This window comes from Acromyrmex echinatior, chromosome 6 (assembly GCF_024713525.1).
Source record: "Acromyrmex echinatior isolate Ae372 chromosome 6, ASM2471352v2, whole genome shotgun sequence".
Taxonomy (NCBI): Eukaryota; Metazoa; Arthropoda; class Insecta; order Hymenoptera; family Formicidae; genus Acromyrmex; species Acromyrmex echinatior.
In genome coordinates, this window is record NC_141857.1 from 15,953,076 (window position 1) to 16,093,577 (window position 140,502).

At 35.5% G+C, this 140,502-nt stretch overlaps 4 protein-coding genes, 4 long non-coding RNA genes and 3 pseudogenes across 9 annotated transcripts; 7 read left to right on the top strand and 4 right to left on the bottom strand.

Moving 5' to 3' along the window:
* Positions 1-242: 242 nt before the first annotated feature.
* Positions 243-9,086, top strand: LOC147909581 (uncharacterized). The gene is made up of 2 exons (XM_087407100.1): positions 243-577; positions 1,403-9,086. The coding sequence occupies exons 1-2, from the start codon at positions 243-245 to the stop codon at positions 1,440-1,442; spliced, it is 375 nt and encodes a 124-aa protein (XP_087263226.1). The 3' UTR covers positions 1,443-9,086.
* Positions 9,087-9,698: 612 nt separating this feature from the next.
* LOC147909582 (uncharacterized) lies at positions 9,699-19,265 on the bottom strand. 2 transcript variants are annotated; one of them, XR_015545394.1, is made up of 3 exons: positions 19,125-19,265; positions 18,068-18,161; positions 9,699-14,304 (listed from the first exon to the last, which is right to left on the bottom strand). It is a non-coding gene; the product is annotated as an uncharacterized LOC147909582 (long non-coding RNA). The 2 variants fall into 2 exon arrangements; XR_015545393.1 differs by having other exon boundaries at positions 19,094-19,230.
* Positions 19,266-19,405: 140 nt separating this feature from the next.
* On the top strand, positions 19,406-65,434 carry LOC105144017 (BTB/POZ domain-containing protein KCTD9). Its single transcript, XM_011052648.2, has 7 exons — positions 19,406-19,563; positions 38,093-38,214; positions 38,306-38,482; positions 63,769-63,929; positions 64,003-64,229; positions 64,517-64,846; positions 64,962-65,434. Exons 1-7 carry the CDS (start codon positions 19,516-19,518, stop codon positions 65,076-65,078), a joined length of 1,182 nt encoding a protein of 393 aa, XP_011050950.1. The 5' UTR covers positions 19,406-19,515; the 3' UTR covers positions 65,079-65,434.
* LOC147909583 (general transcription factor II-I repeat domain-containing protein 2B-like) lies at positions 34,987-37,475 on the top strand (annotated as a pseudogene).
* LOC147909584 (uncharacterized) lies at positions 41,700-43,183 on the top strand. The gene is made up of 4 exons (XM_087407216.1): positions 41,700-41,703; positions 41,804-41,878; positions 42,147-42,309; positions 42,384-43,183. Exons 1-4 carry the CDS (start codon positions 41,700-41,702, stop codon positions 42,574-42,576), a joined length of 435 nt encoding a protein of 144 aa, XP_087263342.1. The 3' UTR covers positions 42,577-43,183.
* On the top strand, positions 57,872-63,730 carry LOC147909585 (uncharacterized). The gene is made up of 2 exons (XR_015545397.1): positions 57,872-62,896; positions 62,979-63,730. It is a non-coding gene; the product is annotated as an uncharacterized LOC147909585 (long non-coding RNA).
* LOC147909586 (uncharacterized) lies at positions 65,171-70,433 on the top strand. The gene is made up of 5 exons (XM_087407102.1): positions 65,171-65,274; positions 65,620-65,709; positions 65,827-66,195; positions 66,436-66,538; positions 67,600-70,433. Exons 1-3 carry the CDS (start codon positions 65,241-65,243, stop codon positions 66,006-66,008), a joined length of 306 nt encoding a protein of 101 aa, XP_087263228.1. The 5' UTR covers positions 65,171-65,240; the 3' UTR covers positions 66,009-66,195; positions 66,436-66,538; positions 67,600-70,433.
* Positions 70,434-73,773: 3,340 nt separating this feature from the next.
* Positions 73,774-80,776, bottom strand: LOC147909587 (uncharacterized; annotated as a pseudogene).
* Positions 80,777-84,945: 4,169 nt separating this feature from the next.
* On the bottom strand, positions 84,946-87,389 carry LOC147909588 (uncharacterized; annotated as a pseudogene).
* A 1,246-nt stretch (positions 87,390-88,635) lies between these two features.
* LOC105144018 (uncharacterized) lies at positions 88,636-90,566 on the top strand. Its single transcript, XR_015545395.1, has 2 exons — positions 88,636-89,180; positions 89,818-90,566. It is a non-coding gene; the product is annotated as an uncharacterized LOC105144018 (long non-coding RNA).
* Positions 90,567-90,715: 149 nt separating this feature from the next.
* LOC147909589 (uncharacterized) lies at positions 90,716-91,777 on the bottom strand. Its single transcript, XR_015545396.1, has 3 exons — positions 91,442-91,777; positions 91,216-91,344; positions 90,716-91,145 (listed from the first exon to the last, which is right to left on the bottom strand). It is a non-coding gene; the product is annotated as an uncharacterized LOC147909589 (long non-coding RNA).
* Positions 91,778-140,502: the final 48,725 nt, after the last annotated feature.

Below are 140,502 nucleotides of genomic sequence, written 5' to 3' on the forward strand. Positions count from 1 at the left end.
CGACTTTACCGCTGCTTCCCAAAGGCCTCCGAAATGAAGTGCTGAAGGTGGGTTGAAGTGCCATCGGATTCCTTCTGTGATAGCAACATGCACGATGCCGCTGCCGTTGATGATGAATATGCACGAAGAAGCTCTCGTATCTGTCGGTCGGCGTCAATGAAGTTTGTAATCGGAATACAAGTACTTGTAGATGTTCGAGCATAGTCCTTTACGTGATGTAAACCGACGAAGTGCGGCCAGGAATGCGTCCATCGGAAACGACCTCAAGATGCGTCGCTTTAGAGCAGAGACACACAAAAATAAAGGCTGATAAAGGTGAAAAAGGCTTTGTGGGATCGATGCCCACGTCCTCGATTCGTGCGAATGAGTATCAGTCCGGCATAGTCGATGCCGGTTCTAAGGAATGGACGTGCAGGGGATCCTTTCAAGGAAGGTTATCCATTGGCGGCTGTGGCGTGACTCCTTTCCTACACGTGATGCACCGATGCAACCAGTATTTTATCATGGCTCGCCCACGAGGAATCCACCGTAGTCGCAACAGGCCCAGAGTAAACTGCACTCCATGGAGTGTTCAACGGTAAGTTGTAATTTAAATATGATGTCCTGGGAAAATGTAACAGTTGCTAAATTTTCTTCAATGTTCGAATATATGTCCTCTTCGTCCGTAAGTGCACTTCTTTCTCATGGGTGAATGAATGTGTTAACTCCCAAAATTTTGGTAACGAGTTTAGCATTACGTCTGTCTCGGTGGACAGTCGCTATAGTCTGATTTTAATGGCGCAGACTCTAACCTAATGATCCGCCGATTATCCGAGCCCATTTAAGTCCACGCCAGACGAATTAGTTGGTTTCGAAATAATGGCACACCGTCGTACTTATGGGATGGAGACAGCCTCGAATTTGTCATGACTGGACACTGAGCGCTCGCGCACGAACGATAATTTCGGAGAATAATTAGACACCGTTGCTGACACACGTGCCAAGAATATTAATAACACGCTCGCAATTAGACAGAGTCTCGGATTAAATGGTAGAGAAGCTGTCACTTGATAGAAATTAACGGTTGAATCTGGATACAAGGGACACCAATAATAACTGATTGAACGATTTTTCCAAGATGAAAATCGTATTCTCGGACTGCACTTTTGACTCACCGTGATTATTTTTAACTATGAGCTATTGAGCTTATATATCACGCTGCAATTCCTTTGTTTTCATATTCATAATATAGATGGCTGATTTGATTTTTGGCAAGAACAAATGTCAAAAATAATCTTTCCGATATCAAAAGGGAATAATTCTGTAGACTTTTGTATATCTTGATGTAAATGACGATGATTAACATTCACTTCAGAAAGAAATTGAAACATATTATATATACATATAAATGATTTCTTTACAGGGACTTTTCCCAGTCCAGCCTTTGCAACCACGTTGACTGAAGCAAGACATTGGTGCGGATCACCACCGATGTCAGCCATCCGAACGGATCAAACAAACGTGCGGTCTCCAAGAGAATCTTCCTTTTGATGAATTTTGTAACGGTGTGGCTTCGAATTAAGAATGTGAAGGTGTTATCGACCGGGTGCCAATGCAAGCCTAGTATTGCGTGACTCTCGTGTTTCCACGACCGCGAATCCGCAAGACAGTGATCCGCAAGAATACTGAAGAGAATTTCAAGATGATTAGGGGTCCATTTTTTGAGTGGGAACCCGTCCGCCTGCACAACTGACAGAGCTCGGTTTGGATTGATCCTTTCAAATCTTTTGGTGGATCAATGGTTTTGGTGGATCTCCGAAGACCTTGGTGGCCTTTGGTTTTGCGGCTTTGAGAGTCAGAGTTCACTTGATGATGAAGTCATCAGAGTATCGTGATCTGGCAAGTGGAATCGCTCGTGTGAGATTCCCACTCGAGGCGAGTCTTCGGGTTGAAGAGCTCGATGATGAAATGATTGAAGAAGTCGAAGCCATGCAAATTAATTGGTCTTTCTTGGCCGTTCACGGCACTGATGGCGGCATTGTAAATGCGGCTAAGCTCCTCGACGATATCGCTTTTCGTCTTTTGCACTGCGGTAAACGTGCAAAAATTGGAGCGCGACAACTCCTTTTTATTCTCGTAGTGCTTGCACAACAGTGCCCGCGCACAATAATTATCTTTGATTACGGCTAACGGATCAATACTTCAGCGGATCCTTCTAAGCAATGCTTCAAGTGATGAACTTCTCTACGTTTGAGATGGACGGATTATTATCGACGATGGACAAGAATATGTCTCAAAATAATGACCAAACGCCATCTTCAAACGCGCCCGAAAATGATCGGATTTTCAGACGCAACAGCACCGATTTGATGGAGAAATCGTTTTCAGATTCATTCGGAGGAGCGGGATTTGAGTGCTCAGCCTTGAACTTTGTCATGTAGTCATTCAACAGACTACGCTGCTGCACGTAGATGATTTTAGCGGAATCAACAAATTGAGACGTACTGTACTCACTTTTGTCGAAGGCTTTCTTATAATGTGTTCTCATGCTGTCTTTCGAACTTCGTCCACAGTTCATCGAGAAGCGCCAGGCGAATTATGACGGCGTGGAGAGTGATGTTGGCCAAACCCATTTTCTTCAAATTTGCCACTGATCTGGCCATGCGCCCGTGGATGTTACTTTGAGCGGTCAGCAAGGTATTTATTCCACTCATGATTCACTCACTTATGTTCTCTCTTTGTTCTTTTAGGTATTACGCGCGATGGCGGCACTCCCGAACAAGCAATAATCGACAAAGGCGTATCCGGTCCGAAGGACCAATAATGTCGAGAATAAGATAAAGAGAGAGAGAGAGAGAGAGAGAGAGAGAGAGAGAGAGAGAGAGAGAGAGAGAGAGCGGGAAAGACGTTTCGAAAATTCAACGCGAATGTTCACGTAATAGATTACAAGTATTTATTTAAACAATTCACAGAGTTGATGATTTCACAAACATATGTGTAACAAATTTTGATGATGAATTTAATATAGTACAGCACAAATAAATGCGAATGGAAATCAACGTTTTTCCAGGCGAATACTCTTTCGAATCTCTGTAACGAGTTGAACGCGGCGGTTTTCTTTTGGCGGAAAAGAAGCAGTTGTACTTAAATGCGGTTTGTTCCTTTTCTTCTTTTCAAATTCTCCATAATTTCTTAAATTCTTTTCAATGTTATAAAATATTGTTGCATATAGGTGATCTCTCTGTGGATACCTTGTGGCATACAGAATTGCAGCTTCACATGCATTCCTTTTACGTTCAACGAATATTAACAGCATATCAATTTTCTCATTATAGGAAACATACATTTTCGACACATTGAGACTGAACTATGATTTGCTCTAACAACAAACTAAGATTGAACACAAGAACTGTTGAAGCGTTCGAGTTATGCTACACTACATGTTGATATTTTTTCTACGTACATACTACATACACGTGTGAATTACATTCGGGAATTTCACGAATTTCGAAATGGCTACGTTTGTTCTTTACGTTCCGAAATGGCTACGTTTGTTCTTTACGTTTGTTCTAACTGTAAGATTATTTCAAGGTCATAGTATAGCAAGTCATTGAACTCGTCTTGACGTCAGTTACAATATTATGAAATAAAAAATATAGAGTGCCATTAAAAAAAATTAGGATGATTTTTTTCTTAAAAAAGAGTATTTTGCAAAATTTTAATATTGCAATTTGTAGCCGATTGAAAACTGATTAACTTTTATCCAAATTAATTTTTGTCAGATCATCGGAAGTGCCGGAAAAATCGTGATAACAGTTACGTGGGACCTGTATATATTCATTTAAATGAATTAATTTTAGAAATGATAATTGCGTGCCGATATGATAGTTGAATTTTCAATGCAATCAATCTGAAATATTAATAATTCCCTCAAATTTTCCCAAATTTGGCTTAAAAAACTGTAATAAACTTATTGCGAAAAATAATGCCTCGGCCGGGAGTTGAACTTGGATCTCTTCCATGCAAGCGTCCTAAGCCTTTAGACTACCGAGACCTTAGCAATATTCCTCACTGCACGCTTGCTATGGCGGCACAGTTCCTCGCAACGATCTCAGACTTAATGATGAAATAATCTATTCGCGGATTCGTGCGATCCCTTCAATCGGGAAATCAGTGGCTTTACAATATCATATGCTGCACTCGTCTCATTACAGGATCTTCAACCTCTCTCTATTCAATGTCGTTCTCGGCTTTTCGAATTGTCCTATGTCCTCGCTTCGCACGTCTCTCCCTATCGCTTGCCACAAATGCCTTGCACAAGTGCCAGGCCCGGGATCCTTTCAGAAACGCGCAGGCATCGCAGGCTCACGTGACAAGCCTTATCACGCGTTGGTTGCGAGCCCTTTCGCGGATTTCCTCGCGAATCGCTGTCGCGTCGCGCGCTCTGGATTCGGCGTGCAGGATATGACTGATGGTGAGCATCTTTTGCGGCTGTTCGTAGAACTTTCCTCTGCGTCATCTGGGCTCAAAGGCCTTTCGGATGTAATGGCAATAATCCTCCGCCGTACAATTCCCTCTTCCGCAGCGAGAAGTTTTTGTCCTGCAGAGTCCTCTCCCCGACAGCGAGGTCCCCCTGCTCAGTTGATGGCAAGGAGTGACCATCCTCTTATGCCGCAACCTCTCGTTCCCTTTTTGAACAATTTCCTAGAAAGAATCCGGCAAGAGGATGACACGCTCGCAACAGAATTTTTTGGTAAAGAATAAAGCGTCACATTTCCTTTCCCATGACTTTCCAGTGACTTTATGCCTCCGCAGGTGCATCTCCGATCCTCTTCTTCGATGTCCGCTGACGGTGGTGAGACGCTTCATCGTAACACTGTTTTTCGTAGCCGCCAATTATAAAATTCTAAAGAAATACTCAAAAGAAAATAATATCTGGCGAAACGCAATAGTAAAAATCGCTTAAAAATCGCGATAAGCGCTGGCACGCCCGCCCTCCGCGACACAGGACGAAAATGCCGCGCTATTTTCGGTCAAGTCGAACGACTCTTGTGACGGACGATGTAAACGTCACGTTAAAATACATAAAAAAAAACATTCACGTTATAATTTAGTGCTAATTGTGTGCTCGCAACATAAATTAGTTTAAATTTCGGAGCGTTACTATTTACGCAAAAAAAATCACATTTGAAAAAAATGATATGATATTTCACAAAGCTTCATGAAATTCTGCTGATTGGTTTTACAGCAAAAGAGACATGTATGATGTAAAAGTTTTCCGCAAATTTGATTTTTTTTTTGAGTAAAGGGTAGCGTTCCGAAATTTAAATTAGTTTATATTAGAAACATATAATTAGCACTAAATTATAACGTGATTTTTTTTATTTTTATTACTATTTTTAATATTTTTCTTTTGTGCAATACATATTTTGAGGTTATTTCAGGCGTGAAGGATAGCGCACCGAAATTGAAACTATGATATATTAAAAACACATAATTAGTACTAAATTATAGCGAAAATGTTTTTTTATGTACCTTTGTTATGATTCTGAGTGACCTCCAACAAGTTTTAGCTGTCGCTCGTCCTTCGTTACAAACTTATTAACAAAAAAAGTTTGAAAAAATAGTCTTATTTCGGTTACCTATAACATCAGAAACTATTCTAAAATATATCCACCCACTGCATTCCACTTCTCCTGTTGCCTAGTGGCGCACGACTTTCCATGCGAACACAAATTCACTGCTTTAGCAGAAAATTTGGGTATATGTAGTGTAGGGGAGGGATAGGGATAGGTTATTATACACCCGTGGGTATATAATACAACCCTAACCAAATCATGTTTCGGGTTGGTTAAGGTTAGGTTATTATGTATTCATGGATATCGTAAACAATGTATGCAGAATAAAGCAGGAAAAAATTTTCTGTCCTAAGAACAAAAATTGTATAAGAAAATATAAAAACCCTGAGCCTCCTAAGCAGGGAGGGGGGGGGGGGAGTAAGATGGGAGTCGCTTCATGTGGAAAATTGTAAAATATACTTTAAAGCAGAAAATTTCTGTTTTATAGGAAAAGGGATATCATATATGTTTTTTCTAAAACTTTTTTTGTTAATAACTTTTTAATAAAGGACAAACGATGGTTAAAACTTGTTGGAGGTTACTCAGGATCATGACCTTGATAACATATGTCAAGGACAAGGTCATTGGGGGAAAAGGTCCCCTGATCTGGAGATTTATTTATTGTTTTTTTAAATTCTAATTTTATTATAAGCTAGCAGAAAAATGATTTCTTGCTCAACGATTAGAGCAACAAAATCGGGATTAGAGCAACAAATTAGCACAAAAGGAGCGTTAAATCCTCCATGTCTCATATGATTATGTTCATGTTACGATTCTAGCTTGATAGACATGCTCTGACAACAATTACTTACGCATATGAGCATGGATAGCGTATATACGAAAGCGTTAATCATTAATTCTAGAAAATGATATGTCGTAATGTAACTTTATTACACATGGTTGAATTCGTAAAAAAATGATCTTCAATTCGGTAAAAAAAAATTAAAAATTTAAGAAAATTATGGGTGGTGAAGGTATTTTGTTACAAACAATAAAATATTAGGTGTTGGAATTAATTCGTAGCGTTTTACAAGTGATGGGAAGTACTTTCATTAATGTATTTTTTAATGCTCATGTGAAATAAATAATTTCTTTCATTAAAACATTCTTTCATTAAAAAACGCTACGAATTAATTCCAACACCTAATATAATAAAAAAATTTTTTTTATATTTAAAGTACCCTTGAAATCGTACAACTTTTGTTTAAAAAATTTTTTCTATCTTTTATACTTCCAAGGATATTCGCCTCGAAAGAAAAATACGTTTTTTTTTTTCAAAGGAATGTTTCATCTTTTAAATATGAGTTAGCACACGTATAAAAAAATACGTCTCTTAGAGTGTTTTACAACATAGAGAAGACCAGAACTATAACTAATTTTTTAGTTTCGAATTTTTACAGACAAAATTAAGAGACTTATCGAAAAAATGAATTCTACAGCAGTTACTACATTTGACTACCGAAACTGATAATATGAAAAAAAAAATGCATTTTTCTATGCATTCCATCTGATTCAATTAGTGCCGGGACCGGGGTAATTCGACTAACATTATTAAAATAAAGATTAATGTATTTTAAGCTATATCTTTGGCTACATATTAATAAAACTTTTATAAAAATATATTTTAAATACAAACATTCGCTTCGCAGGGCAAAACAATACTTCTTTTTGCAAAATTTGTTCATTTCGTGCAAAAATACATCGAATAAGCCTAGTTTTCGAGATTGGACATAAGGGAACTAAACTTATAACACTTACCATTGAGGAAAATCTCTTTAAAGGAATAAAATTTTGAGTAAGTACTATAAGAGTTGTCACTAAATGAGTCATATAGCTCCATGTTGTGATTAATCTACTATCCCCATCTGTTCAATTTTTAAAAACATTAACAATATACGACACATTAACAGAGACACATAAACAAAAAAAATCTGTTGGACTTTATTAAGTAAGAACTACACTTACTATTTAAGTAGAAATCAAATATCTCAGACAATCATACGATTGTAAAACAAAAACTTTAAGAATAAAAAAATTTACTTAGGTGTATGATTTTTTAAAATTGTGACAAAACTTCTATCATAGATGTGTTCGCAATAAGCGAGACTTTAGTAGCAGTCGCTGCTGCGTGCTCAGACACGTTTACGCGTTTCGCGTGTTTTGTTTTTAATGTAGCCTCGATTATTCTACTTACCCATATATTCGATTGACCCCGATCTCTCCTATTTTATGGAGAATCAAAACGATTCCGAACAGTTGTGAAACTTCCCTTGTTAGTAATAAAAAATCGTAGGAACATTAAAAAAAAATGATTTTGTAAAGAAAACTTTAAGTTTTCACGATAGATAGTCGAAAATTTTCACAAATATTTTTTGGCTACGTGATGGGTCCACGAAGTGAGAAAATTCTTCATTTCTTTCAGCTCATAGCTTTCTATATGTATTAGGTGTTGGAATTAATTCGTAGCGTTTTTTAATGAAAGAATGTTATTTATTTCACATGAGCATTAAAAAATACATTAATAAAAGTACTTCCCATCACTTGTAAAACGCTACGAATTAATTCCAACACCTAATAAAAATTACCAAACTCACAGAAACTCAATAAATATAATAATATTTTGAAAGTAGATTTTTCAAGCTTTAAATTTCGTTCATTTTTAATCAAGATATTCTATATACAATACAATTTTGAGTTTAAAAAGAAATGAGGTTACTTTCGGACTCAATATTATGTTACTAAAATATTATATATGCCACGATGATAAAGTGGCATTACAAGGAATAAAAAATTTATGTAGATGCTAAATTAATCTATTTTTCTAGATAAATGAAGTTAATAGCCAATATGTTCTGAAAATAAAGAAAATTTACAAAATACTTTGCATTATTGTTCATCTATTCTTGGAAAAAATTATAATTATAATAAAAAAGATTAACATATACAAACAATAGTACACATTTGAAAATATTAATTTCATTTCTGCAGAAACAGTAGCATGTTCTTCATTCAAAAATACAAACAATAACTATCATGTACAAAACAAAGCATAAAATGTAAACAATTTTTACAACCATATCCTGATATTACAATTATACATCAGAAACCAACAGGAAGTCGTACAGAGAAATAATTCAGAATGGTATAATAAATTAGCATCTGTAAAAATATTCAATAAAAAAGTTGCACTCAGAAATACTTGTGTTTTTGATAGCATCATAGAAATTTTAGCTTCATCCTACTATAACTTCATAAAATTTAAAGCGTTTGTAGACATGGCTACAAAATATAATGAAAATGATTTTATTTCGAAAACTGCGTTAAACTAAAAAATGAAATTTCAAAATTGTTCTATCGACAGTGAACAAACCTTCTCTATGCAAATATACTTAGAAAGCGTCGAGATGACAATGATGAAATATCTTGCTTTACAAATGTATGCAGACTATTTGAAGAAATGATAGAAAACTATCCAAGTCCAACAGAAAAGATTTATTGCAATAAATGTGGATAAAGAAAAAACTCAACAAACAATTTCAGTACTCAACCCATTTTAAACTCAACCCATTTTGAAGCAAGGTATACAATGTCCTCAAAAATGTAACAGAAAGTTGTTGAAGATAAGACTGTATACTGCATTGTCAAGAAAACATTGTCAAGAAAAATGTGCAATAACTATTTAACTCATATATGTGCATTGACATTGGTTATACATATATACAAAGTATGTTGCAATATGCCTATGAATTTAATGGCAACATAACAAGTAATGTAAAAAATATATCAATCTATTGTTACGTCCAAATCCTTGATAATTTGGTCAAGGAGATAATGAGAGAGGGTATGGAAGGACGGTCAGACTCAATCTCACAGGTATACGCACGGAGGCGAACACCTGTGAGTCGTACGCACCTTTTAAGTCCCGGAATGTGGGCCAACGTCCAAAGGGACGCTATGACACTTGTTCCACTGGACAGAACTGTCGGTCCTATCTTTTCGGTCAAGGAACTTAATCCCTTTGACCCGGGAGTGGACCTCGTGCGATCTCAAGTATTCGAGGGAAGTGAATACGAGGGGTGATTTTTAATAATAACAGAAAAATACCTTACGTTACATTTATTAACAAAATAAAAGGATGTTGTACATTAGCTTGTTTCTTACGGAGAAAAATACGTACTATACATTGTGAATGAGTATATGTGTATGTGTATGTGTGGAAGAGTTAGAGGATACGGGGGGCGAGGAGCATATTACAGGAGCACATCGGGGTGAGGTGTTTGAACAATACGGTGTAAGGTGCGGGATTTCCGGGCATATACACCGTTATCAGTCTATCCCCTTCGTGGGAGGGGGGCGGGTAGAACTGGAACATTCGATCCCTGTTGATCGGCTCTGAACTTAGCCGAAATGGGAGGGGCGGGAGTTGATCTGAAAGAGGGAGAGGGAGTGGGAATCGTTGTTCGTAAAGGGGAGAGGGGAGGGAGCGTTCCTCGAGAGGAGGAAGAGGAGGGAATTGTTGTTCGAGAGGAGGAGGGGGAGGAAATCGTTCCTCGAGAGCAGGAGGAGGAAGGAATCGTTGTTCGTAAGGAGGAGGAGGAGGGAATCGTTGTTCGTAAGGAGGAGGAGGGAATCGTTCCTCGAGAGGAGGAGGGGAATAACCAAGGATTGCTTGGATATCGAGGTCTATTACGAGGGAGAAGAGGTGAGGTCCAACGGTTCCGTTGGTGAGTACGAGATTTCTGTCGATTGTGCCGGCGCGATTGTGGGTGGCCCTGGGGAGCGGTTCCGCCTGCTCCTTCGTTTATAGGGGGATCGTCCGCGTTTCTTGCTGATTCGCACTATGAACCGACGAATTAAAATTTGAATACGCGTATGTATATTAATGCTCAATAATTGAGGCTTTCCATGCGGGGAAACGCGGGGTGAACTATAAATAATTATAACTTACTAGTTAGCTGCCCCAAGATATCGAGTAGAGAGTCTGTGTGCGAGCCCAATGAGATCCGGCGTCCGCGAAGAGCGTTCGATGGGCAGTTGCCGTGGCGTATGGTTAACTTCGGTTGCGATTAATTTACACTCAACTTCGGACGGAATCTCAACTGGCGATTCCTGGTTGGCGCGGGTTATACTGATTACTAACTGAACCGGATGCTTTACAATTTGATACTGACGTGAACCGAGTGCTTCAAAATTTGGTACTGACGTGAACCGAGTGCTTCAAAATTTGGTACTGACGTGAACCGAGTGCTTCAAAATTTGGTACTGACTCTGTGCTTCCGCGGGACCTCTATTTAACCCGAAAAAAGAGTGTTGAGCCTTTGTCCAAGATGCTAAAGTTAGTTGTAAATGTCATGCGAGATTTACGATTTTTTATAACATTTTATCGTAGTTGATCTAAAGTACATAGAGTGGTTTTGAGAAAAAGAGAAAGTGATTTATAGTTTTTTCTATTTTAAAAAGCCAAGATTGCTCCGAGATGGATGACGAATTCTGTTATTCTCGCGGAAAATATGACTAGATAAGCAGATGGTTACCATGCTATCATTGTTAGTTCCGAGTCTGGTTTCAGATAACGTTCTTGTTGGAAAATATTCTGCTTTTATGTTCTTTTTTTCTTTTTAAGTGCGATATAGCGCCTGTGTTTTTGTTCTTAGAAAGATAAAATTGTTAATCAGTCTCGGATGATAAAGCCTAGATTTTTACTATTGCGTGACTTCGGTACATTTATAATGTCTTAGCAATCTTGTCTCTTTTCGAGTCTACATTAAGGTTATTATTCTTTCTAGGTTGATTGACGTTTACGAGTTTTTGCGGTGCCTGTCCGGTCCTTTTTCAATTTTATCAGTCCGTTATCAGAAGGCCCCGCTCGGGTCTCGCATACGTCAACCATAGTCGCGGCGAAGAGAAAAATAAATCGTGGCGTCTGTAGGACGTAACATTATTTATTAATAAATAGTATTCGTATATATTGTCCAAAGTAGTGGAATTTATAGAGCCTAAAATTGAACAAGGATTAGGACACTATATCCGGAGGCGTTACGACCTTTAGCGTCCTACGCTAAAATTTGCTCTTGCACCCCATCATAAAGATTGCTAAGTCTCTGAAGCATCCCCCACCAATGGCAATGAATTAACTACTAAAGAAATTTCCACCATAACACAGGAATACGAATACAATGAATTTTATATTTTTTTTTGTAATAATATATTTGATGCTTAATGCAACATACTATAATATATTATATTTTCTAGCTTTAGTTTTTGAAAATATTCTGATTATTAGTCTTCAATTGTTATGTAATCAAAGCTATGTAATCAAAACTGTTCGTCAATTCTTTTTCAATTGATATCATAGCTAAATTACACGACCGCGTCTGCGTCATTGGATTTCTCAAATAATTCTTTATTATTTTTGATTTTGAAAAAAATGCTTCTAGTAGTTACCACAGACATTAGCATAATTAATAAGATCTGTAACGCTATTGCTAAATTTGAAAATATTTCCAGAAAAACACTTTTAGCTAATTTATTTGAAATATCAAATAAGGTAGAACTTTATATTTATAAGAATAGCGATGCCTATTAAAATTTTGCGCCCCATCAAATTTTGCGCCCTACGCTGAAGCGTATCTACTCAGTGCCTCATAACGCCTCTGACTATATCGCATATTGTCGATCAATTAATACTAGTTGGGAGAAACGAGATATATGCAAAAAAGCAGAATACATAGGACATAATATACCGAATATGAAAATTGCATTTATTTTATATGTGCAATATTCTACTCAATAAATATTCATATTTTTTATGGAAAATTTTGTGCAAAACAATTTCAAAAGAATCTTTTTAATTTTGTATGCGCATTAAAAACTGTCATTTTTAGAACATCAGGTTACAAATTATTGTTTCCCATAAAAAATGACAATAGTTAACAATAATCGCTGCTGAAGTGAATTAATTAATAATTTACATCACGTTATTTTCATTTCAGTGCATTTTACTAAATATTGAATTTCAAGTGGATCAAACTTTTTTAAATTGTTTCATGTTTACCATAATATTCCACTTCAATTGTAATATTCCACTTTTACTCCAGAGTAGAAGCAAACTAAAACCATGGTGTAATTGTAAACTAACTCTAATAAATAAAAAAATATTTTTGTTAATCTGCAAAACATAAGTTGTGATATTGGCTAATTCCGATAAAACTGAAAGTTCTACTGAATAGGCCAATATGGTTCCTTATACATTGTTTACCACCATCATGACTGGGCCTTTATTCCAAATGTAACACTTATTGGATTTGTCAGTCTACATAATCATCAATACTCACTCCTTCTCAATAATATTGTATATCACCGGCTACTCAGTAAATGAGAATGGATTAAAATGGATTGAAATTTTTTTCTATCCGAATGCGTATTTTATATAAATAGCGAATACTTTTTTTGGATTTAATTGGATTCAATTGGATGTAATTGGATCGAAAAATTACATTTTCTATTCAAAAATTTGAATTTAACAGTATTCACAATTGCACAGAAAAAGCTAATTTTGAGATTGAAAGGCATAGAGATATGCTCCATGCAATTCCTATAAATGAATAAAAATCCATTCAGGATTGAAAAGCATTTATTTTAACATTCATGAATCAATATTTCTGAAAATCTGAATCCATTTCAATTCATTTCAATCTATTCTTATTTGCTGGGTATCAGCTCTATTTATAAATAATTATACTCGATTTGGTAATCAAATACTAAATCTTGGAGGTAGTTTCAGCAGAATTTATTTTCCCAAAAAACGAGAATGGATTAAAATGAATTGAAATGGATTCAGATTTTCAGAAATATTGATTCACGAATGTTAAAATGAATGCTTTTCAATCCTGAATGCATTTTTTTTATTCATTTATAGGAATTGCATATCTCTATGCCTTTCAAAAATAATGTTTCTAAAAATAATATTAGCTTTTTCCGTACATTGTGAATGCTGTTTAATTCAAAAATTTTGAATAGGAAGTTTTTTAATCCAATTGCATCCAATTGAATCTAATTGAATTCAATTAAATCCAAAAAAAGTATTCGCTATTTATAAAATACGCATTTGATTAGAAAAAAATTTCAATCCATTTTAATCCATTCTCATTTTTTTTTATAAATACAAAACAGTTCACAAAGCATCACGTCTTCAAAATTATTTTATAAAACAAAAATTAAGCCTGCCATGTACAATTCATAGCACAGAAGATTGTATAATAGCAATATTTCTACAATGTTGCAGTATTGCAGATTGCAATGTAACATTGCAGAGACATTACAGAAATGTAAATTAACAATATGCCTGCAAAATGTCAGTAATATGCCTGTAATATTCTAGAAACATTGCAAACTGTTCTTTCTTCTTTCAATTCTTTAATTGTTACAATAATAATAATATAAAAATATAATTTTTTACAATATTTATGTAGTACAGTCTTTTAGTTTAACAGCCATTTTTATAATAATTAATATGATAAATTTTTATATTTAAATAAAAAATTTATTAATCTATTATTTGACGGCCATTTCGTTAGTTAATGGCACATTCGGTACATATGCACTGACACGGTGCTGCTCTGACACGATGCTGCCCTGACACGAGCTGCCCTGACACGGTGCTGCGCTGACATGATGCAAGTGCAGAACTACACTAGATTGATGTGACCTGGTGCAGAATTACATTTGAAACTAATAATATATATTACAACTAATGATAGTAAACATAAATATTTTCATTATCAAAAGTATTTGTTTTTTATCATATATAATTATATTTTTTTTTATCCGAGTTCATTCAAGATGTCCACATAATTTTTATCTTTTGGCATTCCTTCTTTTATTACACATAACATATCTTCTATTTCATCATCACTACTACCTGTTTTTAATAATTCATTTATAATAAATAATTTTAGTCTTTTTTTTTGTAATTTTTTTGTTGCCTAACTAGTTTTGTTTGTTCGTACACTAAAACTGCATTCAGAAAAATGTCAGTGCAACATTTCTTGAACTTGTTCGGTTCTTTCGGTTAGTCCGAATACAAATTCAGCACTACACTGAGTCAGTTTTCATTTGTCGAATACGGTAACTTGAACGCACTGATACAGTACGTACAACTTGAATGCGTGGCACCGAAGTTCGCATTTAGTGCGCACTAGTGCAGTCTAGCGAATGTGCGTGAATAAGTTTTATATTTATTTCAAATATGAAATCAAAAAATTATATAATATCGAGTTTGGATGCAATCAATGCATCATTATCGAATAAGATATATACAATAAGCAATTAAGTTATTGAAAACGATTTATCGAAATATTAATTATGTGATCGATGATGTATTTATCTGATATGAACGCAAGAATAAACCAGCGCCTGAATTTTATTGATAAATTTCATACCGTCATTTTTTAATTGATTTCAGTTGATTCGGAGTGGCTTCGAATTAAAAAGAATCACTGCGATTAATTTAATCCATGCGACTGTATTATTATGTTAATGTGGATAATATTTGTAGTTTGTTCGGGGCACACACATACATGCTTCATTCTTACAAATAAATTTATCCTTCAGAATTAATAATACACTTATTGGAATATTTTTATGGTTTTATCATAAAAAATTGCTTTTGGAAGGCACATATCACTAGAAATGTGATTTGTAGAAAAATTAAAGTTAGTGAAATATATGTACAGAAAAAGTTTTCATTTTAGAAAAATCTTCGTAAAAAATTTATCCAAATGCATTACATTGCAATATTGCTGGAATGTTTCGTTACAATATAACAAAAAGTGGACATCTTAATATTATTGGAATCTTGCAGCAATGATTCAGCAACATTTCACAACCACCATGCAATATTGCAATGTTTCAGTAAAATCATTTTGCAATATTTCTGCAATCTTTCTATGCTGTATGGGGATACTTGTTTTCCTACTGAATTAGAATTTTACCATCGTATTGGCTGCTATCAGTGTTATTAAAATAAGCTAGAAATAGCGGAAAATAAGTCAAGTTGGCAATTTGACCTCCTAAGAATAAAAATTAGGCGTTGATATACAAATTTAAAAGTTATATATAATAGGGCCGTAGCATAGATTTTTGCATAACGCATAATACCTAAGAGAATCAACTAATCAAATTTCTTCTTTTCCTTGAAATGGGAGGAAAGGAAAGATTCTGATTCGTTGATTCGCTTATGCATAACTATGCGTTATGCGTTATGCAAAAGTCTGTGCTGCATCCTTTTCGCCGGATTTTCATGCAATTATGCAGGTTCACCATCTATTTGAAAAAAATATACTGTAAGCAAGAATAGTGCATATGCATCAAATCGCTTGGAAGTAACTAGAATTAAAGTTATTAGATAAATCACATGTTATTAATAAATAAATTATAGAACAATTTATTGATATAATAAAAATAATACACGCATACATGAAACTAGCAAACGACATGGAACTAATAAACGTTTTAATATCGAAATATTTATGAAATCATGAGGTAAAAGTTCAAAATGGCGGTCATAACCAGTTGTACTTGTCCAAATTTTATTTACGATTGTCTGCCCAAAATAATTAATTTGCAAACAAAATAAAAAAACATGCAAAAATTAGCAAATTAGCAATCGAATGGCGTTTTTAAAATTATCGAAAGTGTTAGTCCGACTGTCCTAATAGCACACTTTATTCAAGGGACGTTCTAGTGAATATTTTTAAGACATAGGGATATTCTCTGAATGTTCTTTGGAATGTTCCTAAAGATCTGTGCCTAAAGATCAGGGTGCCTTCACACTGGTGTCCGCTGAATGCAGCCCATGAATTCGAGAAACGAACACATCTTGGCTGTGTTCGTATTTTACTGTCAGTTGTCAGTATACGTAACGGAAACTATACTGGCAGTCAACTGGCAGTAATATTTTGTATGTACGTGACCGAACAAAACCTCCGGTTGTAAAAGTTTGTATTTCGTATGAAAAGTTTTAAAGTGCAAATAAAAAGATTTGTGAGTCTTTCTATTAATTACAATTATCATTCTTTTTTGGACCATGTATTTGATCGAAATAATTAACCGGATCTAAATTTAACAAAGTTTATATATAGAATCGTTTGTATTTCATATGAAAAGTTATGAAGTACCATTAAAAACATTTGTGAAGCATCCAGACATTTTTAATTAAATATTAAAATATCATGTATTTGACCGAAATATAGATATAGGCGCTACGGTCACAGAAATTCTATTAAACACGATAGGTAGTCTCTCTAGTAGTAGTTTGATATTTCAGGACGTATTATGGAATTGCTTGGAATGAGTTCGCATCGATCATACGGTGACAGTTATGCATTGTGATTATGATGCAGAGACTTCTATCGATTCTATGTAGACAATCATCACTAGTAAAATTAAACAAAATTCTTCTTTGTTCATTATCTAATTTTGTAGAAAACCTTCCTGTTTATATAAAAAAATTAATCAGACTTACGATAATATACTTTAATATATAAAAACATAATTGAAACTGTATAGCATTACTTGTTCCTATTTCTATTATTTTTTTATTAGACATATTGCATAATCATCGTGGTTATTGCATTTTTTAATTAATGGAGAACATAGTTGCATATGTATCATCTCATAATGATGCTTGATGATATCTTCTTTATCTGATGTCAGTTTTGTTAAATTATATATAAAATTAAACTTAACTTACGTTCAGACACAATATTTTGAAAGAGTGACGATTAAAATCTACAATAAAAAAAATTTTTAATTTTTGTATTATGTTTCAAAACCTGATACAATTAAATTTTATGACAATAACATTTGAGATCTATTACAGAGAATGATGCAAAGAATTTTTTCTTACAGTGTTAGTTACTCATCCATCTTGTTGATCGAATAACAATCGTAATAAATGTATAATGGAATTATTTGGAATGGATTTCGATCAAAATAATTAAATTATTTCTTTCATTTCTATTATGTTTAAAGAAACTGTAGGAAAACTAAATAATTCCGATCGAAATTCATTCCAAGCAATTCCATATAATATGTTTTGAAATATCAAAATACTAGAGAGACTACCTATCGTGTTTAATGGAATTTCTGTGACTATATCTATATTTCGGTCAAATACATGATATTTTAATATTTAATTAAAAATGTCTGGATGCTTCACAAATGTTTTTAATGGTACTTCATAACTCTTCAAACGATTATATAAACTTTATTAAATTTAGATCCGGTTAATTATTTCGGTCAAGTACATGGTCCAAAAAAGAATGATTAATTGTAATTAATAGAAAGACTCACAAACCTTTTTATTTGCACTTTAAAACTCCTCATACGAAATACAAACTATTTAAAATGATAATTTATACAACCGAAGATTTTGTCCGGTCACGTACATACGAATGTAATATACGCACCTGGCCCTTGTTAAACCTGCGATACACGGTGGCTGCATTCTGTAGAATGCACTCAACTTATTGGTGTATTCTTTTAGATCGTCCAATCAACATTCTAGAAGAATACATTAATAGTAGTGAACGCTTAGGGTGCGATTACATAGAGCGCGGTACGTGGTACAGTAACTAACTAGGAAACCGTGTACCACGTACCACCTATTTCTTTCTGATATTATTGGGTCATCTAAATAGTATCCACGGTACTTTGTCACTAGATATATGACCATCAACACACATCTAATGACAAAAAATCGCGGATACTTTTTAGATGACCCAATACATGGAGCGCGGTTTGCGGCATGGGCTAGTGACAAAGTCACATTAGTATGAATTTTTTAAAATATATTAATTTAATTTTATGCGCACTTTATCGATACTCTTAAATTTTTTAAACAGATTTACTTAATAATTGCGTTTAAATCAATTAATTCCATTAAAAAGTGCATAGCAGTGTATAATAATGTGAGTTTGTTACTAGCCCGTACCGCAAACCGCGCTCCATGTAAAGCAGATTCTATTGGGTCATCTAAAAAGTATCCGCGATACTTTGTCACTATATATATGACCATCAACACACATCTAGTGACAAAAAACCGCGGATACTTTTTAGATGATCCAATATTAGTTGCAAACTGATCGCAAAAGTTTGTTGCGACAGCCGATCTGAAGCTTGCATTTTGAAAACGCTTCATATTGGTTGTCGCATCAAACTTGCGATCAATTCGCAACTAATGTAGAACCGACTTAATATCAGCGAAAGAAATAGGCTGTACGCAGTTTCCTAGGCCGGTATTCATAGTCGATACTTATTTCAAGACCATCTTAAGTAAAGACGATAATGCCTTAAGACGCTAATGCAGATCTCTGATTGGTTCAGACTTTTTAAGACCGTACTTAAGAAGGTCTTGAATATATTGTAAGATCTGCTTATGAATACCGGCCCTAGTTGCCTAGTAGTTAGTTACTATTAGTTACTGTATCGCGTACCGCGCTCCATGTAATCGCACTTTCACTCAACTGTTGAATCCGCTGAACGCAGCCGATGTTTGTTTTCTTGCTGGATTTCTAGCTGAATTACAATCTAGCCATCGTATTGGCTGCAGTACGATCGTGTGCCGCTGGTTTTACTTCCATCTGATAAGTTCCAGGATCCCTATTCTTGAAAAGTATCGCATATGAAAAACTAGAAAAATACTAGTGTGTGTAACGCATACTATAGCATTTCTCTAATTTTTCGTATCGATACTTTTCAAGAATAGAGCCTCTGGTCTCTATTGGTCTCTATTCTTCATGGTCTGTAGTGTTAACCTGAAAAAAGTTGGAATCTGATCTTAAACCGGCAGTTTAATAAATTCTATTAGAAATATTTGCAGCTTATTTATTGGAAATTAAAGATTTATCGTTGTACAATGAAGAGAGTTATTATTTTTGTTAACGGAACTGATGTTAATGGCAAAGTAAGTATGTTTTGCTCATATTAAATTATATTTAAATTATATTTCAATGATTGTTTTATTATTTGTAAGTTGATTATTTTATATATTCACACATATATATGTGCGTATGTTAGAAACTAAAAATTAAATTATTATTTGGCGAAAATAAAATTATAGTATTAACTATACATTTAGAAAAGTTTTTTGCATCTATACCTAGATTAATAAGTTTTATAATTTTTTATGTCTTGCAATCGAAGGAGAAAATTGAAAGTCGTAACTTGCTGTGTATAGTTAAACAGCATTCTGTAAAACCTATTCTACAATGTGCTCTTTGTTTCTTGTTTCTTGCTTTTGTTTCTTATTTTTTTTCCCTTTGCAACCATTTTATCAACAATTGTATTTCTTGCTACATGTTTCTTGTTTCTTCCGAAATTCGTTAATTTTTATCTCGGGAGATATAAAACAAAAAATCGTGTAAGAAGCCAAAAAACAAGATGTAAAAAATAACAAAAAGTAAGAAACAGAAAACAAAAAGCACATTGTATTAGGTGTTGGAATTAATTCGTAGCGTTTTTAAATGAAAGAATGTTATTTATTTCACATGAGCATTAAAAAATACATTAATGAAAGTACTTCCCATCACTTGTAAAACGCTACGAATTAATTCCAACACCTAATATTATGTTGGTGCATATGAAATGTCGGATTTTTAAGTGAATATATAAAATTGCATATCTTGTTTCAAAAGCTGTTTATTTAATCAAAATATGCTCCATTTGTTTCAATACATTTTTCCCAACGAGATTTTAATGCATAGATGCCTGTCTTAAAGAAATTCTAATCTTTAGAATCAATAAACTCTGATATGGAATTTTTCAGTCTTCATTTTCTGTCTTCATTTTCATACTGTTTAGCCCATAAAAACTGTTCTAAATGTTTAAAAAAATGAAAGTCGATTGGCGAAAAATCCAGTGAATAAGCTGGGTGCTGCAAAATTTCATATTTTAATTCATTTAATTTCGCAATTGTTTTGTATGCGGCCGAGCGTTGTTGAAGAAATATTGGGCCATGCCGATTAACAAGTGATGGGCGTATAATTTTCAATTTTTCATGCATTTCATCAATGTACTGGCAGTACTTTTCGGCTGTAATTGTCTCCCCAGTTCGAAGGAATGAGTAATGAATTACTCCAGTCACATTCCACCAAACTGTTATTAAAATTTTCCGTGGATGAAGTGATGACCTTGGAGTATGAGCACAAGCCTCATTCCTATCAAGCCATTCCTATCGAGCACACCTTTTCCTATTGTCGTAAAGAATCCATTTTTCATCACAAGTAATAATCCGATCGAAAAATGGCTCTCGATGAAATTGGGTTAGTAATGATGAGCATACGTTCAATCGATCCAGCTTATTTCGCTCGGTTAGTTCGTGCGGTACCCATTTATCCATTTTTTTCTTGCCAATTTTAGAAAGGTGTTGTAATATCGTTGTCAACTTTCATTCTGGTAGCAAGTTCCCTTGTAGATACAGTTGGATTCATTTCCACCAATGCTTTCAGAGCATCATTTTTCACAGACGTTTTGGGTCTTCCACGCGGTTCATTTTGTAAGGAAAAATCACCAAACCGAAATTTTTCAAACCAACGCTGCACTTTTCGATCGTTAACAGTATTCTTCCCAAATGCCTGGTTTATATTGCGTGCAGCTTTTGCAGCATTATTACCAAATTTATACTCATATAAAAAAATTACATGAATATCGATTGAATTCATATCCTTACGAAATTCAAAACAAATAACAAAATGGAACACTTTTGAGAAAATCTTCTTTGTTGAAATGTGACTTTGGCAATGGACAATACGATTGGATGGACGATACGATGGATAAATGAGGTTATGCCAAAAACAAAAGCATAACGAAAACAGGGAGACAAACGTTCATATGTAAAGAAAATCCGACATTTCATATGCACCAACCTAATAGAATAATCATGAAGCCTATTCTACAATGGGACCTTTATTTTCTGTTTCTTGTTTTTTACCTTTTGCTTTTTTCTCCTTTGCGATCGTTTTATCGATAATTATATTTCTTACTACATATTTCTTGTTTCTTTTAAAATTCGTTAATTTTTATCTCTGGCAACATAAAACCAGATAAAAAGCAAGAAGATAAGATGTAAGAAATAGTAAAAAGCAAGAAACAGGAAACAAAGAGCACATTGTAGAATTAGCCTTAAAATTTCAGAGAGCAAAAAACAATAAATTAGTCTAAATGTACAGAAGTATGATATTAGTATAATAGGAGTAAAACTGCATGGTAAAAAATATTTCGTATTTGTGTTGGAAACAGTTCACTCAAGTCCTTGTTAAACATTTGTGTTGATGAATTTTTTAACATATATTCAAGTGTTAATTTAACATAAGTGATTATGTTACTTTATGTTAAATTGATATTTAATACTTCTTAGTAACAAAATAATAATTTATGAGTAAATAAATAATATAGAAATAATGTTGTGTTTTAATATGTAAATCCTAGATCAAAATGAATGAATATAATGTTTTAATTTAATCATAGATGTTAATTTTACTTAAAAAATGCTTCCATGTTTACAAACCAGTAATACTTTTTTGTGTTTATTTTTTAAAATAATGGTAATTATACAGCACAATCATCTCAAAAATCAATAAAATTAAACTTATTCAATGCGGTTTTACATGAAATGAAAGAATCTGGCAGAAAGAAGCGTCACTCTACGCGAACCGAGATATAAGCGTTAAAGTTGATTACTATTGGCTACTACTATTATAGTACTGATTGACTATTATTGATTCGCTAAATCGAAACTCACGTGCAACAGTACAATTATAGAAGTTGTGCGCCCCTTTGTAGGAGGAGGAGAGGGAGGTGAGATAAGTCGCTTTGCGCGGGAAGTCGCTTCGCGTGGAAAGTCGAAACTCATGTGGAACAGTGCAATTATATACTTCATTTTGCCTCTGTGACAGATTTCCTTCAATAATAGTCAACGCTTAATGTCTTGATTCACGGCAGAGCGACGCTTATTTTTGCCAAATTCTTTCATTTCATGCAAAAATGCATAAGCCTAATTTTATTAATTTTTGATTTGTTAAACTGTATAAATATCAAAATAATATTTGTTTATATGTCTTGTGTGCGTGCGTGCGTGCGTGATAATTTTTGAGAAAAATGTTTTATATAAAAGTTGTAGAGTTGAAAATGATCTATTGACTGATCTTATCAATTTGACTTCGGATGGCACCACCAAGATTAAGATCAAATCGATTTTTTTAATGAAACACCCTATTTTTGTTATATTGATTTTAGAATCTAGCTGAGGTCGGGAGCTTTCCAAAACATTATAATAAAGCCTCTTTTTAATCATTACTTTTCAAATTATGAGAGTTGAGAATTACGGAACCGCCGGCATTAGCATTATCTAAGGCATTACGCAGAGATTGCCCGATTGGATTTATGACGTGTGCCCGCGAATATCTGTATCTCTATCCTCCTCTTTACTCTTTCCTTCTTTCTCTCTTTTCCTTCTCCTTTCCATCCTTTCTCCTTTCTTCCCACCTTTTCAACAAAGACTACATCGGCTAGAGATCTCTCTTATCTCTCTTATCAAGTTCATTCTTTCTATGATCTGCGATTGAGAAGGTATACTTTTCCGTGATATTCCGTTTTGAGATTGCTTATCGCCACATAGTTATCTTTGTATTTATAAAGCATTTATATAAAATATTTTATAATGCTTACTGAACAGGAACGTATATCCCTTTTAATGATGCGAGGATGGGGTGATCGTACGAAGTCTTACGCATATGTGACAGAACTTTTCAATCAAACTTTTAGGAATGAAGACAATGGTATATCTAAATCGATTGTTATTCGTACTGTACAACAAGAAATGGGTTTTGAAGAAATGGGTTTTGTAAGAGATCATAATAGACAAGATAGACTAACAATAGCGACAAATCCTGATAAAAGATTGAATCTTCTACAGTTTTTTATTGAAGATCCGCATAATTCTATTCGCAAAGTTGAACAACAATACGATATTGATTCTATGTCAATTCATAAAATTCTGAAAAAGGAGAAATTTCATCGATATAAGATCCATCTAGCGCAGGAATTATGTGAAGTGAACTATGTGAAGATGATTTTGATCGTCGCATTGAATTTTGCGAAAATACGATGTTAAATATCAATAGAAATCTTTTATTTGTAGTTAACATTATTTTTTCAGATGAAGCTACTTTTGAGCTAATCGGAAATGTAAATCGACATAATTGCAGATATTAGAGCGATACAAATCCTCATTGGATGTATGAGGCACATACTCAGAATCGGCAAAAAGTCAACGTATGGGCTGGAATTTTAAATGAAGCCATTATTGGGCCTTTCTTTATTGAAGGTAATTTAAACGCTGACAATTACTTAACCATGCTTCAAAATGAAATAGTTTCGGCAATCCGAAACATCGCTCGTCAAAACTTCAATGAAATTTGGTTCCAGCAAGATGGGGTGCCATCTCACTATGGTTTACGAGTATGCTAATATCTGAATGAAAATTTTTTCGAATAGATGGATAGAAAGAAGGGGTTACATTGAATGACAAGCATGATCGCCTGATATAAATCCACTCGACTATTTGTTGTGGGGATATTTAAAGCGAAAAATTTATAATACTAAACCTCGAAATCTTAATGATTTACGAATTATTCTTCGCGAATTTTGTAGAAATGCAATCTTAAGTTTTCATAATCGTCTAACACATTGTCAGATTGCGGAGGGACGCCAATTTGAGTATTTGCTATAATATATAATATTCTTTTAACCCTAGCTCGCCACTGGAATATGTATCTAATGCGATTTTTTCACATTGCAATTCAGATTTTAACTTTTTATGATGTAGTTTAAGAATAAAATATTTTTTGTTTCATCTTTGTTCTTTTCTTACTCTAGAGATAGCAATTTTGCATGTGATAAGTTAAAAATATGTTTTCTATTCAGAAATATAACTTGACGAAGTTTCAGATTCCGATAGGATCTAGCCGAGAACTAAAACCTGGTAGGTAAGGCGAGCTTAAAGGAATGACAAATTCTCAAATGAATGACAGTTGATTTAGATATACCATCATCTTTATTTCTAAAAGATTGATTGAAAAGTCTTGTCGCTTGCGTAAGACCTCCTATGACCACTCCATCTACGCATCATTAAAAGGGATACGAGCATCTTAGTTTAGGTAATGCGAATGCCGGCTGTTGCGTAACCTTCAACTCTCATAACTTGAAAAGTACTGATTAAAAAGAGGCTTTATTATAGTATGTTTTGGAAAGCTTCGACCTCAGCTATTAGATTCTAAAATCAAAAATAGGATGTTTCGCTTAAAAAAAATCGATTTTAAAAAAGTCCATATAAACATGTATTTTAAACGGCTTAATTTCCGAAATAAAAAAATTTAAACGTGTAGTAATAATCTGTTTATTTGAAAGAAATACAGCTTGAACTAGTCAAAAATAGAAAAACAAAAATAGGCTTCAGTTCTTCTGATGAAATAAAACAATTAGATAAATTATTGAAAATGTCCACCTTGCATCATGATACATCCATCGAGTCTTCTTCTCAAAAATTGACATTCAAAGATACCAGGTGTGTTACGTATTGTCTCGCATGAAGCAACTATTCGATTCCTCAAATCATTCTCATTCTCAATTGGGGTGATATAAACCAATTTTAAGTGCCCCCAAAAGAAATATTCCAAAAGATTTAAGTCTGGTAATCTAGGAGGAGTCTATTTTTGATTTTGTGACTTTGACATTTTCACTTTGTTTACGGTTGTGCGAATGGTAACTCACGTGAAGCAAGGCATATTTATGCAGGAAGATATCTCCAAAGCAATTTACCGTTTCGTCAAACATTTGCAAACATTCACTTGTATTTCGGAAACTAAGCTGTTTAGAACACATTTATATGAATTTTTTTACTTGAAATAAACCAAAGAATTGCTCTGTTGAGTATGGAAACGTACTTAATTAATAACCTGTGTGTGTGTGTGTGTGTGTGTGTGTGTGTGTGTGTGTGTGTGTGTGTGTGTGTGTGTGTGTGCGTGCGTGTGCGTGCGTGTGCGTGTGCGTGCGCGTGCGCGTGCGCGTGCGTGTGCGTGTGTGTGTGTGTGTGTGTGTGTGTGTGTGTGTGTGTGTGTGTGTGTGTGTGTGTGTGTGAGGATGTCATTAAATTACGGCACCATTCATCCTGAACAAGGTAGAACGGACTAAACTGAGTTGAAAAGTCTTGTATTTTGCGATTTTTGCAATGATTAACGAGATATTAATTACTAAAAATATTAATTATCAATAATTGTTTATTTAAATGCTATCAACTTTATAGAAAAATTGCAAAAGACAAAAATCATTTATTTTCTTCTCATAAAACTTTAGGAATTTTTTCAGAATTTTTTATCAACTTTTAGTACTGCATTTTCTTATTTTTACCACCATGAGACAATATGGTATTAAAAAATACTGAAAAAATTCTGAGAACTTTATTAGAAAAAAATAAAATATTTTTATCTCTTGCTGTTTTTCTGTAAAGTTGATAATATTATATTTGAGTAAAAATGATTGAAAATCAATATTTAGTAATTTTGATTTTTAGTATTAGGTGTTGGAATTAATTCGTAGCGTTTTTTAATGAAAGAATGTTATTTATTTCACATGAGCATTAAAAAATACATTAATGAAAGTACTTCCCATCACTTGTAAAACGCTACGAATTAATTCCAACACCTAATATTAAAAAATTAAGATTTAGAAGTCGCTAGTGAACAATTTTTAAATCAAATCTTCGATCCTTAATACATATTTAATTTGATGCAAAAATGGTTTAATCCGGATTTCAAATGTGGTATGTTGTTTTAAATCGCTGAACACGATGCAATAGTTCGTTTAATTCTATGATATATGTAATTAAAAAAATTTGTTTTCATAAGAAAATCAAAGTTATAATTTAGTCTTAAATTTTTTAAAATAGCATCATACAATTTTTTTCCATAATATTGTAGAAGTCGTCAAGACGAATTCAAATTATATTGTAGGGATCTTCAAATCACATTGGCGTCTTCAAGACAAAAAAAAATCAAATTGCTACTTATGTCAGTGATATATCATTTATTGATTTTATTGCATATTTTTATGATCGACTGCTGCCAATCGAAGGTTGGCGAAAAACGGAGGGAATATGTGTTTCACCGAGGCGGATCGGTTGTAAGCGCATATCTCCATAACTACAATGTATATACTTTGTTCAATGAGAAAATGACCTCAGTTTGCGCATAGCAGGCAATGTAATGCTGTACAATGCTATGAAGACCTGCGCAAAACGGACGAATTTTTGTTCGATTCGAGGTCATTCTCTTGTTGAACGAAGTCTTATCAACTTTTGGCTATAGATTTCTTATTGACCAAGTTTGGTTTATAGCACATAATTATCAATATTTGTATTGTCAATAAATAAAAGTATTTTCGTTCACATAAGTTTTTGATTGGTTAGAAATGAGTTCTCATTGTATGCACATTCTTTGGTTGGATGTCGGCTGAACTGTCTAGGAACTAAACCGATTAACCAATGAGATGTATTGTCAGTAAGGAACTTTAAGGTACAATTTTATGTCGCTTGTCGCAGAGATAAATGATCACGTGATTGAATTCTCCCTCAATTTGCCCACTTTCTTATCGCCAACGACATTGTTGAAAAGTTGGATTAATCTAACTTTTAGCATCATCGCTTTTACGCAAAGATTTAAACATGGAATAGCAGGATGTAAATATAATAAATGTATTTACTTAAGCTATATTCCAAAACATCCTTTCCAAGTAAAATTTTATTCAAAATATATAGGACATATAACATATACTACAGTATTTTTTTAAGTAAAATTTTTGTCGGAGAGAACGTTTTGAAATGTAGCTTTAGAATGTGGATGTCATCGCAAAACTTGATAAAAATATACTCATTCGATACGTTTCCATTCGAAATGAGAATGTAGTTGAAAAAGACAGTCTGCCTTAAGCGTCTATTCAGGTTAGGAAAACAAGTTTTCTTTACTCGAATAGTTATTAGAGCTGCTTAATGTAAACGTCACCCGAGTGACCCTGTATATTATTTTATTATCCAATTAAACACAAAGATAAAATGATGGGAGCACTCGGGTTATGTTTTCGTAGCCCAACTTTACATTTAATAATTTGTATTTAATAATTCATGAAGCATACCACCACGTTTTTCTGCCAGATTCTTTCATTTTGTGAAAACGTATCGAATGAGTATATTTTTATCAAATTTCGTGATGATGCCGCTTACTTACTAATAATTATTACAATAAATAAATAAATACAAATTTCTTATCAATAAAAAATTTGTTGCGTGCGATTTTATACCTCATTTAACTCTGATTATTTTCATTTTTATTTCCCATTTTATTTATACTGACTTTTCTTAATGATCGTTCAATACATTATACCAATTATTATATTATTAAATTATTATTATTATTTATTATTATTTAATTATTGTATTATTTGTTATTATTTGCGATAATTTCATAATTTTCAAATAGCTATTGTGGACATACTTGTGGTATATTTGAAATGATCATAAATGAAAAAAGCATTTTGACTTACAGGTATATGAAAGTATATATTTTTGACTCATAGGTATATGAAAGTATATATTTTTTAAAAATATTTCAATTTTATTGCAAACTGTCAGTAACAAAAGATATTCAGCAATATTTTTTAATGAGTTATAAGTGGCTAGCAAAATATGTGACCTCTGTGCACATTCTTATACATTAAAATGCTCGAAATTAATCCAAGGCGAATGAAATCCGTAGATCTCTTCTTTTTTAGTCATTCTACTATTTCTCTGTTCTTTATGAAGCCCGTAGCAACGCTGTTAGGATGGGTAGACAATTTGTCGCGGTAACTAATACAGAAATTCTAGATTGTGTCCTTTACCATGGTATTTTTAGGTCTCGGTATAATATTTCGTGATATTAAGGGGAGTTGATAATTATTCTGAGCCTTTGATCGGAACTTTTGATTAGAATCTTTGTATTATGTCTAAGTTTGAATTTGATTCTGTAAGTTGGACACCATATCAGTTTCCAGATCAGTTTCAAAATTGTTTTATAACTTAGTAACTTATTATCGAGGTTCAGTTGAGAATTTCTTCCCAACATTCCCAATATTTATACAATTTGAATCCCAGCTGTGCGTTTCGTGAAGATGCGGGTTCGTCAGGCGTTTAATCGCCTATCTAGATACATACCAAGATATTTAATCTTAGAGACTTGCGGGATTTTAATTTGATTTAAATAAACAGGGAGGCAAGTAGTCGCTCGAGTAGTGAATGTAACATGAGCAAACTTTGTTTCATTTACTTTGATTCTCCATCTTTTCAACTAATTTTGTATTTGTAATAAGTTTTCTTAAAGGAGTTGTGAAGCCGTGTTAGGATCATTATGTATTGCGAGAAGCCGTATCATTCGCATATGTTGCTGTGAAAATATTAGAACTGATTGGTAGGTTCTGCTGTGAATAACAAATATAAAATCGGATCCAGAACGCTGCCCTGCCAGAACAGCTGAGGAGATTTTATGGATTTCATATATGCGTCATTTTGTTTTACGAGAAAGTACCGATCACGGAGATAGCTTTTAAGAATATTATGATAACTTTCTGGTAGATGATGTTGGATTTTATTAGGTGTTGGAATTAATTCGTAGCGTTTTACAAGTGATGGGAAGTACTTTCATTAATGTATTTTTTAATGCTCATGTGAAATAAATAACATTCTTTCATTAAAAACGCTACGAATTAATTCCAACACCTAATATATGGAAGGCCATAGTGCTAGATCTTGTCGAAAGCTTACGATATGTCAAGAAATGTCAACTGAACAACATTTTTTGTCTTCTAAAGTTTGTAGTATTTTATTTATTTTGTAGTATTTTATTCTATGAATTTGTTCAACGGTGGCGTGCTTGCTGCGAAAACCAAATTGGTGGTTAGGAATAAGTTTTTTTTCTCTATAATTGGGATAAGTCTTTGAAGAAGAAGTTTTTCGAAAACTTTAGACAAAACTGACAGAAAGCTTATAGGCCTATAGAATTTAACAAGAGAAGCGTCTTTATTAGGTTTTGGATCACTTATATATAAGATTTGCACCACTTTCTATCGTGGCGAAAAGAATCCTAACCGCGAAGAATTGCATTAAAGAGATATAAAGAATAACTGAGTCTGGTAGTTCTTTAAGCACACGACCAGTAATTAGATCATAACCTGGTATCCTTTTGCATTCCAAGTGTTTAGAAATGACTATAGTTGTACTTCGTTCTTACTGAATATTCCTGGGTGAGCAGACTTTTCTTGACAAACTTGAGGCACGAGGAAGTAAACCTCCCAGGTTCGAGAGGACCCTCTTCGCTCTGTTAGGGGAAAAAACTTTCATAAGATGGGTCGCAAAATTATCAGCTTTTTCTTGATTGGTTTAGCTCAAAGTTCGTCACTTTTACGAACTGTGAAGAGATCGTTTCAATTTCTTAGTAGCCTTCCAATGAATAGTCAGAGGCTTCGGACTTAGGTTTTGCAAGTGTGTCTGGATGCCTGCATTTTTCTCTTCGTCTAGTAATCTTTTCTTTAATGGTTTTATTTAATTTTGTTTTTTGAGGAGATCTATAGATCTGCCATTGCTTTCTAAGCTTTCTCTTGATCGAGAGTTTGTCTCTTAATGCAATGGATGTTGACTGGTGTAGATTCATTATATTCGTTGTACTAACGTACGATGTAGAGTTCCAAGCTACGCGTTGAACATGATTGTTGAAATCTTCAACTGAATTAAATCATGTTTGCTTTTAAGTGAAACCTCAATAGGAAGTGAGAATTCTAACTGTTCTCAGAATAGATCCCAATTAGTTCTTTTATTGATCAAAAAACAAGGAGGAAGAGAGAAGGCTTTCAGAGCTACTCTGTTGCTTAGATTGATTATCAACGGAGAATGGTCTGAAGAGAGATCAAAGTTTGTTGATATCTGGCAGTATTCCTTCGAGATTCCTTTTTATTTTTTGTTATAAAATTTTCTGTATTTAATACATATATTTGATTGTGTAGTTTTACACTTAGCTATACTAAATACAGAAATTTTATAACCAAAGTAACTTAGGCATTATGGACATGTGAGCTAACTAGACTTGTATCATTCTTGCTGAGGAGGACTCCAAAGATAGTCGGAACGTTCAAAATAAAGAAGACATCAATTCAATATCTAAGTATTGATTGCTCACTAAATAATTGCACCGTTTATCATTGCTGATTTTTATTAGCCTATTATATTTATCTTTTTGTATTGTTTAAAATTCGAGAGTCCTAATATAATTATTGTTTTTGTTTATTTACGTTGGTTGTAATATGCATCAATTTACGTTACCTCTTTCTTTTTTCAAATTTATTTATTTATCTAACTTTTGGGATTATTCCTTTAAAAGCAATGAAGCTTTGGATTAAATATCACAAGAATATCATTAGAAACAAAATTCGGATAAAATTTGTTAAAACTTGTATAAGGAACAATATATCATTCCACATCTAAAATTTCTAATGGATGATAAACTAAAATTCTCACATTTCCGTTCCATACACAGAATTAATTATTTTAGGAATCAATATATATTAAAAATTTTTTAAATAAAATTTAATGATGCTTATAGATCTAATAATATCTTGTTTTAAACAAATTTTAAATCTCAAGAGAAACATTCAACAACATGTTCCTATATTAATTTGTAATTTTTTGCAAAACAAGAAAAGACTTTTCAATCTCAGATGAGGAAAGAGGAAATCATTCTTTCAATAAAAATAAAATGGATGTTGCAAAAAAATAAAAGAAGAATTTATAATGATATATTTTCGATCCATTATCATGTGTTGAATAATCAGCCTTATCAAATATTGGTATTAGTGCCTCGGATTTCCAAGATTTCCAAGACTCAATATCAGTTGTCTATCCACAGGTAATTCTTATCATTCCAACAATCATTTTAACATAAAAATAGATCCTATTGAATTTATTGAAACAACATCAAAGTCTTTATTATTTAATAGCAAAGAAGGTTGATTCACAAATTTATCTGGCTTTATAATTCCTGAGAAAGTTCAATATTTATTACAATTAGGTGAAAACTTCGCATTACCTTCATTTGATAAAAAAAGAATTATTAGAAAATTTAGAAAATAATTTTAGGAAAATTAAACCTAGTAATATTTTAAGTATCAGGAATTGTATCACGCCTATATTGAAAAATTATTTATCATCTTTTGTTCAAAATAACGTAATCGGTAAACGATTAACTCATTTAGTACGAGACACAAAACAATTTTGCACTAATAATCTAGATATCATTTTCACTAAGGCAGATGAGGGAAATATCACTCTAAATAAAAATATTTACATTTCGAAAGTCAAAGAAATATTTGATGATCCTAACACCTACACTGAAGTCATAAAAAACCCTATCAATATTCTTATAAAAAAAGTTCTATTATCACTTTGGAAAAATAAAAATTACATTCCAAATAGTACGTACAAAAAATATTATGTAGTGAAGGTAACTTATCTTGTGCATATACTTTCAAAAGTGCATAACCTAATTATCTCTTTAGGATCATACAATAATTTCTTCAATTGACAGTCCTTTATATTCGCTGGCTTCATTTTTACACGATATTATTACTGAAAAATCTCTTAAACCTTTCAGTAAAATTAAAAACAGTTTTCATCTTGCAAAGAAGTTAAGAGGTATACGGTTGAAAACTAATTATTCTTTAATTTCTCTTGATGTCATTTCGTTATTTACTAATATTCCATTAGATTTGGTGATTGAGAGTGTGATTAATAAATGGAATTACATTAAAAAATCAACGGCTATTCCGGAAAAAAAATTTTGATAGTACTAGAATTAGTACTTAACTTGATGTATTTCACTTTTAATGGGGAAATATACAAACAGAACTTTGGCATACCAATTGCCTTTATCTCTTATTATAGCAGATTTGGTCATGCAAGACATAGAGAGCAGACTAAAGCAATTAAACTTAGACTAAAGCAATAGCAATGTTAGGCTTTCAATTGCCCTTTTACTTCAGATATGTGGATGATATCGTGATGGCAGTCTCATCTGATATGATTGATCTTATTATGACAACTTTTAATTCGTTTCATCTGAGATTGCAATTAATCTTAGAAATGGGATACAATAGTATCAACTTCTTCGATGTAACCATTATTAATAACATTAACTGTTTAGAGTTAGATTGGTACCACAAACCAACATTCTCAGGACGGTACTTGAACTATTTATCGTCACATCCTATTTCTCATAAAAAAGATGTCAATAGGTATGTTGAACAGAGCATGTTACTCTCAGATCCAAAATTTCATTGTAACAATATTAAGTTCATTATTTGTACATTATTAAATAATGACTATCCGGCAAAATTTGTTTTTGACACGATCAATAGTCGTCTAAAATATTGGTTTAACAAAAAATTTTTTATTAATAATGTCTCAAATGACGATACGGTTATCGTATGATCACGTATTTTGGTTTTTGTTACCATATTGATTCTACGTCAGAGAAATTTTCGTCGATTTGTAAAGACACCAACATAAAATTAGCGTTTTTTAGCGATAACAAATTAAAGATTCATAAAAGTACAAAAGGACGCTCTTCCAAAATTTGATAATAAAAATGTGGTCTAGAGATAAGATAAGATTTGTTGTAAAGATTGCGATGTATCGTATGTGCGACAAATATGTAGGAAACTTTCCAGCAGAATATCTGAACATCGTAGACATATAAATTGGAACACTGACACTCTGTAATTACTGAACATCGTATTGAATTTACACATGACTTCGATTGGAAGAACTCCAAATTTAGACAAGGAGAAATTTTTGAACAAAAGATTAATTTCGGAAATGGCATTCATACTCATGTAAAGGAATGGCCTTAATTTACGTTCAGATACAGAAGGTTTATATCAGCTCTATACCTATGCAGCGATGCTTGAAAATTTTTCCTGATAAATGTTAGAAACTTTTTTAGATTTATAGTTTATTGATTTATTTTGACAAAGTTTTATTGGTTGACGAAAATGTAACAATTTTAACGAGATATGAATTTTCATATCTCGTTCATATTGAATTTTTTCATTTTTTCTTTTTATTATGTAATTCTTTATTGTAGAATTTTAATAATTTTGACAGTTTTTAATTCTTATAAAATAATTTATTGCGGTTTTTATCGGTTTGACTTAACAACTATATACATGTGTTTTGTTCGTCATATTTGCAAATTTGTCTTAATGTTTACTGTGTGACCTCTTACTTCGAGAATATCTGAATGACACGTCGTCGTACACGGACGTGTGTTTTAAAAAATGTAAGATTTATATTTGATTTTAACAATTTTACTTTTTAAGTTTTAATATGTTCAACAAAGCTTCAGTGCAATGCTTCATTCTCATAAATCTTGAGAATTTAATTACTTTTTTAGTTACATTTCAGGTCGAACGATTTGTTTATTTTCTTTGCGGCTTTCAACCTTCGGTAATTAAAGAATATGTGTTAGAGAAGCATTTCAAAACTCATCATTCAGTAAATTATTTAAATTACTCAAATTCAGAAAAATTGAATATTATAGAAGAGTTAAAATTAGTTTATCAAGAAGAAACTCCAATACCTTCTTTTCCTTGTTCTTCCCAAAAATCCCTACAAACCTCTTGCAGTTGTTTCTCTGCTTATAGTACAGCAGAAAATTCTAAGCTATTCACCGAAGGCGTTTTTGTAAAAAACTGTATTATTGAAGCAGTAAAAGCTTTTGGTAATTCCTTAACTCTGGAGGAAGCAATGAACATTCGTCTTAGTGCAAGAATTATAACATCAAGAATTGATGATATCAGTGATTATCCCATAAGGGATAAATTACCTTTTGAAATCATGTAAATATTTTTCTTCGCGCCTTGGCGAAAGCACATTCGACACATGAGTCAATTTAATATTTTTACTCGCATTGTACAAGACGATTATTCATGTATCAAGGAACTTTTAGATTTCGTCGTATTACGTAACACAACGACAGAACTCAATATTTTTTTGACAGTTGAAGAAACTCTTAAAAAATTTGACATAGATTTTAGTAAATGTTCTTCAATTACGACTGATAGCGCGAAAGCTATGATAGATTTAAAGAAAGGATTCGCCGGTCAATTAAAGCAATGAAATTTAAATATTCCCATTATTCACTGCATACTACATCAGGAAGCATTAGCCGGTAAAGTTGTAAAACTTTCAACAGCTATGGAGATCACTAAAATAATTAATGAAATTAAAGGTGGACATAAGTTCCTTACTAACCGATAATTTAAATTATTTCTTGAGGAACATAAAGCTGTTACACAGATGTCTTACTTTATTGTCCAATTCGTTGACTTAGTGCTGCGAATGTTTAGAAATATTTTTTACGATAAGAAAAGACGTTCTCCTTTTCCTGAAAGAAATGAACAATTCAAAATTTCACGAATATATCTCTTCTGAAAGCTATGACATTTCTTGGAAGATGTGAACTCGCTTTTATTACTGATATAAGTAATCAAGTTAGGCTTCTTAATTTAAAACTGCAAAGGACGAATCAAAATATTTCCCAATTAGTGCGTCACATTGATTCTTTCCGAAGAAAATTGCAGATATTAAAATCTCATTTAAATGATATTTTTCACTTTTTTCCTTCTTGTCAAATTCTTCTCGAAGAACATGACAATAATTGCAATTTCAAAGAATACATTCATTTTCTAGATTCTCTTATAGACGAATTTGATACACGGTTTACTTGCTTCAAAAAACTCAGAACTGAATTAATTCTTTTCGAGAATCCCCTTACAATTGAAGGACAGCATCTTGACTTGCAAAATAAATTATGTGATTTGCAGAACGATATTGCACTTAAAGAAATTGATGCCGATTTTTACAAAATGTTGGAAGAATTATCATAGATTTCGGACTTCAAATTCATTCCATATTCGGATCTACATATTTATGTGAGACATCCTTTTCAAAACTTATAAAAAATGAAAGATGTTCTATTTTGAGCGATGATTCTTTGCTTCGTCTTATGCGGCTCGCTACGTGTAATATGCAAATCGATGTTTCTGATCTCTCCAATAAAAGATTCCGAAAATCAGAATAAGTATTTTTCATTTCAGTTCGTTTTTATTTAATTACTTGGTCGTTCATCATTTTTATCAGTGGACTATCCCTTTTTATTGGGGATATCACTTAAAAAAAACCCGTCAAAAATAGTACCCTCAAAGGTGACGTGGAAAATTATTGAAAATTCATTGGATGCATTCATTTTGAGCGCTTACCCGTTGCTTCATTCTGTGTTAATTATATAATGAGTGAAAAAAAGATAGAATGAAGTTTACAGCGTGAGCGTCCAAAGCGTGCGCCCCGTGCACCTCATGTCTTTGAACGTTAGACGCTCCTAAACGTCGAGCGGCATTTGGACTGCGCGCGGGGCGAATGGTGAGAGTAGTGGTAGGCGGAGCCTCGAAAATCGACCGAGAAGTGCAAATTTTGCCAAGCCCTTCTAGTCAGATGTTGTAAACACTGCTGTTATAATACAAATAATGTTACAAATTTGAAATTAACTAAAATCAATAAAACATCAATGACATTTCAGTAGTAATTTGAATTTGTTTTGAAGGCCCCTACAATATTATGGAAAAAATTGTATGGTGCTATTTACAAAATTTAAGATGACTTCTATTTTTTATGAAAAAAAATTTTTTTTTATTTTTTTATCGCGTGTTTTAGCCTGTATAAAACAGATGAATATTCACCTTTTAACTTTTTTTTTTAACTGTCGAAAGTATCTGAGAAATTGTAAGGATGGTGAACACCCTATGTTTTATATGTATAAAAAATATGTGTAAAAATATATGATTTTGATGAAATAATAATAATATAAAAAAAACAGTACATTGCTGACTACACTATGAATCAAGAGAATAATTTATTTATCATTAAGTTGTAAGTTATAATTAGGGAATGGAAAGTTTTTTAAAAGTACTTTTTAAAAGGAACTTTTTAAAAGTAACAAATTACCGAATAGAAAAAGTAACAAGTTACTTGTTATCGATTTTTAAAAGTAACTCGTTACAGTTACCATTACTTGAGAAAGTAACTTTTTCGTTACTTTTTTAAAATCAACTACAATCACAGCCAATGGGTACCTAGGGGCTTTCTAATCTCAAGCGCTATAAGTGGCTTGCGTTCAATCGAACCGTATCTAATCATATGTGAGGTAACGGTAAAAGTAACTATAAAATTCATTACCGTTACCAAAAAAATGTAACTACGTTAGTTATCAAAAGAAAGTAACACAATTAAAATTATCACAGTAAAATTATCAAAAAAGTAACTTGTAACTGTAATAAAAATTATCAAAAAAGTAACTTGTGACTATAAATTTCGTAATGAGTTACTTCCATTTCCTGATTATAATATTGTACTATTAACGAGCTGACAAATTGTTAAAAGGAAATGTAATAGAATGCCACTCATGCCAAAAAATACTATTACGGGCTTAACAAACAGAGTTTTAATGTTGTCACATCCTAGCTTTCACGAAAAAAATTTCCATAGAATAATCAACATCTTAGTAAACAACGGATACTCCTTAAAATTAATTTTTAATATCATCAAAAAAAGATTGTTCAAAAACTTTAGAGATCAAAATGACAATGAAACTCACACGAATAAAAAACAGACAGACATAAAAAATATAACTACATTTTTCACGATACCTTATATTCCACCTATCTCAAAAATTTAAAAGATTTTTCAAGGACAATAAAGCAGTTCGATTCACTTACGGGGGATTAAACAAGCTTAATTCTTTCATTAAAATTAAAAAAATTAATTAACGTCACTTTCACAAATCAACGTGATTTGTAAATGTACAGATGGACATAGAACTATTAGACTCATTATATCATGATCTATTTAAAAAAAGTTTGACATTTCCATGTTTTATTTCCTATAGTTATCGTATATAATTTTTACATGTTTGTATCTATTTACTTATTATTATTTAACATTTATCCTTAGATTTATTCGTTCGACCCTTGATTAAGATTGAGAATTATCTGTAACAGTTTTGTTTCAAGTACTTTCTTAAATAAAGAAATAATTGCCCCTGAAGGTTTTTTCATTTAATCTTGTAATATTTTTTATTGTATTAAATTATACTAACATAATTTTTTTACAGTTGTATCTATATTTCTTTTCAAAGTAATATATTTAATTGAAATATTTAATTTCAATAATTTATTATGATATGGTATTTGAAATATTTATTGTAATTTCAGTAATTTATTATGATATAGTATTATATTTATTGTAGGTGTTGGTAGTGACTCACTCGTTAGATGAATTATTAACGGCAGCTAGCGCAAAATTTGAAATAACTGCAAAGAGAATTTTTACGTCGCAAGGTGGTGAAATTGATGATATTAAGCTCATTAGGTAAAAAGCTTGTTTATTTTTATATTTTATTTAGACATAATGTGTTAAAATTTTTTGGATTAATAAAATATTTCTCAATTTTTCTTTGCAGAGATGATGACATTTTATATGTTTCAAATGGGGAAAATTTTATACATATAAGTAAAATTTTGAACCATAATCAACTAAGTAAGAATTCGGAATGGATTACATTAAATGTTGGAGGAAAATATTTTACCACAACTAGGAATACTTTAACCAAAAAAGAACCTATGAGTATGTTAGCAAGGTATATTATCTGTCTCTTTTTCTAATTAGTCAGTTTCTATTGGGATGTATACAGTTAAATGTGTGCGTGCGTGCGTGCACTAATTTCCTTTAAATTGATATTCTCATAGTTACTTTTTTAAGATCAAGTGAAAGAATTAGTCTCACCCAGAACAAATAAATCATGTAACGTGTGATAAAAATATCAACACTAAATCAACATAAAGGATATTCACATAAACATTCGTATAAATATCGTTTTATTGATTTAACATTAAAAGGACCGAGGTAGCCAATTTGGCTTCTCGCGAAATTCAAACTAATATAACTTTTTCAATTTTGTGATATCCTTTTGTGACTTTTCATCATTTTTCATGTTCTTAAGTTTAGTAAAAAAATTTGCAATTATATAAATGGTTGAATTTTTATTTAATTGTCTACCTAAAAAAATCGTTACGCGTTAGACCCAATTTGGCTTCTTTATCCGATCCTTGTAGTGTTAAAAAATATAAGGCGTATGACTTTGCTTATGCGGTTTTTTTCCGAAATTCGAAGCTTTATTGTAAAAAACTGGTTATACATTTATGATTCAAAGTATTGTCCATCACTGGCCACTACTTTTTCCCATCTTTCGGGCAGCATACGAATCCCGCGTCGAAAAAACTGGCTCATCTTTTGAGGCGATCCACGAATCGATCCAATTTTTGACCTTCATAAGACCGGAAGTGCTGGTCAGCCAGATCGTGTGCCATTGATCGAAACAAGTGATAGTCAGAGGGAGCAACGTTTGGAGAATACGGCGGGTGGGGTAGGACTTCCCATTTCAACGTTTCCAAGTATGTCTTGACCACTTTCGCAACATGGAGTCGAGCATTGTCATGCTGCAAAATCACTTTATCGTGTCTCTCGTTGTATTGCGGCCGTTTGTCTTTCAATGCTCGGCTCAAACGCATCAATTCGATACTGATCGCCTGTGATTGTTTCAGTCGGTTTTAACAGCTCATAATATACTACGCCGAGCTGGTCCCACCAAATACAGAGCATGATCTTGGATCAAGAGTCTTGATCAAGTAATGCCTTCAATTCTGCATCTTCGAAAATCTTCTCTCTTCCACCGCTATGTTGGTCTTCGACGTGAAAATCACCGTTCTTGAAGTGTTGAAACTATTTATGACACGTTCTTTCACTAATAGCGGCTTCACTATATAATAAATATTTGAAAGCATTCGATGAGCCTCAGCCGCAAATTTCTTCATATTGAAGCAGAAAATTAAAACCTCCCGCAAATGACAAGAATTTGGCTCGTAAACTGACATTTTCAATCGAGAATAACTTTATGATGCAGACACAAATCGACTAATGTTTCTATGGGATTATGTTGACAGATGCCCAAGTTTATTGTGTGACGTCTATGATCTATTTATTTCGATCACCACTTACCGCTAAAGCTATCTATACGAAAACCGAATGAGCAAAGTCATACACCTAATATAATATGTGTTTCTACCCAAGTGTCAGGTCATAATCAATCACAAAGTTTTATATTCAATACAAAGATTTATATTCAAATTAAGCCTTGTCATTAATACAATGGTTATATTTTAGAATAAACTGTCGTTGCTTGTGGGATGGTCAAACATTAGCAGAGCTTCATGTTTAATAGTTTATCCAATAATACAGTTCAATATAACAGTTCAACGAAAGCATGTTAACTTTCATGTCTCACTTTAAATTCACATTATAGTTAATTGATATTCGTTCTTTATTATGTAAGTCAATTTTATTATATAAACATCGACGTTCATCGACAGTGAAGTACATTCCATAATTTATTGTTGCAATTGTTTTTTTATTTATAAATTTCTATTGTTTTTTTAATCAGAATTTACTATTTTATTGTTTTTATTGTAACAAGCTATTAAATTAAAGTCTTCAAAGTGTGTTTTCTATGGCTAGTATACATTTTTGGAATTTAAAGTGAGGTAGATATACTACGTTTGTTGAAAGCGAGAAATAGAGTTCTAGTGCAGTCTAGTGCAGGAATAAAAAACATATCATTTATTATTTGACTATAAGCACCTCACTTACAAGCTTTACATCTATTAGTTTTACATCTAGAAAACGACATACTAGTGATGGGCATAATTGACCATTCTGCGAAATTGAATTAAATCGATTATGTTGCGAATCCAAATCGATTATAATCAATTATTCTTTTGAGATAATTGATTAATCAATTTATAATCGTTCAATTAAAGCTGTTTTCTTTTTTATTAGCCTATTGAAAAGCAATTAAAGTAAATTATAACTGAATTAAAAATCTTCATTTCTTTATTCGTACATATTTGCGTATAAACTTCTTTAGAATACAATTTTTTTGTAATTAAAATGTGTTAAAATAAAAGTTTTTTTAGAATACAAGTTTAGATTACTTTTTTAGATTACAAGTTTGTAATTTTTATTTAAAAAACTTAAAATTTTTACATTTTTAGGAGACAATTTCTTCATTCAGAAATAATATATCCAGTCGCAGAGAATAATCGTTTTACTGGCACAGAACTGTCAGAAGTACATAAATATTTCTTCAAAGTTATTAGATAAATTTCTAGATAGATTTCTAATTTTCAAATAATGCATCGGTTCTTCAAACAGATTAATATTTGGATATGATAGAAAGTTTCTAACTAAAATGATATTGTTTACACTGCACAAGATGAAAAGAATTTTCTATGAAACTAAAGATATCAGTAGACTTAATGCTCAAATGAGCATGAGGGTTCACAGTCTGTGTGACATTATATAGACAACACATGTGTGTGGCTACTTCGGCCGCGCTAGATCATCGACTGATAGCGTTAGTCGTGATGTTGTAAATTGTTCCTGATTTGGTATTGGATGTAAGAATTTAGTAAGTTTAGATCTAGGTGTTTTAAACCTTAAGGCTCCTGATTACTTAAAGCCATGACATATAAAAAAACTTAAGACGTAAGACTTAGTAAGCGAATCGACCAATCACAGTCAAGCAGTAAAACCATTTTGAACTTAAGACTTAAAATTTAACGTTGAAAAATTTCGTAAGGATGAAATTCCTACGTCTTATGGCTTATGGTCCTTATAGTTAATCAACCACAAGCGCATTTCCTTCAAATTCCGAGAAGCGCACTGGTATATACGTGTTAAAACACGAAAGCACAGTTTGTTTTGTAGATTATATTTCAGTGTCAATAACGAAGAAAAAAATGGGTGAACATGAGTATTCTTCTTAAGAATATTCTTCAGTTAATGATTTAAACGAAGATAATCAGTTTAATGACGGGTTTAATCTAAGAAAATATTCATAAAGATAGTGATGAATTATTAATAGATGCAATAAGAGAATATCCGCATTTATATAATTCATCTCTAAAAGATTACAAATGAAAGAAAACTTGTGAAGAGAAATTGCATTATTAATGGATATGTTAAATAAGATTTAAAATTGTATAATTCTTTATGATGTATTTAATGCAAACACACACTACACACGCACGCATGCACGCGCGCACGCACACGCATACGCACACGCACACACACACACACACACACGCACACGCACACACATACGCGCGCGCGCGCGCACACACACACACACACACACACACACACACACACACACACAAATATAAAAGATAAAATTATTATTATAGTTGCGGATTGTCAAAATCGATGGTTACGTTTATATGAGCAATTTACCAGAGAAAAACGATTTCGAGAATTAGAAACGCGAAGTGGTAGTGGGGCCTCTCGTCGCATCACATTTACTTTATACAAAAATATGTTATTTCTGGAAAGTCATATTAAAAGAAGAAAGTTAGATTAAATTAATTGCAAATACATAATAAGTGAATGCTTACAAAATAATAATAATTAATTTTTATTTTCAGATATTATTCAAATGTGACTAATTCGATTGTAAAAATTCAAAAAATTAATTCATCGAAACTGAATACACTATCTCAAAACATAAATATGGACACCATTGAAAATGTACCATCTGAATTCATTTCTGGTACAAAGTTAAATAATTCTCTTTCAAATTATCTGTTTCGCTACAACGTCCAAAGCTTATCAATTTAAATACTAACTCCGCATTGCATCTTCATTCTAATACTGTGCAACCAAAAATATCTACAATACAATCAGAGATAACCTGTAAGACAAATTTTACCTGTTTCTTCAATTCTTGAAAACGAGGCATTTGGAACTTGTGAACAAGTACAGAAATATAATGATTTATCACAATGTGAACCTCAATGTGAAAATGGTAATTTGTCCAACAAAAGTCAAAATATTTCAAAAGATAGTACATCATCTCTTGCACCCACATTGCAAAAATTATAAGGAAGTAAACCTAACTAGAAAAATAAAAATAACACATATTTGGAACATTCTCTTACAATTTTAAGTGACTCTCTTCAAAAGCGTATGAATAATCAAGAAACTTCTCCACAAAGTATTTGGTATTCTCTTACTTGATCCCTGATAAAAGCTTTGGTCTGTTAGTACCAACAGAATTAGAAAACTCATCCGAACCCGAGAAATCAAAACGGAAACAAGCTATTGTGAAAATTTTGTATAAGCCATGTACATAATTGTACTTCGGTGCAATCATATTATATGTTCATATAAGCTATAATAACAGTAACAATATATCTAATAAAATTTGATGTCTCCAATACCTGAAGATATGCGTTGATTCAATTTGTGTTATAAAAATTTCATATTATTATATACTAATTCTACATTTATCCGTTTTTGTCGACAAATATTTTAAGTGTGTTAATTGGCTGCAGAAGAAAGAGGTATTCAAATCTTTCTATTCTATAACCAATCAACAGACTTTTTTTTTGATATCGGAGGGGAAATGCCTAACGCATACCCCGGGTAAAAGAAGAGAGCTTGGGGTTATGTGGGGCTTGTACCCACTAAAACCCCTCCGGGTGTCCTGAACGGGCCATAGCTGAGGGGCTCCCAGGAACGCGTGCAGCATTCTTCTTCTGGGAGTCCCTCTGGCCAGTCGACTGTTGCCGAGTCAATCCCTCCTGGGGTTTCGTCGGAGAAACCGCCCCGGGCGGCGCGTGGCACGGACTGCCCGAGTCGGACGCTGGAGGAGACACCACCCCCGCGCCCGCTCCCCCCCCCCCTGGTTGTTGTTGGGGGGACGGGAATTGGAGATTCCGGTCCCCAGCGGCGGCGAAGGAGAGCCACGGCCGCCCGCGGCCCGCTCCCTCTCTCTTTCGGCTTCCTCCTTCTGCGACATAACCTGTTCGCAGAAGGAGGAGAATGCCTTCCAGGCGCTCTCCTCACCGACTATCGCTCTAACGATCGCCGGCAGGGAGAGGTCGCCCCCTCACGGACCAGGACACCGCGCTCGTCTGGCCCCATGGCACACTGTTGAAGGAATTGGCGATGTCGAGAGACCGCCAACGCCACCTCTCCGCCCGCGGTCATCTGCTCCGAGAGGGCACGGACCTGCCTAATGGCATCTACCATGGATAACCCCTCTCGGAAGCCGTATTGACCGCGGGACAGGTTAGGACCATCCCGGGACAGGTGCCGGACGATGCGGGCGGTGATGATACGCTCCAACAATTTTCCTGCATCGTCCAGCAGGCATATAGGCCTGTACACGGAGGGACTCTCCGCCGGCCTGCCCTCCTTGCATAGAAGGACAAGCCGAGCCCTCTTCCACGACTTGGGAAAGCTTCCCTCTTTGAAGCAGCTCGTGTAGAGCTGCCTCAAACGTTCACCCATGATTGGGGCCGCGGCGAGCCAGACCCTACCGTGAATGCCGTCGGGCGCCCGCGGCCTTACCCTCAGGCGGGCGAAGGCCTTCTCCATCTCCTCCCCGGTGACGCTCAGCTCCTCCGTCCATCCAGACGAGGGACCAGCCCTCTCCGGGATGTCTTTCTCTGGTGGGAAAGAAGGCGGCGACCACGTTCTTCAGGAAATCGAGCGTTCAGAGTTTCCGCTATCGGGGGAGCCCACGGACGAAACTTCTTCGTTACGATCTTGGGGCCTCCCCCACGGGTCCAGGGAGGAGACGAGCTCCCGCCAGGCGTCGGTCTTCGTCTTCCTTATGGCCGTCCTAAGGGCGCTCCTTGCGTCTCGGAGCATTCCGGCGGCCGCTTCTTTCTCCTGCCGCCTGCGGCGTGTATACATCCTCTTGGTAGCCACGGTGGCCCGACGTAACCCGGCCACTAGTAGGCCATCCTTCTCGCCATTGGACGGCAGCGGGGCATCGACGCATCGCACGCGCGCGACATGGCGCGTCCTCGAGCTATTCGACCTCCTCCACCGTGTTGATCAGGTTTCGTTCCGGCCAGGTGGAGGAGAGGAGGCTCACCTCGAGAGCGCCGGGGTCCAGCTTTCGATCCATCGACGTTCCACCTTTTGTCGGTGTCTCCGCGGAGGTGGATATCAGCATTCGGATCAGCCGGTGATCCGACAACTCCCCCAGAGAGCCGGCGTCCACGTGCCATCCTCTGATCCTGATGGCCACCGCGAGGGTCACCCACGTCAGGTCGACGATGGACTCCCCTCGGGCCCTCACGAAGATGCTGGCACGGCCTCTGTTGAGCAAAACGAGGCCGTGCTTCGCCGCCCACAGCACGAGGGTGCTGTCACTCCTGGAGTCGATGGATGAGGAATCTCACTCCAACGCGTGGGCATTGAAGTCCCCAACCACCAGTATCGGCCTGGAGGAGCGCCGGCGCATGTGCTCCCCTAGAAACTCCAGGGCGTCCTCGAATTCCCTCCTACCTAGGCGAGGAGGGAAATAGCACCCCGCGACATCGATGGGCCGCCACTCTACTAATGTGAATCCCTTCCCCGCCGATATGGGAATCATCCGCGCGTGCAGTCTGATCACCGCTACTCGACTCAGAGAGTCCCCCGCCCAGTTGGGGTGACTCTCCAGAAGTCGATAGGGGTCAGCGGCGATGGCCAGCCCTCCCTCCCACTCGGCGAGGCACTGCATGAGCATGTTTTGTGCCCTGGTTGTGCCGAGTGGTTGAGGTTGGTCTGGGTGAGGGCGCAGGACATTATTTGGTCTCTCACTCCTCGTCTTCCCCAACGTCCATCTTGTCGATCTCATCAGTCACCGTGGTTGTCCCCGGCACGACGGCCATCTCGACGTCAGCCGCGGCTGACGGCACTGCCACCACCGTCGCCGCCGCCGATGCGGTCCCCCGAGAGGCGGCCGAGCCCACGGCACGCGGGGCAATCGACCTTTGCGCGACACTCTCGCGCCGCATGGCCGATGCCCCCGCACCGGTAACAACACCCGGAGCGGTCTACGGTGCTGGTGCATCTCTGCTGCACGTGCCCAGCTTCCAGGCATCTGTAGCACTGTAGACTCCGAGCCGGTAGCAGAGCCACTCTGCAACTCGACCACCCTACTCTGACACGGGAAGCGGCCAACAGTTTATTGACCGCCTCTACAGGGCACCTCGCCCAGCACGATCCCAACCAGTTGGGGGCTCTACTGACGTTCCCCACTTTGAATTCCCCGCGGGAGATGTCCACAGGCCCCCGCGAGTTCTTCGGCCACCTCCGTGGGAGTGGCCGAGTCATCGAGGCCGGAGACCCGAATCTCGGCCGTCTTCGACAGACGGGACACCCTCACGTCGTCCCGATCCGCGAAGACAGCCAACAGCCTCTCAGCCAGAACATCGGCTTTGGCCCTCTCCGGGCCCCTCACCTCCCAAATGAGGGCCCCGGTAATGGCCCTTCTAGGACGCAGATCCTCGATCTCCACATCTTTCAATGAAATCGAGGATCTCGCCTTGCCCACTACCTTCTGGTACTTAGTTGGATCGGCGCACGTCAGGGTGATTGCCGTCGAATTGAGTCTGAGCTTCGGAAGGGGAGGTCTCTTGTCAGAAGCTTTGGGGTCTTCGGCGATGCTCTCCTTCTTCGTTCCTCCGCCCGTTTTCGCTCCGCTCCCCCTCTTGGTGGGAGCGGAGGCCCCACGTTTTGCACTTTTAAGCGGCCGGAGCCATCTCGGCTTTTCTCGCCTTGGCTTTTCCCGCCCTCTTGGCCGTCTTTGAAACGACCTGTGCCCAGATCGCCTCGTTGCCATTTTCCGTCGCGCGCATTTCGTCCCAGGCTGATTGGGGGACCTTAGTCGCGGGGGGCGGCAAGTCCTTCCTTGCAGCGGGAGGGGACACGTTGGACGTGCTCCCCTTCGCCTTGGAGGCGATCTTTGCAGTGACACTCTCCTTCGCCAGTTGAGCGGGAGGCTGGCCGCCCTCCATTTGGTGGGTGGTTGCTCCTCTCTCCTGGACGGGGGATTCATTTTGGGACCGCGTCGTCATCGGGGGCACCCCCATCTCCTACAGGAGGCGAGGCAGGAACCGCTCGAGGACCCGATCGAGGACTCCTCTGGTCCTCGTCGTCCCCCCCCGGCGGTCTTCCCCTTCTTCTTTTTACCGGCGGGTGCGACTTTATTCGTTACGACCGCCAGAGGTTTCAGTTGCTTCGCAACCCCCTGCAGAGGAGGCCTGAAGTACGGTGTCCTCAGGTCCTCCTCTGTGACCACGACGCGGGGTCGCGGCTCCTCCCTCTCCGCGGAAGCGGCCCGTCTCACCGCGTTTTAACGGGGCTGTGGGCACCGGTCGAGCTCTCGAGGCCCGATCATTCCATGGTCGAGTCCCACTCGAGAGCCGGCGCCCCGTCTCGCTCCGACGCCACCGTACAGTGGGAGGTCGATCTCTCTCTCGCGCTCCAAAATCGTGTTCCTGGAGCGAAGGAGCACTAGCTCTCGATTGAGCCTTCGCCTCTCCTTCGCCCAGGCCCCCGATATAGAGCGGTCGGCTCCGCCGTCGACCGTCAGGCCGCCGTCCGCGCCATCGTCCGCCCTCATCACGACCGAGCTGAGGGCCGCGGACAGCTTGGTGTAGGCCGACCATAAGTCCCTCACTATGTCCTCCTTGATATCGCGGGACTTCTCCACCGCCTTGGCGATGATGCCCAACTCGCGCGTTGCCACTGCGGCAACAGCGCACAGGGATTACTCGTCGTATTCAAGAGCGAGCTCGTCGGCCTTCTCCCTGGCCCTTTCGCAGAGGCATAGAGGCGGGTTCCACCTCCGGGTCAATAATGCCCGGTGGTCCCTTCGTAGTTGGCCTTTGCCTTTTCGGTCCTCTTCGCCCTGGCCTCGGCCATAAACTTCCCCACGTGATCGGAGTTCAGGGTCGGCCTCCCTCTCGATCGTTTCGTCGTCTCCTCGGAATCCGAGGAGGAAACCACAAAGTCGGCCGTTTTCTTTCGGCCCTCCCGGTTTTCGCCCCCGAGGGATCCCAGCGAGGCCGTCGATGCGGTCCTCGAGAGGGCACTCTCTGAGGCGACAGCCTCGACGCGGACTCCGATCCTGCTGCAAGCAGGGCTGGACGAGAATTTCCGCCATCCTCTGTTTCGCCCGTAATTGAGCGATCGTCCGCCTCGACGCTCTTCGATAAGCGTTCTTCGTCCACGTTGTTTTTTTTGAGATTAGTGATATTTTGTATTATGCCCACGGCCCGCAGCGGCTCCGCCAGCCAGGGTGTACCCTCACCCTTCCCTGGAACCTGTCCAGGAGAGGGGGCCCCCGGGGAGCTGACATATGGCTCGGGTCCCCGGAATGTATCATCGGGGACTGGCCTTCAGCCCCTTATTTCCCGTGAGCGGATGTGATGCAAGTCCACTCACGAGTTTCGGAGGTTCCTCGCCTCCGATCACGAGGGCACCGCTGCGGATGGCGCCACCCGGGGCGGCCCCACGGATGGTTCAGGTCACGGAAGCGGCGCCCCTTCCGGACCTTAGCCGCCGTGGCGACCAGCAATGATATCCGCCAGCCGATGTTCCGCTTCGAAAGGGACGCCGTCGCGGAGACACTGGGCTACTACTTCTCAGCGTCCCCCCGGTCCCGGTCTCGGAATACGTCCGAGCGGCCCAGAGGAGCGGAGACCGCGCACATTGGAGAGGATACCCGTCCGAGAGGACGAGACCTCCAGGAATCCCTCCCTCGAAGAAAGAGAGACCCCCTTGGGGTGCCGGACCCGGCGTACAGACTCCTGTCGTCACGGAGGAGTCCGTACGGGTTGCTCTTAGACCTCCACGAGCCGCAAAGCGACTCATGGGGGAGCCTCCTCACCACGACAAGGTGGCAATCCACGAGGGAGAACCAATCAACAGACTTGATAAATTTATTGCATGACAAAAACGGAAAAATGTAGAATTATTATATTTTATATTTAATTTATCACTTGTAAGACTGACATTTTTAAGTTTAATTTTTATTTGATTTTATATATTTTATATATATATATATATATATATATATATATATATTGTATTATATATGTTTCGTATAAGTTATAATAGTAATAACATAATATGATTTGATATCTGCAATATAAAAAAAATATGCGTTAATTTTTGATATGAAAGATTCAAAATATGCATTAATTTAAAGCGTTTCCGACCCGAACGGATTTGCGCAGTCTTAGGTTGGATTATGCTGTACTATTGATTGGCATTACAAGCTCAACCAATCTAGTAGAGCATCCAACTCAAGTCGATGTAAATGCGCTCGGGTCGAAAAAGTTGCTAATTAGCGTGTTATGAAAAATCCAAAGTATTTTTCATTTAGTGACACAAGTCGACTCAAACATCATTCTATCTTTCTTGGCATTCAGAGAACAAAGACATAACAAAGACAGATACATTAGTGTTTACTTGTATCATCAAATGAAATATTCAATGATATGCGTTGACTTAATTTGAATGAAAGCTTCATTTCTTAATACTTAAATCGTTACTTGAGATCGACAATTTAATATATAACTTTTGTTTGATTCTATTTTTGTCTTTTAATATTTTATGTTTTATTTTGTCATATCTCAAATTTATGATTCTAATTTCTAAAACAAAAAATTACTTACGTATAAACTTGTATAAAATTGAATATGAAGTTATAAAAATTAATATATGAAAAGTTATTTATAAAAAATCAACACATTTTTATTAATTTTTATTATAATTTCTAAGTAAAAAACATTATTTTTAAGTATATTCGCTGAATATTAATATAATTAATCTAATCTATCTTTAATAAGACTTGGATAACATATTTTGTACCACTTTTGTCCAAAATTAAAACAAAAAAATTTAATTGAAAATGAGAAATATTAAAAATTCAAATATTTAAAATCAAGACATTCTGTGATTTGCACGTTAGTTTTTATGAAGCTTTTCATATAACACTTGTAGCTCAATATTTCTATGATCTCTCGAAATGTATTAGGTGTTGGAATTAATTCGTAGCGTTTTTTAAATGAAAGAATGTTATTTATTTCACATGAGCATTAAAAAATACATTAATGAAAGTACTTCCCATCACTTTCTACTACTTTTGACCATCTTTCGGGCAGTGAATGAATACCGCGTCGGAAGAACTGTTCATCTTTAGATGAAATCCAGGAATCGAACCATTTTGTACAATCTTCGTAAGATGTGAACTTCTGCTCGCACAAGCTATGAGCTAATGATCGAAACAAGTGGTAGTCGCTAGGTGCAATATCAGGAGAATACGGCGGGTGCGGTAGCACTTCCCATTTAAGTGTTTCCAGGTATGTTTTTACCGGTTTTGCAACGTGTGGGCGAGCATTGTCGTGCAGCAAGATGACTTTATCGTGTCTTTCGAAGTATTCCGACCGTTTTTGCTTCAATGCACGGCTCAAGCGCATCAGTTGCCGTCGGTAGAGATCTCCAGTAACGGTTTCATGCGGTTTTAGCAGTTCGTAGTATATGACACTCTTCTGATCCCACCAAATACAGAGCAGGAGCTTTGAGCCATGGATATTGGGCTTTGCCACTGATGTTGATGGTTCGCCGGGCTTAACCCATGACTTTCTGCGCTTTGGATTGTCATAATGGATCCACTTTTCGTCACCGGTAACAATCCGATGCAAAAAACCTTTTCTTTTCTGCCGTTGAAGCAGCAGTTCGCACGTGAGAAAACGTCTCTCAATATCCCTTGGTTTCAATTCATATGGGACCCAATGTCCTTCCTTCTGGATCATGCCCAAACTTTTAAGACGTTTTCCTATTGTTGAGAAGTCAACTTCCAATGACGTAGATAATTCTTTAAGTGTTTGACATGAGTTTTCATTGAGCAGTGCCTGCAAATCGTTATCTTCAAATTTTTTCGGCTGACCAGGTCGCTCCTTGTCATCCAAGTCGAAATCACCAGCTTTAAAACGTGCAAACCACTTCCTACACGTTTGCTCAGCCAGAGCATGTTCACTATACACATCCACTAAAATACGATGAGCTTCAGCTGCACTTTTGTTCATATTAAAGTAATGAAGCAAAACTCCCCGCAAAAACACTTTATCTGGCACAAATTTTGACATATTCAATGAATTATACAATATTGTTATTTATGATTTCAAGAAAGGTTATGTACGGCAAATGACGTCCTATGATAGATGTTTACAATGTATACAGAACTATAGGTAACAACGAAATAGTGTACTGCTTGTGCCATCTCTTGTAAAACGCTACGAATTAATTCCAACACCTAATATATTATCATTTAAATACATAATTGTTAATTGATCACATTTTAGCATTATAATAAACATTATATTATGATAAGAATCCAGATAGTCTATTTACATTATTGCTAATTGTGAAATATCAATAAATATTCGGTCTCGCAATATACTATTGACGAACATGTTAACGTTATAACAGAACTTGCTTATTAAAATTTAATGCTGGTGTATTAATAAAGAATCCATTACAGATAAGTTTTGTCGTTGTACAACAAAGAATGAGAAGTGTTAAACACTAATTTAACATAACGATTTATAATACTAATTATAACATAACGATTATATGGCGATAGTAATTGATTGAATAACGAATTACTCGCGAGATTTGTGTTGTTTTACATTTGTAAATACAGATATACATAAATGTTTTGGATAATATGTCAGTGAATAAAATATTTAAAACTATACTTATTGAACATATTATCTGTAACGAAAAAAAATGAATGAACATGAATATTCTTAAGCCCGGTCGAGTGCGCAATCTCGAAATTATCGAATCGGATTGATAGGACGTAAGGTCTTAAGTTTTCTGTGTCATGGCTTGTTCAGGTTAAGTATTACTGCTAAGTCTTACGTCTTTAAATTTTTTTATATGCCATGACTTTTAGCCAAGAACTCTGCGTTGATGGTGGCAACACAGAATCAGCGGTCTGGCAAAACCAGTAACTACACACTTAAGCACGAGCCCATGTCCGTATGCTCGTCTGCGGCGCGCCGAGAGTGAATAAGACAGCGAGCTCCTTCTCACTTGTTTTAAGCGATCGAAAATGCTTTCTCAGCAATCTCGGCGGCCCTAGGCATCAACAAGGGGGTATTCTAAATAACATATAAGTTTTAATAAATTGTAGTAATAGTACCCCTCTCATTAATCCAGAATAATATAAATCATGTTAAAACAATTTACGAGATTTAATTGTTTACGATTTTTCATGCGCGTTATATAGTATATCTTTTCTTCATAAACTCGAGTAGCAAGAATAGTTCAGTAGAAGTAGAATTTTACTAGAAAAAAAATTATAAACTAACATTTCTCTTCACGAAAGTCTCGAAAGGCCATCAGAAAACAAATGCGTATGTTTGAGATTCGAGATTTGTGAAGAAAATATGCGACCAAAAATCGAATAGTTGCAAAAAACACGTTTTTCGTTTATAAACGAAAGATATTGATTGTATGAAAAAAATTTTTGTATAAAAAATGTATTCGAAATACCTACAAAATGAGACGTGAAACATTAAAATCGATCTATTAGTTCAGTAGAAAAAAAATATAAAAACACTGAAAAAGGCCTTCTTTCACTTGCTCTCTGTTCATTGAGATTTAAACGCAAAGTTTTAAAATTTTTATAAAATGCAGCCTTTGTAATGACGGACCGTCCTGCCCTGAACAAGCCTGAAATGTTCATTAGTTTTTGCAAAAAGCTATTTGTTCATTAAAAACCTGTCTGCGGAAAACTTATTTTCTTTATCTTTGAGCAGTCACACAGCAATTTACAGAGGTTTTTTTTTTTCAAGAGTTGCACTATTACGTATACTTCATAACACAACGATTTTTTGCAGTTAAACTATTAAAAATATTTTTTCGCAATAAGTTTATTACAGTTTTTTAAGATTAACTTGGGGAATTTTGGGGGGATTATTAACATTTCAGATCAATTGCGTTAATGTCGACAACCATATCGACACGTAATTATTATTTCTGAAATTAATTCATTCGTTTGAAAAATATATATATTAGTTCAACATCTTAATACTTAGACCGTAATGGCGCTTCGGATTTAAAGTAATGTTATTTAACATAAACGGTCTTGTTTCCATCTTATTGTTAAACTATTTGATTGTAATCTTATATTCAGCATTTCCGAAATGATCCTCCTACTCAATTGTCCTTTTCTATCTAAGATTCTTACGTTCTCTCATTCAAATTCATGACTACGTTCCAACCTATGTTGTGTGATTACAGTATCAGGACTTTTTTTGATGTCATTTCTGTGTTCTTTTATTCTCGTTTTTAGTTATTTGTTTATTATAATAGTTTGATGTATAGTTATGTTTATTTCTACGGATAAGGCGCTTGATTTGTATATGTATATGTTGTATATGTTGATTGTATATGTGTTGTATTTATATATGACGGTCATTGCGTATTTGACTTCCATCTGGATAACACATGTGACGATTACATATTTTATATTGTTTCATTTTATACTTTTGTTGATAATGAAAATGTGTGTCTTGTAATCGTACCTTTTATAATTGAAATGCGCTTTGAACAACTGAGTTGATCTGTGAAGAAGGAGGATGGATGAAATAAGTATTCATTGAATTCATTATAATGTCTGATAATAATTATGCCTATTGTATTCTTTAGTTAGTCACTAAAGAAGCGAAGAGACAGATATTGGGCTATTCCCAACCAGACAGTAGGGAGATACTTATCCTCGGTCTCACATAGAGCATAATTTTAACCTTTCAACGTTTTCCTGCCTATATATTTATTATAATGTTATACGAATTGAATGAAGATGATTTGAAGTAAACCGAAACGGTTTTAAGAAGTTTGTATTGGAAGTATTTGTTTTTAATATATTATGTGAATTTTTAAGATTGTTATATAAATTGCGCACCAATTCCCGCGCTGTGTAACGCTCTTATTGTCCATAAATTATTGAATAATTTTTGAATTTCGAGAGCCCGATTAACATAATTTTTGGATTTTAATTTTGTTAATATGCATCATATCAAATAGCCGTATGAAGCATTCGATATCTGATTTCATTTTTCTACGAATTAAAAAAAAATTGCCTTCCGATTATTAAGAGCCGAAATAACAATTTTTTTTCCAAAAATCATCGTGGCTCTAGTTTTTAAAATTAAGAGTTCCGTCTGACACCAATTTATCAAGGAAGAATTGAATTTGCTATTAAAAAAATCTTAAATTGTAATATATAATTATAACAAACGTGGTTTATAAATCAAAAATTAACAAAAAGAAGAACATAAAACATCACAAGATATTCTTCGTGATTATATATTAGGTGTTGGAATTAATTCGTAGCGTTTTACAAGTGATGGGAAGTACTTTCATTAATGTATTTTTTAATGCTCATGTGAAATAAATACATTCTTTCATTAAAAAACGCTACGAATTAATTCCAACACCTAATAATTACTTTTATAAATAATTTGGACGTTTTGGTCATAATCTGGCCATCTTCAGTAAAATTACAAATATCTATAAAACACAGAATTTACATAAATTTAATATTAAATTCAGCGATCATAAGTATAAATATACATCAACGCATTCTTTCCTCTTGTAAGAGTACATCATAAAACGTGGTTGCAGAGCCAATTATCATATTGCAAATTATATAGAACAAGAATTGCCAAATTTTAATTTAAAAAATTATAATATCGTTAATATCTTCTAGTCAATTTAATAGGAATTAACAATTCGTTATCTGTTTTACAGACAAAATAATGAATCTTAAGCACTTTTTTCACGCAGATGGAAATTCATCGTGACATTGTATATTATTATTTATCCATACCTTCATGTGTCCGCAATTTATATGTGCATCAAAAGTTTAGATTATTCTAGAATTATTTTTAATTTGTTTTATGGATATTTATAATTTTACTGAAGATAGCCAGATTGTGTGATTTGACGAAACGTCTAAATTATTTATAAACGTAATTATATATTAAATATCATAAAGAATATCTTGCTATAGTTTTATGCTCTTCTTTTTGTTAATTCTTAAATTGTAACCATGAAATTTTTAGTTTAGAAAATTTTTTCTTTTTTGAATTTTTATTTTTTCGGTTTACTAAAAAATCACGTTTTGAGTATGGAACGCATATCTGATTAACAAATTTAAGTCACATTAACTATGTTTCTTTATTTAATATACTGTAAAAAGTGTTGTCAGTTGGACAATTAAATGTACGGAATTATCAATACAAAATTGTTTTTGTGAATTTAATTGCAGATGCAAATATGACATATGTAAAAAAATAATAAATAATTTACCAAATGTTAGTGTAACTGTTGAATATAGTGCAAAATATATTTTTCATGTAACACTAATTTATTTTTATAATTGCGAAAGATAGTGTTATATCTTTAACAGTTATGCTAACATTTGGCAAATTACTATTAATTATCTGTTTACATACGTCATTTGCATCTGCAATTAAATTTAAAAAAATCAATCAAATACTTTTTACAGCATATTAAATAAAGAAACATAGCTAAAGTGATTTAAATTTGTTAATTAGACATGCACTCCATACTCAAACGTAATTTTTTAATAATAAATCGAAAAAATAAAAATTCAAGAAACAAAAAACTAAAAATTTCATGGTTACAGTTACTTTGTGAAACATTTGGTTAAGCTATTTGTTTATATCTCGTCTAGAGCTATCTCAGATTAAAAAAAATCAGGTTTTCACGTCAATTTATTGTTGAGAAAATATAAATTTAGCAAACTTTAACGCATGAAATCAAATATGCGTGAATCGCCAAGCGGACCGATCTTCCCCTCGACCGGCTTCCCTCCAGGATTGTTTTGTTAAAACTTTTTTTTTTAAATGTTTAAAACATGTTTCAAACATTAGATTAAATTAAATATGCTTTTTTTTAAAACAATTTAAAACAAATGTTTAAAACGTTATTTTAAAAAAATGTGTTTTTAACATTATTTAGTAGAGAAGAAAGTGATACTCCAATTACATTTTACACGATAACTTGGTTAATGATGAATATTTAAAACTTGATAATTATATTCATTAAAATGTTGTTGAATCGATTCTTGACTCAAAATTGCGAAACTATTAATAAAAATGTGGCAACATTGCATAATGGCAAATCGAAGAGAAATATGGATGATAATGTGGCCTTCCATAAAAATAGTCTTAAAAAGTTAGTTTTGCTTAGAAAACAGTAGTTTAGTTATAAAATTAACAAAAAAGTAGAGTGTATTGCAAAATATATGTATATAAATGTATATACATGCATATGTATACATATATCTTTATGTATATAGGGTATTTAAAATAATGATAAATCTTTTGCATAGAGGCAGGATGGACTAAACTGAGAAGAAAAGTGTTCTATCATTTTACAATTTTCGCAATGATTAACAAGATATTAATTGATAAAAATTGCTGAAAATTGATTTTTAATAATTTTTTACTCGAATGCTATCAACTTTATAAAAAAACTGCAACAGACAACAATTGTTAATTTTATCCTCATAGAGCTCTAAGAATTTTTTTAGAATTTTTTCAGAATTTTTTAATACTGTATATTCTTATATTGATAAAAATAAGAAAATACTAAAGAGTTAAGAAAGTAAGAAAGTATTAAAAAGTTGATAAAAAATTCTGAAAAAATTCATAGAGTTCTATGAGAAGAAAATAAATAATTTTTGTTTTTACAATTTGATAGTAAAGTTGATAAGTATTTGAGTTAAAATTATTGAAGATCAATTTTCGTCAATTTTTAGCAATTAATATCTTGTTAACTATTACGAAAATTGCAAAATGGTAGAGTACTTTTCTTCTCAGTTTAGTTCATTCTGCCCCTATGCAAAAGATTTATTTTCCATTATTTTCCAAACACTCTGTATATAAGTAGCTCAGCAGCTTAAAATTAAAAATCTACAGTAACGTAAATTATAGATTAATATTAGAACTACAATTAGTTCAAGGAATTATTTTGAAATAAAAATCTCATAAAAGGAGCCGTGAGTAATCAATACGCATAAAGGAAAGCAAAATGTCATGCTATTGTTTAAATTTGCATAAATTAAAATATTGTATATACAATCAAATAAAATGTTAAATAGCAAACAACACATTCAATATACATATGTTTATGTGATAATACGCTCAAATTTAAGAAAAATGAGGAAGTAGGTGTAATTAAAATGTATTTCAGAAACGTTTCAAAATACTCGAAAGTAAAAATGCGTTATAATAAAATATAATATAAATATATGTTTAAAAGATGTTTTTTTTGTTTTAAACATGATTTTTTTCTAAAGCTGTTTAAAACATATATAAAACATTAAAAACATGTTTTAAACAAAAAAAATTGAATGTTTTTTTTAACACGTTTTTTATCAACCCTGCTTCCCTCACTCCGCCCGGCGCACTGCCTCACTCGCGTTCTTCAACTTTCCAATGGTTTTAAACAAACTTTCTCGTCAATCTCGTTAGAGGAATTTGATACTTAATAACATTAATAAGATGTCCAGAGCTTCATCGCCAATTAGATTAGACAATGCTAGAGTGACTTGCTGGGGTATTGCCGTTAATGCTCTCGTTCGTCGCGGGGAAAGAAAGGTAAGAAACTCAATAAAGAACGAGAAAATAATCAATGCACTGTTGCAAATGAAGCTTCGGCGAATAAAACCTTTCTTTCGTCGCAAGATGTTATTCGTAAAAACTTGGAAAGATCTCGTTCCTCCTTTCCCTTAGAAGGAGATGGGGAGCTCTCTACATTCGACATTCAAGACGAGTCTATGAAATCCACGAGAGATCCAGATATAAATAGTAAGATGCCCATTTCTAGCGGAAACGATACGACTTCCTCGGCCACTCGTGGCGAGAAGAACGCTGTAATGACGGCGGTCTCGTGTCGCGTCAACAAGAAGCGCTAACCAGAAGAGGAGAGTTAAGGCAACCCCCCGTAAGTCGCCATCATCGGAAGGCTTAGCCAAGAGCAGATCGCCGAGGAATCCTTTGGATACAATTTGCAAGTATTCTTCTAAAGATATGCCACCTTATGTGGTCCTTCTACAAAAAATCTCAAAAAGTAATGATTCTGCTAGTTTAAATCTAATCATAGTTAGCCATACTGTATTAAAGTTGGTCGGTAATAATTTCTTAGTTGAGGTTAAGTCGGCGGGCCGCCGACAAGGTCTCAGCTTATCCCCACGCAATCCATCTTGACTAAATTCCAAGGCCAAAAGGCTCTTTCTCGTGCACTCACTTTCATGCATGTTTCCTTCCCGATGCTTCCATATATCCCTCGTGTCCTAATGTGCTTATTTGAGGTTCGGCTATGTCGGTTCAGAAGAGCGCAGCTCGCTGTGCGAAATGTAAGCAAAGCAAGCATGGAAGATTGTCCTTGTTATCATCTTCCCACCAAATACTAATTGTAATTGTGGTCAAGAACATTTTCTTTCTTCTAATAAATGCCCCATGTACCTCAGACAGAGGCAAGTATATTAATACGCTTTTAAAAATGTATCTTATATTGAGGTCGCAACAGGCTTAGTATTTTCCATCGCAAATTATTCTTCACTCTCTTCCCCTTCATCCCCCGGTAATTTCCCTTTTCTTTCTTCACATTTCTCTGCCTCCTTTTCCCCCCTCCCTTCCAGACATCACAGTCCAGAACTCTTCCTCTTCCCCTTCCCATTTTTTCTTCTCTTCCCAATTTCTCTGACGTTAACCCTTATGATTTACTCGGATCAATCCCAGAATTTGGCCACCCGCAAACCTTCGAACCCATCCAATCCTATAGCGATAAAGTGCGGGCCCCTCCTCCGCAGGAAATTTTCAATCACGCCACAGAATTCAGCCTCAAAAAGTACGATGTCCCGATACTATTCTGTCAGCTCCCCATCAGGAGGGCCCAATGGTGGTTCCTCAGATCTTCACAATGCCCACAGGTCTTGCCTTATCACTCCTGACGATCGGTGAGGAGCACTCTATTTCTCTCTCCCCCCGCTCCTCGGGTACTCCTATCAATCTTCTCTCTTCTTCCACCCCCTCTCCCTCCTTTTATCTTTCCACCACTCCCTCCAACTTTTCTATCTCAAAGCTTACGAATCGTATTTATCCTCTCTAACATGTTACAAAAAATCAATGGCAATATTCCTTCATCTTCTTCTGATCCACAAATTAGCAACTGCTTACGACAAATCCATAAGATGGATTGATCAATTGATTCATAATATTTAAAATGGACAATAATCTTCATCATCATTCTTCTCTGCTTCAACATAACCCTCAATTCATCAAATTAATTTTCTGGAACTGCCGCGGTGCTGCCTCTAAGAAACCTGAAAAAATTGTTGAAAGTGTGGACATCCTTATTCTTGCGGAGACGTGCCTTAATTCCATTGAGAACTTTTCGATTAGAGGCTTTAATTATTTACGCTTAAATTCCAATAACAAAGACATCAGAAGTATGGCAGTCTTCACGTAGTCCAATAAAATATCAAGTCTTGGGAAACTTACCATCCCTTCTCCCGTCAATCGAAATGCTAGCTATTCATATTTTCTTTAATGATTCTCCTCTTATAACTATATATCGTCCCAATACCCCCTTTCCTAAAAATATCACAAACTCTCTCTTTTTTTTATCACTCTTTTAATTCTGTTCTTCTCCTTGGAGATTTCAACGCTCACTATCCTCTTTGGGGATCTTCTAGAACCAATTCTGCGGGCTCTCTTCTTTCAGATTTGACAGACTCTTACAATCTCTCTTGTTTTAGTCCTGATTCCATTCCAACCTTTTTCAATCATCCCATCAGAGCCCCTTCCACTATTGATCTTGTGTTCTCTTCCTCAAATATTTCACCGCTCTGCGATGTGTCCGTCGGGTGCGATCCATGGGACAGCGACTTCCCTATTTCTATCAATATAATTTGCAAATTAAATCCATTCTTTCTTCTCTAATAAAATTTGCCTTATGCGCGAGCAATGGTTGTGTGTAAATCATTGATTAGCGGAACATGCATGGGAAATTGCTGACTTTGGCAAGTGCTCTTTCAGTTTCTACAGAAGAAGGATATTACACATTTATTCGCCGCATTTTGAAAAGTCTTGGAATCGCTTACCCTCCAAACACTCTCGCAACAACAATAAACAATACATTCCTGGTGCTCGCTCCTCTCCCTGCACCTGGTGGACTCCAGAATGTGGTGAGGCGGTTAAGTCTCGGGTCGCATACTTAAAAGCCTTCAAACAGGCTCCGACTACTGAAAACTACGAAACATATCGAGACTCGGTTAAGAGAGTTCGAAGAACTCTCCAATGTGCTAAGAGTAAAAGCTGGAGAACTTTTTGCGAAAATCTCAGCTCTCGCACCCCCTCTACGGAGGTCTGATGCATGCTCAAACGTTTAAGAACCGTCGCCTCATTCTGTCTTCTCTCCTCATTAATAACCTCTAAAATTCAAAAAGTCATAGATAAATTCTGTCCCCCTGTTCTCTGAGGACTCTCACTATCCCTGATAGGACTTTGGAATCTCTTGCTTGGCTCGACTCATCGTTTTCTCTTAACGAATTCAGATTTAGGAAATTTAAGTTTCAAGACACTCTTATCTTGTCCGCTTATATTCACAAGGTCTATCCTTTTTCAGGACACTGTGGCTGTATTCATAGATATTATCCGCTTTTGACAATGTCTTATCTCACATATTAATCCAAGATCTCATCAATTTGGGTTTTCCTCCTCTCTTTATTAAATTCATTATAATTTAATTATCTCTCGCAAGATCCAATTTGTGATACAGGGATCTCTTTCTCCCATCTATCATTCGCGTAAAGGCACCCCTCAAGGGTCAGTATTCAGTTCCACGCTCTTCAATATTTATCTTAGAGATATCAACGATTCTTTATCACTTGACATACACTTGTTTCGATTTGCGGATGACATTGTCATATTTTCCTTCCACGCTAATACCAGAGTCGCCCAACAATCAATAGAATGTTCCTTAAATAACATTCGATCCTTCCTGAATAACAGAGATCTTGAGATCTCCTCCTCCAATACTCAATTGATGATTTTCTCCAAAAAGTATAAGAATTTTCACATTAACTGTTCGGTTACACTGAGAGAAACTGATATTCTCTCTTCTTCAATAGTTAGATTTCTGGGTATAATATTAGACCCCAAACTTTCAGGCAAGCAACATATGGCATATGTAATTAACAAAGAGAAAAAATTAAACTCTATTATTTCCGTCCTTAGAACTACTTGGTCGGGCGCCCTTCTTTACTTCTCTATATATACAACTCTATGATTCGAACTTCTTTCGAGTATGCTTCTCTTATTTTTGCTTTGAACAATAACCAAGACCTTGGAAAATTACAAAAGATACCAGGCGCTGCGATTGGCTTGTAGTTATCGCGTATCTACCCCAATCAATGTAATGCATAAATGCTTTATAAATGCATTAATGCTAAATCTAAACTATCACTTTTGTACCACAGATTCAAATTCCTGGCCTCCACATATTTCCTTAAAGTTATTTCTATACGGGTATAAGTACTACCCTGTCATAACAAAGCTCTTGGAACTTTGTGATTGTGCCACAACCCTTTCACAATATACATACCTACCAAAAAATTTCCCGTCAGCAACCGTATTTTTTTGTATGTGGCAGTATAAAAATGATATGTATATTATCTCCGCTCTTCCTGTTTTTCAGAATTCCTTTCATTGTATTATACTATTACATGCTATCGATTATATTAAATCCCCGCCTAAAACTCTTAAACTCTTCCTCTCTAATTAGGCCAGCTCGTCTTTAGACCCTTACGTCACCCTTAGAGATCTGATCTCTCAAGCCATATTTTATATAGATGGATCTAAATCTGAGGATACATTCATCAGCTCTGCTACTTACTCTTCCCAGCTTGATTTGCGATACATGTTCAAGCTTTCCTCCTCCGCTTTTGTGTTTTCGGCTGAAGCTTGGGTCATCTACAATGTTTCGTCTATAGCTATCCACAGAAATCTAAATCGCATTGTAATCTTCTTAGATTCAAAGAACGTCCTCGACGCTCTGTGAGGATACAACAACAAAACTAACAACTATATTATTGACTATATACGTTAAATGAAGAGACCAAATTTAGAAATATATTCCTTCATTGGATCTCGTCTTTGTGGCATACAAGGTAATGAGATGGTAGATCAATTAGCCAAAAGGATAATACGCAAGGGTTCAGATACTAACTTTAAAGCTCCGTACTTTGATTTATTCCATATTCCTAAAAAAGTCTGAAAGCAAATTTTGAGAGTTTCATCGGAAAGACATCTCGTGACAGGGGTATTTGTTACTTTGGTAACTTCTATTCTGAAAATGGTAAACCATGATTTCATGACTCTCATCTCTCCCGCATGTCTATTGCCACTATCAATCGTTTGAGAAGCAATCATTGTAATTCCAATTCAAGTCTTTTCAGAAAAAATTTGATAGACGATCCTTCTTGCCCCTGCGACTTCTCTTCTCATCTAGTTCATATAATTTTCTTTTGCCCTATCACAGAACCTCATGCCCTTCCACTTCGTACGACACTTCGAAGCTTAACATCGAACAATCCATTCGATCCTCTTGAAGTCATAAACTCCGTCTTACGCAAGTCTTCGGCAAAAATTTGTCGCCTCTTTGCAAGCTTTAGTCTCGCATGTGACCGCCTATTATAACTCAAACATTCGCGGTGTCAATTCGCGGCACTCCCCAAACACGTATGCGCAAACACTTGCGTCGGCCCCGGACCCTCTATCCCGTCCCAGCGGCACTCTGTGTCGCTTGTCTCTCGCCGCGAGAGACAGAGCCTTTTTAAGCTTCGTTTTCAACGGCGAATTATTTCGTCTCGCAACGCCGAAACCTGCAGGATCTCATTATCAAAGCTTACGTACAATTCAACGTCGTGATCTGGCCGTATTGTTTCCGTTCAATATATATGGGAGATAGGAACCACTAACCAATAAGAAAAAGAAGAAGAAGATGCGCTTGCAGAAGACATTTAAATCAGCTTAATGAGGTTAGTTTTTATAAGTACATGTACATGCATGCGCATACAGGCAAGTATCGGCGGAATCCGCAAAAGAAATAAATTTGCGCAGCAGAAAACAGCGGAATCAGAATGAAGCCACGATCAATCATGATTCCGCTAATTCCGCACTGCACCAATTCCGCACCATGGGACCGCACCATCAGATGTGTTCAAGCCAATTCAAATTGGTTCTAAAGCATAACACGCTGTTACACATGCCATCTCTTGTACGTGACTTTTTAACCAAACATACAACAAATATCGCCCATGCATTGTATTCACCAGATATGCCACTTTTTTTGTTTTCAAAACACAAATTATCACTATAGAGAAAATTCGATTGATTCCATAAAAAAAATTCGACGAAGGGACTAAAGACTATTATATCTTCAGCAGCCTATGAAAAGTGCTGTACGAAGAGTCGGTTACTCGCTAGCACATGTATACATATCTCGAATGGTGATTTTTTTGGAGAGGGATAAAATTAATTTATTTTAAAATTAAAATTATTTTATTTTAAAATTAAAAATTTTGCATTTCATTAAAAAATTCCGGGTACTTTTTGAGCAGAGGATATATCTCGATGCTTTTTAAACAATAAAACGATATACTCACGTGAATATCCTACATTGATTCAGTATCATCATTTTTTATGATACATTTGCAATTATAATTTAGCAACTAACATTGGTTGATTTAAGGTTTAAAGTTGAATACGAATGAAGGCTACAATAATTTACAATAATTTAAGTATAAAAACTAGTTGTTGAATATCAAATCTACATGTTAAATATAGAGTATGAATGATGAAAAAAGAGAAAATTGTTTTATAAAATAATGTAATACAACATTTTATATAGAATGTTTACAGAAACTGGATATAGTGAGCATGCTATACAACCAAGTAGACAGGATCATAGTGGAGCATATCTAATTGATAGAAGTCCTACTTATTTTGAACCATTGTTAAATTACTTGAGACATGATCAAATAATACTTGATTCTAATGTTAATGTAGCTGGTATATATGAATTTTGTTTACGTTTTTATACGATTGACATATTTGTTATAGTAAAACTAATGTTTTGATACAGGAGTTTTGGCAGAAGCTTGTTTTTATGGCATTGAAGGCGCTATTCGAATCCTTACTACAATGTTAGAAAAAGAAGAACTGCAAAAGGAGGGTCTTGTGTCTCTAACTCGCAAAGATGTACTTAAAGCAATTATGTCTACACCAACTAACGCAGAACTTAGATTCCAAGGAGTTGATTTTGTAAGAGCTGATCTTTCGAAATTAGATCTTAGAAATATTAACTTTAAGGTACGTTTACTTTCATAATTTAAAAGATAAGCTAATAACGTATAATGCAATTTTTTGCATTAAATTATATGCAATCCTTCAACGTAATCATCAAATGTAGCGCTCAGCCTATAATTGTATGGTGTGTTTCTAGAATTTTTCTAAAGTACATATATGTAATAATAAAAAATCGTATTATGCGCTACTGACCAAATCAAATGATAGAAATAGTTCTAACAAATTAGATGATAGAAATAGTTCTAACAAAAATCCTTAACTGTGTTTACCCGCTTTTCATTATATTATAGTACGCCATTATGCATCACTGTAGTCTGGCAGGTGCTAATCTATCAGGATGTTGCTTTGAGCGCGCTGATTTATCTCATTCCAATTTGCAAGGCGCACAACTTGTGTGCGTAAAAATGTCATGTGCAAATCTAGCTGCAGCCAATCTGCATTCGTGTAATTTTGAAGATCCTGGTGGTCTGCCAGCAAATATGGAAGGTGTAAATTTGAAAGGTGCAAATCTTGAAGGCAGTAACATGGCAGCCGTCAACCTCCGAGTAGCTACATTAAAGAATGCTATTCTTAGGAATTGCATTTTGAGATCAGCTGTTTTAGCCGGTGCCGATTTAGAGGTATTTTTGTCTCGTCATACTGTATTTGAAACTAAAAATTTTAATACATTCCTTAAAATTTCTTTTGTTTGCTATTATACCTATATGTACTTACATATTCATGCTATTCTTTTAGTGCTGTGATTTATCTGGTTCTGATCTACAAGATGCAAATTTACGCGGTGCAAATTTAAAAGATGCTGCTTTTGAGTTAATGTTGACGCCACTGCACATGTCTCAGACAATACGATAACAATGAATATCATGCTGCATATATTACTGCAGCTTAAATTCAATAATTTTTATATAATTTATATTAACTTATTTGTGAGTATATGTGGATGTGCGTGAATGCAGTAATGTTGTAGGCCGGAGGGTCTCGAGAATCATAAATACATACTTATACCATAAAAAGATGGTATGTTCACTCGAGACACTATCGTCTTCTGGTAATATATATAATGTAACACATATTATTTTTAAGTAATCATTTTTAAAAGTTTGAACAGTGTTTATAAGGCTGTTCATTTATCACTACTATCTCAGATTGCAATGTCAAAAGCAAGGAAACATATAATAAAAATTCTTCCTAATTTTATTTGAAAGAAACATTTTTCAATAAAACATTTTCCATTATAGGTTTATAAAATAGAATAGGTTTATAAAATATTGAAAACTTCTTGTTTCAATAAAAAATTAAATCATATTTATTTCTATACGTCATTAATTTAACGGTTTTTCGTAGTTGTAAACATAATTTATTTCATTTTTGGTTATTCATAATTGATTTCCAGATATATGGTTATTTATTAATTATCGATATAAAAGGAGAATTTTTAGTATAATTTACGAGTTGGCTCTATCGATTATACATAAGATTATATGTAAGTTGTTCATTAAAATATATTTTCATATTAATATATTTTCTAGGAACTTTTATTTTTTATTTATTTTCTTATTATTTATTTTCCTACTTTTGACGTCACAATATAAAAATTTAGCAGAGTACAAGCATAGCATGGCAGACAATGCATTGGTCTATTATACCAGAGATTCCGGGTTTGATCCTGATAGGAGCCAGTTATGTCAGACACTCGATGGCAAGGAATTCCTCGCACCTCCCGTTGTCCGGTTTGGCACGCACACTTCGTGGACACGGTATCACATCGTTATTTTAACCTAACCTAATGGCTACAGCACTGTGCTGCAAACACGCATGCGCGAGTGCGGGGCATGTCTGGAAGCATTGATAGGAACCAAATATTTACGCCTGTATCTCCCGTTGGAAAGGACCGGCAATCTCCCGAGAGTACCCTTACTCACAGAAACACTTCTCGAAAAATCCGTCATTCGGAATCAGTATTAAAACTGTAGGTCCTATATATAGTGATTGTTGTGATAATTGAACAATCTGCGCACTATAAGCATAAAGAGAGAGATATAATCTTAATGCTTGAAATTAGTTGCACATAGAGTTGGGTGCTTTTTATCGATTAATTGAAAATAAAGTTTACCACCGATAGTTTAAATCACTGATAGTTTTTTTTAATTTATCAATTTTTTCACCGATTATTTTTCCGTTCGATTTATCTCGATTTTTTCTCTTGTAGATGCCTGTACGAAACTGATATTCATGTTCACTAAGGAGGCCTGATTTGAAGCTTTTGATCGGTCGCGGCATTTCATCCCGATCCCAAACTACTAGACTCATCAGTAAGGCGATGTAATGTGGGCTCTATCATGGTATACGAATGTAAGATATTTCGTTCCTGAGAATGCGCAGTAGTCCAAAATGGCGGCTGCTCCTAAACCAATCACAATTTTATCCAAAATTGTAAAAAGCAATATGGCTATTACGCCATAGTTGCTATGTATGCACCCAAGGACTTCAATTCTTTCCCTCGGTTACTTTTTTAAAATTTTCAAAAATTCAGGTTTAAAAATTTCATTTTTACGTCAAATTTAATTGTAAACAGACGTAAGGTTTAGTTGTGTCGCGCATGGATTATAAATATTAATGTAGAAAAGTGGTCATTTTTCAGTTTATGAAAATTTCCGAGGGAAAGAATCGAAGTTCTTGGATGTATACATTAAGTACATACATTAAGTTAAAAGTGACGAAAAAGCGGACATCGTGCGTGAACCAAATCTCGGGTCTTTCTTGATTGACATTATTCTTTCCAGAAGTTTGTTCAGTTCAAAATGACCGATGAGGGATTAAAAGCAAAATTATTTAAGTTTTATGTAGCAACAATAGTAGAGTATATATAATGATATCTATAAAAAATCGTGCTTTTTATTCATTCATAAACTATTTCCTTTATTGTAATTTATCAATTTTTTTTCTAAATAATTAGCGTATTCTATTTGATTTGTAGAAATGCCCATGTGTTGTGTTCAAAATTGTAAGAGTCGTATATTAATCGTACATTTAGCCGATCTTAAGAATTAAATTACATTTATTAACATTATTATCATTAATTTCGTTAACATTATTTTATTTCATACCCCATTTCTTTATTTATTTACGAGCTTTGTATTTTTTCAAATTTTAATTTTGCTTTTATAATTGTTATGTATGTATTTTTACCAACACTGCATTTAAATTTGGCGCTAAATTTTGAACAAATTTCTGATTGATTGTTCTAGTACTTTTCCGCCATTATGCGCAATGAAATATCTTATATTCTTATACTATGGACCCTGCCTTAGATGCCTGGAATGAATTTGATGTTTTATTTAAGCCTGAAATGAAGATTGATATTCTATTTAAGGGGAATTCACGTAGATGCGGTGCTCACGCGAGTCTCGTTGGACCTCTAGTGGCGAGTCACCACAGGACTCCACCCCAATGAGGGCGTGATTCAACGGATTGCGTCGGAATGATAAATATCAAGCATGAGCGTAGTGTGATCGATGTAGCTTGGTGGCGTTCATTATCGTTCGTTGTCGTTCCTGTCGTTCGTTGTTGCTCCTGTGCTGCTCGATGCTGCTTTATGCTACTCTGTATTGCTCTGTGCTGCCCGGTGCCACTATTAAGCATTGCGAGCGTGCGCGAGCGTGTGTGACCGTGTGTGTGGTCGTCTTTATACCTATAGATACTTATGGATATGGGTCCCTATGGGACCGAAATACGTGCGTGTTTTTAGATCACGTCACGGGATCACCAATGTGAATCCAGTTGTACGAAAATGATATTCATGTCCACTAAGGAGGCCTGACTCGAAGCTTTTGGTCAGCTGCGGCATTTCGTCCCGGTCCCACACTACTAGACTCATCAGGCGTTCGGAAACACTGATGTGCCACTAATATACAGCCGTTCGGAAATACTCGTGTGTACTCGGTGTGCACTAGTGTGAAATCGGTCGGGACGTCGAGAGAGTCACACCGAGTGTCACTAAATCGCCGTGCGAAAAACAAGGGGAGTCTGTGCGTTATGGTCGCAGCACAAACTTGCATAATGCATAATGCATAGTACATAAGGGAATCGACCAATCGAAATTATATAAGCAGTGTTAGTCTAAACAAATATAAGATATATATTTACATTTGCTTTTTGAGATTGTAGAGCCAGAATTTTAATCTAACTTCTATAGATAAAATTTCATCATTCTTCGATCTTTGCCATCCATGTACCATCATGATTCAGAGCTATTTTTGTAACTTCTATATTTACAATAATTACATCGCATTCTTGAGTCAGAAAATTTTGAGCAGTTATATTAATCTAGAAAATTTGTCTAAGTTTTACTATTTTTTTATTTATTTTTATTCTAAATTACTTTTTATATCGCTCTGCCCTTAATAATATTTTATGCACATTATACAACAGATTATTTGTATAAATGTTGTAAAATTGTATGTATCCAGTACTATTTAAAACAAAACTAACTGTGCTAAGATCGACAATAAGTCTCGCAGGAATTAATACAATAGATCTTTGGACGATGAAGCAACATCCCGCATCTAAAGTTTTATATCACTAATATCAGTTTTCTTTAAGGATTTACAATAATAAGATCTGTTACAATCAGAATATAGTTAGTTGTCAAACCTGTTATGCTAATTCTACAATGAATCGGAAGTCTTAGTCAGTAAAGTTGACCAATAGCCAACTTGTAAGAATAACTGATTGATCAAATTCATCCATTAAGATTAATATGGTTCCTTTTACAATGAATCATAAGTCATAAATCAGAAGTCAGAAACTAAAAATTGACTACTGTGATTGGTTTATTTCTAACTTACGACTTATAATTTATGACCTATGGCTTATTGTAGAAGGCCCATAAGACTACCGACTCATTGTAAAATCAGTATTATATTAACTTGAATTTTCACGATGAAATTTTTATCATTGTCTAAAGTCGATACAGCAACACATTGTATGCTTTCTAACAAGCGATGCGACACAATGATCATGTCATCTTTGTTTAACATTGGCAAACAACAAGGATGTAATGATCCATTATGTCATTTGTGTCGCTTGTTGGAAGGCACACATAATTATCCGGTACGATAGTGAAATGTTTAATAGGAACCGGTAATGAACCGTGGAAGGAATGACTTATATTCCTTTCTTTTTACAATCATATACCGCCGTCGTTTCTTTTTACAATCATTCCACCGCTTTTATTCACCGGTGAATTGTTTAGCTCGAGGTTAAACGTGAGCAGTGAGGTGAAATTGAGACAAAGACATAGAGAATGGACTGCGCAATCCTTATCTAAGTAGTATTCAAATATGGTCGACAATAATAAGAGAGAGGGACCGTGGAAGACGGCCAATTTCCCTCTCATTCTCTCTCCCATTCTCTCTCCCATTGAATGGAAAGATGGCCGTCTTCCACGATCCCTCTCTCTTATTTTTATCAACCATTTTGACACATGGATCTTGCAATCCATTTTCTATGTCTTTGAATTGAGATGACACACACGCCACACGGAAGCCGTTCGGGAACATTCACCACCCAAAAACACACGATATTCCCACTACTTCTTCACTGAAGTCATCGAAACACACCAACAAGTGATGTTTCTGAACGCAGCCCAGTAAGGTAATGTAGTGTAGGCCCTGCCTTAGACGCTTAGAATGAATTTAGATTGATGTTCTATTTAAGGTGGCTGTGATGCTCACGCGAACGAGTCCCGTTGGACTTCTGATGGCAAGTCGCCACACTCTCAACATCGATAAACTGTCACTCACAGGGTGTATTCCTTTACATAGCGATTAGCACAGAGAATATCATTTTACCCTGAAGGTACTTTTACGGCAGCGTCAAGCATCGTGAGCTTGCTATTCATCAATTTTAATCACCTGACCTTTTTTTAATATAGATTTATATGAATAGACTGCTGACTCAATGTGATAGAAAGGGATGAACCTGATTCCAAGCTGTCCTTGTTTCAGTTTCCATGTGTGTACGTATCCTGTCTATGAGTATCGCGTGAATTTATGTGAAAAAACACTACTAGTCATAATAGAAATTATAACAAATGTCAAATGTTATTTTATGGTGACCTTTCATTCTATTATGTTCTGAAAAACAAAAATATAAAAAAATTATAATTTGTAGTGTGATAAATTACAAAAGTCGATATAAAATATATCGGAAGTAATGTTCATTTTTTTACATAAGTACTTCATGACCTATTTATTATAGAGACAATAAATATTTTAAAATTAAGTATTTCCAAATTCAGTTGAAAAATAATATTAGGTGTTGGAATTAATTCGTAGCGTTTTACAAGTGATGGGAAGTACTTTCATTAATGTATTTTTTAATGCTCATGTGAAATAAATAACATTCTTTCATTAAAAACGCTACGAATTAATTCCAACACCTAATACAATATTTTAATATTATGTATGTATGTGTATTATTAATATAAATATATGTAAATATAAACATAAATATAATGAAATATAAATATATAAAATATAAATATATTCTGGTATTATTATTTTTATTACACTAAAGTATTACACTAAAAAATAATTTTACAAAAAAGTGATGTATAAACATATATAGATATATTTCATGTATAATTATATATCATGTTCATGAATATTTATATACGTTTATACATATTTAATATTTATACTTATTTAAATATATATATGAAAAATTTTTTACCGGGATATTTGTATAATAATGCTAATATAATAAAGTCTTTCATTCTCTTTTAATGTACTATTTATTCATTAAACAAGCTCCATAAATGTATTTATTAATATAATTAATATAATTGTGATTGAAATTTTATATTGTTGGGAAAAGCTGTATTATATTCTATATAAATAAATTTCCTCTTAATGATGAAAATCGTTTGTATAAATGGATTGTTGCTGTCGGAAAATCGAATTGCAAATTGAGAAAAACAAGATAAAAACCGAATTTGTAGTCTGCATTTCAGTAAAAAAGACATTATGCAAGGAATAGGATTTCATCATCCTTACTTACATGCAGTACCATTTGTCATAGAAAAAGTACAGGTCGATATCGCAACATTAAAGTCAGAAGAAGTATATAATGTTAGTAAATCTGTAAGCTGCAGTGAAATTTGTATTTTGGACGAAACTGCATGTGATAACAACTGTTCAAACAAGAATGTTAGCATTACAATTGAAAATGACGGCTCAGGTACATTTAATATTCAAGATAATTCTTTACTTAAATAAAAAAGAATTTTTGAAACTGATTCAAAAGAGATCTACAGTACTACACGGTACTGTGATCCTCGAATAGGATCGACGAAGTGCTCCTTCCCCCTCTCTGCGCGCCGTCGCCGCTTGAGTGTGGGCCATCCTACGAATTCGCGGCGCGGCTTAACCGCATATTGGCACGTTTCCTTTTCTAATTCGAAAACTACAGCGAGTATCTCAACATGGTATAAGAATTTTTTGTTTCCTTTGATCCATTCTCCATCATCAATGCGGCCCCGACCCATCTTAAGAGACACCTTGTATATATATATGTATATACGAGGGCAAGGTGAAAAGTAACCGACCTCAACATGAAAACATGAACTGTGTACAAAGTTTTTAGTTAAGTACCAAGTGTTATATATCAAATTACTCGTATTAAAAATATCTATAATTTATACTTTGACCACTTTTCTGAACAATTCATAGCTAAAAAGTTAGAGTCAAAAATATGTTAGCGCTTTTTTTCAAATCTGCCGCAGCAACTTATAAGCCTACCGAGCCTATGCTAACCTGTAGAGAAAAATGGTCAAGGCAGAAATTGTAGCCGCCTTTAATGTGAGCAATATGATATATAACACTTGAATATATACCGAAAAGTTTGACTTCGATGGCGGCATCTTCAACAACAAGTCGTACTTTTTTTTCTTAAATTTTCGTTTTTTGCTTTTTTTCTTCTTATGGTTTTTTGGCTATAACTTTTTAGCTGTGAATTGTTTAGCAAAGTGGTCAAAGGAGAAATTATAGATATTTTCAATGCGAGTAATTTGATATATAACACTTGGTACTTAACAAAAAACTTTGTACATAGTTCATGTTTTCATGTTGAGGTCGGTTACTTTTCACCTTGCCCTCGTATATATATATATATATATATATATATATATATATATATATATGTGTATTAGGTCATTTAAAAAGTATCCGCGGTTTTTTGTTCAATTTTTGAATGAAAAAACCGCGGATACTTTTTAAATGACCCAATATATATATAAAATACAAAATATATATTACATATGAAAGTATACTGTTACGGCCGAATTAGCAATTTCGCTGGTTGCGACCTTAGGGCGGTAGATGTCGATGATTTATACGCTTCGGATTTGGGAGATCGTTACAATGATAGACTCACCGTAACACCATGATCGCTCGTCGGAACCAGTCAAATAAAGCACGATTCGGATATCTGCGAACCTCTGTACTCTGCGCAAGTGCCGCAACTCGTGACTGGTCAGGTTGAAGAGAGACGAGTTGGAGCACTTGGAACACTTATCGATATGGAGCTGCTCTGTATGTAGAGAATATCGCGCGATTAAATGATATGCTCTTATATGGGGGGGGGGGAGGGATCTCCGTAACACGGCGCAGAGAATTCCCTTCTTTTTCTTAAAAATTCCTGTATAGTTTTTCCTGATCTTATTCGAAGATCACAGTACCATGCATGACTTCATCTATAGATCCAGCGTAAAATATCTTCGGAGATAGAGATTCTGCTTATATTTTATGCTCTATATATTATGCTATATATGTTATATACGAGGTCTGTTCAAAAAGTATCGAATTTTGAATTTCCGCGGTTACGTATATTCGATTTTCGATTTTTTTGTGGCGTTATGTTGGTACTCATGTCTCTCACTTATGCCGACAAGTTCGGCCATTTTGAATGTTCAGTTAATTTTTGACAGCTGCTTTGCTTGCACGTGTTTTGGCTCGTCTTCGATTTTTGCCTATTCCAAAAAATGAATCAAAGAATCTGTATCAAATTTTGTGTGAAAAACAAAATTAAGTCCGCGGACGCATTCCGAATGTTGATTGTGGCATATGATGAAGCTACCTTGGACCGAAGCAACGTTTATCGGTGGTACAAAATGTTCTCAGAGGGCCGAGAAGATGTGAACGACGAAGAGCGTGCCAAACGTCCGAGCACGTCAACAACAGACGAAAACATTGATGAAGTGAAGAAAATAGTATTGGTCAATCGTCGAATCACCGTTAGAGAAGTTGCTGAGGACCTAAACATATCGATTGGCTCATGCCATTCGATTTTTACCAATGATTTGGGCATGAGACGGGTCGCCGCGAAATTGGCTTTTGCACCATGATAACACCCCTGCTCACACATCGTTGCTTGTGCGCGAATTTTTGGCCAAAAACAACACACTGATGCCGCAGCCACCGTATTCCCCAGATCTGGCCCCCTGTAACTTTTTCTTGTTCCCGAAACTGAAGAGGCCCATGAAAGGACGACGCTACGTTACGAGGAGATAAAGATGGCATCGAAGGAGGAGCTGAACAAGATCACAAAAAATGATTTTTTGAAGTGCTTCGAGGATTGGAAAAAACGTTGGCACAAGTGTATAATATCTGATGGGGATTACTTTGAAGAGGACAAAATAGATATTCATTGAATAAATAAATAATTTTTGAAAAAACACAAAATTCGCGATAGTTTTTGAACAGACCTCGTATACAATATTATGTAGAGAGATAGTTCAAAAAATTCCCAGAGTCTTCTTAGTAACATTTCGTTTCTACGAAGGGAGACGGCTCTCCAGTCATCGACAGGCGATCTAGGGATGACATTTCTCACCAGCAAAAGACCACGAATATATGAAATTATAATAAATAAACTAAAAACTAAAATTATTTTTGTTAGCAAAAATTACTAAAAAATTAATAGCTTTAATATTAGATAAAGCAATCACACATGAAATTGATAAAGGAGGAAAAATTTCAATGTTACATAGAGTTTGAATTAGTTCATCTCTAATTTCAGATTTAATCCCAAGCCCAAAAAATATGATTAAGATCCTGCAACTCATAGCCACATTCACAGCTAAGATCATTTTTACAGTCAATTTTATACAAAAAAAATGTTAGTAAAAATACATAGCCTAATATATTATAATTTTCACAGCCCTATCAAAATCTTTTCTGCAAATATGCAGTTTACGGAAAAAATATATATCAAAATCAGAATTTAAATCCATAAAATATTTTCCCTTGTTAGGGTTTAAGGAATTCATAAACTCCATATCCAAATTCTTAGTCTTTAACCAAAGACGTTAGTTTTGATCGATAAACAATTTTTGAAATCGATTTTCTTGAGTAATTGGCCTGAAATAGCTACCGTCTCTTAGCCAACTGATCAACCTTTTCATTATCAGTTATGCCAACATGGGCTGGATATCAAATAAATTTAATATTATTTCCCTCAGGACTATTTCGAATACAATTCAATTTATTTAGAATATCAGAAATTAAAAGATTCAATTTGCTCTTATTTGAGTGTCCTAAAAATATAGCCCTCAAACAACTCTGAGAGTTCGAGCAAATGTTAGCAAAATCGAAACCTCCTACTATGATCATATCGATGGAGATAGCCTTAGAGATAGCCCATGCTTCATCATATGAGCTAGAGAGTTGGTTTAATTTATAAGTAACATTAAGTTTTAGGTCAGGAACTCATATCGCCGAATCTACCTTGTCACTACATTCTTCACAAACAATTCTGGATCCATCAATAAAAATTTTAACCTCATGCTGGGATTTAGTTCTGAAATTAATCAAGATGATAAACGCTCTCTTGGGATTGCCGCAAGCTTTTGCCAATGAGCCAAACTTAAAATTCACTGGAATTTTAGAAAATTCCTGAATCAATGGATACGCAAAAGCAAGATGAATATCCCAAATATATAAATGTTGTTTAAAATGTTTGATTTCATTCCATTTGTTAAGTATAAAAGAAATATTTATTTTTGCAACCATTATTGACTAATTTTGCAAAATAATCAAGTTTATTGCTAATTTGATTATGTTTTAATTGTATTCATTTAAATAGAAAGCTCTCAGATAATTTATTGATTATTACATTAAAAGATCTTTGATCCGAAAACCTTCAGCAAATTCTATTTGCCGCTGCCCTGGGCAGGCCTAAAGCCAATTTATATACAGCACATAATAAACTATTAATAGTTTCAATGTATGAATTGGTTGCATTAATATACTAATAAGCACCCCATTCAAATTGGATCAACAAAGTAGCGTTAATAAACTTAATTGATTTAGAGCACTTATACTCCATGAAGAGGCAGAGATCCATTTTAATATATTCATATGTTGTTTAGATACTTTCAAAAATTTTATATGATTCTTCCATCTCAAACCATAATCTATAATCAATCCTAAATAATTAATCGAGTTACTAAATGGAATCACTTGGTTGATTAGTTCTATTCGGGATTTGAACTTTCCTGGTTCTGTGAAAAATGATATACTGAGTCTTATTAATTTTCAAGTCTAAGTCAATTGAACTCAACCAGTCATGTAAAGACTCAAAAACTTTCTTTAGATGATCATTAATTATCAAAGAATTAACGTCTTTGGACAGAATCACAATATCATCAGCAAACTAAATCGAAGAACAATGATGAGAAATTTTGAATATTTATTTTCCTAATATATATATTAAATAACAATGGACTTAATACTGAGCCCTGCAGTAAGCCTTTCTGTATTTTTCTAACTGCAAATAATGTATTATAGAATTTTTTTATCATAGAATTTTACTAATCTGTCCAATAGGAAGAGTTTAAAAAAGAATTTATAAGATAAAGGAATATTCATATGATTCAAATCATTGTACAACAGATCCAGATTAACATTATCGTAACACCTTTTATATCTAAAAATAGATCTCCCAGAAATTTTCCCTGAGAAAACGATTTATTTCCAAATTAATATAAAGTCAAATTGTGAATCCGGCAAGAAATTTTCCAATTCAATGAATCTTTTCAATCTTCTTAAAACTATCTTATCAAATCAATATCTTAGCAGTACAAGAAGAAAGAGAAATAGGTCTTATACCTTTATTATTATGAACAATGTATCATACTCTTTTCAAAATTCCGGAAAGATACTCGAAAACAACATTTAATTGAATGAATTCAGTAAAATTTCAACTGCCAATGAAGGAAGAGATGAGATAAGATCAAATTCTTTATTAAATCAGGACTCGCAGTATTCTCTATTTTGACAGACTCTAATATTGAACATAATTCTAGCAGACCAAACTTACAAAAAATTTTCTCCATATATCGAAATTTAATTGGAGGCTCAGGATTGTTACTAAGACGAGGCCAAATTATCAATAATTGGAAAAATTCTGTCCTCAATGAGAAGAGCGTTAGGGATATTTGGCTTTAAAAAGATCATATCCCCAAAATTTTTAACTTGGAAGTTATGATCCACTTTATTAACAAATTTTTTAAAGTTCTCACTTTTGCTCTTTCTAATAGTTTTTCTAACTTTAGATGACTGATGATATAACATTAGCTTTTCTTTAGACGGAGACACTTTGAAATCTTCTGAGACCTTTTTTCTTTCTTCATTTGTCTTACAAGGGAAATTTTACAACTGTCTAGAACTGATTTAATTCTTCATGAAATATGTTGTAAAACACGAAAATCTAAGAGACGCGTATTTTTTTATACGTGTGCTAACTCATGTTTAAGAGGTGAAACTCCTTTGAAAAAAGACAATATTTTTCTTTCGAGCCGAATATCGTCGGAAGTATAAAAGATAGAAAAAAATTTTTAAACAAAAGTTGTACGGTTTCAACAGTAAAAAGTTTAAAGTTCTAAAGAAAAAAAATTTTTTTTTATTTTTTTGTTTAACAAAATACCTCACCACTCGTAATTTTCTTAAATTTTCAATTTTTGTTTTACTAAATTAAAGATTATTTTTTTATAAATTCAATCATGTGTAATAAAGTTATATTACGACATATCATTTTTGAGAATTATTATAATTATTAACACTTCCGTATATACGCTATTCAAATGAAAAGGTCAGGCCATGTTCAAAAACAGATCTTCAAAAATGTAAACTTTTCAAAATTTAAATTGTCTGATAATATATTACCATAACAAGTAACGGATGTATTATTAAAGATGCCCGTTCAAAGTGAATACATCAAGTGTATCCTTAAAAATTTAAACTTTCAAAAATTTAAATGATTAATATAATAATAATAATATATTATATTATCTAATAATATTATCTAATAATAATATTAGGTGTTGGAATTAATTCGTAGCGTTTTTTAATGAAAGAATGTTATTTATTTCACATGAGCATTAAAAAATACATTAATGAAAGTACTTCCCATCACTTGTAAAACGCTACGAATTAATTCCAACACCTAATATATTATACTAATAATATATTATCATGACAAGTAACTGATATATTATTAAAGATACCAATTCAAAGTGAATATACATCAAGTGTACCCTCAAAAATTTAAACTTTTAAAAATTTAAATGATTATCTGATAATAAATTAGCATGATAAATAATAAACATATTATCAAAGGTGCCAGATCAAAGTGAACATACATATAAAGTGAATTCTCAAAAATTTCAACCTTTAAAAATTTAAATGATTATTTGATGATATATTACCATGACAAGTAACTGATATATTAATAAAGGTGCCAGTTCAAAGTGAATATACATAAAGTGTATATATTATCTAAATTTAATATATTACTATGAATAGTAACTCATATGTTATTGAAGGTGTGAGTTCAAAACGAATATACATATAAGTAAAACAGATTATAATTTCATTTTAGAAAATAAGTACGATATGTTATTCTTAATGCAGAAAATATCATTTATTGAGATTTGATTTGAAATTTATACTAGCCCATACAATGAAAAATAATTGCTCGTAATTCCAGAGTACCAATTTATTGACTCGGAAAAGAACATGGCGGCCTGTTTTCGATGGATGGATGAAATAAAAGAGTCATGAAAATGGTTCAGATTAAAAGTCTACACTCTTTCTTTAGAAAAAATTTCGAATTTTTGCATCAACTTCCTATTTTAAGTTTATACCGTACTTTCAGCGAATGATTTATTGATCAAAAAACGTTGCCTTATTGCCTGAAACAAGCAAATATTAAGTAAACTCAAAATTCATAAATACAATGTTCTCATCAATCAAGGACAAAGAAGCTATCCGGTTAAAAGTTTACTGATTATTTGACGTAATATATATTCACTTCGTTATAGAACTTTTGAAAATATCATTCTAATGTAATACTTTTCGTACTTCAAATGTTGTAATAATTGAAGGGATGAGCGGAATAAAGGTCTAATTACAAAATCTTGATTTTAATAAAAATTAAAATAATTGCTACTTTTTTATTATACACAAACGGGTACAGTATCAAATAAATTTATGTAATGTCTTTAAGAAATTACATGTTACAATATATTTCCCTATTATGATCAATATTATATAAAAAAGCTATTAGGTGTTGGAATTAATTCGTAGCGTTTTTTAATGAAAGAATGTTATTTATTTCACATGAGCATTAAAAAATACATTAATGAAAGTACTTCCCATCACTTGTAAAACGCTACGAATTAATTCCAACACCTAATAATTTCTTGAAAAAGAGCCTAAGTAGAGTTATGCTTCATTCCACCCATCTTTTCGATTACTCTGTAAAAGCTTCGATTTCTAAGTGGACACTGAGAAACTCATCAAAGTTTTTTAAAAACAGGCCGCCATGTTCTTTTTCCGAGTCAACAAATTACTGGTACTCTGGAATTACGAGCAATTATTTTTCATTGTACGAGCTAGTATAAATTTCAAATCAAATCTCAATAAACGACTTTTATGTTTTGTGCATTAAGAATAACATATTGCATTTATTTTCTAAAATGAAATTATAATCTGATTTACTTGTATGTATGTATGTTCGTTTTGAACTCGCACTATCAATAACATATGTTCATACATATCAATAATATATATACTTTTCATGGTAATATATTATATTAAATTTAGATAATATATACACTTTATGTATGTTCACTTTGGCATCTTCAATAATATATTAGTTACTTGTTCTAGTAATATATATTGTTAGATAATCATTAAAATTTTTAAAGGTTGAAATTTTTTAGGATACATTTGATGTTTCCTGTTGTGTTTTATGTTTATTTTGAACTGACACCTTTAATATCAGTAGTATATGGGCAGCCATGGGCTGTCAAAACAAACCGTCACTACTCCACTTCCGGCGCCGGGGGCGTGGCCTGTCTGGGAAATGGCGCGCCCTGATTGGTGACGAGAGGGTGTGAGTAATGAGGTAATTAAATGATGCATTTTGATTGGCCCGGTCCATGACTGAAGAAGAGTGAGGGTGTCGCCAGGGATGAATACTGGGACACCAAGGAAAATGGAGACCGAGATATTTTTTTGTTACGGAGGGGAGAGAGGGGAAGGTGCGTGCAACGGAATAGCGCACGATTTTTGTTCTGCAGATCATTTTTTGCTGCAGCCGTTCAATGTCTCCGACGTACTAATGTTTTAGCGAAAGGGTTTTTTCTTATTATTTATGACGAGGACTTTTACGAGTATTTTCGGGAGACTCTTACTTTCACTCGAGAGAAAGGGGAGATAAAATAGGAAAGAACAAGTTCGCGTCGGCACACCGTAATCGGTGCGATGATTCAAACATTATTTTAAAAGAAAAATTTTTCTATATTTTGTTTTTAATGAACATTATTTAAATCAGGAATATGTGAGAAAAGATGACTAATGTAAAAGGAGATGAGGTTAAGTGTAAGAAACAAACGAAATTTACAAGATCAAAAACGTTTATTTATTTTAAGAGAAAAAAAATGATATTACATAAAATATTTGTTTTATATTTTACTTTTTAAAAGAGTAGACGAGTTTGAATATGATGATAAATTCTCATATAACATGAGAATTTATTTTTTTATGTTTACAACGAAGAAAAAATTTATGAAATAACTGTACCATCAATCGGTCACTGCGTTTACAATCAGTGGTAAACAGATTAAGAAACTGGCTAAGATTATAACCATTACACATAAAATATAGAAATACACAGCAGTATTGCCCGCAAGTTTGAGAAAGAATTCCTTGTAGCGTCGTCGTATTCCAGCGATACGTGATGGAGTTTTGACATAGTCGTAAGAGGATCTTGAGTCCAAGGGCGGCAAGCCTTATCGAAATATGTTCCTGTATCGTGTTTGTCGATGTAGAAGGCAACCCAGTTCTGGCCAAATCGATCGTGATCGTCTGTGTTAGCGACAATGGCAGTCGACCTCGTCCACACCCTCGGCAGTCGGTCGGATAGACTCCTGCATGTTGAACACTGAGATGATGTAATGCATTTAAAACTTCCAATGAATTCATTTCTTGTCGTTGGAGTGCGTGAGAGAGGAAATGTTTGCGCAAATTCAGAATTTATTTCTTTTGCCGGCACATGCGTTATAGAGTTCTCAAAATTTGATGTTTGCGAAACGCTAGTGTTAGCTTTATCTCTATCCGTCGACGGGACGAATTTTGGAAGATCTTTTTTCTCCTCGTCTGTCGCTTGTTCGCCCTCGCTTTGGTCTGACTTTTTTGTCACGATATTTTTCCTTCGTTTCGATGTTGCGAGATATATCGTGGTTCTGATTTTTAAATTGAATTGAAAAATTTCCTCTGTCTGTTTTTTTGCTTTCGACGTTGCTCCAATTTTCCGAGGGAAGGCTATCATAGCTCGAATTGCTGTTTCGTATAGTTAGCCATCGTTTCAATTTGTAAGCGTTGCGTAAGGCTCAATGTGATTCAACATTGGTTCGAAATTCCGTGATGCGTACAGCGCTATCCACGTTCTTCGAAATCTGATAGATTTTTTAAAGCCGGAGAAATTCCTTCCAGATTATATACGTTTCTGGAGAGTAGATTACTCAGATAGCACACCTTCTCTTGTCCTCTGCTATAGATGTAGCGTGGCGTGTAATGTCTTGCAGTTGTATCGTAAAGTATTTAGGATTGACGTTTCCGTCGAATCATTCGATTCCGTGATAATTTCGTGTGAACCAGTTGTTTTTGCTCTCTCGGATAAATCGCCAAATGGATAAAGTGGTATCATAATCCAGTGTCCGATGATCGCTGTATTAATCGTAAGAACCGCAATTTCTTTCGGAATAAAGTTCTCTTTGACATCGCGAAAACTTTGTATGTCGATGACTATATTCATGATATTCGAATTTTCGCTACTCTTTTTACATCGAAACGTCTACGCCGGTGTCATGTACAAGACTGAAGCTTTTTCTTCATCTTGTGGGCAATTAGATGAGAAAAAAATCGGGGGAAATAATTTTCTCGCGGAAGCCATAGGGCTAACTCTAACGGAAAAGTCGACAATGACGCGAGGAGTCGATTTCTAAAACGTTATCGAACTCGGCATAAACAATACAATTAATAGTCACGAAAAGAGCTTTTTCGAATCTCACTTCTAATCGTAAACTTCCGTATTTCACGAGATTCCAATGCTCTGCACAATTAGCGGATAGATCTGGAATAAAATCGAGAGCAAAAAGAGTGTAACCGTTGGCGTAATCGTCTCTAATTATAGAATTACCCTTATTCAGAAAGTGAATGCCGGTTCCCGAGAATAATGTGTGATAAGCTTCAATGTAGAGTGGTTCGTCTTTCGAAAAATTTGGCTGTATCGGCCTACTGGGAATTTGCATGTTATCGGCGTACAGCGAAAGAAATTTATTTCGTAATTTTTGAAATTAAACAGTTCAATTTTCTATCGCCGTTAAACGCTTTGTTATCGACAAAGCCTACTATTATTCGTTTCAGCAGCTATCCGAATATTGCATTGTCTATCGATTCCCTTACTACGTCTGCGTGTATCGTGAAAATTTTAATTTCGACTCACATAAGGAAATATTTGGCGGTAGTTTTACTCAGCATTATAGCGTATGCGAGTAGCACACTCGAGCTTATTTTTGCTCTTCTTATGAGTAAAAATGAGGCATTGAGAATATGTATTTTTGATATCATTTTACTCTCCATAAGGCAAAATGAATCTTTCGAACGAGTCTCATTCTAACTTCCACTCCGTTAATTAAAAATTTATCTTGATTGAAAACATCGCAGTGAAGGTGCTCTATGAGATCTAGCGCCCGATTTCTTCGAATGTATTGTCCGCGTTTCTCGAACGCCGTATTTGGATTTGACGAATCTTACGTGTCGTCCATGTAACCGGGAATATCCGCGTGCCATAAGCAAGAAGTTAGATGGGAAGTTTTTGCGGATGAAGCATAATTTAATAACGCCTCAATGTACGCGCGGTAAGCGTAAGAATTGTTTGGCGATACCTATTTTTGATTGAAATATACGTCGATTTGGTTGAACATGAAATATAATAAATGATTTACGGGTCCTACTCTTGCCGTGACGTCGGGTGCGGCCGATGTGCTCTTCCCGCGTTCGCTTTCTACGCGTATGCGAAGGCTCAACATGGTGTGAGTGAGATCCAGATAGTTTTCTCCATGTCTGGGTATGACGAATTCTAAGGGCGAGTCATCCGCGAACGAAGTTACGGGTTTGTAATAAATCCATTGCGAACTCTCAATGCTGGTTTACATAGGAGGTAGAGAGAAGAGATCGAGTTCTCTCTTTATACACTCATTCAAGTGAGTATGAAGAAAGGACATACTTTTCCTCCAGCTACGAATTCCTATCTTAATTAAGAGAATAAAATGTCGGATACATCGCGTTTCTTGACTCGATATTTCTTAGCGGATAGTTTTTTCGTTTTTCTTCTTGCAGCGCAGATTTTCTTTTTCTTCTTTTTTGCTCTTCTTCCCTGTGATACTTCTCGATAATTTTCTTTTGACTGCCCGACGTTGTTTACGTTGCACGATACGACTATCTCGACCACCGATTGGAAACCGAAGCGCCGCTGATTTCGCGGATATTTTATATCCCGATTCCTTCATCAGGGAACTTATTTTTTCCTTGATTTTTCTCTTCAGATTACCCCTCGATTCCGCGAGTCGATTTTTGATAGCTTCCTTTAACGGTTTATTATTTTTGACATCTTCTATTACGTTAACTCCCGCATGTAAAACTTCTTTATCAACAGCACCTTTATTTAGGTAAGGTAGTATTTTTGTAAATAGTCCGCCGAGAAAGCTTCCGATTCCATGTCCGCGCTGATAGGGCTGACGAAAACACGTGGAATTCAACTTCGGTTACTGGTGTCCCGAGCATCAAAATACTCCTCATATTCCATTGCTAGTTTCTAACTAAAAACTGTCACTACCAACACGCTAGCGTACACGGAAAAAAGAAAGTTATTGCTTGCGTTTAAAGTGCAACGTCACTGCCAACATTTCGAATTCGAATGGAATTTTTTTTCCAAGATGATCTCTTATATCTATTTCGATCGTTCTAAAATTCGTTCGTCGCAATGGGATATAATTTGGAAATGAGAATGCCTCACCAAATTTACATCAAATGTGTAATTATAACTATCTCGACTGGAACTATCCTGAGAAGAGAATTAAAATGAATTCGAAATAAAAATGTGATTCGGCAACTTTACGTAGTATTAATCGCATCAATAAGCTCATGGATATCGTTGTAAATTCCATTTGGAAATGCTTCTTTTGCCGTAAACGCACCATTCGTCCCCTCATCAGATTTAACACAAATCTGATCATATTTTTGTTATGATGCACGCGTAAAAAGGTACAGGGAAATTGAATTTCGCTTATCGCAATCTCCCATTGTCCGTACAACACTATAGAGTGAGATAATTTCGTGATAAAGGACAATGTTGTATTATTCGGAAAATGATGCATACTACTGTTACTCGGAAGTACCAGAAGAAATTGTTTTCCTCCTCTATCGCGAAGAGAAATTAAACTCAAAACCGTAATCCAAGTATCAAACGTACTGGGATAATCGCGCCAACTAACAAGCACTTGCTTATTAGCCCTTCGTCCTCTACTCTTTATCACGCGATCAACAATAAACTGTTCTTCCTCTAAATTTTTCTCGAGTTAATTCTTGCTCATAAAAAATACCGTCTATGACTTCATCTGTTAAATCTCGCAGTTCGTACACGTGAGAGTTTCGTCAATCGAGAACATGCAAATTTGAAATATCTCCTCACTTAGCCTCGTATCCTTTCTCGAGGATGCCTTTCGCTCTATTGATACGAACGAAATCTCCGCGAATTTAACCTTTCGCGTTTCTTTAACGTTTCGTTTTTTCAACGATGAGCTATATTTTCACGAACGATACGTGCGTTTTCTCTCGTTACTACCGCAGATTGCATTCTCGTGAACGAGTGACGCGTGTGATTGTAAGTGCGCACAATATTCTGCAAAACATCGATGTAGCGTCGCATATTTTTATGCGTGAAGTAACGCCACACTCTCTCCTTCAGTGTTGAAGCGTTCGACGATGGCGTCTGGATTGCGCATTACCCGAAAACGAATGTCGTTTTCTTTAAGAAATTTCTGCATTGATTGCACAAATTCCTTGCCCTTGTCTGTTTGTAAATATACGGGTACTCATTCTTCGCTTTTCGCTAGTACGCGCTAGAAAGCTTTTACCACACAGTTTCTCGTTTTGTCGCGTAACGGTTCTACCTAGACATATTTACTTAGTACATTAATAATCACTAACACATAGGAATAACCATCATTGTAACTTTTTAGATTTCGAAGTTCGATCAAATCTGCCTCCCACACATCGTCGATCTTTGTAATGCAATCGTGGAAATTTTCTTCATAATGGTCGGTGTAACGTGTACGCGTCTTACGATTCGAGCCAGTGCACGACTTCTGCCCGTGAGAAATTTGGAAATTTAGAAATTTTTTTTTTTTTAACAGCACGAGTTAGATTATCCATCGCCGAATAATTCGCATAATGTGACAGGTTACATATGACAGAATCAGCAAGCTTTCCTTGTCTATCTCTTGTTCATAATTTTTATGTTTTTCTCTTTCCTCGCGCTCTCGATACAATCGGCGTGGAACTCGTTCCATCATTATAAAGGGCGTGGAACTCGCCCGAGGAAATTTAACGTTGCTTACATCGTGGACAATAATCTTTTATTTCTCACCAGTGCGGAAGATATGTTCAACGCAGTAGTAATAGCGCAAACTGATTTCTACCAACTACTTTCACAGTTTTTCTCTCGCGCACCGCGACTTTTATCAAGTCACTGATATTCGAATCTTTCACGACGTTACCATCTATAATCACGATTCCATGCTTGTCCCAATTAATTCTATCAGGCACAGCTTTTTGAAACAAATGTTTCATCAGTAAGTGCACATGCTTACATGATAGGATTTCGATATGCTTTGCACTATTTCTTCAATGTTTTTCATCGCATGATTATTCGTCGCACGATTATGCTCGCTCGAAATTTCGAAATTTTTCGTAATATAACTGGTGTTATTGATGGATTGTGCCGGCGATATATTAGGCGTTTGCGTGAGATCGTGAAAAACGTCATCGTTCGTCGCCTCGTTATCAACGGAGGTATCTCGCGTAGCGTTATCTTCTGCATTTTCATTTTCGTTGGGTGTCTTTCTGTCTTCGCGTTTCTTGGATAAATCGTAGGTATCGCCATAATGTTTCTCTGTATATTTTCCATCTCTCACTTTCGTCGCGTGACCAGTCAGAATTAAGAATACGACTCATCTCCGTATCGAGTCGTATTAGAGTTCCGGGGGTTTGCGTTGTACAATGCTCGTTATGTTATTTGAATTTTGCGGTACTGCGATTTCTTTTGACTCCCTGCCAGCGAATGATGTCGGATTCTGACGTAACTAATGTTGCATTCTCTCGAAGTTTTCCGTTGAAATTAAAATCATTTTTTTTATCCTCTCCATAATGTTTTATTCCCGCCATTTCGTTCCTTTGATAATTAGTGATAATAAGATTGATAATATAGATCCGATAATATAAGGTAAAAATCCGCCTCGTTGCACCAACAGCTTTCTTTTATCCTTCCAATTACCACGTTTTGCAACGATGGGACGCAAAGTCATTTTGTATTTGATTAACCAAATTTTTTTACAACGAGACGTTACCTTTGTGTGTATTAAAAACACATTCGCAGATACAACGAATTAGTTTTTCGTCAGCGCCACGTAAGAAAGTTGTGCATTGATTTTTGTTCAAATGATAGAGCGCCGCGAGGAGACAGGCGTTTCTCTTACCGATCGAATGTGAGGCGATTTTCGTCGCACTGCACGATTTCTCGTCACTCACTTCATAGCGAAAAAAATCTACGACTGACACGTATGATTACCTGTACTCACCTTTTATATTACTGGAAAATGATCTACGCGGCATGTAGACGTAATGAGTCGTATTCTCGAGAAAAATACATGTACGAAATCGGTACTCGTCCGGGGTTAATTGTTTCAGATCGAGCAGCAAGTAGCCGTGAGGCCTCGACATAGCGTCGTAGTATGCCTCTTCTAGGAATTTCGATTCGAATCGGGATAGACTTGGCGCGCTAAATGACGAATTTGAGCGCGATCACATGGATTTTTGAAAACGACGATGTAATTCGCGTTGAGCGATATATCGCGTCGCCCTGCTATGGAAGAGATAAGAATAACACCGAGATTTTTGTGATGACTGCCTTTGGTGAAAAGATCCATGATCGCGTCGCACGATTCTCTCATAAGATCGTCGATTATCATTAATTTTGGAGAAAGCGGATCGTTCGAGTAATCTTCCGGGGTAAACCTTCGCGAAATTCGATTATATTCTTCTTCGTCGCTTTATGAGTATTGCCTCATCCCCAACTTTGTTCTCCAAGCTCTTTTTCACGAGTGCCGTAATTGACGATAGGCTTCTTGCCATTCTTGCATAATAGAACAAAACTCTCTCGAAACGTACGTCGGATATGAGAGATAAATATCGGAGAAAAGTCTTTATAAAAATCATTTTCCCGCATCCGATCGGACAGCATACGATGGATGTCCATGGATGTTTCTAGCGTATGTCCATTTTGCGAAATGAGCTACTCTATTACTAAGCTTCAAAAGCAAATAAAAGGAAAAATGGCGCTTAATAATATTTTCAAGAATGTACAAAGGAAAAAATTTGAGAAGGAGAGATAAGTTGATCAACGCGGCGGAGGCTCTCCACGCAGCCGGACGCGCGATCGCGTCAGTGTACAATTTCTTCGGGACGTGGCATCGCCGCTAACGAGCTTATACGCGATGCCGCGTGAAAAGCTTATGATGGACAAGGGAGAAAGAAAAAGGTGTAAAAAAATTTTCTTGTGATTTAAATATGGAACATTTTATTCTTTATATTTGATGTTTATTTTTTATATAAAGTGTGAAAAAGTGAAAAATGAGTTTTTGTATTTATTCAATTTTTTTCAAATGTTTCAAATACAATTTCATATTGTGAAAATATTTCACATTATTTACATTATTCACAATATTAAAGTACAATAAAATTTCTAAGTACTAAAAGATTTAACAATATAATATTCATATTTTATTTTAAATAATGTATTACAATTTTACATTTTAATGACCTAAATGAATACTTAATCGGCGGAAAACTTGATGATGTTTCTATATTAAAATGAGAGAGAGAAAGAGAAAACTTAAGTAAGAGGAGGGCTATTCATCTACGAAGGAAAAGAATAATGATTATTGATAAATCTACGTTTTACCAATACAGGCGTACATGACTTTGTCTCATTTCGCGTTACAATTTCATGAAACGCAATGCATCGAATTGCAATAAAATGCAAATTTATCGTCGACCCCCTCCTTTCTTCTCTTGCTTCTTGCCTTTTTCTCATTTTCTACTACATAGGCTGGAAAAGTTTCTGCAAACAATATGAAAAAAAACATGTAAAATTCGATAAATGGCTTTATTGTTTTTCGAAGTATTCGCCTTTAAGATCGATACATTTTTGCATACGCTCGAACCAATTTTCAAAGCATTTTTTTCACTCTGAGGCTGTAACCTCAGAAATCAGTACGAAATGTGTCAACAGCTGCTTCAGGCGAAAAACTCAAATCGTTCATCACGCATCTTTTTAATGTTTCGGAACAAAAAGAAGTCATTAAAGAAGTGATAAATCAGGTGAATACGGACAATGAGTCATCAATTCGACATTTTTACTGGATAAAAAATCAACGGTTTGACGTGCTGTGTGACAGCTGGCGTTGTCATGATGAAGGATGATTTCGGTTTGTTCTGCGCAATTCATTTATGACTTCTGGCAAACAAATTGTTGTATACCAATCAGTATTTATAGTCTTTCGATTCTCTAAAACCACGCTTGCCACATGTTCGGTATAACTGAAGAAACAAGCAATCATTTGCTTGGCAATACTGCGTGAACGAACAACTTTTGTTGATTTCGGTTCATTTTGAAATAAACCAAACAGTGAATTGTTTACTTTCGGGCTCATACGAATAGATCCATGTTTTGGCTCCAGTAACAACGTTATAGATCAAATTTGACCGACCTCGGTTGAATTTCTTGAGCATTTCTTTGCTCCATTTAACACGAGCCTGTTTTTGAGCTTCGGTCAAATTGTGTACGATCCAACGACTGCAAAGTTTCCGTACGCTCAAGTGATCATGCAAAATCGTATGTATTATTTTCATGTCAATGCCTAAGGATGCCTGAATCTCGCGGTATGTCATATGCCGGTCTCGCTCAATCATTTCACGCACAGCATCAACATTAGTGGCAACAACAGACGTGGATAGACGACCTTCACGAAATTCGTCACAAAGAAAGGTATGTCCACGCTGGAATTCGGCAAACCAATTATAAACAGTCCTATTGGATGGTGCTTCATCCCCAAAAGCCAAGTGAAGTCGATCGATGCATTGTTTCGGAGTTAGATTACATTTGTAATCGTAAAAAATCATTGCCCGAAAATTTTTACGCGAAATTTCCATTTTCTCACAAAATAACTTCTTTTAAAATACTATGCAAAAAAATTAGTTGGTTTGGGTACAAACTGTCAACTGAATAAATTAAAACGTCTAATTTTACGAATATGATAGTAGCAGAACATTGGCGCCATTGGGAATATTAGATTGCAGAAATTTTTCCAGCAGCCTACGTATATTGTTAGATAATCATTTAAATTTTGAAAGGTTTACATTTGTGAAGATCTATTTTTGAACAAGGCCTTTTCATTTGAATGAATTTTTAAGGATATATCACCTATTTTTCAGAATACAGATATACGGGGCAGCTTTCTAATAATGCAAGAGTATCACAAATGTATATATTTTTGACTCTTATCACGTAACCTTCTATAAGATACAATTCATGCAATAGAGTTAGAAAAAAATTGAAACATATGGTATATACATATAAATATATATCATATGCATATATATTATATTTAATCCTGTTCCCGAAGGAGAACCTAACTGGATGAGGGAAAGGCACCCAGGAGCTGGTCTCTTGATTGCGCAGAATTTGATGAGTCTGCGTCCCTCCTATACGGAAGAACAGCGGATATCAACCTACCTGCTAAAAAACTCTGCGTATTCAGCACTTCTGCAAAACCATATTGGGCACACCTCGGAATCGCCTACCCGGCGGCACTTCATCAAGGTGCATCCAAGTCCAGTGGAGTATACTTTTCCACCTCCATGGTCCGGTATACTATTTTAAAGCTAGAATCTTATCTTATATTATATTAAATGCTATCCTAAATATGTACATTATATATATACTTTTACACATGGTTGTCGTCAGACCCCAAACAGGCCCGAGCTAAAAGAGCCCTTTGCTTCTTCAGGGCCTGACGCTCCCACTCGGCCCGCTCCTTCTTGCGCATGACAACCTCGCAGAAATCTGCGAGAGCCGTCCACGCAGCGGGGCACATAGCCGCCTGCCATATGTCCTGTCAAGGACATCGAGCCCCAACCGCTGAACAAAAAGTGACGTCCTCTCCGCGGTCCAAGATGGGCAACACAACACGTGTGCATCGCTGTAGTCGCACGACAATGCGCACAAATCGGCGACGCGTTACGCTGTATCTCAAAAAGATAGGCCTTATGCACTCATGACCCATTAAAATCTGGATCATGCGGATTGTATGAATATACTAAAAATAAAGAATTGGGCCCCTCTATCGCTCATTCTCGTGAGAGTGCAATCACATTTTCTTCGTCTTTTCGATTTTAACACGATCTTTGACATAGAGATTCATTTCTTAACAATACTCTCAAATATATGAAGTTCTTCGACTACGGTAATTTTTGTTATTCATAGTAATATATTGATAGCTACGGCAAGCCAGAACTTTATTGCATTCGTTTTAATGCAACGCTTACATACAGCATCAGAGCAGCCGATGTGTTATTTCCGCGCTTACGGCAACTCTTATACAGGACTAGAGCAGTCGATGTTCTAATGCAGCGTTTATACGGCGCCAAGCAACCGATGCTTTATTTGAGCGGCAGTCTTATACAGCACCAAAGCAATCTATTAATTGTTTCAATATTCTGAAAATAAAATTTAATTATAAATCTCAATAGTTTATTAAGGTTCACATAAACGTACCAGAAGAATTCCGTTCTATTCCAAGAAAGTATCATTATATATAAAAATTATTTCTAAACTTACTTAACTCTAAACTTTACTCTGCTCGAAGAATATTATGTATGCTCCTTGTGCTCCTTTGGGCCAGTTCTTCTTGAACTTGTAAATCATTAGAGTAATACCATTCCGACTTTTTGTCTGCTCTCAACATACACATGTAGTGATCACGATTCATTTCTCCGTCCTCGTGAAATATAGCGCTTATTACCTTGTACTTTTTTTATTAATCGTGACAGTACTCGTCGTAAGACGGATAAAATAGATTCAATTTTCTTTTTCAGAATAGTATCCTTACATTCGTTACAATTGCCATTTATCGTTTCCCATTTCAAAAATTCTAAATCAATCAAAGTTTGCAGACTGACACCTTTTTTTCTTTTTAATGTCGACTGTATAGGTAATATTAACAAACAACTTTTTTCTAGTGTACTTACATTATAATTACATTTGACATTTGAACAAGATGTTACGTGCTTCAATTTGAATTCTAATACATCATTAATTTTATTTTGAAGACTTATGCTGGTTTAGCCCGACGTCAATATATTTAAATTAAACAATTTTTTAATCCTCGCGCTGACATCGTACGTACTCGGGCTAAATCAGCATAAGTCTTCGGAACTATTGTAGTACTGTCGAAAAAAGCCAAAAAATAGCCAGTACTGGCTGTTTAGAGATACTTTATTCTTGACGTGCGATGCCAACGCGAGGATTAAAAAATTGTTTAAACATATTAAAATGGCCAATAGTGTCACTAAAACTTGTCAGAAACTGTATAACTTTTCGAATACAAAAAAAATGGCGCAAAAATATTAATATTTTTTAAACTTGAGATGCTAGCTCTTATTTTACAAATTTATTTAAAAATATTTAATGGTCGGTACTACTGTTATAATCGATCAGGAACTTTTAGAACTCTTCGAGTACTTTAAGATTCCGTCCAAAAAATTGACTTTCTCGAATCTTGCGGTGCCATGCGAATATGACAGTTAGCACCACATATTTTTACTTTTTTAAATTTTTGATCTAAATCAAATTATTTATAAAACCTATCAGAAACCATGGAACTATTGCGGATGCAAGCAGTACTGTTATTAAAATTTTTAAAGTTGAGGTGTTAACTTCACAGAAACATTAACTCCATCATTAAATCGAGAGTACCGTATCAATAGTATTAGGAACCATCGCCATTAATAAATTTTTGTAATGATTACAAATTTGTAGTTGCAATAAATAATTAATATTAGTATTAGTTAGTATGTCTTTTCAATTGTAATATTATTATAGATGTAAACTATATAAATACATAAAGGAGAAGGAAATAAATAACGAAGATACATTTTACTTTGAACGGGATTGGCTACCCAAAGTTATGGCTGCTTAGGATGCACAAGCAAATCTGCGCGTCTGATTCAAAAATGAGGTATGATTCTATTGTATGATCCTTATACTGTAATGATACCATCTTCCACATTATGTGTAAAACGAAACACACTGTAAGTAAACTTATTTTTTTCCTCTGCATTGTGCCCACAGTGAATTTGAAACGAAACAGATATACGTTTGCTTCATTTCAACTTATTGCATTGTGCGCATCAGTTCAGACAATATAGAGAAAAAGAACAGACCTTAGACCTAATGTCCACGATGCTAGAACTCGGTCCGAGTTCTTGGATCGAGAAATGTGTAGCCAATCAACTTGCCGGTTTTCCGTAAAAACTGTATGCTGACTGGTTACATATTTCTCGATCTGAGAATCGAGTTCTAGCATCGTGGACATTAGGCCTTAAGGTAAATTTTATTGGCGCGTGATATTAATTAATTTTGACTACGTGATCCTTTTTGTCTTTCGGTTGATTAGAGCAGCTCATGAAATTGTACCTTTATATCAATTTAGAACTTAAAGTGCCTTTTCGTGTGCAGCATCAAAAATGTTACATGATGCAAATTTTTCATAATTGCTTTTGCTGTATTTACAGAGAAACAATTGTGAAAAAATATATTTTTTCATACCTTATCCGATGTCATTCTTTGAAATATTTTTTAAATATCTGATGAAGAAATTTTCACTTTTTTTACAAATATTACGAATTTTCTCGACTACGGTGGCATTTGCTACTCATTGTTCGTTCAGTTGAACTTCAACGAGATGCGACAAAATGTATTTTGCACTGAAAGTTATCTTAACGGAAACGAGACCTAAATGAGTGTTCAGAAAACGTGTGACTTCGGTTGAAACGGTTGAAGCTTCAAACAGCGAGTAGCAAAGCAATCAGCGAGGCAATACAGGCATTAGCATAAAAATATTTTTTATTTGTCACTGTCCATACTGTCTCACTAATTGATTTGTTAGTCCGGATCCTTATATACACAACAGCGCTTTGACACCAAACGTTGATTGGTGAAAAACGAATAATAGAGATTAAATTTACCCCTTTTATCTGTTTTTTACCAATTAGCATTTGATGTCAAAGCGTTGTTTAGGGATCCAGGATTATTCACTTCTTGACGCTTTCAAGTCTGAATGCACCCTCAAGGTGCGTTTCCATTAAACGCGTCATGCGTCGTGAAAGAGAGAGGTTATGTGTATATCTAAGGATGCGTTTCCAATGGGCGCGTTACACTTCGTATCATCACGACTAAACCAATCAAAACGTCCCATCTGTGTATGCACACTAATGGAATGATTTGATTGGTTTATTCATGATGATGTGACGCGTAATGCGCTCATTGGAAACGCACCCTTAGGCTGTTGTCCCATACGGAAATTTACAGCGGAACGGAATAGCGCACTAATCACAACTCTGCAATCATTACTTAGCTTTTCTTTCTGTGATTGTGCTTGGTCTCGCTCTTTGGTTCCGCCGTAGATTTTTTTTAAACTAAATATATTTTTTATTTAAAAAACTACACATTTATGATTTTTATAAAAAAATTTATATAAAATCTTTAATGAACTTTTTCACATTATTTTGTAAAGTAATCACGATGAAATTTTTTTAGCGACCATTGATGTATTCATGATATAAAGACAAGGGTATCTGATGGTAAATCACTGCAGCAATTCGGAATAATGAGGATGTCACCAAACGTACGTCATCATCGACTGTTTCTGTAACGATTCGAGCAGATTTGACTCCGTGAAATATGGCTATCTGCATGATATAAAGACAAGATATACTTGTTCGGTGGTACCAATGCGCAAGTAACAAGCATACGTCACATTCAGCCAGCTTCAGCTATTTTCGAACTGGTTCGTGTTCGTGAAATACACGCCGTTATACATGTATAGATAACTTCCGGCTAGTGTCCGTGTATTGTGTTTATACGTACTACTAAAAAATAACTTATTGCATTCAATTCCTATAATAAATTCATATAAAATAACTTATAAATAACTTGTAAAGAAATTTTTCTTATATTTACCTTGAAAGGAAGGCATGCTTAAAGTAATATGTTCATGCATAAAGTAATATGTTACCGCGTAATGATGACGTCTGCTTGTTGATAATTCTGATTGGTCGCTCGGCATCAATGGGCGTAAACGTGCGCACAAGCATACCTTGTCTTTATACCTGGGTGTATTATTTTGAATCATCCAATCAGACGTTTAGATCTAGAAAAATACGCCAATAGCAACAGACATAATTGTTAAATCTGCTGAATACGCCCATTGACTGCATTCAGCAGAGTGATCAGTAAGCATTCAGTGGCTGCGTTCAGTAGGCTCAACAGTTGAGCCGCTGCTACTATTGATGTATTCTTGTAGATCTAAAATTTTGATTGGATGATCTAAAAGAATGCTCCAATAACAGCGAGCGCTTAACTGTTCAGTTCATTGAAACCCAGTGATTGGGTGTATTCAGTACTACGACCGCTCACTGAGCGCTTAGTGAGCTCTTGTTCCTGGTCCCTCTTTGGTCTATATTTTTAATATTAGTTTTATGTTATATTATTATGATTTTTTATTCCGTACATTTTGACATAAATTTCTAATTTTCCGTGCTTGGCGTGGAAAGATGTGTATTTGTATGAAATTGTGTAAATAGATGTAATATATTAATATATTTATTTATTTATATAATCTTCCTCTCTTACTTTGCATTAAAATCATTGAGATGATATATGTATGTACATATTATACAAGTGTACATTTCAAATTTCACGTACCTTTTCTATCATGTACATATTAGTTTATTTTGATATGTTAGATTTTCTAACTTTTATATCATCAACTTGAATGATTAATTTCTGCTTTAAAGTCTCGAGCGATTTATTTTTTTATATAATGTATAAGTACTTTGACAAAATCTGAGCAAAATGTTATAAACTAAATATACACGATTTACGTAAATTAAATTAACAATTCTTCTGAGAATGTATTTTTATATGATATTCAATACTACTTAACAGGCGGTATCCAATAATGCTCTATTATAAATATATATAAATAAATAACGAATTGTTACTTACGGACAACAATTATGTACAATAATATACCAATTGGCTATTTCGGCGACAGTTATTTCATGTGTAATGTTTATTTTAACAATTTATGTAGTGTATGTACAATTATGATAACAATTAAATACATAATTATGTTTCTTGTAGTTAAATAAAATATATTATGCAATGTATATTGTGCTACTGTATATTGTGCTACTTGGGATAATTATAGACATACTTCCTTTTATAAACATATGAAGATATCACATTATATTCATAATATATATCTATGTGTTCGAGAGAAATAAGCGGAAAAGACAATCACGAATAAAAAAAAGATGGAGGCAATGTCTTAGATTAAGTAACCCATTTATTCTTTATTACAATTCACAAATTAATATTATATATATATATTAGGCGTACAACTTTGCTTCCGCCTTTTTTTTCCGAAATATATATATATATATATATATATATATATATATGTGCGAGAGCGCACCGCGCGTAAAGATTCGAGTGAGAGTTCGGCGCACGGCTGGTATGATGCACGACAGTAAAATCAACTCAGTTTCTTTGTAATTTAACAAAAGAATTTCTTTAATATATTCAGTTACAAAGTCAAAAGATATAATTAATTAAAGATTAGATTAACAGAATATTAAAAGCGGTCACCTTTTCCAAATTGAGTTTGGAATCGCGGTGATGGAAAATCTCGGCGATTTTCCTCGACGCTTCTCGAAAGTTTCGGTTTATAGCGATTTCACTCAAACGGTTAGCACGGCGATTTTACGAAGCGAGATTACGACTCTAAGAACTCTAAGAACTTTTTGGAAGTAAGAAGGAGGACGGCAAGATCGAAGCATTTATTGCTTTCGGCCTGAGCTTTCCCTTTTGGGAAAAATCCAATAAAAATTTGCCACAATCGTAATTATTACGTGGCATTAGGTGTACAAAATTGATTGGCGCTTTGGATTCTTTTCTAGCGACGTTCAACGTAACAGTCATGCGCGACAGAAAATCCGTGCGTGGGATTGGTGATAGCGCGTGACGTATTCGTCGGAGCGCGGCGCTCGCGTGCGCGAATTGAATTGTTCTAGAACCTTCGATTGTCCGTTGCCGGTAACGACAACTTGTTTGCGTGTAACGAATTGTTTTTAAAAGGAACAAAGAACGACGAATTTGATGATTTTAACGAGGATTAAAATCATGTTTGAGATGAAATCACGAGCTCAATTTGTGCATGCGTTCAATGACAATTAATGTCGATCGACTGAAAGAATTCTTGCTTTCCTTTCGAATTACCGATCTCAAACAATATATATATATATAAAATGTATATATATATATGTATACATGAAATGATTTATCTGAGAATTCGTAATTTGATTATTTTTTTTAAGATGTTATGTCTGATCAGCTGCGTTTGACTCTCGTTATCTTCGATTTATGTTAGTTGTATGTATATTCTGATATTGAAAATATAAAAAGATATATCACTAATATCTGGATATTTGATCAAAAAAAAACATATCTCTTTTTATTAAACGTAGAAAAAAGAGGATATCAGTACATCTTTTTGTTACACATAACAAAATGAATGAAGTAGTTACACTCGTATGTGAATATGAATTAGAAATATATTTTATGTAGAAATATATTTTTGTAATTTGTATACACCATAAAGTAAAATATAATTCTAATATTCACTAATGTGTTTATATTATATCTGCATGAAAAGCTAAATATGAGTAACTTCTATCTCTTTTTTATTATGGGCCTTCTTCAATAAGCTATTAGTTATAAATCAGAAGTCAGAAGCTAAAAATTGATCAATCACAATTGTCAATTTTTAGCGTCTGACTTTTGATTTATCACTGATTTATGGCTTATTATTGTAAAAGACCCATTAAACATAATAAAAAAAGATGGAATAGCTACATATGTATGTGCAATGTATTTATGTACTGACAATACATGTTACATCCTAAGTTAAAATGGCATTGTGAACAAAGAAAAAAGTGCTATTACATTATACGTGTATACATGTATTTCAAATACATGTTTGCAAAGATATATCTATATCACAGTCAGAGTGTTCATTTAGGAAAAATATATTCATTGTAATTTGCTGTTAGTCAACGTATACATTGATCTATAAGTGCGCACATTTATTACAGCACTTAGAATATGATATACTTTTCATAAACGTACAGTGTCATATGAAAATTATGCATATGCTATTGACTGTGTAATATATGTTATATATATATGTATACATGTATATTATATAGGATGTCTAAAAAGACCTCGGATTTATGAGCTAAACATAAAGGTGACTATAACTAATCATGAAAGAATGTGAATTGTACTTGTATCGGTACATAGTACGCCAAAATATAATGCGTTGACCTATGACTATGATTTACGTTTTACGACTCAATTACGGCCATCCTTGTGCTATAAGGCTCTTACATAACATTTTTGGAAAAAGTTTTGGACAAAAGTTGTAAGATTTTAAAGAAGCTATTTACTGATATCCAGTTCTTTTTTCTTCACTAGTTTCTCTATTTCGGTCGTGTCAAACAATCAACTTTCGATTCCATCATGGCAATGCATCTATTCACATTTCTTTAATTGCAGACGCAAAATTCTACAAATTGGTTCCGCAATCGTATTTCACCAAAATTGGTTCCGCAATCGTATTTCACCAAATTTGGATAATCGAAATGCCTCTGCCAGTAAATTAAAAATAATCAGCCCACGATGAACGCCTCTGACATTGGATCATAATTAGACAAAGCACAATTTATTATTATAACGTTTAACCATATCACTTGTATGATAAATAAAAGTGATATTATATTTTCATGAATGACATAAAGATGCTAACCTTTCCCATTCTGGCTTTATAGAGTGCCTTCCAACAAGAAACACACATCACAATAACCAATTTTGGCCTTATAGAGTGCCTTCCAACAAGAGACACAATGTGGCACGGTGCATCATTACAGTCTTGTTCGCCAAGAATGAGATAATCATTGCGTTGTACTGAGTAAGTCGCTTGTTAGAAAGCACCCATAACCTTCTCTTACCAAAGGTAGATAATTTTCTGCTACTATATTTTTTTCTATTTTGTGGACACAAAATACTATACACACACACACACACACACACACACACATGGTGTGTAGAACACTACATTGAATTAACAATATAGTTGCGCGGCAATGATATTGTGAACGCGGGTGATATTAGTTATAGCTGATTGACGCCGTTGTTTTCTACGCGTACAGCGTTACGCAAAACGATATATGTATGCATATACACATACATACATACAAAAAAAATTTAACTTTTCACTCTAGGAAAAAAGATACATAATCGATATCATGGTCACATTATCTTCTTCTTAACGACTAATAAAGAAAAGGCGTCCACCGTATTTAAATCCACATTATTGTAAAAACTTTCTATTATCTTTGAAGTTCTATTATTGATACGTCATTTAAGTACATTCTTCAGGTTTATTCCACTAAAAAAAATACAAATAGATGACTAGATATATGACGCGGTAAAGTAAAATTGTATTACATTCTGTGACACAAAAATCAATGATCAGTAGCTCTTTGAAACCGAATGTATTATAAAAATAATAAAGTAATATTTTAAAAGTACATTACATTTAGTAAAATGCATTTAGTTATTAATATGATATTTAATCATCATTATTAAAAAAATATTATGTAGGAAGAAAAATATTTTCATGACAATTTACTGGAAGGTATGATCGCAACATATTTCTTATACTGTGACGCTCTTGAGATGCACGTCCGCGCGTGAGCGGTTCGGCCGTCAAGCGGTTGTGAAGGAAAAGTAAGCAGCACTTCAGAAATCGACCCGAAATGTGCAACTAATTTCGAGCACATTGAAGTACACGTATATAATTTCTATAATTTTATAAAAAATATATTTGGAGTAATATGTTTATTAATAACGTTATTTATTAAAAAAAAAATTATGAAAAAAGGAAAAAGCAGGATCGAACATAAGATCTTCAATATTCTGATCTTGCACCCAACGCCCGAGATCACGTTGAGTTCTTGCGGATCACTTCGACGAACGCGAAACATACAGCGCACGGAAAGTCATAAACTATATCTCATTAATGTTTATGTTTTGAAATTATTTTTGCTATTATACGTTAATGAGAAAAATTTCTGTTGTTTCGATAGAGCGAGACAGAGAAAAAACGGAAAACAAAAACGGATAGAAGCTCCGATTGTAATCGATGAGCCTCCGCACGGACACACCGAGCTGGGCTCGTCTAGCAAAATAGCGAGTCTGTTTCTGTCCTCTCTGAGGTCGTTTGTTTCCAGCAACCGAAAATACTTTCTCGGCGATCTCGGCCGCTTGGCGTGTATCATAAGGAGGAAAGAGACATTCTAGATAATACATAATTTTTATTAAATTATATTAAATTATAAAAATAATAAGGCTCAATAAATCAAAATAAGTAAAAAGGAAAAAGGGCTACGAGCCTAAAACATAAATTGACAAACTGTATAAATAGTTAAAAAATGAAATAAAACTATGTCATAAAATTAAAAACGTAAAATATAATTTGACAATCAGAAGGCGAACAAAACAAACGTTTCGATCATTTTCAATGTGACAAATAAATTAATGTGACAAATAAATTAATAATAGAATTGTAACGTAGATAAAAACATAAGAAATTAAGTAAAATTCGCATTTGGACGCAAAATTAACTATAAAACTCGCTCCAAATTGAGAGGAAATCAAACAAACGATTATAGTTGACAAAAATGTGCTCCTCCGAACCGTGTGTGTGTATAAGGACGAACATGTTTCTGTTAGCAAGTATAAATTATAATAATAAATTAACGATAGAAGTAAATAAAAATAATAAGAAAAGTACAAATCGAGTCGCAAACAATAAAAAGAAAGGTACAAAACAAGTCGTAAATAATAAGTCAAAATTAAAAGAAAGAGGCAAAAATTATCTTTGATATTATAAGACAAGCACATAAGAAATAATAATGATGATAAAAAAAAAAGAGTAAATTGCCGACATTCATTGTATATGTATGATGAGTTTAGAACAAATAAATTTATAATAAATACCTTATGTGTGTGTCGAAATGATGTATTATCGATTAGGCAATGCAATTGGAATCGAAATTGATCATCTCTCTAAGAAGCTAAGATATAAAGTACGACATATAAAGACAAGAAGGTTGAAATGGAAAACTAGAAAGGGAAGGGGGAAAAAATAAGAAGTTTCACACGATGTAAGCGAAAGGATTAATCATATACCTCATATTTCTCATTAACGTATAATAGCAAAAATGATTTCAAAACGTGATAGTTGACGAGATATAGTTTATGATTTTCCGTATATTTTATATACGCGTTCATAGAGATGATCCGCAAAAACTCAGCGTAGTCTCGGACGTTAGATGCGAGATCAGAGAATTCTACATTTAATCTTGCTTTTTCCTTTTTTTCATAATTTTTTTTAAAAATAAATAACGTTATTAATAAACATATTTGCGACCTTTCAGCAAATTATCAATCCTTTACTTTCCTTTCTTTTGTGATGTCTTCTTTATTCAATATGCTTTCTTTATTCACATGTTGAATAAAGAAGACATCACAGAGTTATTGGAATTAAGTCATCATTCCAGTTTAAAATTACGCATTTCGTTCTGTGTCGACTCTTATTAGCCTTAAATTAATTGTTATTATTAGTATTCTATATTAAAAGATATTACATTCTATGACACATAAGCGTGGTCAGTAGCTCTTTGAAAGAAAACCAAATGTATTATAAAAATAATAAAGTACTATTTTAAAAGTACATTATATTCAGTAAAATGTACTTATTTATTAATATGATATTCAATCACTATTATTAAGAAAATAACAATTATGTAGGAAGGAAAATATCTTTATAATTTTCATGCTGAAATGTTGTCATGTTATCATGATAATTTTCATGCTGGAAAGTATGGTCGCAGCATATTTCTTACAGTGCAACGCTCCTGAGATACACGTTCGCGCGCAATCCGTTGCGGCGGTTCAGTCATCGAGCGTTGAGCGGTGGCGGCGGAGGAAAAGAAGGCGACGCTTCAAAAGTCGGCCCAAAATTTAACATGTATTCTAATAACTATAGGAAGAAATCATTATACCAAATCACTTCAATAGATAAATAAAAAATGATTTGTATATTGCATATAAAGGCACATATAAAGGCTTTTGATTTGTGAATTATAAAATTATATTGACATCATCCTTATAATTATATTAATCATCGCACTTTTGCGATTTGATTCATTATCAGAATTTTCATACATTGGTTGATAGTTATAAAAAAAAACATTTCACAGAAAGTACGATCGACATCAAACGTAACATTATTACAGAAACATGATTTCTTTTCGGAATTTTTCTAAAGATAAACGGATCTCATTTACATATAAAAATACTGGTTTTCTATCTATTCGATGCATACTACGTCGAATTATTTTTGCTACAATTGTCAGTTTAAAACTTTTATACATAAATTGGAGAGAAATATAAAATTAATATACTTTATTAAAACTTATACGTTATCTATAATGTTCCTTCTCCTCTTAATTATACACATTGAGCGACCGAAATTTGCCAGAAAGCATTTTCGGTCTAGAAACAAGCGATTAGAGAGAGAGGAAGAGAGAGAGAGAGGGGGGGGGAGAAGGGGAGAGAGAGAGAGAGAGAGACAAACTCTGAAGGATAGACTCGCTGTTTCGCTCGACGAGCCCAGCTCGGCGTGCGGGGTCTCACCGATTACAATCGAAGCTTCTATTCTTTTTTGTTTTTTCTCTATCTCACTTTGTCGTACTTCTATTTCAATAATTTGTTCTACAATTCAAGAATGTGATTTCTATCGATTCTAGTTTGGCATCATCGCCAATGCGGCAAGGACGCATAATTCCTTTTCTAAACAACGATCCTGATATATATTTCTATATATACAAAAATATATTATTATTATGGCGTTTCCAGCCGGAATATATTGCTGGTTTATACAATGATTCAATCCATTTCTGTAGTTGAATAGTGATATTGGTTTGCGCGCAATAAGAGGAATAGCGCTTCTTACTAAGTCGACATTTTGATTCGAGTAAAAAATGTGCTGTACAATAATTTCAGACCTTGCACGTTTAAAATAAGTAGCTGGCGATTTAGAGAAAATCTCAAAGAACAATACTATGCTTGTAGAAACGAGTTATGAACTTTAGTATAAGAGCAATGAGTATTCGAAAATTTCATTTATATGCTATGTCTGCTATGAGATTGCCCCTTGTCGTTCCGACATCCGAGCAGAATCGAATCTCAACCGAAACACACACCGCGTACCGAGCCTTGATATATGTATGTGTAAATAATTCAATAAATAAAATTTAGACATGTATTGTACATATGTACACGCACGCACGCACACGCACGCAGACGCATATATACGCACGCGCGTCTATTATATATATATATATATACATACATACATATATATACGTAACTGCTGGAAAAATTTCTGTAATCTAATACTTCCAGTGTTTCCATGCCAACGTTCTGCTACTATCATATTCGTAAAGTTAGACGTTTTAATCTATTCAGTTGACAGTTTGAACCAAGCCAACTAGTTTTGTTTGCACAGTATTTTAAAAGAAGTTACTTTATGAGAAAATGGAAATTTCGCGTGAAAATTTTCGGGCAATAATTTTTTATGATTATAAATGTAATCTAACTCCGAAACAATGGATCGATTTCATTTGGCTTTTGGAGATGAAGCCATCCAATAGGACTGTTTATAATTGATTTGTTGAATTCCAGCATGGACGTACCTTTCTTTGTGACAAATTCCGTGAAGGTCGTCCATCCACGTCTGTTGTTGCCACTAATGTTGATGCTGTACGTGAAATGATTGAGCGAGACCGACATATAACATACCAAGATTCAGGCATCCTTAGGCATTGACATGAAAGCAATACATACGATTTTAGATGATCACGTGAGCGTACGGAAACTTTACTTTGCAATCGTTGGATCCCACACAATTTGTCGGAAGCTCAAAAACAGGCTCGTGTTAAATGGAGCAAAGAAATGCTCAAGAAATTCAACCGAGTCCGGTCAAATTTGGTCTACAACATCGTTACTGGGGAACGAAACTGGGGATCTATTCGTATGAGCTTGAAAAACAACAATTAATATTGATAAACAACAATCCACTGTTTGGGTATTTCAAAATAAACCGAAACCAACAAAAGTTGTTTGTTCACGCAGTGCTGCCAAGCAAATGATTGCTTATTTCTTCAGTTATACCGGACATATGGCAACCGTGGCTTTAGAGGATCGAAGGATTGTAAATACTGATTGGTATACAACAATTTGTTTGCCAGAAGTAAATGAATTTTGTAGAACAAACCGAAATCGTCGCATCATCCTTCATCATGACAACGCCAACTGTCACACAGCATATCAAACCGTTGATTTTTTTATCCAGTAAAAATGTTGAATTGATGATTCATTATCTGTATTCACCTGATTTATTACGTAATGACTTCTTTTTGTTCCCAAACATTAAAAAGAAGATGCGTGGTGAGCGATGAGTCGCCTGAAGCAGTTGTTGAAACATTTCATACACTGATTTCTGGTTACAGCCTTAGAGTGGAAAAAATGCTTCGAAAATTGGTTTATATATATATATATATATATATATATATATATATATATATATATATATACGTAGGCTAGGGGAAAAGTTTCTGCAAATAATATATAAAAATATATAAAAAAAACATATAAAATTCGGTAAATAGTTTTATTATTTTTCAAAATATTCGCCTTTAAGATCGATACATTTTTGCATACGCTCGAACCAATTTTCGAAGCATTTTTTCCACTCTAAGGCTGTAACCTCAGAAATACATACATATACATATATATATATATATGTTATTTTATATATATATATATGTATCAATAATTTACTAAATAAAATGTATGTAAAAGACAGAACAGTTCAATGACAATAATTATCATCATTTGTATTTATATGTCAATAATATGGTATATTTCTTGTTTATGAAAAAATTATTTCAACAAAATTGAAATAAATAATACGAGGGCAAGTCAATAAGTTCTTAAAAAATCTGTCAGAGGGCACTCGCAGTGTCATGTTACATTATTTTTTGACAAGTAGTATTTTTCTGCTGATTACTGCCAAATTTTGAGCGGAATTCATCGCATGGTTTTATTTCTGTAGACGATTAAAGCGAATAATCATTGTATTTTTGCAAAATAGAAAAACGAATTTCGTGCAATGATCAAACATCTACATATGAAAGGTTTAACGCCGAAAGAAATCAAAGCCGTTGGATAATGTTTATAGCACATCTGCACCAGTGTTTGCGACTGTACAATTGGGTGAATGAATTTAAACGTGGTCATACATCCACATGTGATGCACTTCTTTCGAGACGTCCAATTGAGGCTACTACGCCAGAAATCATCGATATTGTTTTGTCTGATCGTCGAGTGAAAGTGCGCGAGCTTGTTGAGGCCATAGGCATATTACATGGCACAGTGATTTCAATTTTGCACGAACAATTGGGTATGAAAAAGCTATCGGCAAGATGGGTGCCTCATTTGCTTCCTGTGGACCATAAGCGCGACCGTGTGACGATTTCAAAACAATGTTTGGAAATGTTTCAATGTAATTCAGATGAATTTCTGCGTCGATTTATTACTGTGGACGAAACATTACTGTGGATCCATTCACAGACGAAGGAATAGTCAAAACAATGGATTTTACCGAGTGAATCAGCTCCGAAGAAGGCGAAGACCGTGAAGTCGGCCGGAGAGATGATGGCCACAGTTTTTTGGGATGCACGCTGTATAATTCATATCGATTACCTTTGGTTTTTTTTGGTCGAAGCAAACGATCAATGGTGATTATTATGCAGCCTTATTGGACCGTTTCAACAACATTTTAAAGCAGTACTCGGAATTAGTTGCCCATTTCGGGCAGATTCTTGAGGCGACTCCTACTACCACTCGAGACTCGGTAGCCGAGCCCACGTAACGCTGTGTCCCAGAAGCATCGCGATACAAAAAGTATGTCGGGAGCATATCTTCTGGCAAATATCATTAAAATATATAAAATAATAAGGCTCAATAAATCAAAATAAGTAAAAGTAAAAAGGGGCTACGAGCCTAAAACATAAATTGACAAACTGTATGAGTAGTTAAAAAAGTTTTTTTGAAATAAAACTATGTCATAAATTAAAAACGTAAAATATAATTTGACAATCAGAAGTTGAACAAACGTTTCGATCCTGGTTGGATCATTTTCAATGTGACAAATAAATTAGTGTGACAAAATAAATTAACAACGGTAATTAACAATAGAGTTATAACGTGAATAAAAAACATATAAAAGATCAAGTAAAATTCGCATTCGGACGCAAATTAACTATAAAACTCGCTCCAAATTGAGAGGAAATCAAATAAACGATTATAGTTGACAAAAATGTGCTGCTCCGAACCGTATGTGTGTATAAGGACGAACATGTTTCTGTTAGCAAGTATAAATTGTAATAATAAATTAACGGTAGAAGTAAATAAAAATAAAAATAATAAGAACAATAAGAAAAGTACGAATCGAGTCGCAAACAGTAAAAAGGAAAGTACAAATAAGTCGTAAATAATAAGTCAAATTTAAAGAAAGAGGCAAAAATTATCTTTGATATTATAAGGCAAGCACATAAGAAAAAAAGAGTGAAATCGCCAACATGCATTGCATATGTATCATAAGTTTAGAACAAATAAATTCACAATAAATACCTTATGTGTGTGTCGAAATGATGTATTATAGATTAGGCAATGCGAATGGAATCGAAATTGATCGTCTCTCTGAGAAGCTAAGATATAAAGTACGACATATAAAGACAAGAAGGTTGAAATGGAAAACTAGAAAGGGAAGGGGGAAAAAAAATAATAAGAAGGAAAGAATAAAGTGGAAGGGAGAGAAAGTAGGGAGAGAAGAGAAGGATGAGGAAGGGAAAGCAATCAAGAGGGAGAAAGAGACTGAATGATCTGTGAATAAGTATCGGGTAAAGATTCGGTATCGTTCTGTCTATTAAGGCCTTGTTTCTGTCTTTTAATATGAATCATTTCAGATACCAATCTCTTATTGTAAGAAGATTCGCAGTCCAAAATTCTCACATCGTTCCATTTGAAATTATGATCAAAATTGATTCGATGATCAGTTATGACAGTAGGAGAACCTGTATTCTTTTTGATGTCAGAGATATGTTCGTGTAGTCTCGTGCTCAATTTTCTCTTTGTCTGACCAACATAACTCGCCTCACAATCATCACATGAGATCTTGTAGACAACATTCTGACTGGATAGGAGGCTAAGTTCGTCCTTTCCTCTCTTTATGAAGCTTTTTAACGTGTTGGGAATAGAAAAGGCCAATTTACAATGAAACATACTAGAGATTGGAAGGAAACTTTCGGAAATGGATTTAACATAAGGAATCGTAAAATATTTGTCTTTATTGCGTGAACAGTGTGTAGTATCTTTGTTGTATTTATGAAACTTTAATCTGCGTTCTATTGTAGAAAAAATAAAGGGAAGAGGATAACAGTTATTTAAGAAAATATGAATAGCATCTATCAAATTTTTTTTGTTGGAATCGTGGATGTGATAATAAGATGATTTTGTCAATAAAACTGATGATGGTACCTTTTTTATGGCACAAAGGATGATTTGAGTGGAAATTAAGGAACCTTCCAGAAAATGTCTTTTTATGGTAAATGTCGAATATAATTTTTTGGTTATCTATAATCAGTATTGTATCGAGAAAACTCAATCTGCCATTTGCACCAACCTCCAAGGTGAATTGTAATCTCGTATGTAAGGAATTGAAAATGTTCAAAGTGTCATTGACAATGTCAGATGGAAGCGCGAGCAAAATATCATCAACATATCTAAAATAGAACAAGGGTTGTGTTGACAGTTTTTCCAGTGCTACTTTTTCTAAGTCCTGCATTACAATGTCCGCGATTATTGGAGATAAAGGTGAACCCATTGGAGTGCCGAACACCTATCTGTAAGTTTTATTGTTAAAAGTAAAAAAGGTTGAATTTAAAATGAATCTGACAGCCATAATGAACTCATTTTTTGATATGCTTGTCTTCGCCGAGATGAAATCCCATCTCCTGTCGATGCTATTTAATGCTAGTTCAACAGGAATGTTAGTAAAAAGGGATATTACATCCAACGAAGCCAAAACATAATTAGAATCAAACACAGAACCATTTAACTGCTCAACTAAATGGAAACTGTCTTTAATATAGCTGGGAGCTTTTGGAATACTGTCACTGATTATATTGTGTAAAAAAAGTGAAAAGTTATATAATGGACTGTTAATACAAGAAACAATAACTCTCAATGGGTAACCTTCTTTATGTATTTTAGTTAGGCCGTACGCTCTAGGTGTAACACCATCAGAAGTAAGCAGTCTATGGTATGTCAACTCGTCGATAAATTTATTTTAAAAAAAATTTGATAGATGCTATTCATATTTTCTTAAATAACTGTTATCCTCTTCCCTTTATTTTTTCTACAATAGAACGCAGATTAAAGTTTCATAAATACAACAAAGATACTACACACTGTTCACGCAATAAAGACAAATATTTTACGATTCCTTATGTTAAATCCATTTCCGAAAGTTTCCTTCCAATCTTTAGTATGTTTAATTGTAAATTGGCCTTTTCTATTCCCAACACGTTAAAAAGCTTCATAAAGAGAGAAAAGGACGAACTTAGTCTCCTATCCAGTCAGAATGTTGTCTACAAGATCTCATGTGATGATTGTGAGGCGAGTTATGTTGGTCAGACAAAGAGAAAATTGAGCACGAGACTACACGAACATATCTCTGACATCAAAAAGAATACAGGTTCTCCTACTGTCATAACTGATCATCGAATCAATTTTGATCATAATTTCAAATGGAACGATGTGAGAATTTTGGACTGCGAATCTTCTTACAATAAGAGATTGGTATCTGAAATGATTCATATTAAAAGACAGAAACAAGGCCTTAATAGACAGAACGATACCGAATCTTTACCCGATACTTATTCACAGATCATTCAGTCTCTTTCTCCCTCTTGATTGCTTTCCCTTCCTCATCCTTCTCTTCTCTCCCTACTTTCTCTCCCTTCCACTTTATTCTTTCCTTCTTATTATTTTTTTTCTCCCTCCCTTTCTAGTTTTCCATTTCAACCTTCTTGTCTTTATATGTCGTACTTTATATCTTAGCTTCTCAGAGAGACGATCAATTTCGATTCCATTCGCATTGCCTAATCTATAATACATCATTTCGACACACACATAAGGTATTTATTGTGAATTTATTTGTTCTAAACTTATGATACATATGCAATGCATGTTGGCGATTTCACTCTTTTTTCTTATGTGCTTGCCTTATAATATCAAAGATAATTTTTGCCTCTTTCTTCAAATTTGACTTATTATTTACGACTTATTTGTACTTTCCTTTTTACTGTTTGCGACTCGATTCGTACTTTTCTTATTGTTCTTATTATTTTTATTTTTATTTACTTCTACCGTTAATTTATTATTACAATTTATACTTGCTAACAGAAACATGTTCGTCCTTATACACACATACGATTCGGAGCAGCACATTTTTGTCAACTATAATCGTTTATTTGATTTCCTCTCAATTTGGAGCGAGTTTTATAGTTAATTTGCGTCCGAATGCGAATTTTACTTGATCTTTTATATGTTTTTTATTCACGTTATAACTCTATTGTTAATTACCGTTGTTAATTTATTTTGTCACATTAATTTATTTGTCACATTGAAAATGATCCAACCAGGATCGAAACGTTTGTTCAACTTCTGATTGTCAAATTATATTTTACGTTTTTAATTTATGACATAGTTTTATTTCAAAAAAACTTTTTTAACTACTCATACAGTTTGTCAATTTATGTTTTAGGCTCGTAGCCCCTTTTTACTTTTAATCATTAAAATATTTTCTTTCCTACATAATTTTTATTTTAATATTTAAATTTTTATTTTAATATTTAAATTTTTTATTATTAACATATGTGTATATTCTATAATAATATAATAAGTAATAATATAGTAAGCAATTATTATAATACTGTAATTACGACGTAAAGCTCCCGCTCCTGGGGCACAATGTCATGTAGGCTCGGTCGCCGAATCTCGAGTGATAGTTGGGGTCGCCTTAGGAATTTGCCCGAAATGGGTAACTAATTTCGAGCACTGTTTTAAAGAAAAAAACATCCCCATTTGGCGAAGAAGAAAGTGCTCTTCCATCAAGACAATGCACGGGTTCACATGTGCCCGGCACCGATGGCCAAATTCAACGAATTCCGCTACAAATTGCTTCCCCATCCAGCATATTCGCCAGATTTAGCCCCCTGCAGCCTTTCCTGTTTCCAAACCTGAAGAAATGGTTCGGAGGAAAGAGACACCATCAGAGAGCAGTTCATCGCCGAAACAGAGACTTATTTTGAAGAGTTGGACAAATCATGTTATTCGGACGGCTTGAAAAAGTTGGAGAATCGTTGGATCAAGTGTATCGAGCTGAAAGGAGACTATGTTGAAAAATAAAAATGAATCGATCAAAAAAATGTGTTTTACTATGTTTTTCTAAAAATTTATTGACTTGCCCTCGTATCATATTTATTTTATTATTGTTTTTCCTCTAAAAAGAAAAAACTTTGACTAGGGCACGTAAGAATATTTATTGATATAGGCTTGAGTAGGTCGATAATTCAGATTATTTCTATGATTCGGCGACGCACTTTTCATGACAGCGCTGCTGTCGGAATATCGTGGAACTAAATACTGCTCGGTTTCATGATTGCACATCAATTTTACTCGTAATATATACAAATTAAATTTTCGGAGACTCTTTTCTCTTATATTAAAACCTCTACCTCGTTTCTAAAAGCATAAGATTGTTCTTTCAGGTTTTCTGCAATTTGCCAGCTTTTTATGAACGTGCAAGATCTAAAACTGTTATATGCAACACATATTGTGACATGTTGATTACAGAAGGCGATAACAAATCTGTAAGTCTTCAATTTTCTTTCGTTTTTCGTATTCAATTGGCGAATTGCGTTGTTGTACTTTAATTGTGGAGAAGGATTTTTCAATCCATAAACACAATTAAGAGAAAAGAATCTTTAATAATTAATGATAAAACAGGACACTCCAACATCTCCTTAACTGCTCATAGCGACATCCATGGTCGCAAGGTCCGTGTCGAACTTGAAGAAGATGGACACAGCGAACATCATGCTCCGCGCCGTCGAGACTCGTCTGACTCTCCTCGATCAGCTATGAGTTAAGTTTGAAAGGCAACACGAGCTCATTCGAGCTCATTATAAGGAAGCCTTTGACGAAAGTGAATACGGCACATCCCAGTTTGCCGACTCCGTTGAAAGTACATATGTGCAGCAGCGTAGCCTGTTGAACGACTATGTGACTAAGTTCAAGGTGAGCATTCCACTCCCGCCCCTCAAACTGAATCGGGAATCGATCTCGCCACCAAATCTGTATTGCCACGTCTAAAAATCCGATCGTTTTCCGCGTTTGAAGACTGGCCCTCATTTCAAGACATATTCCAATCCATTGTTGGGAATAATCCGTCCGTCTTGAACGAGAAGTTTCATCACTTGAAGCATTGCCTGGAAGGATTCGCTGATGCATTGATACGTCCATTAGCTGTAACCGGAGACAATTATCTGCGTGCGTGAGCATTGCTGTGAAAGCACTACGAAAACAAGAAGGAGTTGTCGCGCTCCAATTTGCACATTCATTGCCGTGCAAGAAATGAAAACCTCCAAAGAATTCAGCCGCATTTATAATGCAACCATCAGTACCATAAACGGTCAGGACAGCATTGGAAGATCAATTAATTCCTATGGTTTCGAATTCTCACCTCTTTAATCACTTCATCATTGAGTTCTTCGACCCGGAGACTTGAGTGGGAAACTTACACGAGTGCTTCTACGGATTTGTCAGACCATGACACCCTCATGGATTTCATCGTGAAGTGAACTCTCACTCGCAAAATTGCTAAATCAAAATTCGTCAAGGTCTCCGGACACCCGCCGCGAATCGCGAAATCATACGTCGCCAAGCACACTGTTAACGCCTCTTGCTGTGTTCTATGCAAGGACAAGCACAACGTCATGATGTGCGAGTCCGAAGATCAAGACGCTATCGATCGAAAAGTCGTCGTGGAGATACATCGATTGTGCTTCAATTGTCTCGGTTCCCATCTGATCGCGAGGTGTCAATTCACCAAGACATGCATCATGTGCAAGGCCAGACATCACTCGCTTCTGCGAAGCATATGCTATTTCAAAACTTGCTGAAGTGAGCACGCTGTCCGCTGTGCGACAATATGAAGACAGCAAAATAACTCTACTCACCACGACGAAACTCATTGTTACCGATCGTCACGGAAATCCTCATCCTGCCAGAGCGTTAATCGATCAAGGATCTGAGGTCTCATTGATCTCTGACGCACTCGTGCAACGCTTGCGCTTGCCAAGAACCCGAGCGGCGGTCTCAATCTTCGGAATCGGAGGCTCTCATTCGGACTCCAGTCGCGGGAAGGTGACACTTAACTTCATGTCTAGAGTCAGTGGAGCACGGATCCATGCCGTCGCCTTCATCCTATCGCGTCTTTCACTTTATTAAGGCGCGGCTACCAACTGTGATGTTACGTGGCCCCACATCAAGGGCCTCCAACTCGTCGATCCGCAGTTCAACGATGGTCAACGATCCCGTGGAGTTGCTGCTCGGCGCGGAAGTGTGTTCCATCATTCTGCAAGAAGGCCTTCGAAAGGTGGCTCCGCAGGCTTCCATCGCTCAGCGTACGCTGCTAGGATGGATTCTCTCAGGGGGGTGTGGTGACAATCCAACTGCAATCTCACGCCGCTTCCTGCAGTGCACCGCCAATCATTAGTTGAACGCGCTCGTGCAATGTTTTTGGGAGCAAGAGAGAAAAACTCCCACTCCAGTCGCCTTAACGCAAGAAAAGCAGTCCTGTGAGATCTTTTCTCAAACTCACGTGCCCAGCTACCGGTCAATACATTGTGCGCCTGCTCTTTGCCTCTCCATCAACCCTCAAGGACACTCGTCAGTCCGATTGCTGCTTGCCATAGAACGAAGATATAAGCGGGAAGCTCAATTTGAGGATTTCTATCGCAACTTCCTGAAAGAGTACGAGGAATTAAATCACATGGAACTCGTGGCCAAGGCCAGCCAGTCCAGAAGAGCAAGGAAAATACTACCTACCTCATCATGGAATGCTGGGAATCAAGTACATTTATCAAGTTAAGAGTGGTATTTAACGGATCGCAGAAGACAGGATCTGGTGAGTCTCTCAACTCTCATCTGCTAATCGATGCTAATTTATTGCCAGCTCTAGCCGACATACTCATGCGCTAGCGATGGTACGCACTCGTGACGGATATCGAAAAAATGTACCGCCAGATCCTCGTATCCTCTGGCGCTCTTCGGTGGACAAACCAATCTGCGAGTACAGATTGAACATCGATTGACGTACGGGCTGTCGTGCGCGCCATTTCTCGCGATTCGTACTCTCCGTCAACTCGCCGATGATGAGAAGGCGAGATTTCCGCGAGGCTCTATTGTACTTCAACCTGATTGCTACGTCGATGACGTCGTGACCGGAGCTCATACTTGAGGCACTCACCGTGCAAACTGAATTCCGCCAGCTATGCACGGCGAGCAAGTTTCCTCTCAAAAAATGGGCAGCAAACTGCCAGAAGACTCTTGCCGGAATTTCCGCCGAACACCGTCTCTCCCGTTCGTGGAAACTCGAAAGTCACGCCACGCTGGGGATGCAATGGCACCCGGCTGGAGATAAATTCACGTTCACAATTTAGCTCCGCGTCGCTGCCAATCTCACGAAAAGAAGCGTGTTTGCAGAAACTGCGCAACTTTTTGATCCTCTCGGATGGTTGACGCCGATCATAATTCGTGCCAAGATCCTCATACAATCTACCTGACTGCAGCAACTGGAGTGGAACGCTCCACTTCCATCATTCGATGTCAGTCAGTGGCGGCAATTTGTTGGAGAGCTTCCACAGCTCGAGCGTCTTCAAATCAACCAATGGCTGGGAACCGGCGACGAGAGTTCGCAGATCGAGTTGCACGGATTTGCCGACGCATCAGAGAGGGGATATGCTGCCTCGATCTACCTCCGAGTCACCCGCGCGGACGACATCAGAGTGTTTCTGTTGACAGCTAAAAGCAAGGTTGCTCCAATCAAATCCATATCCTTGTCACAATTAGAACTGTGCGCCGCAGCCCTGCTGACGAATTTAGTCGCGCACACACGCAACGTTCTAAGTTTGGTTACAGCTCCCATCAAGCTATGGTCGGATTCCAAGGTCACGCCTCACTGGATTCAAGGGCATGCTTCCAGGTGGAAAACCTATGTGGCCAACCGCGTGTCGCTGATCCAGGACTTGATGCCGGACGCTCAATGGTGTCACGTTCCTGGAAAGAACAACCCAGCCGACTATGCATCTCGGGAAGTCAAGCGAGATCATCCATCATTCACTCTGGTAGCCTCCTGGCTTTGTCAGGACTCATTAACCTGGCCCTACAATCACGCCGGGACTCCATTGGACGAGATACCAGAACAACGTGTCACCTCGCACAACTCCATTAAACGAAAGGTCACTGAATTAGAACTCCTGTTCCGTTTCTCCTCACTTCACCAGCTCCTGAGGGTCACAGCATAATGCCTGCGCTGGTCGCCCTTCAAGAAGACACTCAAACCAGGAGTCCGCCACACACACTGACACCGTATGAGCTGGACATGACATTCTTCTGATGGTTCCGAGTGAGCCAAAAACTGTACTATCCTACGGAGGTCACCTCAATCAAAAGCCATCGTCCGGTATCTCCTCAATTACGTACTCTAAATCCGTTCCTCGACGATCAAGGAGTTCTTCGGAAGGCGACTAAAGCATGCCGTCTCCAGACGAACGCTATCCAATGATTGTGCCTCCACAATCACACCTCACTCGCTTGCTAGTGGAATCCTGTCACCGCTGAACTCCATGGAGGAATACAACTGGATTTAATAAGACTGCGATTCTGGGTCCCTCGAGGTCGCCGTCGTAAAATACTGGCTTCACCGATGTGTCACCTGCACCCGATGGAGAAGAGTCACATCACAGCCGCCAATGCGATCTTCCCCATATAACACCGGCTCGTCCGTTTCTCAAGACAGGCATTCACTGCCGGTCCGATACTTCTGTGCACGAATCGGGGACATGGATATCGATCCCACAAGGCGTTCATAATCATCTTTGTGTGCCTTTGGTCCAAGACTACGCACCTTGAGGTCGTTTCCGACTACTCCACGAACGCATTCCTCGCCGCATTTCGTCGCTTCATTTCAAGAAGAGGACTCTGCTCAGATGTTCATTCTGATTGCGGCGCCAACTTTACAGACGTCGACAAGCAGTTTACAAGAGCTTCTCCGAGCATCATCCACTGAAGGTGGATCGTTGCATCGCTAACGCGGCTGCCTCCGATGGCATTTCAATCTATCATTCGCCCTACACTTTGGGTACCTCTGGGAGGCCACTGTAAAATCAACGAAACATCACCTTCGATAAGTAGTTGGCAACTACACTCACCTACGAAGAAATGAGGACTCTCCTTGCTCAAGTGGAAGCTTGCCTTAACTCGCGACTTTTGCCCTATTCGACGACCTCTCCGCACTCATTCCAGGACATCTGCTCGGTGTCCCGATGCTGGCATTCCAGAGTCGTCACTGACGGACTAAACTGACACCTCTCTCTTTCGATGGCAGTATCTGCAAAAAATGTATGATCACTTCTGAGAAAGGTGGTCGCGTAAGTACCTGCACTCTCTGACTGCGCGCTCGAAGTGGACGAAGTTCAGGACGAGTGCTTCTCCTCAACTAGATGCATTGTGCCTCATCAGTGCCTCATTCCGAGACATTACCGCCAAGCAGATGGCCTTTAGCTCGCATCACACAGTTGCATCCAGGATAAGATGGTGTTACCCGGTAGCAACCGTTCGCACAGCGTCCTCCGAATTCATCCAGCTACTGGTGAAGTTAGTACTACTGCCTGGCCCCGACGCCACAGCTACTCTACTCGAGGATACATGAGAACCAAAGAAAATATGCTTTAATATGTGTATACGTTGCAATAGAATAATCCAATGAGTATATATTATGAAGTTTTATAGAATATAATTTGAATAATAATTATAATTTGTAATGTTGAATGTCAGTAACGTTAAATACAATGTGCTCGCATCAATCTATATAAAATCGCGTTAATAGTCACATTTCTTTCGATCACTGACCTTTTCTTACCGTATCATTATCCGTCTGTGGCTGAGTCAATTCGCGCGTGCTGCTAGTTTCCCCGCATTTCGCGCAGCCGTCTCACTCTACTACGTTCAACACTAACGTGTGCAGCCCTTGTGCAACATGCAACAGTACAACCGCGGTTGTAACCTCTCACTCGCGCAAAACTGCTATCACTTGTCAGCACAGACTTCCGCGATGCGCCGTACGTGCAATTATTGTCAGTCCGCGCCACCTGAAGTGTCGCGATCATCTTAAGAATTCATTGAATTCGCGCCACCTCGATAATTGTCGAGCACTCGCATTAATTTTGTCATCGCATGACGAGGCGAGCGGGATTCGCGACGTTTGAGATTCGCTTTAGCTTATATTTCATGAAATTAACGAATGTACAGCATGTGGTTTGAAAACTTCTAGAACTTTCCAAACGATTTTGAAAATTCCCTTTCTTTGTTAGAAGTCAAAATTGTTGTCAAACCTCATGTTGTACATACACTCAAAAACGTCTGTTAACAATTTTGTTAGCCTACAACGCATGAGTGCCAATGTGATGCAATGCGTTGGTCGCGATCCATCATCATAGACAGAATTTTGGTCACGTCTGGCAATAGCGCTTCTTTTCGTCGTCTCAGATCGCCAATCGCTGCGCAAATCAGGAGGTCACCTCAAACATTCGTAATTTTCGGAAATCCCAGGCGATTGATGGAAAGATCATTTGTGCAACTGACTCTATAAAAATCCGGCGTCGAGTCGTCAGTCAATCTCCATAGAGATACGCTGAAATCATTGCTTTTCCGCTCAAGAGTCAACTGCCGTTTAGATACGCCGAAATTTCTTTTATCTTGTCGCTTGAGAATCCACCGCCGTTGCGCCAGTAATTGCCGTTCTCGTAAAGTAATTTTTTCCATAAGAAATTGATATCCAGCTTTTTGCAAGAATTTACTATCATTATCGTTGTAAAATTATTAGGCATACAACTTTGCTTCTGCTGTTTTTTTTTCCGAAATTCGAGGCTTTATTGTAAAAAACTGGTTATACATTTATGATTCAAAGTATTGTCCATCGCTGGCCACTACTTTCTCCCATCTTTCGGGCAGCGTACGAATCTCGCGTCGAAAAAACTGGTCATCTTTTGAGACGATCCATGAATCGATCCAATTTTTTACTTCTTCATAAGACCGGAAGTGCTGGTCAGCCAGTCGTGTGCCATTGATCGAAACAAGTGATAGTCAGAGGGAGCAACATCTGGAGAATACGGCGGGTGGGGTAGGACTTCCCATTTCAACGTTTCCAAGTATGTCTTGACCATTTTCGCAATGGGGTCGAGTATTGTCATGCTGCAAAATCATTTTATCGTGTCTCTCGTTGTATTGCAGTCGTTTGTCTTTCAATGCTCGGCTCAAACGCATCAATTATGTTCGATACTGATCGCCTGTGATTGTTTCAGTCGGTTTTAATAGCTCATAATATACTACGCCGAGCTGGTCCCATCAAATACAGAGCATGACCTTGGAGCCGTGAATATTCGATTTGGCCGTCGACGTGGAAGCATGGCCGGGAACTCTCCATGATTTTCTGCGCTTGAGGTTATCGTAATGAACCCATTTTTCGCCCCCAGTCACAATGCAATGCAGAAAGCCCTTCCGTCTTTGCCTTTCAAGCAGCTGTTCATAAGCAAATAAACGCCATTCAACATTTTTCGGCTTCAATTCGTACAGCACCCAATTTCCTTGCTTCTGAATCATTCCCATGACTTTGAGGCGTTTTGAAATGGCTTGTTGAGTCACTCCCAATGATCGTGCCAATTCTTCTTGAATTTGACACGAGTCTTGATCAAGTAATGCCTCCAATTCTGCATCTTCGGAAACCTTCTCTCTTCCATCGCTATGTCGGTCTTCGATGTCAAAATCACCGTTCTTGAAACCGCGTTGAAACCACTCACGACACATTCTTTCACTAATAGCGGCCTCATCATAAGTATTTGAGAGCATTCGATGAGCCGTAGATTTCTTCATATTGAAGCAGAAAATTAAAACCTCCCGCAAATGATGAGAATTTGGCTCGTAAACTGACATTTTCAATCGAGAATGACTTTATGATGCAGACACAAATCGACTAATGTTTCTATGGGGTTATGTTGACAGATGCCCAAGTTTATTGTATGACGTCTATGATCTATTTATTTCGACCACCACTTACCGCTAAAGCCATCTATAGGAAAACGGCGGAAGCAAAGTTGTACACCTAATATATATATATATATATATATATATATACACAATATATATATATATATTGTATATATATATATTAATTGCATGTGTGCGTATATATATATATATATATATATATATATATTAATCGTGAGGTTCGAGGACCCTTTGGTAAGAATTGGTTCTTTTGGAGACTTTTGGTTCCATCAAGGACTGTCTCCAATCTTCTGCATACAAATACTTCAGGGACATCCCCAAAGTAATTATTCTATAAAATTTGTTTTTTCGAGGACACATTTTTTCTAGGTACATTGAAGACCGTCCCCAAAATTCCGAAAGACATATCGGCTATTTTGGGGACAATGTATTATAACTATCAATTTTTATTGATAGTTATATTTTATACTTTTTTGAAGTTTTGCGCGATACACATATATACTACATATAAATTGGCATAACGAATATTCTATCTTTGCAGAAATTAATTTTTTCTTTATTATTCACACAGTAAGAAAAGATTTTCATTTTCATATATTCTTCCATCATAAGACAAAGATATTTATAATGTTAAAAGCTGTAGTTATAAATAATAGTTATGAATAACTTTTTGCTTTATGAATGAAGAAATATATATAAAAATATAAATCTTTTCTTACTGTGCAAGAGTATAATAAATTTTCTAAAAGTGAAATTTTTTAATCTAGAAAAAATGTTCTCCAAAAATAATTTAGGGGATTGGGATAATTAGATCTCTGAAGTATACGATTTGTATATTAAATTTAAGAACAGTCCTCAATGGAATCATTAGTCCCCAAAATAGGCAATCCCGATCAAAAATTGTCCCCAAAATCTATGGTTAACATATATTAGAGAATCGGCCATCTAAAAATAATGGTCTAATTTACATTGTACAGTTAATTCGGATACTATAATTAGTAACTTTCTATTAACTTTAATTTGTGATATGTATAAACGTATGCATGATATGTGTATTTAATTAATCATTTTGATGCATATTGTACCAATTCACATTATCCTTTAAATACATTGCTAAAATTAAGATAATTTAATAGAAAAATAGGATAAAATAGATTTAAAAATAGGATAAATAGATTTAAAAACTAATGATATCACAATATTTTGCTATTGACATTTTCATTTTTTATTGACTCACTTTTTCATGAGAAATATGTATGTGCCAACTCGCGCGGATAGTCTGGATCACTTTGTATATATAAAGATATTTATTTGAACTATATGTATCTTTTTTATTTATATTATTCATTTCTTTTCACAAAAGAGTTTATAGGACATGCTTACAAAAGAATATAAAAATAACCATATTAAGATATATTTAATAAGAAAAATATTTGAACTTTTTTAAAATGATCATACATTTAAATACATCAAATGCGATAGAGAAAGCCATCATTTTAATCAAAGTTAGATGTTTCGAATAATTCAATTAAATAAATTTATTTCAGATATGATTGCGAGTTTCGAATTAGCTCTCGCCGCGAGCGGACGTACTTGTGGCCCGCTGTGCGCGATTGTATTGTATTGTATATATACATAAGCTGATGTCGAAGTGAAACTTAATAACTGATTAAAGTATATTGATTACATATCGGTGTAAGACCGAGAAATGGAAACTACCTCGACGGTGTTGCCGAGAGAATGGACCCAGTGTGTGAAGAAAGTTGGACTCTGGTGAAAGGTCTTAAAAAAAGAACTAGGACGAGCCCTACTTCTATTAAGGACACTAAAAAAAGGCAAACCACTATCAAAAATTACTGGCTAAACAGCCCAGTGCCAGTAAGTAACACTTTCAGTGTTCTCAATTCAAATAATGAAACTGAAAGCAAGGCCGAAAAACCAACGGAGACTAAACACGACAACTCTCCGAAATCGCCTCCTATATACGTAAATAGTGTACACAATGTCAAACCTCTCATGGAAGTGTTAGCTAAAATTGATGCTAAATACACTTTGAAAACGATATCTACTACAGAAATTAAAATCCAACCGAGCACCTCGGATAAATATCTACCAATTGTGGAGGAATTAAAAAAGAGAAAAACTGAATTTTACACTTTTCAACGAAAACAGGATAAGAATTATAAAGTTGTTCTCAAAAATATACACCCATCTGTTGACATCGAAGAACTAACAAACGAGATTGAAGATCATGGTCATAAAGTGAAAAGAATAAATAACATCAAACGGTACACCAATCAGGATCCTCTTCCTCTCTTCTTCGTCGAAATTGAAACAAATGATAACAATAAAGAAATATATAAAATCAATAAACTTATGAACACTGTTGTCACAATAGAATCTCCTCGTAAAAAAAGAGATATTCCTCAATGTATGAGATGTCAGGAATTTGCGCATACTAAAAATTATTGTCACAAAATGGCAATCTGTGTAAAATGTGCCGGTTCCCATTTGACTCGCGATTGTCTAATTAAAAAAAAAACAACAGAAGTAAAGTGTGCAAACTGCAGTGGAGATCATCCGGCAAGTTACAAAGGTTGTACGGTTCGAAAGCAACTACAAAAGAAATTATTTCCGGCTTTAAGAGATAAAACAATTAATCAAAATTCAAATTTAAAAACTAAAGTTGTACCTCCGCCTGGAAAAGTAACAAAGCCGAACGAATCTTACGCACAGGTTACCGTAAGCGGTGTTTACAAACACGAGCACCAAAATCACAACAATAAGGAAAGAGCCTCATCGACAGAATTTGTACATAGTAACAGATTAGAAGAAATGATGATTCAACTGATGAATAGAATGGATACAATGTTAAATCTACTCACTTGTCTCATAAATAAAATATCAAAATGAACAGTCTGAAATTATCTATATGGAATTCGAATGGATTAAACCAGAGAACACAAGAATTGCAATTATTCATTAAACTCCACGATATTGACATTATGCTTGTGTCAGAAACACATTTTACTAATAAGAACTACATACGAATTCCTAATTACAGTATATACACAACAAATCATCCAAATAATAAAGCACACGATGGTACAGCAATTATTATCAAAACATCAATTAAACATCACGAAATTGATAAATACCACAAAGAATTTTTGCAAGCTACTAGCATTATGATTGAGGACTGGTCTGGGCCCTTAGTTATCTCTGCAATTTATTCCCCTCCAAAATATGCAATTTCACAGCAATTATACACCGAATTCTTCGAATCGCTGGGACACCGTTTCATCGCAGGAGGCGACTATAATGCCAAACATCCCTGGTGGGGCTCAAGGTCTCCTACTCCCAACGCTAAGGGGCGTCAGCTGTATGAAACTTTATTATCTAATAATTTAAGCACAATATCAACTGGTGAACCTACTTATTGACCCTCGGATTCTAATAAACTTCCCGATTTAATTGATTTCGCAGTATCAAAAGGGTTAAATCTGTTTCTTGTAAAAGTGCAATCTAGCCTGGAATTAACATCTGATCACTCTCCAATCCTTGTCACTGTAAAAACCAAAATTTCTCTTATGGACATAAACAACAAATTGCACAATAAAAATACTGACTGGATTGAGTACAAGACTTATATAAATAGCAATCTAACCTGCAACGTATCTTTAAAGAAGCCTGACGAACTTGAAGACGAAATCGAAAAATTCAACATTCTTATACATCGTGCTATCAGTGCCTCTACTTCAACTCAGGATACGAATAATAATAATAATAAAAGTAAGGAAGGTGTTCCAACCAGTATTAAAACTAGGATTTTGGAAAAAAGAAAGCTCAGGAAAATTTGGCAAATGACAAGAAACAGTACTGACAAAGTCAAGTTGAATAAGACCATCAAAGATCTCAAAACAGTTTTGTCTGAATATCACAACTCAAAATTTCAAAATTACATCGAGTCCTTGAATGTCACCAGGGATAGCGATTACTCGCTTTGGAAGTGTACAAAAAAAATTAAACGGCCTCAACAATTTATTCCTCCTATCAGGAAGAGCGACGGAAACTGGGCAAGAACGAACTCCGAAAAAGCTGATACATTCGCTACCCACCTATGTACAACCTTTCAATCCACGTCAAGAGAGGTTCCCGAAGAAGAAGAAAGTACCTTAATGCTAGGAATTAAGTCTTTCCGGATGATGATACATCCATTCCGCAAGTTAAAATCAACGAAATTAAAGGTATTATTAAAAATCTTAAATTTAAAAAAACTCCTAGCTATGACAATATTGATGCTAAGATCATCAAGGAACTACCAACTAAAGCTGTAAGGTTCATCGCAATATTAATTAATGCTTGCCTTCGCTTAGCATACTTCCCAGATCAATGGAAGGTGGCACAAATTATTATGATCCTGAAAAGATCCAGGTATTGTTTCTTCTTATAGGCCTATTAGCCTACTTCCTATAATTTCAAAAATATTAGAGAGGCTCTTTCTAAATAGATTAAATAAATATATTACTAATAGAAATCTTATTCCCGATCATCAGTTTGGTTTCCGTAACTATCATGGCACCATTGAACAAGTGAATCGAATACTAAGTAAAATCATTGAAGCTGTGGAACGAAAAAAATATTGCTCGGCCGTTTCTGGACGTAGCACAAGCTTTCGACAAAGTGTGGCATGATGGATTATTATTCAAATTGAAAAACTGGATCCCAAAAAATTATTATTTATTCCTAAGGTCATACTTGAGCAATCGTACATTCCAGACCAAAATCAAAGACACAACTTCTAATCTGTATTCTGTTAAAGCTGGTGTCCCGCAAGGCAGCGTCCTGGGTCCCACGCTTTATTTGTTATTCATTGCTGACCTACCCTCATCACAAGATAACATCACAACTGCAACATATGCAGACGATACTGCATTACTATCCATTAACTCGAGCCCAATCCTAGCTTCACAGAACTTACAAGAATATATGCACAAAATACAGAAATGGTTCCAGTTATGGAGAATTAAGATCAACGAAAACAAGTCTACACATGTCACTTTCACTCTTTGTAAAATGACTTACCCTAAAATACTTCTCAACGACAAAACAATACCTCAACATGACCGTGTTAAATATCTCGGGATGCATTTGGATCGTCGTATTACATGGCAAGAACATATCTGGACTAAGCGTAAGCAGTTAAATCTGAAACTAAGGAAGATGTACTGGCTCTTTGGCAGGAAATCTCAATTATCAATGTCTAACAAAATTCTCATTTACAAATGTATCCTTAAACCGGTCTGGACATACAGAGCTCAACTCTGGGGAAGTGCTTCTAAGTCCAATATTAATATAATGGAAAGGTTCCAATCTAAGTGTTTAAGAATAATCACAAATGCACCTTGGTTTGTGCCGAATGAGATCATTCGGAACGACCTGAACATTAAAATCGTTGAAGAGGAAATAACTAGGATCCGCTCAAGATATAAAGATAGACTCAAAACCCACCCAAACAAATTGGCTGCAGTATTATACAGAAATAGGGAAAATTCAAGACTGAAGAAATTCCAACGATTATGACATTTTTCATAAATTCATAATTTATATTTTATTTATTGTATTCTTAACCGGAGCCTCATACTATAACTACTTATATTATTCATTTTAATGTAATTTTGTAAATGAGTGCTTTCCAGTGGGAGAGTTACTTACATGTTACTCAACTTTTGTAAAATATAACATTTACTTAGTGTCTTATTGACAGATTGTAAATAAATGGGAGGAAAAAAAAAAGATATGATTGCGCGTCAATAATTTATAGACTTTCAACATAATCAGTCTAAAACGCTACTATCTCTCCTAAATTGAATTTAGAAAATCTAAAGAATTTAATCAACTAATAACGGCTTTAAAATTACAATACTATCAATTATGAATATAAAAGCTAACACTGGTTATTAATGTGAAAATCGATACTTATTTTAAAAAATCGATTTTAATAATAAAATATCATTTAAAAATATAAATATCATAATTATTGTCAAACATTTCGTCCTTCTATTAGAATATTTTCAATAACGCAATGAATACGGTTTAACTTATATTTATATATATTTATATATATATATTGACAAAATCGATAACAGAGAGAGGAATATATTCTCTGTTTAACACGACGTTGGCGCGTATCTCGGCGTTGGCGATTAGTATTTCTGTCTAACTCTAACGTCAGTTGGCATCTCTTAGACGTAATCTTATTAGTATTCTTGATGCGTCTTTGGCAAACTGGTAGCAGTATAGTAGATTGATCTCGTATACATATGATCGAATTGATAACTTAATCTATCTTTGATCCACTAATGGTGAAGCGTACTTATAAATTTATTGCAAGTAAAGGTGCGCTATAGCGCACCTTAGATCACTCCTGTTATACGTAAATTATTGACTTAAAAAGTTGCTTACTGCGTAAGTTTCGACGTTTTCGCGATCCATCTAATTGGAGTCGTTATACATCTTCGCGCACCTTACAAACTCGACGATTTGTAAAGAAAAGCGTTCTTTCCTCGCCTTCTCATGTTCCACAATTCATCGCGGCGCTTTTGAAGGAACCTATCTGACCTTGATAGGCATCACTCTTCTAATGTTATTCCTGTTTACCTTCATAACCCTGATGCACTGAACAATTACTTGGTTGATTCTTTTCCATCCTATAACTCTTCGTCAATCGTATTGAACCATTAATTTCCTTCAATCTCATAGCTACGGTAAAATCTTTTGTCTTTAATCCTATAATTCTTGCAGAACTACATAATTAGCAAAACTCAAGTTTGGATTCTCCAGGTCATACGATATCTCTGGTCATATGTTTATGCTATGCATACCTCACTGTCTAAATCCTATCCTTCACATCTTAAACTGTCTACAGGCATCTTTCCCTCCTATTAGAAATGCTTCACTATTGTTTCTATTTCTAAGTCTCGCAATCCTACCTCATTCTCCTCTTTTGTCCCATTTCTCTTCTTCCCTTTCTCTTCAAGTTTCTCAAGCATATTTGTTTCTTGCAGCTAAATTCATTTTCTTTTCAAAAGTAATGTCAATCGAATTTTCCAATCTGGCTTCAGAAAAAAACTGCATAATATTATAACTGCTCTCTTGCACATTGCACACCAAGTATTGCATTCTGTTGACTGCGCCTCAATCTCGATGTTAGTTGCCCTTGACTTTTCCAAAGCTTTTGACAAAATCAACCATGAATTGTTACTAAAAAAGCTAAAATGTTATAGCCTTTTTGAGTTTGCCTTGTCGCTTATTAGTTCTTTCCTCTCCTGTCTCCTTTCTTAAAGAGTAGTAATTTACAATCCTCTTCCCGTCATTTCCTCTCTTCGCGCCTCGTCCTCTAGTGTACCTTAGGATTCTGTTTTTGGTCCTCTATTCTTCATTTGCTGCAGATCTTGCTCTTTTTCCGGTGGAAACGAAGTTCTATATGTATATGTATAGATGATGTTCTTCTCATGAAGTTTTCTCTTTCCATTGCAATCGCTGCTTTATTTTAAATCATAACCTTGAGCTCATCGCTGACTGATCTCTATCCAATGATCTGACGCTAAATCCCGCTGAGTCTCAATATCTTACCGATTACTCTGCACTACTATCTCGTGTTCAATTCTTCAATGTTTCTTTTCAATCTGTTCCCCTCGATACTCCCTTTGTTGCTCATATCCTTGATTTACATGTTAATTCCTCTTGGTCAATTTTAAATATAGAGCGGCTTATTTATGTCTTCGTCTTTTGTATCCACTTCGTCATATTCTTACCGTCTCATAAAAATTTCACCTCTCATAATTATACGTACTATTTCTTTTCTTATTTCATTATGTTGATATTGTCTATATACCTAGTGTTATGTCCTGACGATTCTACGATTCTTTTATTTCATAGAGGAAACCTATTTCCTTTTTCTTCTTTTTGTCTCTTCAATTACGAATTATTTGCTGATATTTCTAGGATAGAGAGTCAAACTCATAAGAGAGTTAATTCATCTAAAAATCGAATATCGAATTAATTAATTATTATATAAATAATTGCAAGCATCTTATAAAAATTATATTAATTATCAATATTCGATCGAAAACACGTACACCTAGTGGCCCTATGACTCATAGATAAGGCTAATTATTTTTCCAGTTCAAACAAACGATTCTAATCACTCCTATTTTTGGAAAAAATTTTCCAATAGTCCAAACAAATTTCATTAGTCATTCCTATATTTCGAAAACTCTAATTCCTAAAAAGATGAATTATTATAAACAAATCAAAATGAATCATCTTCAAATCAAAATCAAATATCGAAAAACAATGCACTGCGTTCACAGTATATAAAGGCCCTTCCTAAGAGCACTACAGCTTATTACACAGAACCAGAGTGACCAAGCGCACGGTAATATCCGACCAAATAATCAAATGCGGAGTTCTCGCGATCGGAAAACTCAGTGTCACTCGGAACACCTCCGTCACTTTGCTTCCTACAAACACCTGGAGATTCTCAAAGCTCGCTGGTGAAGACCATCGATTTTAGAGGACTCCTCACATTGCAGCCGCTAATCTTGTCTCTTGTCCAAACGCAGAAAATAGTAAGTAATTAGAATCCTTTTACGATGACCATCTATTATAATGTTTAATTCTCTTTATTTGAAATACATAATATAATATATATATATAGAGAGAGAGAAAGCTCAAATAATTAAAATAAAAGAAAATATTAAAAGAGCTACGAATCAAAATAACAAAGGATCCGGCACTAATCTTATATCAAATTGGGTCTCGGTGAAATCAAATGGTTTTCTCATACGATTATAGCTTATGACCTACTAAACAAAATATAAAGTTGTAGCGCAAAAAAATTAACAGTTTTCGTGTTTGATTCACCTACAGTCGCTGACATCTCACCATAAAATAACTCAATTATTTCTAAACAGCTGAAATAGATAAAAGCGTTTTGAAAAGGTCTCAACAAAGACTAAAAGAAAATAAAAGAAAAAATAGAGGATCTCACTTTAAAAATCCGAATTGACTTTGCCCTACCTTGGGTGGCGACGCCACCCAAAATCGAACTGATAACGCCAGCGACTAGATCTTTTTAAATTCTACAACTTTTATCTAAAATATTTTTTTATAAAATTTATAATTTTCCAGATATTTTGCCGTCTTGGAATATTTTATGTTTTTTATATAATTATATATGGTGCCACATATAATTATTTTTGTTGTCGCAAAATATCACTCAAAGAATGTAGAAATTGTTATTAATATATTCTTGGAAAATGACTACCCAATTGACTTCATATTTAATACAATACATTCCAGATTAAAGTTTTTAATCTATAAACAGACATCAAAACAGGGTAACAGTGATAAGGAGGATGAAATTGAGAGCAAAAGTTGATTCACGGTATCCTATTTGCCTTCAATATCTGAGAAATTCAAAAATATTACAAAAGATATGAACGTCAATCTTTATTATAGTTTGAATAAATTAGATGGTATTTGTTTGAGATCGGTAATTCGAAAGAAAAGCAAGAATTCTTTCAGTCGACCGACATTAATTGTCATTGAACGCACACATAAATTGAGCTCGTGATTTCATCTCGAGCATGATCTTAATCCTCGTTAAAATCATCGATTTGGCGTTCTTTGTTCTTTTTAAAAAACAATTCGTTACACGCAAACAGGCACTGGTAACAGGCACGGACAATCGAAAGTTCTAGAACAATTCAATTCGCGCACGCGAGCGCCGCGCTCCGACGAATACGTCACGCACTGTCACCAATCCCACGTACGGATTTTCTGTCGCGCATGACTGTTACGTTGAACGTCGTTAGAAAAGAATCCAAAGCGCCAATCAATTTTGTACACCTAATGCCACGTAATAATTACGATTGTGGCAAAATTTTATTGGATTTTTTCCCAAGAAGAAAGCCCAGGCCGAAAGCAATAAATGCTTCGATCTCGCCGTCCTCCTTCTTAGAGTCTAAGAGTTCTTAGAGTCATAGTCTCGCTACTATATCGCTTCGTAAAATCGCCGTGCCAACCGCTTAGTGAAAACCGCTATAAAACGAATCTTTTCGAGAAGTGCCGAGAAAATCGCCGAGATTTTCCATCACCGCGATTCCAAATACAATTTGGTAAAGGTGACCGCATTCAATATTCTGTTAATCTAATATTTAATTAATTATATTTTCTGACTTTGTAACTGTGCATATTAAAGAAAATTCTTTTGTTAAATTACAAACGGAGTTTTCTTTACTGTCGTGTATCATATCAACCGTGTGCTGTTCTCTCACTCGAATCTTTCCGCGCGGTGCGCTCTCGCACATTTTCTGGTCCTTCGAGCCGGATTTGAACTAGCGAGAAACATTGTTAGACAAACGCCGCATCACTTTAAAAATTTCACGTCAGTTCTCTCGCTCTGATTCGCTCTCGCACAGTATTTTATATTGTGTAATGTGGCAACTAAATATTATATTTTTTGTTATCGTTCCTTGTACAACTTGACTTCCTATATATGAAATAATGAATTATAATCTGGAAAATGAGGGTGAGTAATGCAATACATTGAAAAAAACATAACGATATTAAATTGCATAAATTGTTCTCTAGTCAGTCACTTGACTTTTTAATGAAAAGATTTACGGCTATTCTCCAGAAAGTAGGGAAATGTTCATCCTCAGTCTTACATAAATAGGAATTCCAACATCATGAAAACATTGTAAAGACATCTACGACTGTATTTATGGATTCTGATGATGGTTTCAAGAAAACCGAAACATACGAATAATTCGAATAATATGGTATAGACAATTATTGTACATTTATATTCTATGTAAAATTTTTTTTAATTATATAGAAATTTGCGCACCAATTTCCGTGCTGTGTATATGCTCTTATTGTCCATGTATTGTATTGTATTTTTTACATGTAATTATATTCCACATATAAATACATACTATAATATATGTACAATGTTCAAGATATGTACACATACCTTGTTACAGAATATGTAATATAATTTCCAGGATCTGAATGATGAAAATAACTTAATAAATAATTGAGAAATAATTAATTTTTTTTATTAATAATATAATTACATATCGCGCACGCACGGGACCAAATCCTTATCACGTCCATGTCGTTGGTCCTGGATTACGCTAGGGAATTATTACACATTCTATAACAAAGTATCGTTTTATACATGTGTACATATCTTGAACATTATATATGATAATATATTATTATAATATATAATTATATATGAGATATAATTATATGTGGCATATATAATCATATAAGGAACATAAAATATTCCAAGACGGCAAAATATCGGGAAAATTTTTTTATAAATAAGTTTTATAAAAAAATGTTTTAGATAAAAGTTGTAGAGTTTAAAAAGATCTAGTCGCTGGCTTTATCAATTTGACTATGGGTGGCATTGCCAAAGTAGGGCAAAGTCAACTCGAACTTTTTAAGTGAGACCCCTCCGCTTTTTCTTTCATTTTCTTATAGTCCTTGTTGAGGCCTTTATAAAGCATTATAATTTAATTCATTTTAGATCAGCTATTTAGAAATTATTGAGTATTTTATGGTGAGATCAGCGACTGTAGGTGAATCGCACACGAAAGCTGTTCATTTTTTTGCGTTAAAACTTATATGTTTTGTTTAGCAGGTCATAACTTATGAGAAAACCATTTGATTTCACTGGGACCTAATTTCATATAGGATTAATGCGGGGTCCTTTAATGTACATAACCTTTAAAATATAAATAACATTAAAAATAAATAAAAATAAGAATATGCCTACATTAAACTAACATATGTTTCGACTCCGATTGGATCATTTTCAATGTTATAAAAACAATATTATAGAACGGTTGGATAGATAAGCTAATAAAGTAATACTTATAGAAATTTTATGGTGAAGAAAAATTGATGAGAGTGTATAATTTGGATATTTAAGCCGTGATTTTATTTCAGAAGGAATTTTTGAGTACATATAGATGATAGAAAAGTAGATTCTGGATTTACATCATTGTTTAGATTTAAAAAATAAGTATAAATATAAATATATCGCTAAGTATAAATATATCGCTGAATGCCATTAAGTCAAACAATTATTAATTAATCCTTCAAACAATAGATTAGTCTGGATTCAATAAGTATAATAATAAATCATGTAAAAATTAAAATGTACAAAAAAATTTTTTTAATAGTATCGGCAAAAATAATGAATTATATAAAATTTAAAATTATAGATAATTTAAAAATAAAGATCAATAAATAATGAATTGTGTAAATAGAAATGTATAGAGTATAAAAAATAATATGGATTAATCAGAATTCAATAAATGTAAGTGTATAGTTACTTACATTTACTTTTATCTTCTGACATTACATTTTTATTTTCGGACTACTACACATTGCGATTATTAAGGTACATTTTCACTTTTACAAATCAATATGCAGTTCAAATTTTATATAGTTCAGTTTTAACTATATTACCTAATTTATATTCTATACACGTATATTTATTGAATTCTGATGAATTCATATTACTGATTTTTTATACTCTATACATTTCTACTTATACAATTCACCATTGTTTACTGATCTTTATTTTTAAATTATCTATAATTTTTAATTTTATACAATTCACTATTTTTGCCGATAACTAAAACAATTTTTTGTACATTTCAATTTACTTTTAATTTAAATTTACTTTTCTGACATCTATATGTACTTTCCGTCATCTATATGTACTCAGAAATTTCTCCTGAAATGAAATCATGACTTAAATATCCAAGTTATATACTTTGGTCAATTTTTCTTTGCCATCGAATTTCTATAAATATTATTTTATTAGCTTATCTTTGTAGCCAACCGTTTTAAATATTGCTTTTATAATATTAAAAGTGATCCGATCGAAGTCGAAACGTATGTTAGTTTAATGTAGGCATATTCTTATTTTTATTTATTTTCAATGTTATTTGTATTTTATTATGTACATTAAATTTGTTATTTTGGATCATAGCCCTTCTTAACATATTTTCTCTTTATTTGCTTACTCCTACCTCAACTTTATGCAAATTATCCCTTTTTTTCTCGGTTTTTAATTCTACTTCAAGACATTATAATCTATTCTTTCTTTTACTGTGATTACTCAAAGCGGTAGAACGTTTTAAATAATTCGCATCTCTTTCTCTTCCTATGATTACTCGAAGCAGTAGAACGGTTTGAGTAATTCACATTTCCCCTTTTTCAGCCATATTCAACATTTTCCCTTGTGTTTCATATCTTAAATCCATATCCATCTTCACATCCATGACCCTTAAATAAAAGGAAATTCTATAGATGGTCAAATGTAACTAGCATCGCGCGGGCCATAGGAAGAAAGCAAAAATTGAGGTTTTATGAATACAAAACATTCCAATCATCACGAAAATCCAGACAAAAACTTTTATGACCGAGGAAGCCCGTTGGCAACTCCAAAAGATCTTCTTGAGAGAGAAATATCGAACTCAATAGCCCCCACTAACATTATCGTAGTGGACTTAACCGAATCAGATTATATTCTTACCACCCCAACTAATTTTTCCGAACCGTTCTATAAATTCGAGTTTCCTTCCTCTTCCTATTCACCAACTCTCCAGGACTTCCAAAATCCTCAGCAACCCGAATTTCATCCCCCCTGTTATTTCCCTTTAGAAGATAACCGCGCTATAAAAAAAATTTGTGCATTCTTGGAAAAAGTAATCTAATCCGCATATCCCATCTCACTGTAACTTTACCCAAGCACACAGATACCACCACACTGAAATTGTAAACATAAACACCAACGCAATTTATTTAGCCTATGATCTATTTATATAAATACATCCTTATAAATATATACACATTATATATATATATATTAGGTGTTGGAATTAATTCGTAGCGTTTTTAAATGAAAGAATGTTATTTATTTCACATGAGCATTAAAAAATACATTAATGAAAGTACTTCCCATCACTTGTAAAACGCTACGAATTAATTCCAACACCTAATATATATATATATATATATATTAGGTGTAGTAAAAAGAAATCCATTATTTTTCCAATAGATGGCTTTGGTAATCTGTATCACGCGTAGACGAGATTACTTTTCAGAGAATTTTTTAGTATAAATTTAGATATTTGTCAGAATATTTCAGTGACTTAAAGATTTTCATAAAATTTTTTACAATATATTCACAGACTTTTAGAATTTTTCAGACATTTTCAATGTGATACTTGAAAAAAAATTTATATTTTAAGACTTATAAATTTTGTTTCTTTATTTAACAGAAGTTGTTCCATACAAGATATATGTAATGATTTTACCCGAAATTATTTTGGAAAACACTTACTTAATGGGATTCGAACCTGGGATCTCTGGATTATAAGTCTCCTACACTTCTTCAACTGATAAAGTATGTTATTTATATCTCTTTAAATTTCAGAGACATTATTGAATTCGCGTGAAATTCAGGAACATTCAGACCCTTGAAAATGATTTTCAAAGGAATCCTCTGAAAGCCTTTGAAAAGTAAAATACTATTAAAATTCTATCTTCAGATCACTGAATTCTCGAATTTCAACGAGAAGTTTTAGACAATTGGAAATGATTTTCAGAGAATTTGCTGAAAATCTCCGAAAAGTGAAATGTCGTGAAAATTTTATCTTCAAAGACACCACTGAATTTCCGAATTTCAGCAAAATTCAGCGACTTTTAGACATTTGGGAATGATTTTCAGAGAATTTGCTGAAAGTCTCTGAAAAGTGAGAAACCATGAAAATTCTATCTTCAGAAACATTACTGAATTCTCGAGTTTCAACGAAATTCAGAGAGTTTTAGACACTTGGAGATGACTTTCGGATAATTCGCTGATAAACCCTCAATTTCTTTGAAAAAGTCTCTGAATGTCACTAAAAATCTCTGAAAAATGATTTCAGACATTTTCAACGAAATTTTCAAAGACATTTTTTTATCAGAGATATTATAAAATTGCATATATGTATATTATAATGTGTGAATATACACATTGCAGATAGAAGTTATCAATGCTAAGCTATTTATGCATTCCCTATGTTTAAATATGCAATATTAAAATTGTATACATATATATTATATATATATATATAAAATTGTAGTTTTTGGGGACTTTTACTAACACACTATTTTTTTGATATACATAAATGCGGAATCACTCACTGAAGTGTACATAATGCGTCTTTTTTGTTTGTACACATTTGTATTAAATGTATAAGACAGTATTACTTTCGGGGACAATGTACATTTGCAAATATAGTTTTCTAGTATATGTATTATATCTGTTGAGTTGTGTTGCGTTGTGTTGCTCTATAAAGCTATTTCACGCAACACAACTCAACAGATATAATACATACACTAGAAAATTATATATTTGTAGATTGATGTCTCTGAAATGAACGATATACATTTGAAAATGTATGTACATTTAATACAAATGTGTATAAATCGCTCTATAGAGCGATTTCAGGTGATTTTCTTAATTATGAATATCGTAATTAAAACGCGATTTATAATATTTTAACTGTAGAACAGTTAAATATTAAATATAAGTGAGATATTGAAGGTAAAATTGGAAACACAAAAAAAGTATAGGCAATAAAAATAGGGAATAAGAACCCGGTAAAAAATTTTTTATGCATGATTTGTATAAATATATATAAACATACATAAATATGTATAATATTCATAAACATATATAATCGTATACAGAGTGTCCCATTTTAATGTTCCATTCCAAACAACTTTCTTATTTTTGATCTTAGAAAAAAATGTTTTAGACAAAAGTTGTATAACTTTGAGAGGGGCATAAGATGATATCATTAATTTGATCTTGAATAGTTGCCTAATTTGAACTTGAAAGTTAGTTCAATTTTTTAAATGGAACTCCCTACTTTTTATTGCATATTCTTGTAGATCATCTTGATGTTTTTCCAAAACATTAAATTAAGTTTATTTTCATTAAGTATGTTTCGAGTTATAAGGCTTGCAAGTTACCACCGCCGGCATTAGCATTAATCAAGATGTCTGACTGACGGCTAAAATCTTTTGAATGTTGTTGATCATGATGATGATCTGGATAACATTTGTTAAGATCAAGGCCATTGGAGGTTGTGCCTCTTATTTCATTTTTACATAGAAATGTAATTTTTAGTGCAAAAATGAAAATAAGATTTTTTTACATTTCTTCAAACTTGATTTTTTCTAAAACAAATAGTGTGATAATTACTCTTTTAATTGTTTTCAACATTATTATTTTTATTACACTAAAAGTAATTTTACAAAAGAAAGGAGGAATGAATATGTATGGACATATTTAATATATAATTATACATCTATATAAATATTTTCCTGCATTCGGTTACGCAGTGATTAGCGTAGAAATATTATTTTATTCTTGTTGTTCACTGAGTGTTAAGATACTCTCTGCCTAACCACTGCGTAAACGAATGCACCTTTTATGTATGTTCATACATATTTATACATACTCATGCATAAAACATTTTTGATCGGAAAATATCAGCCTATCAGAAATTTTACATTCCAATATACATGATTTCTGATAGATTGGAATTTCTTATTCCCTATTTCTATGGCTTTTTATTGTTTATTCGCTGTTAATAGTGTATTCTTTTAGATTATCCAATTAGCATTTTAGATCTGGAAGAATACATCAATAGCAGCGAGTGCTCACTCAACTGTTGAGTCCATTGAACTCAACTTGTGTTTCTAACTTTATCCGTAAGAATTACATGCGACAGATGAAATGCTATTAAAGACTACTGATCTTATAAAAATTCTTTCGTAAAAAAAAATTCGTTACTGTAAAAATTTGAGTCATTAAAAGTAAGGAACTGATAATATAATACTAATTTTATGATTTATTAGTATCTTGATGTATGGTATTGATTGCCTTCAGCAGACTCGACTGTTGCGGAGCAGATCCGTGAGCGCTCGCCGCTATTGGTGTATTCTTCTAGATTATCCAATAGCGGCACTGAACGCGATCATATAGTAGGATCTTAAATCATAGAAAATTGACCAATCATGGCCGATTATTCTTCTGATATTGATCTATGATTGGTTAATTTTCTACGACTTAAAACCTTACAACCGCTATGACTTCTATTGTAGACCCCGCATAAAGTGAATGGTTGAAATCCATTTTCTACATTCTACTTTCTTATCGCTTACAGACTTACTCTATGTCCCATTATAATAGGAAATGAACTAGGAAGGAACTCCGCACAATAAAAAAAACAGGGAACGGAAAACAGAGAATAAGAATTTCAACCTATCAGAAACTGTATATTCTATAATACATGATTTCTGATAGGTTGAAATTCGTATTCTCTGTTCTCTGTTCCGAGTTCCTTTTATTGTGCGGAGCCCCTTACTCTCGACGTGTCTTACAGCCTCAGACCAATATAATGCGAGATTTACAACAGAAGTGTCATTGAAGAGTCTTAAATCGTAGAAAATTAACCAATCACAGTCGAATATAATGGCCATTCTACAATAAGCCATTAATCATAAATCAGAAACCAGAAGTAAAAAATTGACGACTGAGATTGATCAATTTTCAGTTTCTCACTTCTGATTTATGATTGATGGCTTATTGTAGAATGGTCATGAGAAGAACAATCGACTGAATTCGGCGCGTGTCTTTGATCGGTACGGACGTGTCTGCGTTTAGTGTCGCGTCGTGTGTTGCATCTCTTTTCAGAGCGATCTGTGTCTTTTGAGTCATTAATTGACTCGCATTCTCATTTATCTCCTTTCTATTTGCGCCTAACTCTACTTGCCCATACTTTTATCGGTATTTTGGGAAACTATGAGTGTGCCTCCCATGGGAGGCAGGCCGGGGGATTCAGTGGGTCTCCCTCTCCCCCTCCCCTGGTTTCTACAAACAGCGTCACCCTCACTAGTGTTTCAATCGAACATTTTGATTCGCTAAAGAAATACTTGCTGGGGCAACGAACGACACGTATGAGCAGATGGACGTTACAATTGATCGCGTTGCCAAAAGAGCCAATGAGAGCTTGGTGCTTGAGCGCGAATACGAATATGCCAAACGCCTTAATGGACCGGGCCTGAGTCCGGACAAAGCTACTTCTGTCTCTGTCTCTGTCCCTCTATCTGACAGTTCGACACGTGCTCAACAAGCTTCTCACAACCTCTCTGGCAACAGGTATGGTCCGACGGATCGCGCACCTTTTATTGTCCATATGCAGGGGAGCAGTGATTGCATAACCGATAGCGCGTTCGAAGTTTTAATGAAGAGATAAGTCGCTAAAGTTGTGCGCTCGGACATAGTATTTATGAAAAAGGTCTCGCGTGGCAAAATTTCGGATGAAATGCGCACTTATGAAGCAGCCAATAACCTTGTGACTAACCCTGATCTCATCAAGGCAGGACTCAATCTTTATTCCTACATTTAAGATAATGCGCTCAGGTATAATAAGAGGCGTTCCGACTTCTGTAATGGATCAAAAACTTAAATTAAATCTTAAATCTTCTTGTCATGTAACCGAATGAAATTAAAATTATTTGACTTAATAGGCGCGTTGTTAAGAAAAGCGGTGTCGAATACACCCCTTCCACTTCAGTTAACCTTAAATTTGCTGGGCAGATTCTTCCCAGGCAAGTATTTCTTTTCTATGATTCCCACGAAGTCCTATCTATTGTCCCTAGAGTTAAAACATGCTTTTCTTGCTTCAGAGTTGGCCACATTCGGAAGTTTTGTAAGAGTCGTCCGAGATGCAGGCTGTGTGGTAAGGATGCTCACAAAGAAGACGAGACGTGTGAGAGGCAAAACCTCTCCCCCAAATGTATCAATTGCTCTGGAGATCATATCACCACGTCGACAAATTGCCCTCTCTTTATTAAACAGAAAAAAGTACAGACGATCGCAGCCACCGAAAATATCTCTCTTGCGGATGCTAGGAATAGGTTATCGTCTACGGACTCTCGATCTACCTTTAGATCCAGTACTGACTTAGATAATATGCGTAGTGTTCACTTTGCAGATGATGATTATCATAATTTCCCTTTACTTCCACTAAAGAACGGTAGCACCCCTTATTCGTTCGTCAGTTATAATAAGTTTTCCCCTAAACGGGACTCCAGCAGCGGAGGGACGTGTCGTGCGGCGTTCCACAGGGGTCCGTGTTGAGACCCCTACTCTGGAACGTCGCATACGACTACGTTCTCCGCGCGGCCCTACCCCCCGGCTGCCACGTCGTTTGTTACGCGGACGACACGTTGGTGGTGGTCGGGGTCACGACCTGGGAGAGAGCCGTCGGTACGGCAAACGTCGCAGTGGCGTGCGTGGTCGGCTCCATTAAGGAATTGGACCTGAGGGTGGCCCCCGCTAAATCGGAAGCTCTTTTCTTCCACGATGGAAAGAGCGGGGTGCCCCCTCAGGCACATATAGTGGTGGACGATGTCCGCGTCCCGGTGAGGCCAACGATCAAATATCTGGGCCTCACCGTGGATGGTCGCTGGGGTTTCGTCGAACACTTCGACGAGCTAGCCCCGCGGTTGGGCCGCCGAGCAGACACTCTGCTCGGCCTCATGCCCAACCTCCACGGTCCGAACGGGTCGGTCAGGCGGGCTTATATGCACGCCGTCCTGTCCGGGGCCCTTTACGGGGCCACGGTATGGAGTGGGAGGGCCCTGACCAGCCGCTGAATAAAGCAGAAGTTGCACAGCGTGCAACGGCGGCTGGCCTTGCGCATCTGTAGGGCCTACAGGACGGTGTCGTACGCCGCCGCCATGGTCCTCGCGGGGATCCCCCCTGCCGAGTACGTGGCCGACGCCCTGGCGGAAACCTTCGCCGGGGTGAAGGCCATTCGGTTTCGAGGGGGGGATCGTTACCCCGAGGACCACTGACCGACTGAGAAGGAACGCCCGTCGGCGGGTCTTCGAAGAGTGGCGCTCCACTCTCGAAAACGACCCGCCGACAACGGGCGCTCGGACCGTGGAGGCCATCCTCCCCTGCCTCGAGGAATGGGTAGGCAGGGGATGGGGCGGACTATCGTTCCACGCGACGCAGGTGCTCACCGGACACGGATGTTTCGGGGAGTACCTGTGTCGCATAGGTAAGGAGCCGACAACTTGTTGTCACCACTGCGACGGGGACCAGGACACCGCGCAGCATACGCTGGAGACCTGCCCGGCTTGGGCGGGCGAGCGCGGTGTCCTGGTCCGTGAGATAGGGGAGGATCTCTCCCTGCCGACTGTCGTGAAGGAGATAGTCGGCAGGGAGAGTGCTTGGAGGGCCTTCTCCTCCTTCTGCGATAGGGTGATGTCGCAGAAGGAGGAGGCTGAGAGGCAGAGGGAGAGGGCACCGGGAGGTCGGGGCCTTCTCCTGCCCCCGCCGCCTCCGGGTGGCGGGGCTGACGGGGGAGAAGGAGATGCGAGGGGTGGTGGCGTTGGGGGTCAACGCGGGCGCCGGCTCAAGCCGGATCGCTCGCGCCCCGGGTCACCCCTCGCGCGTATCCGCCGCCGGGACCGCCCCACGGGGCGAGAACGACGGCGACCTCCTTCCCCCATAGATGAGAGTGAAGAGGAGGACGGTGGGGTGGTGTGCGGGAGTGTCGGGGTCAGTGAACCCTCCACCTCCGCCGCCACCATCATCAGCGACGGCCCCGCGTCTCGGACGCGGGGCGCAGTGAAGCGGCGGCGGATCGCCGACCCTAGGGTCGATCCGCCGCCGGAAACAGGATGACCCTCCGCGCGCGCGGGGTGCAGTGGCTCATCATCCTCCGGCCGCGTCGAATGCGCGACCGGGCCGCGAGCCCTGCGCCGCCACGCGCGGGGGGTGCGCCGCGAGACTTCCTCTTGCGGCGCCGAAGCATGAGGGGCGCCAAACTTCTGATTGGCGCCCCTCGGGGGGCTGGGGATCGCGGCGGGGGCCGTGATCGCCAACTCCCGCCCCCCAACACCAACCGGGGCGGCGGGCGCAGGGGGTGATGTCCCCCCAGCGCCCGAATAAAGTCGAAGGTGCCAAGCACCGCCCGGGGTCACGTCGTCTCTCAAACGACGCCATAAAAATCCCCGGGCGGAAATAGAAGTCGGCAATAAGCCGACTGGCCTGAGGGACTCCCAGAAGTATGCTGCACGCGTTCCTGGGAGTCCCTTATGCAAGGCCAGGTAAGGACACTCGGAGGGGTTTTAGTGGGTGCAAGCCCCACATAACCCCGGACTCTCCCCCGAGGCCCGGGGTATGCGTCAGGCATTTCCCCTCCGTTATCAAAAAAAAAAAAAAAAAAAAAAAGGTTATATTCAAAATCAGATTTTATATTCAAGACAGTGACGTTTGACACGGTCACCTTTGATTCGGTTTAACAATATCCGTAGTTGAAAACTAATCAATCACAATCACTCCATTCTTTAGAGGAATAGCTATAATTGGTCAGTTTCATAACTACAGATATTATTAAACCCCTAATGTCCGATTGCATCAACGTTACTTTGACTTTAAGCGAGACTTAAAACTTTCTCCATCTCGTTTTAAAACCGAAAAGAAACAGGAACAAAGAGAGTTTTAAGCTTCGCTTAAAATTAAAGTAACGTTAATCGGACCTATAGATGCTCTGTAAGGGCTGCTGCACACAAAATTTCTAATAGTGACCGTAAACTTAAGCCGATGAGCTAATTAGGATATTGCTTTAGATCGACGTAATCTAACGGAAATGGAAATAATAGTAAACTTATCAGTCCTTAGGGTGAAATTATACGGTGCTGAAAAGGGCTGCGAAACAGAGAATATGTCATTAAAACAACCAATTAATGTTATTCGAAATAACGCAGAATAACGCTGATTGGTTACTTCTATAACGCATTCTCAATTCTGCAGTCGTTTTCCGAACCGTATGATTTCACCCTTAGGATTATCAGACACAAAATGATAGCTGTGTTTCAAAATTTACGGCCTGCACTAAAAATCTATAGTTTATGTCATGTGTTCTATAGATTTCAGTACTAGTAATAAATTTTGCCTAAAGGTCATGGCACACACCTTCCGTAATAATAACCATAAGATATATTGTAAGAATCAGTCAATCACAATCGAAAATTCTTTTGAACTCTTAATTTTAATTGGCTGATTCTTATGATTACTGTTATGGAAGGTAAGCCATGAGAATAAATTCTGTATCTTGAAAATTATAAAAGTGAGCGAATTTACTAGAATACTGATTATTTCATTGGTACCTAGTAAATTTGCTCACTT

Coding starts and splice junctions, on each gene's coding strand:
- LOC147909586 (XM_087407102.1), top strand. CDS start 65,241: ATGGTATGTTCACTCGAGACACTATCGTCTTCTG. Junction 65,275..65,619: donor CGAGACACTATCGTCTTCTG/GTAATATATATA, acceptor ATTGATTTCCAG/ATATATGGTTATTTATTAAT. Junction 65,710..65,826: donor GATTATACATAAGATTATAT/GTAAGTTGTTCA, acceptor ATAAAAATTTAG/CAGAGTACAAGCATAGCATG.
- LOC105144017 (XM_011052648.2), top strand. CDS start 19,516: ATGAAGAGAGTTATTATTTTTGTTAACGGAACTGATGTTAATGGCAAA. Junction 38,215..38,305: donor GATGATATTAAGCTCATTAG/GTAAAAAGCTTG, acceptor TTTTCTTTGCAG/AGATGATGACATTTTATATG. Junction 64,847..64,961: donor TAGCCGGTGCCGATTTAGAG/GTATTTTTGTCT, acceptor CTATTCTTTTAG/TGCTGTGATTTATCTGGTTC.
- LOC147909581 (XM_087407100.1), top strand. CDS start 243: ATGCGTCCATCGGAAACGACCTCAAGATGCGTCGCTTTAGAGCAGAGA. Junction 578..1,402: donor ACTCCATGGAGTGTTCAACG/GTAAGTTGTAAT, acceptor ATTTCTTTACAG/GGACTTTTCCCAGTCCAGCC.
- LOC147909584 (XM_087407216.1), top strand. Junction 41,879..42,146: donor ATCTCTAAAAGATTACAAAT/GAAAGAAAACTT, acceptor TTATTATTATAG/TTGCGGATTGTCAAAATCGA. Junction 42,310..42,383: donor AGTCATATTAAAAGAAGAAA/GTTAGATTAAAT, acceptor TTTTATTTTCAG/ATATTATTCAAATGTGACTA.